The following is a 143499-nucleotide window of genomic DNA, read 5'->3' as shown; positions in this document are numbered from 1 at the left end:
GGAAAGGGCACTTGGGCATGACCAAGTCCAGGGCCCGCCACATCTCAACACTCCGCAGGGAGATCAGGCCTTGGCTGAATCTCCAGTTCTGCCCACTGGGAAATACCTAAAAGCTCTGGGAAATCCACTGGATCCCATCAGTCTCCTGGAGTCTCCTGGACATGGTACAAGAAGGGGGGGGGGGAACCAAACACACCTGTCCATCTACTTGAAGTGTGTCTTAAAGAGTCACATCTGACAGCTGGGTCCTCCCAGGGCCATCCCCTGACGGCCAAATCGATGGGTGCTAGGAAGATCCCCATCCATCGTGTGGGGAGGGTCCCGGACTGAGACTGTCTGCTCTCCCAGCCATCAACACCAGCCTTGGCATGTGGAGAATCAGAAGCACCACACCAAGCTTCAACAGGGGGGCTCGCAATGGGGAGCAAGCAGCCCCCCAGTTCTTCGTGGTAGGCACGATGCCTCTAGCACAGCTTCGGTGAAATGCCTGGGCCACTGACCAAGGACAGCATCATGCAATGATGCTCAGACACAGGTCAAGTAGAAGCCTTTCTCATCCTCATCAAGCAGAGGTTAACAGGCGTCCAAAGCCAGGTGAGGAGAGCAGCAAGGAGGCAGAAGACTGGTGGGGACCTTCCTGAGAACAGCAGGAAGACATTCTTCCTCTGGTCTGCATCCCTGGGACACCAGTGAAACCCTGCCAAGCCATGCCAGAAGGATGCCCAGAGATACCCTGGCTGCTTAAAGGGACCTCTCTCATGTCTTACTTGGCATCATCAAACTGATCTAGCCAGATTGCCCACAACACCTGCTAACTCAGAAGGCATCTAACGCAGGTGTAACTCTTGATTTGGGTGAACTGAGTCTGGGTCCATCCGGAGCAGGTGATCCAACGTTGGGTTGTCTGCATGCCCGAGAAGACAACTGCAAGACAAACTTACTGGCCATGGGATTGTTGCTCACCTTGCATACCGAGGATCAGACTTGCTGAATATTGTGTCAAAATTCTGCATGTTAAACTTGTTAATCTGGAGGGTGAGTTCAGGTACAAAGAGGATGACCAAAATAAACTGCAACAGACTGAAATTATTCTTTTTCTTTCTCTGAGATATACAAGTAGACTTGAATAACTTAAGGCAGCTCAAAGTGCAAACCGAAGCTACCATCTTACACATACTAAATTGGAAGTAAATCCCATTGAATTCAATGGTGCTTACTTCTGAGTAGACGTGTAGATGACTGGCTTGTTATCCTCATAAACGTTCGAAATGCTTATTGATCTTTGCTTTTATATGGTGCAGGTTCAAACGGGTGAGAGTTTCTTGAAGCTTTCGAACAACATAAGCTCTCCCGTTGGCATTTTTGAGCTGCAGAAGGAAGTTATGCAGCTCTACCTGAAGCTCCTCGGGGTTCTTTCTTGCGCCCCTGGCCGAGCGAGGTTCATTGCTGAGGATCTGCTTCAGGTGCAGCAGCCTTCTCCGCGACTTGATTTCGTAAGGCACAAAGTCTATTAAGGCCTCTTGGCAGTCGGCATTTTCTAGAGAAGGGAGGGAGGAAAACAATCAAAACCCAGTAGGAAGCGGCGTGCGTGGAAGACACACCGAGGTTCCTCACGGTCAACACAAGGGTCTTCATGTCATCCTATTGGGCTTCTGTAAGAATCAGTGATACTGGAGCATAATTTTAAACTGCAGGCATTCAGTGGCCCATTTTCTGGCCCCAAAAGGGTTCTCACAGATAATTATGGGTGAGGGAAAGGGTTAGTGTCTACACAGACAATATTCTCGGTCCAGCCTGAGGATATCTACAAGACGAGTTTAACGCAGCTGCACACTTAGGAGGAGTTCTCACTGAGGTTGGACCACTTCAGTGAAGGCAGAACGAATGTATGAAATCATTCCCTGATCACAGAAAGCAAGCATATCAGGAGGGCTATACTTCTCCCTGACTTGCTAGCTTTCTATGGGCAGGAATGATTTTGTAAGGAAGAGAATTCATTTTTATTTGTAATATTTCTATGCAAGCATTTCTTGATTTGGAAGTATTCATATTTTCTATATTGCAAAATGTTTGTAGTATTTCTATATTCTATTTGTAATATTTCTGTAAAATATGCAAGCGGTTTACATGTATGGGTTCAAATTGTATTTAAAATGCGATGGTGTAAGCTTCCACTGGCCACCTGAAGTAGATCTGTCCACACACAAGCTTTACACTGTAGGACTGAATAGGTGTTGCTTTAATTGTCCTGGCTCTCAGAACAGGGAACCCTGGGAATTGTAGTTCTGCAAACAGCACAGACTCTTCAGCAGAGGCACCATTACCTATTTACCAGGACTTCCTTGAATGCTTCTTGCAATAGCTAAATGAGTTCTATCCTGAGTTCGAAGGGGTGCCTTGTGCCCCCCGCATGCCTGGATGCAGTTCCTCACCTAAGCCTTCCTCTGAACCAGCCTTGCCCAGCTGGCAAGCCGTGCAGAGGGTATCATGGAACCTGGTGCCATGAACGTTGACCTCCAGGCCTTGCTCAGAGCAGTTCCGGTGCGGCTGGCATGAATCTGTGCTGGAAACGGAGGAGGAGAAGGTCCCTGGAGCACACAACACACACTTGGTGTCTCCATGTGGGTTGCCTGCAAGACACAAAACGGAGCATCAGAATCAGCTGCAAACACATGCTGACTATTTGTTTGCACTTATTTGACTCATGGAGGTAGTGACAGATTTAATTTTCCTGGGCTCCAAGATCACCACAGACAGGGACTGCAGCCAAGAAATTAAAAGGCGCTTGCTCCTGGGGAGGAAAGCTATGGCAAATCTAGACAGCATACTAAAAAGCAGGGACATCACCCTGCCAACAAAAGTGTATATAGTCAAGGCGATGGTTGTCCCAGTTGCAATGTATGGCTGTGAAAGCTGGACCATAAGGAAGGCTGAGCGCCGAAGGACTGAGGCCTTTGAACTGTGGTGCTGGAGGAGACTCCTGCGAGTCCCTTGGACCGCAAGGCGATCAAACCGGTCAGTCCTAGAGGAGAGCAACCCTGACTGCTCTTTAGAAGGCCAGATCCTGAAGATGAAACTCAAATACTTTGGCCACCTCATGAGAAGGAAGGACTCCCTGGAGAAGAGCCTAATGCTGGGAACAACAGATGGCAAAAGAAGAAGGGGGTGGCAGAGGATGAGGTGGCTGGATGGAGTCACTGAAGCAGTCAGCGTGAGCTTGGGTGGACTCCGGGAGAAGGTGGAGGACAGGAAGGCCTGGAGGAATGTTGTCCATGGGGTCACGATGGGTCAGACGAGACTTCGTGACTAACAACATTTGACTTGCATTCAAGTTAAGCCACTTTCAAGTGTGGAACCCTCAAACCTATACAGGAGCTATGCAGAAGAGGCTTGCGCAGATGGATCTCCTTTGAACTGGGGCGAGTGCCTCCCCAGGGGCACCACTGATGCATGTTCTTTCAGTGTGTGGGTCTGATCCAGCCGAAGCAACCCACCCCCGCAGATTCAAAGATACCCAGGAAGAGGCAAAACGGCTTGTGCTACAGACAGTAAGTCCTTTATTGCCTACGAATGCAGTGACGGAGCACTCAAAGCCAGGCATCCCTTCAGACTGCAGGGTGGGTGGAGGGACCCCGGAGGTGCTGAGCTGCCTGGACACCTGACCCCAAGCAGGAGGCTGGCTTAGTCTGGACATGCGATGGACCCGGAAAGCACCCAGCAGAGCCCCCGGGGAAGGAGAAGGAAGGAGCTTGAGATGACCTCGCTGTCCAAGTTCACCTTTATCTAACAGGGAACAGAGATGGTGCCTGGCGCCTGTTATCTGTGCAAGCCCTTACCGGACTGCAGAACCTTTCCAGGAAATGAAAACCTATTCTAGGCTGTGCTGAAAGCTCACCAATTTAAAGCTGCTGACTTCACGGGCTGTACGGGACACTGTGAAACTTTTGTACCAGGCTTCCAGTCAATCTCAGAACACACGGGGTTGCTGAAGTAACTGTGAAACCAAGTGACATTTCAAGTGTGGACTTTTTATGGCTTTCCTCAAAGAACGCCACGTATAGCCAAGCGAGAAATCTGACCGAGTGCCACCTTCTGCTTGGGCATTTTCAGATCCTCTGACTTTGCAGTGCAAGTGAGGCCTTAAAGGGCCCCAGAGGGAGCAATTCCAGGGCCCCAGACAGTGTCCCGGGGGACCATATGATATTTTGGATTCTCAGCCTGAGGTCAACATCATTCCAACCTCAGAGCTGCGGGTTGGACTGCCAACCCCATTCCCTCAGATCGGGAACACAACCTCAGAAAGAAGCCATTTCAGTGGGCTGGAAGAGGAGGGGATACACACTGGCAGGACAAATTCATGGAGCAAAGGGGTGCTAGTCCTCATGGCTTGAGGCTACTGCTACCAGAGGCGGAATGCTTGGGCACACCAGGTGCTGAGCAGTGTGAGTGGGAAGGTGTGGCGGCATTTAGGTTCCGGCTGCTCGTCTCAGGACGGATCCTGCATGGCTTTTCTTACACCCCTAGGGGGCTGGTGAGGCCAGGATGTGAGCCACCCTGGGGCGCCCTTCCTCCCTGAAGGCTTTCAGTAGAAAGGGAAAGAAACCATCTGAGAAAAACCAGGGCAGAAGGAAGAGGAAGCAAAGGCCGTCTCTGCCGCTCCGCCAACCCTGCCCAAGATAAGCACAGCCCTCCAAATCTGGGGGCTTCCGTAGGGCTGTGCCCTCCATTTGCCTGCAGCCGAAAGGTGCAGCACGTGGGCATCGGGCAGGGAAATTCCCAGCCTGCATTCCAGGCGTCTCCACTTCACATGCTTCGGTGATAATGCAGAATCTCCCACTGTGTTGCCAGGGGAGAAATCTCCAGCCAAGAAAGAAAAGTGAAACTGAATGTAAAGCCAGAGCACTGTGGAAATTGCTTCAAATCACCTGTTCAGCGAAGGGCAGGCAGCATAGAAAGTGTGAGCTGGAGGCAAGCCCTCCTACTGCCGAGAAAGGGCCAGCCGGGCCAGCACTCTGCACACAAGATCGCTCGCGCCGGAGGGGGGCGAGACCCCCTCCTGCCCAGCTCCTCAGCAACGGGCACGTGCAGGCAGGCCGCCTCTGGGGGGGGGAGGGGGGAGCATGTGGCCAGCAAGGCTAGTAGCCATGGAGAGCCTCCTCCATCCCTTTCAAAATTATTGTGGTCGGAGCTGCCTTGTAGTCTTGTTCATTTTGTCCAGGATGAGGAGGCCCTCCAAAGGACTGTGCCCAGTGCTGGGCAACCGAGAGCGGAGCTGGGCATTCGGCCCTTCTCCCGCCTGCCAAGAAACGGTGGCTCCGTGCTGCAAATTGCAGGGGGCTTTCCGAGAACGAATGGCCAGAAAAATCTCAGCTCCCCCTGACCCGCAACTCCTTGATGGGAGAGCGCCTGAGGCCAAGCAGCAGGAAAGTTGGCTTTGGGCTGGAATTGTACATGTCGACCCAGAAGCTTGGTCTTGAGGGCACCAGAAGAGCAAGGCAGAGGTGGGCTCAGACCCGTTCCGGTTGGCATTCACACCCTTCTTCTCGTTAGATCTCTCCTGTGAGCCAAGACAGGGAGGAGCAGCTGCAGCCAGCGCTCCCAACCTGGAGCCCTCCCACTGCTTAGGACTTCAGCACCCATCAGTCCCTACCAGCAAGGCCACTGGTCGGGCAGGGCTGGGGAAGGCTGGCTGAGAGCTCTGCACGGCAAGTCTCGCCAGTTCAGTCGCTCAGATGCGAGCAGAGGAAGGCGATGCTTCTTGGCCAGAGCGCTGCATTCCGTGGGGGGAAGCTCTTGGGAAGGTTCCTGCCAGCAAGTCCCTGGGCCCTTCAGTTCTCTCCCTGCCCCTGGCCCCCCGGTGCAGATTTCTTCATCGCTCTCCCACCACGAACTACTTCCTATCTGGTTCTCAGTCTGGGTGCAGGGGTTTCTCAGAGCCACCCAAGTTTCGCGTGTCCTGCATCATCCCGGCATGCCCGGCTCTTTCAGGCAAAATCACTCCTCTTGTGCACTTCCGAACTGCTTTGGCGAACTTGCCGGCTGCATCCAGCCTTGGAAAGCACTTTGAAGATCTCGTAAGAGGGATAATCGGAATGCAGAGCAGCCTTGTCCCTCAGACAGTCTCTGAGGTACTTCTGGAATGCTATCATATCCCCTCTCAAGCCTTCTCTTCCTGAGGCCGAACATACCCATTTCTCTCAATTTTCCTTGTAAGGCTTTGCCTCTAGTCCCTGAATCATCCTCGTCGCCCTCCTCTGGACCCTTTCTAGCTTTACGGCATCTTTTCAAACTTAGCTGCCCAGAACTGGACACAGGACTCCAGGTGAGGTCTGACTAGCGCTGTGTACAGTGGAACGGGTACTTCATGAATTTGGGAAGTGGAGCTTCTGTCAAGCAGCCCAAGACAGTGTTTGCCTTTTGCAGCCGCATCACATTGTTGGCTCACCTTCAGCTTGTGACAACCCCAAGTTCCTTCTCCTTTGCAGTATCGTTGAGCCACGTGGCGCATTTGGTCTCTTGCTCCCAAGTGGAGGACTTGGCATTTGTCCCAACGGAATTTCATTCTGCTGTTCTCTGCCCAGCACTCTGACTTATCACCCTGTGTCTTATCTCTGTCTTCCAGGATATTTGATATTCTACCCGACTTTGCCTCATCTGCACATTTAATTATCTTTCCTTACACTTCCTCATTTAAATCATTACTAAAAAGGTTGAAGAGTGCTGGTTCTAAGGAAGGAACCTACGGCACCCTCTCGTCACCTCTCCCAAGTTGGAGAATGTGCCATTGCTGAACACTCTTTGAATCCAATTTTGCAGCCAATTGTGGCCATGCCTAATGGTTGAACTATGTGGCCCACCGTTGGCTGGTCTGGTAATCAGGATGTCATGGAGCACTTCATGAAGGCTTCGCTAAAATCTAGGCAGATTATGTCCACAACATTCCCACAGCCCATCTGGGAGTTACCCAGTCAAAAAAATGAAATTAGAGTTGTCTGGCAGGATTTGTTCTTGAAATCTGTGTGGGCTTCTAGTAATTACTTCATTGTCTTCAAGGTGTTTGCAGACTGTTTGTTTTATAATTTGCTCTGTTATTTGCCCTGAATTTTTTTTCAGGGGTTGATGTCAGACTGACTGGTCTATAGTTTCCAGGCTTTTCTTTTTTTCCTGTCTTGCAGAGAGGGCCAACATTAGCCCTTCCCCAGTCATCTGGCACTTCTCCTGTCCTCCATGAATTCTCAAAGACGACAGGGAGCGGTTCTGTTGCCAGCTCCTTTCTGACTCGAGAATGGAGTTCATGGGGCCGGTGAGAAGACCCTTGACCAGTTGCCTGCCAGTCGTGGGCTGCCCTCCTGCCCCTTCAGCTTGACTACACCTTCATCAGGGGAGTTGTAACTCTTCTTCGAGGAGGAGGCCGAGTCAAAGCAGGAGCTGAGCACTTCTGCCTTTTTTCTGCCATCTGTTATCACTGGCACAGCGGCTAGCTGAGCTCCCTTCTCTTTGGACTGCCGTTTGCTTTGGACATCTTTGAGGACTTCTTTGCAGTGTGTAGCTCCCCTTGCTAGCCTCCGCTCATGCATCGCTTAAGCCTTCCTGGCATCATCTCTACGGTTCCTTGCGACCTGCTTTTCCCTGTACCTTGGCCTACCTTCCTCCTCCTATTCATGCCCCTTTTTATTTACAGATTATGTCTTATCTTTCTGTGAAGCCGCCTGGGCCTCCTCTGTTGTCGGCTTGTTGGAATTGTTTGTCGTTGTGCCTCCAGCATCGCCTTTTAAAGATATCCTACCCTTCCTTCTTGAGTTCCTTTTCCCTTTGATCTGCCACGGGACTTTGTCTGTCGCTGCCCTGGATTGGCTAAAGTCGGCTTTCTTGGATTCCAGGGTGCCTGTCTGGCTACATCTAGTTTTAGCGCCCTTTACTGTTGAGAATTCAAGGAAGGCATGCTCACTTTCTCCCAGAGCTCCCAGAGCTGCTACCTTGCCCACTATGTCCTCCCTGTTGGTTAGGATCCGGCCAAGCAAAGCTGGACCTCTCATTCCTATTTCTACTTTCTCCCGGAGGAAGCTGCCAGCAAGGGCTCCCTTGGAGGGACCCTGTTTGGCAGAGTTCGGCTCCCAGCAGATACCAGGAGACTGAAGTCCCCCATAACAATGCCAACCCCGAGAGCCTTTGCCTGCACCCACACGAGGGACCTGTGTCATCTGCCCGTCCCTCTGGGACTTCGTTTCTACTGGCTCCGGGAAGGGGTGCCTGCACCTGGAAGGGGGACCCCACGAGCCCAATGCACACCATTTTAACACGTCGTCACCCCAGGAGCCTAAAAGAGGGGTTGGAGCAGGGGTTCACTAGCACTGCACTTCCACCGAATCCCCTGCCTTGGGAGGCCAGGGAGGCCCCACGGGGAGAGGCTCCCAGTGACCGCTGCCGGCACCTTCCTTCCCGGAAGCCTTCCCCGCTGGCCAGCCGCGCCTCGGAGCCCCCTGCCCGATGTCCCGCACCCGCTCTTCTCTGCTCCAGCCCTGCTCCAGCGTCCGCTGAACCAGGAGGCCGTCCACAAAGGCTGGGCGCGCATGCTCTACACACACACGTGGAGGCAGAAGCCAGACCTACCCAGCTGGACCACTCCGGCCCCCAGCGGGCACGGGGAGTGCTTGATGCAGAAGTCCTGCTCGGCGTGGAAGCCGGCCTTGCACTGGCACACCCGGTTGTGGGTGCCGTTGCATGCCGACGCCTCCTCCTCCATCCGGTTGCAGAAGACGCTGCAGTAGAGGCAGCGCTCCAGGTAGTTCCAGTACTGCGTGTAGTGCTGGCCGGGGCACGGCTTGCACGCCGTCTGCCGCTCCCGGCTGCAGTGCTGCGCCACGTAGGTCCCCGGCGGGCACTGCCGGCACACGTGCCTCTCCTGGGTGTGGCGGTTCGTCCACGTGTAGGTGGGCTGGGAGAGGGACGCACGCAGGATCCACAGCAGCAGGCTGCAGACGACCCACTGGCGGGACAGAAGGAAGAACGCGGTTAGCGGGCGCCGCCGGCCCCAGCGCCTATTTGCTGCCCACTCGCCTTGGCCAGGCGGCACCCCGACTTCCCCTCTGGGGGACTTCTCGGGCGATGTGCCTCGGCACACCTGTGCACGCGTTTCACTCCCAGACACACGCACAAGGCTCGGCTGCTGGAGAGGAGCGCCTGTCCCCACACCCTCTTGCAGAAGGGCTGGCGCAAGCAGGCGCGATGCGAGCCGTTTACGTGAAGGGGTTTTACGTGTTTGAACCCTCTCACCCCGAGGAGGCCAAAAAGGGAGGGGCACAAATGATAAAATTAGATTGTAATTGGAATTTAATTTTAATCCTATTTTAATGCATATTTTTGTTTTCTTAATTATGACATTGCAGATAGCTCCAATCTGTTGTTAAACTATTATTTGGTGCTCTTGCTATGATGTGATGTTATTTATTATTGCTATTCTGGTTTCAACTGTCTAAATTGTACGTGCTTAAGATGTTTTATGCAGTCAGTTTTTATTCTGTAAACCGTCCAGACAGCCATGGGGCTATGAGACAGTATGCAAAAGTGTTAAGTAGGAAAATAAATAAATAAAATGGAAAGGAAGCTTATAGTAAAATATGTGCCTTCCAAAGCCTGGAGGGCAGAAGTCAGACAGTGGAGAGGCCGCATGCAGCAAGGTGCTCAGGCAGTTGTTCTTGGGGAGTGAAGAGGTGAGTCACAAGGACACCAAACTAGGGAATTCATTTCCAGGGTGGCCACTTAAAAGGCTTAATTCTTCTCTGTGCCAACAGGTCTTGCCAAGTGGGACGCTGATAAGCGACAACGGGGCATTGTAACCGAACAAACAGTTGCAAAACCATCTGTCCCGAAGATGCGGGTCAGAAAGAAAGGTCTGAGCGGGGTGGTCATGGCCCTTCGCTACAATACATTCTTAGTCTGCAGGGCTTCCCTGGCTCCATTTCCAGAAGCATGTCTGGCAAGAGGAGGAGACCTGGAAAGCATCCTGAATGTCCTGAGGTAGACCAGGGAGTCTTGGGGAGCCATGGTCTATCAGAGGCCATGCTGGCTGGGATGACAAAGGGTCTAATTCAGCAGGGAACATCGCTTGCTCTGCTCCTCCATATGAAGGATCTCAGAGATCAAAGACAGGTTTTTCTTTGACAGTATGTATGTGGCTCGGATGCTCAGACCCTACCTGGTGTGTCTGTTGGGGGCTTGCGCACTCTAAGCTGGAACGGCCGTCTGACTGTCTGAAATAGCTTCAGTTTGGCTTCACACTATGAAAAGCCTTTCAGAAGGTTCTGGTTTTAATTTCCCTTTAAATCCCTCCTTGCTAGCCATCTGGTATAACTTTGGGATCTGTTAATACCAAGTGTATTTTAACATGTGATTACAGAGTGTTTTCTTCATCAGCAAAATGTCCTCAAATAAAAATGGAAACAAGGAGGGGTGCTTCAAAGAAGTTAAACACTCGTCAGGGTTTGAGGACACTGTGCTCCGAAGTATCACTGTACCGGGGAACAAAAGGAGAGCATTTTTCCTGCTGCATTCCTCCCACATCCTTAAAAGCCAGCGTTCCACAAGTCAGTCCCAGCTATGGTCATTCAAAGTTAAGTAAGTCCTGTTTCACTGCCACGACTAATAGCTCTTAACAGATTTATATCCTTAGGGAGGCACAGCATTATAGGACAGAATGAAGCATTTCTCTCTAACCTTTTCAGCAGCCCCAGTTCAGAGAAGGTCTCATGGGCCATATTCCAGTGCTGGGGAGGCCACAGGCAAGGAGGTGGGGCTAAAATGGGATCCTGATGGAGCCTTATTATTTTTACATTGCACAAATATCCCAAGGTGGCTTACGCATTTGAGCCACACAACAACCCTGTGAGGTAGGTTGGCCTCCAGGGCCACTGGGGACTAGAACCTGAATCTCTGGGCTCCACAGTCCACACCAGACTGGTTCAAAGTGCAGAGCTTCAGGAAAAAAACAAATGCCCCCAAACCAGGGGGCCAACAAGCAGTTGGTGACGGCAGAGGAAAAACGGGGGCTACCTGGTGAGAGGGGATAACAGGAGTAGCTACTGAGAACCTCAGGTAGGGTGACTGGGTCCCCAGCCAGGCTGGACCTGGCCCAAACTCCTGAAATTGGATACCCCTACATTTGCTTACAATCTGTTCTGCTGAAGGTGCCAAGAGGCAGACAAGAAGCTGGCGAGCAGGACGGCAGCTCAGGATTGACAGGCAAATGGTCAAGGATCATCTAGATGGGCTGAATGAGCTCAGCTCTCCAGGGCCCAAAGAACTCCATCCCAGAGTCATAAAGGAGCTGGCAGAAGGACTCTCAGAACCGCTGTCTATTTAATCTTTGAGAAATCACAGATGACAGGGAAAGTGCCAGATGACTGGAGAAGGGGTCATGTTGTCCCCGTCTTCAAGAAAAGAAAACAAGCACAACAGGGAACTGCTGCCCGGTCAGCCTGACATCAGTCCCTGGGAAAATTCTGCACCAGACTATAAAGCACTCAGTCTGCAAACACCATGAAAGTGAGACTGAGAGTACCTGATCATTTTCTGAATGCATAACCTCCCGGATGGGAGTGCTGTGGACATAATCTATCTAAAGTGGACAGCCCTCTGAGTGGGATGGTGTGACTTGATGTCCTACATCAGCAGGGGTTGGACTTGATGGCCTTCATGACCCCTTCCAAATCTATCCTATGATTCTATGAAAGTGATGAAGTGATTAATAGAAGCCAACATGGATTTCTCAAGAACAAATCCTGTTTCATTTTTTTGATTGGGTAATCTCTCTAATGGACATAATCTATCTTGACCTCAACAAAGTTTTTGACAAATTGTCCCATGATTTCTTGATTAGCTAACTGGGACAGATGGAACAATGGTCAGGTGACCCCACAATTAGCTACAGCTAATTGACTCGATGAATGCTCATCAACGGCACCTTCCCAAACCGGGCAGAGGTGAGAAGTGCAGCATCTGGGGTCAGTCCTGGGCCCAGTGCCCTTCAACGTTTTCATTAATGACTTGGCCGAGGGAACAATCATCATATTTGGAGATGGCACAAAACTGGGTGGGACAGCTAATTGCCTGGAAGACAGAAAGAAGTTTCAAGGTGATCTTGACAGGTTACAGTTCACTGGGCTGGAAACAACCCAATGAAATTCAACAGGGACTAATGTCAAGTTTGGCACCTCAGGAAAGAAACCAAATGTATCCTTACAAGATGGGGAATCTCTGGCTCAACAGTTCTGCAAGTGAGAAGGATCTTGTGGTTGTCGCAGATGGCAAGCCGAAAATGAGTCAACAATGTGATGCGGCAAAGGCTATTTTAGGTTGCCTTCTGGCCCCTTCGAACGCCACTACTTTACGATTCTATGACCCTAAGATTACCTTTGAGGGGCTCCAAAAAGAATGCTGCTTCATATTCCTGAGAGTTTTCCAATTCTCTGTGGATCCCTTGGCGTTAAAGGACCCCACCACGCAGTCCGCTCAAGCTCCACAGGAGACCCCCCTCCCTGTGTCAGCTGATCGCGTCGTCCTGCAGGAGAAGAGCAAGGAAGAAGCAGAGACCCGATCAGAGGGGCCGGAATCCATGACGTCCCACCCCCTCCAATATGTCTGCCTGGGGCCTCTGAGGCAGCTTCCTCTGAAACCAGGTGGCTGGCAGTCATTTTAAACAGATCGTGTCAAGGCAACATAAAATAAATCGCTGAAGAAGAAAACCCAGTTTAGTTGAACATGATAAACGTGGCACTCAATGGCTGGTCGAGGCTGCGGGTCAAGGGCTCTTTCACATGTGTCTGTGCCCCCAGTTTTATTGGAATCTATCAAAAGCAGCACTAATGTGGTATCTTTCAAGCACCCAAACCCCATCCATTCTCTCTCTCTCTCTCTCTCTCTCTCTCGCTCGCTCGCTCTCTCTCTCACACACACACACACACAGTCATTTCATACAACCACCCAAAAGGTAGGCCAGAATTTTTATTCCCAACTCGTAAGTGGGAGGTAGTCCCTGTGCAGGAACAAGTCCCCTGCCTGCATAGTTTTTAGCACATGTTTGCCCCCGTCTCCCCCTACCTGGCAGCCAAGGATCGGGTCCGCAGACCCAGCGGGGTCCTATCCTAATGCATCAGCCTCCCTCAGCCTGGTGCCTCCAGGGGTGGAATGCAATTTCCATCATGCCCAGCCAGCACTGCAATATGGGGACTGCAGGCCAACACCTCGGAGGCGGAGGAGCTGGGAGAGGACTGCCGCGAGCCACATGGTGCCTGGAGCAAGTCTGTGGTTGGAGCAGGCCCTTAAACAGATCCATCTGCTTCACAGCTCGCACTTTTAAGCTGCTTAATCCTCCCAGCCCGCTGTTCCATTAAATGTTTTTTTTTTTAGATTATTTTCGACCCTCCAGGAAGCTTCCAAGTAGGCTCCCAGCATGACGCCATCAGTCGTAATTGCTTTTTGTGAAGCTGGCTGCTTTTGATCACGCCTGTCTCTGCAGCAGCCGCATGAAAAATCCCCGGCCATTCTCTAAATCAAAAGACTCTAATTATCAGTACTGTCCCGGCTGCCCTGCTAAGCGACGCGGGGCGCTTCGCCGTTGCAACCTGCGCCAAAAGTGACGTGACACGGACTGAAAGCGAAAGGCGCCGAACCGGGCGAGAGCGCCGTCCACGCAGGCAGCCGTTCCCGCTCGTGGCGGGCGAGACTACGCGCGCCCCGCGCGGACCCCCGTCGGGCGGCCAGGGCGACCCCCGCCGTCCCGCCCCGTGCGCGGAGCGGGAGGGATGCGCCCTGCGCGCACGCCTTCCCGGAGCGGCTTCCCCTGGGCGAGCCCCAGGGCGCCCGCGGCGGGTTAGCCGAGGACCGCGCAGCGCTGCCAGCCGGGCGGAGGGCGCGTCCCCCGGCGCTGCCAGGAAAGGGCCGCGGGGCCGGGAAGCGGCGGCGACCCCGCGGCCACGCAGGGGCGCCCGAGAAGCCGCGCGGGGGGCGGGGGGGGGGACGTGCCGGCGGGGCTCTGCAGTCAAGCGCCCACTCATTGCAATTTAATGCTGCTCCCGGCTGACGATTGGGGGGGGGGGGCGAGCGGGCGCGCGCAACATGCCGACCTATTTTAGCGCAAAGCTCTCGCTAAGCAAAAGCAGCATTTCAGACTTTTCGGCTGGGGAGCCACAAAAGAGCCAGACGAGCAGAAAGTGGTCCGCAGGCAGGGGAAGGCGCGGGGGTCCTGATGGCCAGGAAAGGGCGAGCCGCTCCTTGGGACCTCCAGAAGCCCAGCTCTGGCTTGTGGATGGAAAGGTCCCCCCCCCCAGCTCATGAAACCGGCGGGTTTCAAACAATGATTGAAGGAACAGCCAAAGATTTTTCAGTATTAATGTATCTGTGGTGTTTCTGGGACAAAAACAGGCATTGTAGTATTACCATTATTACATGGCATTTATACCCCACCTCTTGTCACAGCAGTTCTCACAGCTCTACTCTATCCTCACAGCAACGACAGCCCTGTGAGGTAGGATGGACTAAGGTCGCCCAGGGAGCTTCAGGGCTGCGAGGGAAGTGGTCCCCAGTCCCCCGAGCTCCCAACCACCACGCCACTCCGGCTCTCACAAAACTAATTACGGCGTTGAGTTAAAACGTTCAATATTTCTGTTCTAAACCACTGCAGTGCGTTTGCCCGCTGAGCAGTATATACATTTAATCAATAAAAGGCTGGCCACTGGCTCGAGAGCACAGGCTGGGGAAGGCTGCTCTCCCATGCAGAAGCCACTGTCCATAAAGGTTAAGAGCAGGCAAGAGAGCACACCTGTGTGCACACCTGTGAAAGACACACCAGCATCTCCCTTGGCCAGGAAGCAGCTTCCTTCTACCAGCAGTGCTTTCCACAGTATCACCATCCCGCCAGCGTAGGACAAAGTTTTGCAAGAGAGGATCGGATTGGTCCATCTGATGTGTGCTGTGTAGCCATGAGATTCTGGCTGAGCATCAAGATGTGGCTCGCTTCCTAAAATCTTAGAAGACTTTCCAATTTATTATTATGGCACCAGTCTTCACGGGCGGAATAAAAGAGGGTGCCAATTGCGGGGAAAGGCAGGAAGGAGCCCTCGATGTACAGCAGAAGAGTTTATTGAGCTCAAGATCTTTGGTCAGAGTAATCCCCCTCAAAATTTTACTTATTTATTTGGAACACTTATATGCCGCCCCATTTGCAAAAGCCTCGGGGCGGCTTCCAATACAAATAAATAACTATACAAATACATTAAAAATCTGGAGACATCTCGGCATAAATGTAAAAACAATAAGTAAAATAACAATTAAAATAAAACAATTAAAAAGAAATTACTCCGGAGCAACTGTTCTCAACCGGCTATATACACACCACCTCAAAACACCTGTTGTCCTCATCATTCTTAAGATGCAACGCTACGCAGGATTAGAAAGAAGCGTCTGCAACTCTGAGCATGCCACAGACTTTTTTTTCCATCTGGATATGCAAAGCATCGAGCCCTTGGTCTTTACGGGCTTTTCAAACATACATAGCTGGACTTTATTGTCTTCCTGTTTCACTTACATAAAATACACAAGAGTTCCTTTGTTGGTCCATTAAAAAGATAAACACAGAAACATAGAAACGGAGTGAGTCAGAAGATAAAGCAAAGCATGACCACAAGCTAAACCTGGGGATTCCTCTATTAGTGACATCAGTAAAGCTGAGGTAGATGTTGACATTACGCAACTTAATGCGTAATTTTTGTTTTGCTGCATTTTGCTGCCAACTGTTCTGAAAGCCCCAGGGCTGCCGGAGTTTGGGACCCTTTTCAGAGGAATGGGGGGGCTTAGGATGCTCAGCTGTCCCCCACATGCCCTGCTTTGGACTGGCATGCCACCAAGGTACACAGGAGTCCCACACCGTGTCTGGCAATGCCTTTTGCAGAAGAGCCTTAGTCTTTCAAGTCTGGTGCTCTAAGAATCTTTGGCAGTTTATCATAAAGACCCATGAACCAAAATACCGTTTAAGTATAACAACAAGCACAACAAAGCTACTTGTGCCACTTTCAAGATTAGCAAATTTATTCTGCCATATGTTTTTGTGGGCTTTAAAACACATCATAAAATGCATAGAATATTATGGAAAGTTTTGGCTTTACACAGTGCACTTGATTCGGGGTTGGGGGAAGAATTCTAAATATTCAGACTGCATGGAAGTTAAATATTGCACAACTGAAGGCAACGATCATATTATTAACTGTGTTCAATCACTGTACACTTGTTGCTGAGAATGCAAACACCCAGGGCCTGGCTTATTTAAGGGCAATTCACACTGCCCTTAACAAATTCAACCACACCCTGAATGACCCTTGTTAAAAATGGGACTCCCCTTTTGCATTTAATTTCCTTCTGACCTGTTGCACAGTCCTTCCCACAACATCCCATGACAGACATGTACGCCAACTTGAAAATCCCCAAATATTCCATGCAATGCAGCACTTCCAGCGACAGAGGCCATAGGGTACACCTGCGGCCTCCCCGCAATCCCAGGCGCACTTAGACAGCGGGGCGCTGTAGACAATCTCGCTGTTCAAACGCACCAGGACGTGCCCTCTACGTGGTCGTCGCTAAGATGCTGCACGGCCGCCACGTCCGCTGTGCAGGTGAGGACCACCACAGCCGTGCCGTCCACCACCCGAAAGGATGCGCCCTGAGCGCACCTGAGCGCGCTCTGGTCTTCGGCGCACGGCAACTCGGCGAGTGCGCCCTGCCAGACGCGCAGTCCGCGGCGGCCCTGCTCAGAGCCGAAGGGGCCGGCGAGCTGAGGACACGCGGGCTCTGGGGCGGGGGGCCGCTCGAAGCTGCTGGGGCAGGAACCCCCCGCCCCGAAAAAGCCTTTGCAGCGCAGCAGGCTCGGCGCCAACCGACGCCAGCTGCGTCCTGCGGGCCGCCGCCCCCCCCCCCCGCACTGCGCTTCCTACCTGGCGGGAGAGCGGCGGGCCAGCTGCCCCCGAGGGACGCGCGCGCTCCGAGGACGCCCGCCCGCCCGCCGGTTGGCCCCGCGCGACACGAGGCTCCCGCGGCCGCGACGCCCGTGCCTGCACTCCCGATCCACGCGCTGCGCACGCGGAGCCCGCGCCTTGCGCATCCGAGCGGCCCCGCGCGGCCCCCGCCGCCAGCAGGCACACGCGTCGGACCCCTCCCCACACACACAGACAGACAGAAAGCAGGACCCCCGCCCGGCCCCGGAGCGCGCGCGCATCTCCAAGCCCCCGGCGCGCCCGGGGCGCTTCGCGCTACAACGCGCAGCGCGCCCTGCCAGGCTCCCGGCCGGCTCGCAGCGCGCCGCCGCTCCGCCCCCGCCGCGCGCCCGCCCCGTTCCGCGCACGATACCTCGGCGTGACTCCTTCGCTGCCCGCGCTGCCGCCGCACGGCGCCGCGCGCCCCTTTATACGCCGGCGCTCGCTGCAGGCTCCGCCCCCTTTTTGGGCAGCGGGCAGCCGCCCTCCCGCCTGTGGAAAGCCCGTGCCCCGGCCGGCAGGTCGCCCCGGCGAGCCCCGCGGAGACGGACGGCGCGGGGGGGGGGGGCGGCCCGCTCAGCCCGCGCCCCGAGGCGCCGCCGGCCGGCGCTTGCGGGGGAATCCCAGGGGCAGGGCGGCGGCGCCGCGGCCCGCAGGAGGAGGAGATGCGGGCCGGCGCGTGCGATCCGGGCTTGCCCGGGCACAGGGATGCCCAGGGAGCCCGGCCGGCCGGCCGGCCGGAGGGTCATGTCCTCCGCCACCAGGAGAGGGTTCGCTGCACTGGAAGCGGGCTGGGGAATGCCGATGGCGCCCCTAAATCATGGGTGTAGCAACTGAATATTTTTATTTGTTCTGTGCATAGCCTGCTTTTTCCTGTCAAGGAGCTCAGGGCAGCACCCCAAACCTGCCTCCCCGCGCAACAACCCTGTGAGGCAGGTTAGGCTGAAAGTCAGCCAGTGAGCTTGTGGCCAGACGGGGACGAGAAGCCGGATCTCCGTGATCCCAGTCCAACACTAAGCCAGTGCTCCGCTCTGCCTCTCTGTAGCACCCAGCCCAACTTCCAGCTGGACCGAGCAGCTTTCAGTACAGTTCTCTAACCAACTGTGGATCCGCAGTTTGCCAGAGATGGTATTTCAATACAGAAATGCATCGAAAACGGCTGAAATCAAGCTAAATCACGGCAGCAGCATCCTCCATCCTGCTGAGATGATAATCCAGTTAAGAGCGAGCACAAAATAGGGGCAGAATATTAGGGTTCCCCTAATCCCTGGGAGGGTAACAGATGAAAGCTCCAAACAGATCTGAGGCCTTTGTGAAGCAAAGGCAAACGCAGCAGTCAGTGAGCCAGACTTTAAGGTGCCACAAGAAGTACTGGTTAGGAGGAACAGGTGCTTGGCTGGCAGGTGATGGGCTTTTGAAGTCTCCCTTTGGAAAGGGATCCCCAGGAGGCGAGAGATCTCTTCAGCCTGAAGCCCTGGCGTGCTCGGGCTCATCAGCATGGGACCCTGATTCTGCTGAGCAGGGTCTCAAGGACCAAACTTAACTTCTCGAGACCCTTGGTTGCCTTGGAGGGTGCGCTGAGGTTCAGGGAGGAGCCCTGGTTCTGTCCCCAAGTCCAACCCCCAGAAAAGGGCTCGCACGTTCCTCCCGTGAAAGACGGGGTGGCGCAGGGAGGCATGGACCAGGGCTGCGTCTGCCTGTCGTTTTCTGCAGCAGGTGGAGGAAGAGCTGCAGAGGTGGCAGTTCCATAATGCAGATCGCAGCCTGCTGGGCCACCCTGCTTTTTGGGCAACGCTGTCCTGGGCACCAGCACAAAATGGCTGAAAGGGGAACAGAGAAGTAACCTGGCTCAAAGACAGAGTGCACTGCAGAGGTCAGGTAACCAGCTCCTCTGTGCTAGGGTATTCCAGATAAGGCTATTTTTTCTCTCTCACCCAACTGTCAGTGTATTCTCTTTGCCCCAGTCCCCTTTTGCCTAAATTCTCCCCCCGTGGCGAGCTTCACTTGCATTCTCTTGCCCCCAGATTTCCAGCCACGCACACTGTATCTATGTAAACCTTGCATGCAAGCACATGTGTCATTTCCTCATCTGCCTTTGTACAGGCAAAACACATGATCCCTCTGAAACCCCACCTCTGAATCACCCTTGGGCTTCTGCTGCCTTGCCCACATGTATGCCGTCAGCCATGTTGCCCTCCCCGTGCCGCGTTCCTCTCCGTAGCCCCGACCACTGGCTTCCTTCCCTCTCATGCTGGCTTCCCACTGCCCGTTTTAGCTACCTCCTGTGCCAACCTAAACTGGAAAATGTTCCCCAAATTTCTCCCTGTCAGGAACTATGCCAGGGAAGGCCAGCCAGCAAGACCGAAGCACCTCGTCTTCCTGGACGCCTCGTCATGGGGTCAGGGACCGGAAGGCAGCGGCTCTCCCGGCCCCTTCTCGGACCCTGACGGCCGTGCGTGTGCACGCTGGCGGAATTCCTGGGTGTGCACGAGCAGCTGACCATTTTGGTGGGATAGGATGAGGAGGAGCTGAAGCAGACGAGGCTCAGAGCACAAGCAACGTGGAATAACAAAATTGTTGCTGCGACGGACAGTCTCTCGGTACCCGTCTGAGCCTGCTGTGGATGTGAGGAGTTCAAAGACAGCCGTGGGGCCCGGTTCCCCCCACCCCGGAGGGAATGAAGGAGATGGAGGGCCAAAACATCCTGAGGGAGGATGTGTGGAAAGGGAACGAAGGAAGCCAGCTTGCTGGAGAGCTGGACCCAAGGGCCCGTCGTCGCAGCTGCAGGCTGGCCCAGTTAGGGGCTCAGAGTGCAGAAGGCAGGTGCGCGCCCCTCCTTCCAGAAACAGGCCCCGAAGGGTAAAGGGGGGCAGAGAGGGTTCTGAGGCTTTGTGTATGCTCTGAGGCTTGTGTATGCTCAGAGTCTTCTTAGAACAAAGACGCTTGCAAGAAGTGCTGAAGAGTCACCGACGACACCAACCCCCTTCGAAAGCATCTTGCTCTCCTGGTTGGCCCGGGAACCTGTGAAAGGGGACCTTGGGAGCACTTCAAAGGCCTCCGCCTCTCCATGAGTTTCCAAAACTCCCATGGCTGAGTCCTCAAGGTTTTCTCCAGAATCCAAATCATGACTCTGCGAGGGCTGCTAAGAGTGCGGGTCAGGTCCATTCATGACATCCTGTTTGCTCGGTAGTATAAATGCAGAATCGCTGAGCAATGATGCATCGGATCACTCCCTTGAATCCGCCGCAGCCAGCAGCCATACCTTATCTTGGTACCCCTTAGGAAGGATCCATGGGGTGCCTAAAATTAACCCATGCAGGCTCTGTACAACTCATTCTTCCATCATCCCTCCCCACAAAGGAATATACATCAGAATAAGATGGAACACAATCCATTCAAACCCAAACACTTCCCATTTCATTAAAATTACTGGAAAAGTTAACTTTGCCGTCTCCTGTTCAAACGTATGGAACCCAGAAGTGCCCAGTTTGGCCCCCTCTGGGCCACACATGCTGTTATTGGCCTGTCTTTTTTCTTGTGTGGAACCCAAGAAAAGCTGTGTACATAGCTCCAGTTGAACCTCATAACAACAACCCTGTGAGGTAGGTTAGGCTGAGCGCCTGACTGGCCCAGACTCACCCATGGAGCATCCTGGCTGAGGACTAGAACCCCACTCTCCCAGGTCCCCAGTCCAACATTCCCCGCTCCGTATCCCATGGACTAGGAGTCCCTGCATAGATTTACTTCGGCTCATTCAGTTCCTGTAACACAGACTGGCTCACATGGCCTGTTCGTTGCTTGGGAAGTCTCGCCAAAGAGAAGAAACGCACTGAATGGGTCTGAGCGGAGCCGGCTGGTGCCGGAGGTCAGACTGGATAACCTGATGACACCCAGCTCTACCTCTCGTTCTCCACCGATCCAGGTGAGGCAGTGGCTGTGCTGAACCGGTGCCTGGCCGAGGTAATGGGCTGGATGAGGGCCAATAAACTGAAGCTCAATCCAGACAAGATGGAGGTCCTGTTGGTGGGTGGCTTGGGCCTCGGGATGGGGGACTTGGGCCTTGTCCTAAATGGGGTTGCACTCCCTCTGAGGGACCGGGTTCACAGCTTGGGAGTGCTCCTCAACCCTAAGCTGTCTCTAGAAGCTGCATCCCTTCCTGGAGAACAACTGCCTGGCAACAGTGACGCACACGTTGGTAACTTCCCAACTAGATTTCTGTAACATGCTCTACGTGGGGCTACCCTTGAAGACGGTCCGGATACTTCAGATGGTGCAAAACAGAGCTGCCAGGTTGCTGACGGGGACTGGGCGTTGTTCTCATATAACCCCAGTTCTCCGTCAGCTTCACTGGCTCCTGATTGAATTCCGGGCCCAATTCAAGGTGTTGGTTGTGACCTATAAAGCCCTTAACGGCTTGGGACCTGGTTATCTAAAGGAACGTCTGCGTCCATATATGCCCTCCCGCCCCCTACAATCGGCAGCGGATGCCCTTCTCCGGGAACCCTCCGTGAAGGATATTAGGAGGGTGAGTACCCGGAGGAGGGCCTTCTCTACGGTAGCGCCCCATCTATGGAATGCGCTCCCCAGAGAGGTCTGCCTGGCGCCGTCGTTATTTGCTTTTCGGCGCCAGGCGAAGACCTTTTTATTTAAAAGTTATTTTAACTGTTAATTTATTATTATTGTATTTATAGATTTTAATATATAGCCGAGATGGTACCAGTTTTTAAATTAATGATTGTATTTTTATGTATGTTGTGAGCTGCACCGAGGCTTTGTTGCGATGGGGGCGGCACAGAAATGTTTTAAATAAACAAATAAATAAAATAGATGGCCTGGGAGGCCCCTTCTGACTCGCTCTGTTTCTCTGAGTCCTCTGCAGGTGGTTCTCTTGACCATGATGCGAATCGCTTGATACTTATGACCTGCCTTAATGCACTGAGGCACCATCAGCAATTCACTCTCATTTCCACTGTATTTTCCCACCTGCATCCACAGACAAGCTTTTCCGGCATAAAAGCTGCAGTATTCTCCCACCTCAAGGAGACAAGGTGCTTCCCCAGATCTTGGAGGAACCTGTTCCCTTAATTTTACACTGAATGTTTGGAACTTGATCCAGGAGAGGAGGGCTTTCCTGAAGTTTCTGGCCAAAGGGGATTGTAACTCTGGGCAAGACGGACCTTTGGTTTGATCTAGTGAGACCCCCAATTACAGCAAAAACCCCACTTTTCTACATAAGTGCTCCCTAGGAGTGAGAATTTGAAACCAGCGCCTTATCATGAAAGAACAGTCAGCATTACGCCACACTGGCTGTTTGAAAAGCCCCTGAAATTCCAAGCCACCTAAAATGTTTTATAGGCATGATGAAAAGTTTAAAGGACTCAGTCCTTGCCTGCAAACTTACATGTCATAAACAGTGCAATGGTAAAAAGAGATCAGTTGGGAGCTGGAGAAAAAGCAAATTCAAGCATTAATTTTTCATAAAATAGTGTTGAATTTGGTTTAAAAAATTTTGTAAGTGTATTTGTATTTTAATGTATATTTGAACCTCTCAGGAAACTGTTTAGAGGTTTTTTTTAAATACAGCAAATGGCACACAAATGTTATAATTATTTATTATATTATTAATAAAGATTAATAAGTATTTGTTATTACTGAGAGCCAGTGCAGCATAGTGGTTAAGAGCATGGGACTGGGACTCAGGAGATCAGGGTTCGAGTCCCCACTCTGCCATGGAGCCAAATGGGTGACTGGGCCAGTCATAGATGCTCAGCCCAACCTACCTCACAGGGTTGTTGTGGGGATAAGATTGACAGCAGGAGGGGAATGAGGGAAGCTGCCTTTAGCTGCTTGGAAGGAAAAAAGGGATATGATAAATACTAAGTAATAGCAGCCAATGTTTAACAGCAGTGAGCTAAATCTCATTGCATGGCTGTCCTGCTCCTTTATTTTATTTATTTATTTATTAAAACATTTCTATGCCGTGTGTGTCTTTAAGGCACACGAAAGAAGGGCACTTGCATTCAAACCATCCCAGTTGCCTGGCTTTGCTCCGGATGTTGCCTGCCTAGGCACAGAAGTGGATCAAACAACTGGGTTCTTTCCAAGTTCACACATGCCAACTTCTGCCAGCTGCGCCCCTCCCTGATTTATTTGTGCTAAATAAACTTGGGTTCTCTCCCTGCAAGGCACGTCAGGTTTCGCCCTCACGACAACCCTGTGAGGTAGCTGCAGCCAAGAGGTAGTGGCTGGCCCAACATCCCGGTGAGCTCTGTGGCCAAGTGGGGGCTAAGATCCAGGCCTCTGGGTCCCAGGAGGCACTGACCAGGGCAACACACCACCTCTCCGTACACCACACAGAGTGTCCCTCCGCGTTCTGCAGAGAGCATGGCAGGAAGGAATAGCGACACAACACTCACCATGAAACATGAAAATAAGTGAGAGAAAATGAAAGACGTGACAAAATAGCACGCGAAACACAGCAAGGCCGTGAGAAAAAAACAGCCCCAGGAAAGGTGCACGGCCTTTTCTGCATTTGCTTTCTCTGAGCTGGAACTAGGAGAAACTTTATCGAGAGATGAAAGCACAGAAACACTGCCTTGGAATTCATCACTTCTGTGTCATCCCCAGAGGTCTGAGCTGGGACAAAGTATTTTCACACTCTTCAGCATGTGTTGGCTTGCCCAGTGCTTGCATTAGCAGCAATTCTCAGTTATGCTTCATGCCTCTGAAATGGACAAACCCGAGGAGGAAATGGGCCGAGACCCCCTTTCGCCTCTCTCCCATAGCACTGGAATGCAGTTTTCCCATGGAACTAATTGGTGGGTGATTCAGAAGAGGTACAAGGAAGCCCTACTTCATGCGGCACATAATGAAGACGGGCATCCACTCCCATGAGACCAGGAATCCGGACAGCTTTCAAAGCTGGTGCAACACCTGCCTGGAGGAGAGGGCGAGCCATAGCTACTCGTCTCGATGGTCATATGCTTCCAACCCCGACATGCTGGGAGGCTAGGGTGGGGGACCTGTGGGGAGTCTCCCTTTTGCCCCCCCCAGCTCCTTGGTTGCAAAAGTTCAGGCTCTTTGCCATCAGGCATAAATATGTCCGAAACTCAAACTGGCCCACTACTCGGTCCTGATTAACCCATCCCGCTCCCACCAAATCGAAATAGCTGGAGGAAGGTGGGGAGAGAATGGCAATTCTGAAATGCGTAGCTTGAAATTGGACAAAGACAGGGACTTGGAAGGACAGCAGTGAAGGAACAGAAAAGGAGCATCAAAGGTAAGGGCATTTTACTGCAGACCAAGACCAAGGGCATCCACATCTTATCATCCTGATCTTCACGTCTGGCTGTGAAAGCTGGATAATGAAGAAAGCTAAATAGATGCATTTGAAAGATGGTGATGGAGGAGAATTTAGTGAATACCCTGGACTGACAGAAAAAGGAAGAGGCTCCTGGATCAAGCCAAGCCAGAGCTTTCCCTGGAAGTAAAAATGACCAATCTGAAGCTGTCGTACTTTGGACACATCACGAGAAGGCAAGAGTCCCTGGAGAAGACTCTCGTGCTTGGGGAAGTCGAAAAAAGGGGGAGATGGTCAGACTTCCTTCATAAAGGAAGCCAGAGCCTTGAATTTTCAAGAGCTGAGCAGGACTGATGGAAAGGACGTTTTAGGGAGCCACAATTCAAAGGGTCAGAACAGGTCAGTGATAGCAGCGTGAAAGATCAAAAGAATTCATTTGAAAAGCTGATTAAATGCAGCTTGACGGATTCCTTGGAAAGGTTTGACTATAATCTGGAACTTGTGCATTTGGCAGGGGATTTTCCCCTTCTTTGTTTATGGTGGGCGGCAACTTGGGTAGTTCTCACTCCTCCATAAATTGACCTTTGTGATCCCTCCCCCAAATATTTCTACTTTCTTTACAATACAGAAAATATACGTGCGCGGTTCAAATCGGTAGCTTCATCTCTGTGCAATTCCATGCATCTTTACTCAGAAGTAAATTGCACCAAACCCAATGGTACACTGCTCCTTCCCTAGCTGAGCAAGCCATTGGTACAGGCCCAGGCAAATTTTAATCAAAGGCACTACAAACCATGGACACATTGAACTAAAATCCTCGATGTTTTTTTGTTGTTGCAAGTCGCAAATAGCAAACTTGCTAAAAGGGGGCCATATGGAACACTGATCAGGTGAATCCACAGTTGGCTAGAGAATTGGACTCGGAAAGCGCTTGTTAAAGGCACCTTCTCAAATTGGGGAGAGGTAACTGCAGGGTTCAGGCCTGGGCCCAGTGTTGGTTGACACTTTTGTTGATGACTTGGATGAGGAAGTGCCAGAAACGTTTATCAAATGTGCAGATGGCACAGATAGCTAGTAGCCTGGAAGACAGAAAGAAGATTCAAGGTGATCTTGATAGGTTAGATTGCTGGGCTGAAAACAACAGAAGGAAATTCAACAGGGACAAATACCAAATTCTGCACTTAGGAAAAAGAAACCAAATGCATCCTTAGAAGGTGGGGAATCCTTGGCTCAGCAACACTGCAAGTGAGAAGGATCTTAGGGTTGTTGAGCATCACAAGCTGAATTATGAGTCAACAATGTGAAGTGGCTGCAGAAAGGGCATATGCTATTTTGAGCTGCATTAATAGGAACTGTCACTTCCAAGTCGTGTGAAGTACTAGTTCACCTCTATTCGGCACTGGCTTGGCCTCATCTGGAGTCCTGTGTCCAGTTCTGAGCACCATGGTTTACAAATGACGTAGGCAAACTGGAAAGAGCTCAGAGGAGGACAGCAAGGATGGAATCAGCTGCCTAGAAAGGTCATGGGCTCTCCCACAGTGGAGACATTCAAGACAAAATGACAGTCATCGGAGTGGGATGTGACTTGGTGTCCTGCAACAGCAGGGGTTGGACCTGCCCGATGACCCCTTCCAACACTACTATTCTATGATGCTATGATTTTATGAAAGACTCATTCGGAACTTATTTTTCAGTCTTGTTTTGGTGATGTAGTTTAATTGACTAAAACGTTAGTCAATCTAAAAATAAAGGCATACAGAATGAGAAAACAATATTCTAATTTGAATGTCAAAGACCCTTGTAAAGCCTTTATCTTAACTCTTCCATTTTCATCCTTAGCTGCTTCTACTTCATCCCTAGTTGTCTCACCCACTCTCCACTTCTTTAATTTCCCCTTCCTTCCGTTCTTCCCTCTGTCCTTCCTTCCTTCCTCTGGTCTTTCCCTCTGCTGTAAGATTATTAATTTGAATTATAGACATTTAACCTGATTTTCTATGGAGGTTTTATTAATGTGTTTAACAGTTTTAAGTAAAAGTCTCAGATCAGGGGCTTGTGTATGTTTAAGTGCAAGTGCTGAAGTACCACCAAAACTTGTGTTCTACCACTTGGAACTTCAATTCTACCTCATTTAAAGTTAGGAGCAAATTATGTCTACTTCAGTCAAGAAATCTTGCTTCAAAGTATTCATAGACGCAAAGCTTTTTATTGACCCTTTGAATTATTTCATGATAGAGCTCCAAAGGAGAACTGCTGCCCTCTTTCCTACGGAAGTGGCATTCCATGTTGTGGTTTCAAGGTAATCACTTGACGGACATGAGCAGAAATGTAGAAGTTAAATGGGCAGCTACATAGGTTTTCCAATTTGGCGCCACTGGAAAGTTGCTTGTTAAACTCAAGCATCACACCGTGCTGAAGCCACATGGAGACATGTCTACGAGAGGATATGCCAGTTCTACAACCAATTGCACTGATTTCTGTTTGATCTGCAGAAACACATGCAAATTGCCATTTATTTGCACAATGCATATAAACTGAAGATGAATATTAGGTGCAAGAACAGGAGAAGACGCTGCTTCAGCAACTCTAAAGAAAGCCTGAAGGGAAGTCCCTGATGCCACCTGCTGGTAGAATCTTGCTGATTCCTGCAAGATTTTGTCTCCAGGCTACAATGATGGTTAAGCCTCCCTGCTAAATGAACTGGGGCAATAGAATGGAGGTGCAGCGCAACCCACGGCAGAATCCGATTGCTCTCTCTGTCGCACTTCCTCCATTTGGTCTTGCCACACTGTTGTTTTGAAGAAGTACATTTGCCCTCTGCTCCCCCCGTTCCTTGAAGAATTGCGGACAGGCTGAATGCCCTCAGTTCTAACAGACCAATGTGGTGCTGTGCCCCCAGCAGGGGCCACAGACCCTCAAATCATCAAACTCGCATCCATGGTGATGACTACATGGGCAAACGCCTGCAGGGGGTCCCTGGGCCAGCCTTCTTTTCTCATTAGAGTCACTTGCCATGGGACATTATCATTGTTCGGAGTGTATCAATATTGGCTTTCTTGGAATTGCCTGGTGGCAACAAAGAGAGGGCGCTTTTCTGTGGTAACCCCCAGATTATGGAACGACCAAGGATCACCTGGCACCAACTTTACCTTTTCAGCATCAACTTAAGACTATTCTCTTTGCTCCAGCTTCGACCTACCCCAAAGGGCACATGGGGGTTGGGGGGGGGTTATTCTGTGGTTTTAAATCAAAGTTAATTTTTGTGTAATTTGGCATTTTTAGTATTTCCATCTATATTGTATCATACTGTACCACTTCACATTGCAGATGTGGTTTGTGTGGTGGCAGGCATGTTTCCCACCATCACTTCTGTACTTCTGCAAAGAAAACAAGGATGCCAGGGAGAACTGCTCTTGCTTTATTACTAAGTTATTATGGGAGTCATATGACATGATGCATATGACAGATACACCATTGTGACAAACACTTGATGCCTTAAACCAGGGTCCTCAAACTTTTTCTAAAGGGGGCCAGTTGACAGGTGCCAGTGGTGGGCGTGGGCTGCCCAGGCAGTGCCAGCAGGGGGCACAGGCCAGTGAAGAGCATGTGTGCGCATGTGAGGCGAGCGGGGTGCCAGGGGGCGGGCAGGGTGAGGCGCTGACTTGCTCTCAAAGAGATCGAGTCCAAGATGACCTCCTTGTGAGCAAGCCACCGCCAGGCGCACACATGGCTTGCTCACGAGGAATCGTTTTCTCCGAGCTAGTCCAAAACTACTTCCTTGTGAGCAAGCTGTGCACCTGCACAGCGAGTGCAAAACCTGTGGGGCGGGCCAGTTGAATGGGCATGGCGGGCCAGATCCGGCCCACGGGCCTTAGATTGAGGACCCATGCCTTACACAAATGCTTACTCATATCCTTCTCATATCCTTCTTACTAGGTGTTGGGAAATTTTGGATAAATCCTGGCAGAAAAACGTTGCTTGTGTGTCTTTGTGTTATAAATCCAAACCTGCACTTTCTCAATAGCACCAGCTTTCCAAGCCAAGTCACTGTTTAATATTGCTGTCGCCTTAAGAAAATGCCATTCCTTCCCCCTCTAGCTGTAAGCCAGAGCAGAGAGGCCATTCAGTAGAATGCACAGTCACCGCTACAACGTTGCTACATAGCCCCTGCAGGAATTCAGTTTACCAAGAAGTATTTAGTTAGCTAGCCCACAGCGCTTCCTGTGCTATAGTCGATCAGAAAGGTGCAGAAAGGTGCGGATCCATTACTCAGGGTTTGAGCCTTCTTGATAGTAACAGATGAGCTTATGAGTTTATGAATGGATTCTCAATAGCCAGAATTTACCTAAGAAGACCCGGAGATGGGTTCAAGTTTCTGGAATTTACTCAACTGAAATGTCAATACACTGCAATTAGAAATATTGTAATCTTACTTTGGCCACTTATTGAGAAGGAAGGACTCCCTGGAGAAGAGCCTAATGCTGGGAACAACAGAGGGCAAAAGAAGGGGACGGCAGAGGATGAGGTGGCTGGATGGGGTCACTGGGGCAGTTGGCGTGAGCTTGGGCGGCCTCTGGGGGATGGTGGGGGACAGGAAGGCCTGGAGGAATGTTGTCCATGGGGTCGCGATGGGTCGGTCATGACTTCACAACAACAATCTTATTGCCACTTGTATGTTTGGCTGATCTTCCTTATCTATTCTGTATATGACCTCAGAATTTCATTGTAATGTTTGCATTCTGTCATTAATTACCTGTGTATGTGACTGGGAGAGTATAAAATGCTCTGTACTTGTATTGAAACCTGGCAGCTGAGTTTGCCTCTGCCCGGTATTGCATTATCATGAGTAAAACCTGCAGGGAACCTGGGCTTATGTCAAGAAAGCAGCGGAGGTTTAAACCCAAGTTTTTATTTCCTCCTCACAAATTGAAAACCAAGATTCTGTCACTAGTTCCCCCGAAGTGTTTCTTTTTAGAAACCTAAGCAGTGAGATAGGTATGACCTGTCACTTCCTTTTAAAGGTTGCACTGTCATGCTAAAAGAGGTAATTGACTTGGAGAGGGGAAACACAGAGTACTGATAGTGAGAGACTTTCTGCCCTTGCATAGTAGGAACACAGCATCAGAAGGGGCTGCCCTGGCTCCGCCTCTGCTCAGAGGTGACACGTCATCCTCCCATCTTTCCTTTAATGCCCTCTGTTAGCGAACAGCTGCGTGGGACTCAGTACGCAGATCAGGTGATCCACATGGGAACCCGGCAGGCACGCTTCGGCAGCTGGCGCGCAGAGGCAACCCTGACATCCAGCTACACGCTGCAGCAGGCAGCTGCACGAGGCGCACAGCGCATGCACCCAGCCCTGCCCCACAGGCTGTACTGAGAGGGAAATAAAACGGAGCATGGCATTAGGTTGCTACTCTGTACCACTCCTCGGTGTTGTAATGGACAGATGCAGCTCCCCTGCAAGCTAAATGCACCTGCTCTGAGCTGTATTTGTATTACATTTTTATTTACACAAATACAATCTATGATACAATATCTGTATCTTGCTATGCAGATACTGAAGCAGTGTATGGTAAATAGATGAAACAGAGAAAAGAATAAAAGCAATACATTACAAAAAAGATGACGTTAAAACGGGGCTAATCAGCAAGTAAGGCTTCTTGGAATAAAGTAACGTCAGAATGACATTCCTTAGGCTAGTAAAAAGCAGAGTTAAAGAGCAGCACTACTTTATATATGGCATTTTTACCCCATCCTTTACTGAGGTCTCAGGCCAGCTTGCACAAGCCAGTGTCACTATCAAGCTTTGCGGGTGGCAAGAGCTACAACCACCAGTGGGCTCAACAGCAGAAACCACATTTGAACTCCAACTTGACCTCCTCCTCCTCCTGCAAAGCCTTCCTTTGATCAGCACATTTAGGCCCAGCTTAACAATTCGGAGCTGTAGTGACTAATCTCATTTCTGCAATCAGCGTTATTTCTGGAGTAGTTAATTTCAAGATTTGCTGTTCTGAGAGGTTAAACTGCTTTTGAGCAATCTTGAATTCTAGAGAAGTCATGGATTTCTTGGTGAAACATCAGTCTTGTAAAGGGGTGGGTGAGGACAGATCCAACAATTGGAACAATTTTTTCAACTTTGAGCAGAGCAGTGGGTGAAAAATGCTGCTCCCTTTGTGAGTAATTCCAGAAACCTAAGCATATAGGCATTAAAAGTAGAATAGCATTGTTAGCAGAAGCTCTGGTGGGAATGAGCAGTGCCATCATTTCATGGGCAACAAGTCCATCTGAACAAGAGCAAGAGTCCTATGGTTCCTAGACAACACATGGGGGGAGTAGGGTCATTTAGATTCCCAAGTAGGAGTCTGGAGACATATTTGGAGGATCAAGTTTCTCTGGTTGACGATGGTGGAACTGATGGACCTTCCAGGCTTTCTCTCATGAAGGCTCCTCAGGACCATAACCCTTTCAGTTGATGAGATACTGGAGGCAGCCACAAAGGGAGCAGGAATCCGAGGCCTGGTCTACTTCATACTCTTCTTCTTTAGGTATTATGACTGGAGGAGGTGGGGCTGAATGGTGATGGTAAGGATGGTTGGTGTAGCAGGAACCGAGAAAGCGAGATGAATGGAATACTGGTGGACGTGCATCGGAGGAGGTCACTGCAACCAACTGGAGACTGGCTTGGTAAGGGCAATTATGAAAAAGGACATATTCACCATGGTACCGTGATGGAGATATGATGAGTAGACAGCCATGCTCGATCAACCTGAAGAGGACATCGTGGCCGACTCCGCCTGCCAAAGCTTTAAATGTTTCTTTGGCTACAAGCAGATGTCAGATCCGAAGTTCTTGAAGAAACTGATCAGCAGGTGGAATAGAGGATGTTGAAGAGGAAGTCAAAGTTGGGGAGCTACCCACAGGCAACGAACTGGCAGAGTGGTGAGATTCGTAGACCAGGATGTGGGATACTGAAGTTCTATTCCCCACGTGTCTGGGAAGCCCACTGGGTGACTTTGGGCCAGTCACTGATTCTTAGCCTAGCCTGCCTCACAGGGTTGTTGTGGAAAGAATAAAATGGAAAGAATTATGTCAGCTGTCTAGGTACCACGTAGGAAAAAAGGTGGGATATAAATATAACAGGTTTTTTTAAGTAGCATTTTCCCCCCGCCCTGGGCAAATAAATAAATAAATCCCTCAGAAATCCTACCTTAAAAATAGGTCTGAATAATCAGTATCGTTCCTGCACAGGAGTGTTTACCACTCCCTTTGGCCGTGAGGGGGAGAGGGGTGCTCTCGTTTCCAGAGCCACATTATCTTATCACCCCTCTGATTGCTATCTTGGGCCATAGGATTACTTCCTAATCCTTACTATACAAAGCCAAAATTGAATTTGTCTAGAACCAATTTTGTATATGCTTCGTTTGAAGTGGTTAACTGGAAGCCAGAGATGTCTGCACATCTGAACTATAATGGAAAACACTCAGCATCTGCCAAATCCACAACATCTCCTCTGCAGGGAATACTTCCACATATTTGGAAATGACTATCTTGGCCCGTCCTTATTTTACGTATTTGTTGTAATGAATGTCAGAGTCTGTTATTCCTCAAATACAATATACTTCTTCCCATGTGCATTTTTCTTTCCCAAGGAAAACAATTCTACAGAACGGTTTGCATACATTTGAAATAAACTGTTACACCAAAATAAAACTTGCTTTGCTTTGCCATGCACCCTTTCCTTACTAAAGGATGACCATGAGATTCTCATGCTGAAATGAATAAAACAAAAGATTGTGAAATATAAACCTCTTATGTCCCAATTCTCAGTGAGTGGGTTTGTTGTCGGTCAGCATCCCTGGGATTGGAAATGTAGTGTCTGACATGCTGCTGACATGGATATGACTATATGCATCGCACTCATTACACAAATTCAAACAGATTTTATTTTTAATAGTTTCAAGACCACATAGTATCCACTTTTGGACACTGACACAATTTCTTACTTCAGTAAAAAAAAGTACAGATGACTAGAGGCCTGGATGAACACAGGACGGCTCAAGACGACATTCAGCCAAACAAGAGCACACGCTACCTTCCAGGAGCACATGATCAACTTTCTTTGGAGTTTTGCATCTGATTTTTTAAAAACTCTTGTTCTAGAAGCAGCCAGCCCTGACCTCCTCAGCTTGTGCAACCAATTCAGTTGTTCTTTGCTACCCACAAACTGACAGCATCGCTTCTACAAGCATCCCATGGGAGGCCAAGCTGCTTCGATTGCATGAAGGCTTTACATTAATTCCTGAATGATGAACACGTGAACAATGCTGACAAAATCACGAAGAGTGAGAGCTATGCAGAGAAGAAGGTTTGTCCAGGCCAAATCACATAGCTGGCATGTTTATGCAGCCCTTTTGATACATTCTCGAACAAGCTGAAGATAAACAGGATCGGCAGGACTTGGCGTCACTGAAAAGGACCCAATTGTAATCCTTTGGTTTAAACTGTCATCCTGAAGGGACCGAAAACTAGAAAAGTGTTACGTGCTTTAAAATAGCTGGGTAATTGTAATCCAAAAGACTGTCCCGCTTTCTCTCATCTTCCCCTGTGCACTGGAGTTCTGATGACAGACAAACTTCAGCAAAGAGGAAGGCGACAGAGAGAGGCAAAGCAGTCCGGAATAGAAAATGTTTGATTAGAGCAAAAGTGGACTTTGATTCCTTCCCACAGGCTGGCTAAGTATGTCCGGGGTTACGCAGCAGGCACTGTCCATGTCCCATGTCTCTCACTGGGGATCAGGCCAGTACGACAGAGCCAAATGCCTTCTCTTGGTATCAGCTTGGCATCTTGGACACTTCTTGGCAACCTGGGATGGGGAGAAAGCAACAGAAAAGTTCCACACTAGTTGGCAGTCCCATTTTTATAGCAGCAAATTCTTTCAGAGTGGATTTAATGCGGAAGTATTTCACCAAGGCCATCCTCCCAGCAGCTCATATTGCACTTGACACGCCAATGTTGATCTCTGGATCATCCATATGGGCATATTCACACACAACATTTGCTAAGTGTATTCTGCTTCCAAAAGTGGAGGTGTGTGTGTACATGTGTTGTTAGGGTTACATAAGGACAGCAGAATCAGGAAGATTTGACACTGTCAGATTTCTCCTTGCAAAGAGAACTGCAAGGAATGAGGTCACAACTAGAAGGACAAGTGGCTTATCTGCAACAGGGGTTCTTTGAAGGTCACCGGCGAGCCCTCCCACCTGGCGCTGGTGCCTGCACAGACAACAGCGCTTAAGTGGCGGGATCACCCGCCTCCGCTGCAGGTGCTCTGGCAGTGCAAGTCCACTGCAGGAGAGGAATGCAAGAAGGCACAAAATCCAGGCAGGGGGCTGGCGCCTTAGGCACACTCACCGGTGGCCATTTGAAGATCCACAGCCAGAGGCGAGCCACCAGGTACAGGCAAGTCAACGATCTCGGAATCATTTCTTTCACCAAAGACTTGACAGAACCCTCTTCGGGCTTGAACGCACTTGGATATTGTGATCTAAAGCTGTGGCCTCCCTCTGTACCATCTCCAAGAGAAGCTCAGGGGAAGGTGCTTTTGCAGGTGTGTTCCCCTCTCAGCCCACACCATGGAACCAGCTCCTCATTCAAGCCTGCCTGGTCCTCTCTTTGGCACCAGGTTAAGACTGTTCACTAGTCCCAGGGATTTAATGGCATGTGACAGGACATGGCAGCTCTTTTAAGCGGCCTAGATTTATTAAAAATTTTAGCTTTTTAAACTGTTTTAAATTGTGTATAGGAATTGCATTCATAACTGATCCTTGCTATTTATATTTTACTTTGTTGTTGTTAGTTGTGAAGTTGTGTCCGACCCATCACGACCCCATGGACAACATTCCTCCAGGCCTTCCTCTCCTCCACCATCCCCTGGAGTCCACTCAAGCTCACACCAACTGCTTCAGTGACCCCATCCAGCCACCTCATCTGCCGTCCCCTTCTCCTTCTGCCATCTATTGTTCCCAGCATTAGGCTCTTCTCCAGGGAGTTCTTCCTTCTCATTAGGTGGCCAAAGTATTTGAGTTTCATCTTGAGCATCTGGCCTTCTAAAGAGCAGTCAGGGTCGATCTCCTCTAGGACTGACCGGTTTGATCGCCTTGCGGTCCAAGGGACTTGCAGGAGTCTCCTCCAGCACCACAATTCAAAGGCCTCAATCCTTCGGTGCTCAGCCTTCCTTATGGTCCAACTTTCGCAGCCATACATTGCAACTGGGAAAACTATAGGCTTGACTATACGCACATTTGTTGGTAGGGTGATGTCTCTGCTTTTTAGTATGCTCTCTAGATTTGCCATAGCTTTCCTCCCCAGGAGCAAGCATCTTTTCATTTCTTGGCTGCAGTCTCCGTCTGCGGTGATCTTGGAGCCCAGGAAAATTAAATCTGTCACTACCTCCCTTTCTTCCCCATCTACTTGTCAGGAAGTGAGAGGACTGGACGCCATGATCTTAGTTTTCTTAATGTTGAGCTTCAAGCCAACTTTTGCGCTCTCCACCTTCACCTGCATCAAGAGGCTCTTTAGTACCTCTTCAATTTCTGCCATGAGAGTGGTATCATCTGCATATCTGAGGTTGTTGATGTTACTCCCAGCAATCTTAATTCCAAATGGTGATTCATCTAGGCCCGCCTTTCTCAAGATGTGCTCTGCATATAAGTTAAATAGGCAGGGTGACAGCATACAGCCTTGCCAAACTCCTTTCTCAATTTTGAACCAATCAGTGGTTCCATGTCCAGTTCTCACTGTTGCTTCTTGACCCACATATAGGTTTCTCAAGAGACAAATAAGATGGGCAGGTACTCCCATCTTTTTAAGAACTTGCCACAATTTGTTGTGATCCACACAATCAAAGGCTTTAGCATAGTCAATGAAGCAGAAGATGTTTTTCTGGAACTCCCTAGCTTTCTCCATGATCCAGCGTATGTTGGCAATTTGATCTCTAGTTCCTCTCCCTCTTCGAAATCCTGCCTGTACTTCTGGTAGTTCTTGGTCCACATACTGCTGGAGCCTAGCATGTAGGATTTTGAGCATAACTTTCCTAGCATGTGAAATGAGTGCAATGGTGCAGTAGTTTGAACATTCTTTGGCATTGCCTTTCTTTGGGATGGGAATGTAAACTGACCTTTTCCAATCCTGTGGCCACTGTTGAGTTTTCCAAATTTGCTGGCATATTGAGTGTAGCACTTTTACTGCATCATCTTTTAGGATTTTGAATAGCTCAGCTGGAATGCTGTCGCCTCCATTAGCTCTGTTGTTGCTCAGACTTCCTAAGACTCATTTGACTTCACATTCCAGGATGTCTGGCTCGAGGTCAGTGACCACCCCATCGTGGTTATCAGGGATGTTAAGCTCTTTCTTGTATACTTCCTCTGTGTAATCTTGCCATCTCTTCTTAATCTCTTCTGCCTCTGTTAGGTCCCTGCCATTTTGGTCCTTTATCATGCCCATCTTTGCATGAAACAGTCCCTTCATATCTCCAATTTTCTTGAAGAGATCTCTGGTCCTCCCTATTCTATTGTTTTCTTCTGTTTCTTTGCACTGTTCATTTAAGAAGGCATTCTTATCTCTTCTAGATATTTTCTGGAATTCTGCATTCAATTGTGTGTATCTTTCCTTTTTTCCCTTGCCCTTTGCTTCCCTTCTTTCCTTGGCTATTTGTAAAGCTTCCTCAGACAGCCATTTTGCTTTCTTGCATTTCTTTTTCTTTGGGATGGTTTTAGTTGCTACCTCTTGTACAATGTTGCAAACCTCCATCCATAGTTCTTCAGGCACGCTGTCTATCAGATCTAATTCCTTAAACCTATTTGTCACCTCTACTGTATATTCATCAGGGTTATGATTTAGGTCATACCTGAGTGGCCTAGTGCTTTTCCCTACTTTCTTCAATTTAAGCCTAAATCTTGCAACCAGAAGCTCATGATCTGTGCCACAGTCAGTTCCTGGTCTAGTTTTTACTGATTGTATAGAGCTTCTCCATCTTTGGCTGCAGAGCACATAGTCAATCTGATTTCTCTGTTGACCGTCTGGGTTGTTGAAAAAGAGTGTTTGCTATGACCATCGTATTCTCTTGACAAAATTCTACCAGCCTGTGCCCTGCTTCATTTTGTACTCCAAGGCCAAACTTGCCTGTTATTCCAGTTATTTTTTGGCTTCCTACTTTAGCATTCCAATCCCCCATGATGATCAGGACATCATTTTTTGGTGTTAATTCTAGAAGGTGTTGTAGGCCTTCATAGAACTGGTCAGCCTCTTCAGCACCAGTGGTTGGGGCATAGGTTGAAAATTTTTTTTTTTTTAGGTTGAAATTTTTTATTTAAATTGGAGTACTGTGATGTCGAATGGTTTGCCTTGGATTTGAACTGAGATCATTCTGTCATTTTGGAGATTGTATCCCAGTACTGCTTTTCCTACTCTGTTATTGACTATGAAGGCGACTCCATTTCTTCTGAGGGATTCTTGCCCGCAGTAGTATACCTGATGGTCATCTGAATTAAATTCACCCAATCCTGTCCATTTTAGTTCACTGATTCCTAAGATGTTGATGTTCAGTCTTGTCATCTCTTGTTTGACCACATCCAGCTTGCCTTGATTCATGGATCTTACATTCCAGGTTCCTATGGAGTATAGATCTTTGCAGCATTGGACTCTCCTTTCACTACCAGATACTTCTGCAACGGAGAGCCCTTTCGGCTTTGACCCAGTCGCTTCATTCTTTCTGGAGCTACTAGTACTAGCCCTCTGCTCTTCCCCAGTATCATATTGGACACCTTCCGACCTGAGGGGCTTATCTTCCGGCGTCATGTCTTTTTGCCTTTTGGTACTGTCCATGGGGTTTTCATGGCAAGGGTACTGGAGTGGGTTGCCCTTTCCTTCTCCAGTGGATCACGTTTTGCCAGAGCTCTCTGCTGTGACCTGTCCGTCTTGGGTGGCCCTGCACGGCATGGCTCATAGCTTCATTGCGCTACGCAAGCCCCTTTGTACCTGTTATGAAGTCGTGTGCGCTGCCCTATGGGGCACTATAGAAACAAAAACAACAACAACAACAACAAGGCAGCTATGTTACAAAACGAGGTGAAATGCAAAAGTCACGAAAGGAGCGCTTGGCCAATTGTGGAAAACCCCCAAGTTACTTCCGGCTTCTCATTTGTAATTCCAGTCAAGGCAATGAAAAAGCAAAACGTCGCTGAAGGTGTAACAGGTTAATAAATGACTTCCTGTAATTTTCGGGAGGGATGTTTGAGGCACCCCCACTATGGCGGGACGGTGGGGACATCTGTGGGATTGCCACGGCTTGTTCCCCAGACTCTGGTCCACTTTCTGATGGCCATGCGTCTGAATCGGTGCTGGGAGTGCTGAGCATCCATGCAGACACCTGCTAGGAATCAAGTCCCGCATGCACAGCGAGCAAGCAGAGTTCCTCTTCTGTGCATGGAATTTATGGCTTTGTTTGTGCTGCACTTGGTGTGGAAGAAGGTTGCCAGTTGGGTACATGGAGTCCTGCAAGTGTTTGTGGCCTTCCTCTTGCATCAGTTTTCTTCCTGAGTGAGGGCCAAGCAAATGAAGTCCAACGAACAGAAGAGGATTAGGTTCCCGGAAGAGCGTAACACCCCTAATTCTAGGTTCAGGTTACGGAGGTTGTTGCCTCCCTGCCTTTGTGATATTCTAGTCAAACACCTCACCTCCAAGAAAATGTCAGCTGCTTTTTGTCATATGTCCAAACTACCATGCTGCTTCGTCATATGCATTTGAGGGCACTTCCCTCTGCTTTATCTTACCAGAAAAAGTGATGTGTTATTTCCAAGAAGTCAAATGACACCTATATGGAAAACACTTGTTTACTTAATACTTTTCAGGAAAAACCCTGACAAGGGAGCTTCTCCTTAGAAACAGCACAACAATTACACATTCATTATAGAGACAGTCCCCGAGTTACGAATAACCCGTGTTTACAAATGAACTGTCATAAATTCCATTAATTTAAAAAAATTACCGTGGATAATCATCACCACAGATAGGAAGTGAAACGGGACAGAGGAAAGTCCTCTAAAACATGCCTTCCTGTTCTGCACATCCAGAGAGGGAAACCTCTCCTGCATTTCCTTGTTTTGAAGAGGAGGTGCTTGTGATTTTGGATGGGAAGGGGCTCACGATATTTGCAGCCTTTCCACTTTTACAGGGGTCCTGTGCTGCAAGCCCCACAAATGTGGAGGGCTGTCTATACATGATCTGACTCACATACAATATCGACTTATGAATTCCCCTTTTCTCGGGAGCGGAACTCATTCAGAACCTGGGGACTGCTTACGTTAACTGCATTTTCTGCATAAAATATGGGGTCCCTTGTACTTCATTGTCAGGGTTGAGGTGGCTTCCAGAACCGGTATTAACTGGGTTGTAATTTCTTGGATCTCTGCTCTGAAACTGTCAAGCAGATACACAGTCAAGGTTGCACAAACATGTGTTTTCTAATGTAAACCAGTGCAGGGCCATCTGCCTCAACGGTCTGCCAGGTGGCTTATTTGTATTTTCAAGCAAATGATACTGCATCCTGCACTGTGGTCGCTGCTCTTTGGTCGCGGCAGCTCCTTTCTGGCGAACTATGGAACTTCTGATTTTTTTAAGCAGAAAAATGTGAAGCAAAGTGACGAAGAGCAACAAAGATGGCAGCCATCTCCCCCTCCCACCCCGAGCACAGGTGTGTCCATTTCCCCGCCCCTCCAGCACGACTGAGATCACGCCTGTCATCCCTGCACGTGCCTATCATCCAGGCCGCGGGGGTGGAGGGGGAGAGAAGGGCACGATCGAGGGCGCACTGGGGGAGAGAGAGACGGGCGCGATCTCGGCCATCTCCAGCCCCCGCCCCCAGCACGATCGCGGCCATCTCCCCACTCGGGGGGGGGTGGGGAGATAGCAGCGATCTTGTTCGCCGCCCAATGCGGAGTTCGCAACCCACATCAAAATTTTCATGGAATTTTTGTGCACGGCCCGATTTGGTTGCCCAGGTACCACTGCACATGACCCTTGGGCTGTGTCCCTGAGCTGGACCTTCCTCTCTCACTGGCTCTTGACTTGGGACTGTTCAAAGACATGCCCGCCTCTGGCCCTTTAAGCCCTGCACGTGCACCCTGCTCCCAGCACCCTGACTACAGTCACCTGCCACCCACGCCCTGGACTGTGCAACAGTAAGCACACTTAAAAAGTGTTGCCTGTTAGTTGTACACTGTTGTCTATATCCCTTCATAACTGGAACACTGACAGCGGCCAAAAAAGAACTTGGACTTGCCTGCACAGGAATCTGCAGCACATTTACGTGACTCTCTGCACGGAACTGTGAGACTGATCTGCATAGGTCCCTTCTGTCCAAAATCAGAATGTGGATTTTTGAAAACCCTTTTTTGCAGAATCTTAAAATAATGTGAGTGGGTGGACTGGTGACACATGTAATATTTAGCCTGACTTGTGTGCTTTCAACTAGGACATAAGCTCATGCCCAGAAACAAAGACGACAGCAGACTGTCTTTCTCTGCAAGGCAATCCCCTCAATAAAGCTGAGCAAGCAATGCTATTTGTACATTCGGAAGACCCGGCTTTTGTGTGATTATCTGTCTCCCTTTAATGACATGAGAAGCCTGAGGTTTCAAGCAACCACAAAAGAAAAACACCTTTTCTGACAGAGAAAAGGTGCAAGAGCAGCTCAGCGGAAAACAGCTTGCAAAATGTGTGGGCCACGGGTCTTTGAAGATGGGAAAATTAAAGAACAGCTGTGTTACAATGCTACAGAGCCAGCCTGCTGGCAGCTGTCATGAAAGTAAACAAGGAACCATACTCCACATGATCATGACTTGAGGAAAGAGGCAACCAAAACTTGGAAAGGCGAAGCCGACCTTTAGGAGACTCTCCCAGCATGCTTTGCAACACGTGAAGGCACACAACTGGCACTTTAAAGGCACACCACCGTCAGATTCGCATTTTACACACAGGAATCCTCCTAATGTAGAGAAGAAAGGGGGAGAGAGGGAAGGAGAAAGCTGACGCATTTGTCTCTTTGACCTTGAACATTTTTTTTTTTTGCCTTCTTATGGAGTGGAAATACATATACCTGCTGCAGCAAGACTTAATATCCTTAAATATTACAGCTGCTCTGGGGCTGCAGAGAAGAAAAGAAACCCGCTCTGGTCTCCGTCACTAGCCGGGGACCTAGAATCACTGAGAAAATGTATGCTTCATGTCTCAGGAAGAACATCAGGGCAAGAGAAAGGCAAACACAGTTCATAGCCCAGAGAAGCCAAAGTGATGGGGAGCTTCCCCACCGCGACCCAGAAAGGCCCCGCTTGGCTCCAACTGCCAGGTGCGCTGGGACTGCAGAAGCAAAGAGGAAGGACTCTCTGGCATCATCCATCAGGCAGTGGAACAAAACCCACCAGCTGTTAGGCAAGGAAGAACACCAGCAGGGGAAGATGAGCACGGCCCAAAGTGGATCCAGCTGAAAACCAGTTGTAAAACGTGTGGGCCACATGTCTTAGAAGGTGGGAAAATTAAGGAACAGTCGTGTTACAATGATGGCACATTGCTCAATCGTCATCTTGAAGAATTTCTTTCTCCTTTTCCTTCTGCTCCCCATCTGCACCTCTCTCCAAACCCTTTCCTGAAATGCAGTACAAGCTCTGGCTTGTTTTAAGAACCATTATAAAACTGCCACAAATAGGAACAGAAATATAAAACACGAGGAAGAATGTGTTTAAGGGAAGAAAACAGACTGCAAGAATAGAAACGCTAGCCAAACGAGGTGCACTTTGCCCGAATTTCACTCTGACCAGCAGGTGGTGAGCCTGGAGTATCTTCTTCACATGAACCTACGAAGCTGACCCATACTAATTTAGGAGGTTTAAAGTTAAACCCCACGTTCAGTGCGGCCATCAGCCCATCTGCATCACTACAATCAGCTGTAGTCTCCCCCCCACCCCCCGCCTGGTGTCCTCCAGGTATGTCTGAGGCAACTCCCACAGTCCCAGCTAGCAAGACTGGGAGATGATGGGAGAGGAAATACAACGCATCTGTGAACTGGTGCAGGTGGAGTCTGCCACTGAGCCATGGATTTTTTGTCCTTTTTAAAACCAGGAGTGCATATACCTACCACCTACGGCTGAGATAGGTAGGCTGTCAGAATTTGTTGGGGCTCGAGAACTGCTGGGACCCCCCTCGGTTTTCTGTGTTTCCGAGTCACTTGCAGGAGAGGCTGTTCTTTGAAACTTTTCCCCTTCCTTGCTCCCGTACAAGCCTGCAAAAGATATTTCACAAGAACGTTTGAACAAGCACACATATAGAACTCCGTGGCACAAGCTGCCCCCCTCCTATGGTGGGTGAGACTAACCTAAATGACCGCAAGGGGTCTCCTGACTCTTCCAAAAAAGTGAGTTCATGACCCTGAGCAGGCTTCGTTGCTTTGGGACTGTATACGGGAAGCGTTGGGCCCGATTTTGTGATTGATCATGATTTCTTCATTCTGGTGGCGATACATCAAGAACCAGTCTTACACAGCAAATGCATGCACGGCATGCGAGAGGGAATTCCACTCATCACCAAGAGATGTTCGGGACATTCCTGCAGTGTGAAGCTACCGTATCTGTCTAACTTATCTTCAGTTACAGGAATTACAGAACAGTTCCATGCAAAGGCATCGTCCTCCTTGGTTCAACAATACTACAAGAGAGAGAGATCTTGGAATTGTTGCCAGTCTCAAGCTGAATATGAGTAAACAATGTGATGTGACTGCAAAAAGGGCAAATGCTATTTCGGGCTGCATTAATAGAGGTATAACTCCCAAATTACAAGAAGTACTAGTTTACCTCTACTCAGCACTGTCCTATCTGGAGTCCTGTGTCCAGTTCTGGGCACCGTGGTTTAAGAAAGATGTAGACAAGCTGGAAAGGGTTCAGAGGAGGGCAACAAGGATGATCCAGGGACTGGAAACAAAGCCCTCCAAAGAGAGATTGGCAGAACTGGGCATGTTTAGTCTCAAGAAGTGATACGACAGCACTCTAAGTACTTGAAAGGCTGTCACAATGAGGAAGGCCAGGATCTCTTCTCGATCGTCCCAGAGTGCAGGACACAGAATAATGGGTTCAAGTTACAGGAAGCCAGGTGCTGGCTAGAGATCAGGAAAAACTTCCTGACTGGTAAAGCAATCTGACAATGGAATCGATGAGCTGGTGAGGTGGTGGGCTTTCCCACACTGCGGGCATTCAAGGTGCTACTGGCCAGCCATCTGAGAGGGATGGGTTAACTTGGGGTCCTACCCTGAGCAGGGGGCTGGGATGATTCTAAGCCCTGACACAAAATAGTGCCCGGACAACCAGGGGAAAAAGTACCACTCCTGGTTTTTTCTGTTCTTCAGATTTTTTTATCTCAAAATTGTGCTGAGAACTTCATTACAAAATTTTGGAAAGTGACAAATCCAAAGGATAACAGCATTCCAATCTTCAGGCTAATCTGGGAGATGCAACTCATGTCAATTTATATCAGAAATGTCAAGGAGTATATTTGTCAAGCACCCGCACTTAATTAATTTCTATACTGCCCAACAGTCGAAACTCTCTTGCAACTAGCTCCTTCTTTGTCATGACCAATTCCTGCAACAGAAAGTAAAATACGTTTTGCACCAACTCCTTCAGTTGCCTTCCTACTTTTCTGAAGGACAACAAGAATTTGCAGTAGATTTCTTTGGTGAGGGATATCCTAACCCTTTCCAGGCTGTTTTCCTAGACCTGTTGGCTAAGCTGTGCTGACGCAAATGACACCCAATACCAGGCTGGATGCAAAGAACAGAAAATCTGACAAAGGCAAGAGATTGAGAGTCGGAGGGATGGGGAGTATTAATGGAGGAAGGGCATTCCACTTGGAATCAACTTATCATCCAGCCATTTTTCTCCAATGATCAGTATTAAAACTTTGCCTGTTGCTCTTGTTACTGACTTCTACAACATCCCTAATTTCTACTTTAGAGCTGGCCTAGCACATCACCTGTAATATAATAAAACTTTTTAGCTAGAAAGCGTTGTCTTGGTCTCCTTGGAAGGAGCAGGAGAACAGAGATTGTTCTTTTATGAACTGCGTTGTCCTCTGAATCTCAAATACACCTCCAAATTAAGAGAGCAGCACTGTAAAGGAAGCATGGAAACTCTAGCAAAACAAACACCCCAACCTGGGATCGCGCTGGCAGCTTTATCCTGAATTCCACTCTCTTCCACAGGGCCTCCCAATCCAAGCCCTTTCTGCGCTGGCAAGAAAACCTCCTTGCTTTCACATGGGCAATTCATTCCAGTCAGCTCTTTGCACATCCGTTTGAACTGGTTCTTGTGATGGGGACGCACAAACATGGAGAACCCTGTAAATGGAGACAACCATCGTGATACGCACACCTTACTGGAGCCAGCTTGTTGTGATATTTTCTGGATACACACAATCGTGATACGCACACCTTACTGGAGCCAGCTTGTTGTGACATTTTCTGGATACGCACAATCGTGATACACATACCTTACTGGAGCCAGCTTGTTGTGATACTTTCTTGTTGTGCAAGGGGATATTTTATTATTTCAACATCTGAAATCAATTCAAAGCAGCACAGAGAAAAAAGAACCTCTCTGGTCTGGTCTCAATTTTTTGTCTGTTCAGTTCTCCAGCTGTCATATGATGGTTGTGCCATTCAATTAAAATCAGACAGGCTGAACTTTGAAGACAATTGTTTTTGAAATGAAGAAATAAGATGAACTATAAAGGCAAATGGCAAAACTTGTAAACTGTAGTAAACTGCTATTAATCCCCCATTAGTTGCTTGGAGGCAGAGAAATGTAGTATTTGGATGACTGTCAAAATTACAGTTTCAGTTTTGAATCACAGCTGCTTATGATGTGTTTGATATGAACTTTTTGCTATGGGCATGTCCTGAAAGCTGCTTTGCACAATCTATTTCCATCCCACCCACACCTTTCCTCCTGACCCTTTTAATGAAATACCACATAGCTAAAATTGCTTCAGTCATGGTTAAGGAACTAGGAGTACAATCTTAGTTGCATGTCTACACAGAATTAAATCTGTGCCCCATTTATGGAATGCGCTCCCCAGAGATGTCTGCCTGGCGCCGCCATTATTTGTTTTTCAGCTCCAGGCTAAGACCTTTTTATTCAAACAATATTTTAATAATCATTAATGTTATTTATTGGTTTAATACTTTTATAGCCAGGATGAATCCAGATTTTATATATTTATATGTGTGATTTATTGATTGTTTATTTTCTATGTTGGAAGCCGTCCCAAGGCTTATGCGACTGGGATGGCATATAAAAAAGCCAAACAAACAAATAAATAAATAAATCTCACGGAAGGCAATGGGTCTTATTCCCAGGTAAGTGGGTACAGGAATGTAACCTAAGCTTAAGATGCACTCCTATGCATGATTTAGACAGAATAAAGTCCAATAAATCTAGCACTCTTGGTGGCATTTGACATCACCGACCACAGTATTTTTCTGGATCAGATGTCCAGCTTGCAGTGCTCTGCCCCTACCTGGATAGCCAACTGCAGGAGGAGGTGCTGGGGGTTCTCGCTCTGTGCCTTGGCAGCTATGCTATGCGGCTCCACAGAACGGACTCGATGGCACAGGGCATCCTGAGCAGCATAGGGTGACACGTCAATTACATCCTTACGTGTAAGGATTTCCTTACATTTCCAATGTAAGGAAATGTATACTGCATTAGGAAAATTTATCATAATTAAATTTGATATAGTCACTTTAGAAGTGCTACCAAATGGGCAGGCCAAATAAAAAGTCTTTGCCTTTTGGTTAACGGAACTGGAGGTAACATTTTGAAGATCCTTAACTAGCACATAAATGGAATCTACAGAATCTTAGAACAAATGTGCCTCATTATTTAACGTTCCCCTTAGAACTAATGGGCAATTAGTGGAATTGACAATCTTAGAACCAGCGTTCTCCTTTATTTAAGCAGGGCAAGGTATTTCCCCCAATAGCTTCCTCTTTGTAACTGAATGAATTATTAGGGCTAGGCAGTAAGGCACTCAGAATAACCTGATACAGCTTAGGAGGCAAAAGCGTTTCTGAACAGAGGTACCTACTAGGTTTGCATGACATGACAACCCTCCACGGCAGTAAGCCACAGTGGGTCACTGGGTCTACTGAATGGGCTGACTTTTCCACAAGGTGGCCTGGTTTTTGTGAACAAGCACCCTGAGAAATCCTGGCTTATTGCAGAGATGTTCGTACCCAGGGTGTTGTTGGAAGCCAAGACTGCCATTTAATGCTGAATTTCTGGGACTGGCTAAATGGCCTTTTGGTGGAGGTGGCCACAAAATAACACACGCTACTTTTTGTGATCTGGCCAGCACCATCTCCAGCCTCCCTCGCCAAGCACCAGCCATGTCCACACAGCACTTAGGAATCATCAGGTGTTTCCCACCTTTTAAAGACACGTCAGTCCTGTGGGAGTACAAAGACGAGTCAGGGGTTTTTTAAAAAATATTTTATCCCCCCCCTTTTTTTTACCAGCGTACAGGAGTCCCCAGCAGACCCACAATGGGGAGCTATTTGCTTCCTGCCACCACTCTGAGGGAACTTTTTCAGAGCAGCTGCTTCACTATAAGCATGAATGAGAGCAGAGCACTGGTTAAGTGTCATTTCAACACACGGGAGAGGATTAAATTGCTAAGCAGGACATACGTTGTCCTCCCACCTCCTGCTCTGACTTCAGCACTCCCTCTCTGGCAACCGAAACATTCGAGAAAATTAACAAGGCGAGGCTCAGTGTGCTGAGCAAGTGAATGTGCACACCTGTGCAATAGAACAACAACTTGGCTCAATTTTCATGCCCTCAAAGTCCCAAAAAAAGAAGCAGCCAGGCAGCAAACAGGAGCCTGAATGAAGAGGTAAGACAGTTACTACTGCAGAGGTGAATGGGATATTTACTGGAGCTGGCTAGACGACTGAGAAGGAAGGAGGGGGAAAACCAACCGTGGTAAGCCAGACCGTCTGCCAGGTGAGTCATGGGTTGCTCTACAAATAATCACATGGCCTGGTGAGCGGAGCAATGGCAGCAGGTTCAGAAACACTCAGCCTAATGTGTTCCTTGCTGCCACGCGGATGGGGCTCCTCTACAGATACTTGACTTTTGCACCTGAGCAGGGAGAGCACACCTGTACAGTCAGCAAACCACCATTAAAGATGAGTGGGCAGGTACTTGCTTTGGAGCAAATGAAGGTGTTCTGGCTTTTCGGTGGTGAGGGCCACTACCACGGGCACCAGGGCATCATAGTCATCTGTCCTCTTGTAGGCTGACAGCGCGGAAAAGAACTGGTCAAAACTGCTTTTGTCCAGAGCTGTCCTGAGGTCACTGAGGTAGGCTGACCGAATTATCTGACTCTGAGTCTCCTTTAGAGAGCTGGGGGGTTTCCTGGAGGGCTCATCGGACTCGGCGGCACAGCTTCCTCCTGAAAAACACATGTGTGGCAGAGCACATGAAGACACTGTGCGGCATAAAAACGAGACAATAAAATACCTTAAAACATGGTAACTCTAACATGGTAGCAAAATAAACGCTAAAAAATTAAACGGCTAAAACATACAGTGAAGAATGATCCTGTAAAGGAAAGCACCTGAGACGGGTAAGGCCCTCTCAAGTCCCTGGGTATCCATGTATATTTTTAAAGGACTTGGCATAAAGAGCTGCCTTAACATGCCAATAGAAAGATGACAACATTGGCACCAGATGGGCCACAGTGGGGAGGTCATCCCAAAGACGGGGGGGGGCACTACAGGGAAAGCCCTCCTTTGTGTTGCTGTCCTCCGAGTCTCCCTTGGAGTTGGCACTCAGAGGAAGGCCCTGGATGTTGTGCATAGCATCCAGGTAGAGTGCAGTTGGAAGAGGTGCTCGCTCAGGCACAATGCTCTCAAGCTATGGAAAGTTTATAGGTTCAAACCAGCACCTTGAATTGGGCCCAGAGGCATGAGGGCAGCTAACATGTACTGTTCAACAGCACATGGCCTCCTTTCTTGACCTACTTTTGAGGCAAAAGTAGGTAAAAGAAGTAAAAGAAACGATTCCATTTTTCCCCTGAGAAATGCGCCTAGAATTTCTTAACTTCTTTAAGAAGCTCTTAACCCCCAGGACTAGATGCAAGAAAAAAATAACTTGCAGCTGAACGCTCATAAATACTCACTTAGGCAGGTGCAGGTGATTCTTGCAGGAGAGGGGCGAGGACAGAGGACAATATGCATGCCCTTTTTTCCTTCCCATAGAGAAAAAGTATTTTACAGAGAAACACCCTGAGAAAACCTCATGATTTTAACCCCAGCCTAATGAATCTGCAACAGTGTGCTTCCTTTTTGAAGTCATTGCACTGAAACTACTTCTGCCCCTCGTTCCATTATCATCCTGCGTGTCAAGAATCCCAGACCGGACAGGCCTTGGCTTGACCCCACGTAAGTCTCCTCTGCAGCACTTCCTTGTGCAAAGCATACCTGTGGCACCTGACTCAGACATCAGGTATGATCCTCCTCTGTTCAAATGCTGCTCGGAGTCAAGCTGGACAGATGAAGTCTTGACTGTCTTCTCACATTGCTTTCCTAACACCAAAAGGAACCAGACACAGACACTGACTAAAGTCGCCTGAAAGGCACAATGTGAGCAAAGAAACCACCAGGTCTAATGCAATATAATGTGGCTTTTAAAACCTCTTCCAAAAACCCTCTCAGAGATTGCTTTTCTCAGGAATGGGAGGAAAGAAAGCAAGATCTCTGTCTGCCAAGAAGCCCTTTCCTTAGAAAGAGGTTAGGGAGGTTATTCCTGCCTCCCATTCCAGCAGAAAGGATCTCCTCTTGAACTTTACTGGAAGTATACTCAATCAGGCAAAACTGTGCCGGAGATGACAGCACAATGAGAGGGCTTATCTTACCTGCTCTCTTTGCTAGCAGTAGCCTCTCCTCCTGCAGAAGACTGTGCTCAGGCTTGTAGCCACAGCCCACTCCAGTCAAGCTGCAGCAAGCTTCATCAAACTGCTTTTTGTGCTGCGGCCGAACAAACTGGTAAAACTCTTACAATCAGACGAGACGAGACAAGGAAGAAGAAAAGTTATATCTTGAGGAAATTTGTGCACTGGTAGGACACTCTGAGACACAGGCAGGTTGCTTACCTGTAACTGGTTTATTTATTTCTTTTTGTTTTGCTGGGGAAAGGGTTGAGTTGTGGGGGAAGTTGCAAGAGGGTTCAGTAAGGAAGCGAACAAACAAGGGAATGAAAGTGTTTGTGAGGGGGAAGAAAGCGAAAAGATAATCGAAGTAATTGAAGTAAAAGCTATCGAGGAAAGACGGCGAGATAAGCAAAAGAGCCCAAGGCACAGCGAACTTTGGTCACGAGCGGACTGGCGGGGGCAGGCACTCCGCTCATTTATACTATGGGGGGGTGTGGCGTTCCCACCAAAACCATTCATTCATTCATTCATTCAAAACTTTCATATGCCGTCACCACATGCCTTGGCATAGAAGCTCTTAAACCTTCCTGGCAACAGGCAGTGCGCAGGCGCAGCACCCATGTATGTCTGATGCATGGAGAGCATGACAAAGAACGCTGTGTTCTGAGAAATTTGCCCACCTCCCCTACATAGTTCTCTATCTATCTATCTATTTAAAAAAAAATAGCGCTGGGCCAAAGTAGTCATCCCAGCCAAATTGCACAGATTTCTGGGGACGGGATGGCAGGAGAGTGCCAATCCTTGGGGCAGGCGCACTGCAAACTGGTGCCATCTTACAAGCATACCTGCTGTGCTTTCCTCTTCCTCCCCAAGCCCAGCAGCCATGAAAGGGTCTTGCTGCTTCCCTCAGTGGATCCAAAGGCCGAAGGGGCTCCTTCCCAGCTGCGTGAGTGCAAGTGGCAGCTTGGCTGCTGGCCACAGGTGCTTCTGGGGCACAACATCTCCGCAAAGGATGCAGCCTCATGATGCGACACTGTGTCTTGGGAATGCAGCATAGCCTGGGGCAGTCAAGCTACTGCTGGCACGGGAGGAAAAGCTTCTTTTTGTGTGGCATTACCAAAAAGAGAACTATCCTTGGCTGCCCGGTATTTAGGATGACATTTCTTTTAATCTGTTCACCCCCGTGAAAGACTCTGAATATCCCCCTATAACTTCTGCCTGAAGGAAGGATGTCCGGCACTTCATTATGTTTTCAGTGCAGGAAGAGGAATGCTTAAATTACAGGCAGTGGTCCATGGTGGCCACCGCACAACACTCCACAGGTAAATAGGATCCGACTGTAGCACCTTTTTAATTGCACAAGCAGGCTCCTCCCTCCCCCTGCACAGTCAGGCACAAAGGTATCTTGCATCTGACTTAGGGCAAAGCAAGTAACCTGCACAAGAGCATATCAGCGGCACAGCAGCCTCAAAGCAAGCACAGCCTGGATCTTTTCCATAACAAGCAGTCAGGAACAGCCCGTCTGCTTTGTGCTGGAACAGCTGAAGAAAAATGCAAATGAAGCTTTCCGCACTGTCTTTTGTAATCAAGATAGTAAGAGGAATGCGGCAGCCTCCTCATTAATCATAATCATAGTAATTCATGCAAGGAAAACAGCGATGCCCAGTGGAGAGGTCCACGCGGCTGGAATACCTCGCAGCAGAACGTGCTTCTTCTGGTCTTCCAAAAAGAGTGCGCTCATCTGTGATAACATAGCGTCGAAGTCGTTTGTATTCTTGTACTGCTGGAGAGCCCTTGAGAAGGTGTCAAAGTTCAGCTGGCTCAGGGACTGCTTCACTACAGCAATGAAGGACGCTGCCCTGGCTTTCTTGGGCTCTGAGGGATCAGGTACTTGCTTTAAGTGAGAGGGAGAGAGAGAGAGAGAGAGAGAGAGAGAGTGCTAAAAGAACAAGGCCGAGGAGCGTTAAATTCCTTTAACGCACCTCTGATCCTACTTCCCTCTCCATAACAATGAAGAATGAAGAAAAGAGTGAGGTTTCCCTTCTTTTCCTGGACCAACTAAGGGGAGAGGGAAATCGGGCTTAGAGACAGTTCGCTGGTTTGCAATACCATGGTTTAAATAAGCCACAAGGGCTGTGGTGTAGGCATATGGCTATTTGGAACATTCAGGCCATGACAGGCTGCCCAAATCCGGAAAGGGCGGGGATGGGGGGGTGGGTAGCAAACTGCCCAGAACCCATGGGGTACTTTAGGATTCCGACTGGTTTGCTATCCGTGCCACAGGCTTGCTGTGAAGCTGGACATCCATGAAATTGCCAGCATTAGCCAGCACATACCACAACCCACTGTCACTTCGGTGGGTCACAGCGGCAGTGGCAATTGTGCGGAACTGAGTCAGGGACCGAGTTTGCTTGGTCAAAGCAAACAGTTTAAACTGCAGTGTATGTGGAAAGGAATGTGCTCAGCTGGGAGCAGAAGTCAGAGAGAATAAAAAGAAAAGGGCAATTTTCCCTCTCTGATTTCTCCCAGATGCTCACTTTTTAGAAATGAAATCCCAAAGCCCTTTTATCTCCACCCAAGACTACTTAGCATTTATTTATTTTATTTATTTAGACAGCTTATATGCTCCCCCCATCGCATAAGCCTCGGGGTGGCTTACGATCATAAAATCCCACATATAAATACAAAAAAATTCATCGAATAAATAAAATATGTAAAATAAAATAATGGAAACAGCCTGGTCAGTTTAAAATCAACAAATCAACCTTAACAGTTAAAATAGTGTTTAAATAAAAAGGTCTTGGCCTGGTGCTGAAAAACAAATAACGACGGCTCCAGGAGGACCTCTCTGGGGAGCGCATTCCATAGGTTGGGCACCACCACAGAGAAAGCCCTCCTCCGGGTACTCACCCTCCTAATATCCTTCACGGAGGGCTCCCGGAGAAGGGCCTCTGCCGCCGATCTCAAGGGGCGGGAGGGCATATATGGACACAAGCGCTCCTTTAGATAACTAGGTCCCAAGCCGTTCAGGGCTTTGTAGGTGATAGCCAGCACCTTGAATTGGGCCCGGACTTCAATGGGGAGCCAGTGGAGCTGACGGAGGACTGGAGTTATATGAGAACAACGTAGCAACTAATTCAATCAGCCTAGATGGGGACTAAAGGCTGGACTGCCTCTCTCGGCTTCCCATTTTTGTAGCAGATAACTTACCAAAAAGGGTATATCTTATGCCAACTACTCCACAGAAGCTCTCACAGAGATTTGCAAATACCAGAATAGGTGAAATAGAAATAACCATATGTGGCTAAGCCTGCGAAGACTATTCTAAATGCAGTGGCTTTCATCACTTGCTACCTGCATTTTTTTAAAATGGAAATGCTAGGGATTCAGCTCTGGATCTTCTGCGGCTAAAGCACACATTCTGCCACTGAGTTGTGTTCTCTAACTCCTGAATCTCGGAGGAATGTCAGGGCAACCATGAAATTTGACAGTGCAGTCCGAAGGCTGATTAACTGTGCATTTCAGCGGACAATGAGTAAAAGAAACTGACATGTGTATATTAAAATACTTCTTGCTAGTTTAGTGGTACCTAACCGTTTTACATATGCATGTATTCCAAATATGGCCTTTGATTCTAGGTTCTCCTGCTACATACCAGATGGGTAATTATCTTGAGCTTCTTCTTGTTTCCTTTCTGTTCATCCAGAAGTCTTTTCTCATACTGGAGGGATAAAGTTGATAAACGCTTTGCCTGTAAGGATGACAGCATTAATGCCACCTTCTCCCTTCCTTTTGCAGTACCTTCTGCTCCTAAACATGCTTATTAAAACATGCCTGGTATCATTCAAGGACACAGAATACATTTTTATGTTCAGTGGGTCAAACAGGACGCAAGAGAAATCGCTTGAGTTTCTGGAAAGTCACTTGCTGAATGGAGACAGATCTGTGAACACGGGGAATGAGCAATGAGAAGTCACTCTCTTAAGAATGTGCAGATTCATAGAAACACAACCCCTGAATGTTTGGGATTTCCCACATTAGATAGTAATGCTGATACTTCAGGGTCAAGTGGTAGTGAATTCCCCAGATTTGATTTGAATATTTCTTTACTTGAACTGGTAATGATGGTGCAGAAATAGCTAAGAAGAAACCCCACAGTTTCTGATTAGGTTACAATTCAAAGGTGGGGAATTAAGCAGAGATAAAAAATATGCTGACATTGTAAAAAAAAGCTGAGCTGAATATTCATCAGTTGAGAAATCTTTTGCACCTAAGCACAAGAACCGGATGGATTTTTGAGAAGGGCTTGAAAATAAGAGACGGCTGACATTGAAAAGTCATGCGATCAGCATTCCTCCTGCTTTGTGTGATAAAAAGAAGTACTTCTTCACACAACGCACAGTTAAGCTACAGAAAATAGTGGTGGCTGCCAATCTGGATGGCTTCAAAGGGGACTGGGCAGATTCATCGAGGAGAAGGCGATCCGTGGCTACTGGCCTTATGGGCCATGTGCCGCCTCCTTGACCGGAGGCAGCATGCCTGCATGTGCCTGCTGCTGAGGAGCTGAGGCAGGCGGGATTCTTGCGCCCCTCCTGCCGGAGGGATCCTGCGGGCAGCGGGTCTGCCACCGTGTGAATGGAGTGCTGGGCTGGACGGACCAGGGCTCTGATCCGGTATGGCTATGCTTATGTCTGTATGACAGCATGTGTACACAAACAGGAAAGCAATCTGGATCAAACAGAGAATGCCCAGGATGTTCTTTCCTGGATCAAAATCGTGTTCCAAAATCTGGGAGTAGGAGTCCAATGCCCAAGTTCAATCGCCCTCAAAACTAAAATGCAGGATTCAAGCAGGATGCCACTGAGCAGCTCCTGCCACTGCGACTGTGTGTTCTGGACCAGCTGAAGTTTCCGGGCCATCATCAAGGGAAGCCCCACATAGAGGGCACTGCAGTAATCCAGACTAGAGGTTCCCAGTGTATGAATAACAGTCGCCAGGCTCTGCCTGCCCAGATAGGGTTGTGCCTGGTAAATCAGGACTGCACTCCTACACTAATTAATTTGGGAAGTGCCTCTGAGAAAGTATGTGATGGAATGGGCTGCAAGAATGCACATAACTTGTCGAAGGAGAAAAGGTGATAGACTTAAAAAAAACTGTGAGGGGATTAAGGAGATTTGTGAGGGAAGGGGAAGTGAGGGAGGGAGTTAGTGACAGAGATGGGATTCTAGAAGTTTGTGGAAAAGGAGAAAAAGATTTTAAAAGATTGAATAGATAAAGGAGAAGTTCGTGAGGGAAATCGAAAGCAAGGCGAGAACCCAAGGCACAGCGAACAGCGATCGAAAGCGGACTGGTGACAAGGTGGGGATGCCGCCCATTTATACGAGGCGAGGGGGTGCGGCGTTCTGCCAAAAATGTTACTAGCTGAGAGGATCTTCCCGGATACAGGCACTGCACAGGCGCAGCACCCACATGTGTGAAGAGAGCACGGCGAAGAATACAAATAATTTGCCGAGGCATTCATACATGACAGAAACATTAACTGCACACCTGTCCACCCATCTGTCCCACAGGAGTCTTTGCAGCGTGAAAGATCCGCGGCTGCAAAGGCATCCAGGTCCTGTGCTGCACGAGATGGCCCTCGCGTGTTACCTCAGCAGCTTGAGCGATGAGCGGAACTGAACAGGAGCACCATGTGGTACAACATGCTCCCTGAGAGGGGTCAGGGTCATACCGTCTCTTCTCCGGGCAAGCCGTCTTCCTCATCTGCCTCCCCAGACTTCCTCTCGTTGAGCTCCAAGGCATCCAGGAGGCCCACAGGCTGCCTTCTTGAGGAGGTCGGACCCTGATCATACTCTACACATAGGCTGGCTGTTCCGTTCTCTGACACAAGAAGTGCAGGAGTTAAATTCTGAATGCCCTAACTCATTTCTTTTATTTCAGGATTGCTTAAGGCTACAGGAAGAGGAGCACATCAAGTTTAGGTTCTGCAAGAATATCTTGGAAGGACCCTGAAGTCAATTCACCCTTCTGTTTTGGAGAGTGAAATAGCTAGTGTTCAAAAGTGTGCTCACTAGAAGTCTTTTCTAGATTAATACCCGGTGGGCAACTGGGTCATAAATCCAGCCTGAAGTCGGACAAGTGCTGCCCCTCGCTGTGAAGTAGCAAGCCGACTACTTCCTCCCAGTGCACTGAACTGGGGCTCCCAGGAAGAGGCAAGAGCCTGGCCCACCCCTGCAACGTAGTTAAGCTCCCCGGCTCCCCAGAGGCTCACATCTAGATAAGCCACTAATGCTGTCTCTCTGCTTAATCTGTGCTCCATCCCACGCAGACGGCACGCCCGCACTGTATCCAGCTCGCTGCGCCTCCCAGGAAGGAAATCCCACCAAGAAGTTTGTGCCAAACAGCTTTAACCAAGACCTCTTGTGTCTTATGAGAATTCTCTAGTCAGAGCAGGCAAACACATCCTTCATTAACAGAGCCTGGACCAAGGCTGTCATGGCGTCGTAATGGGTTGGGCACAACTTTATGACTAAACAACTATGACCATTACTGGAGTATTTTCCAGGCTTTCATGCAGCAAACAACCTTCTTCATCAAATGATGCCATATGCACTGGATTTACTGCACGCAGTGGGTTGCTGCAACACTGCACTGCCTGTTGTCTGGAAACACAATGTCTTATTTATGCATTTATTTTTATGTATTTATTTTTAGCCTGTGCAAAGCACTCTTCATTGATGAGGGAGCAGGCACCTACTTACCCGTCCTCTTCCTTTTCAAACTGGGCATGTGGTTATCTAAGCAGCTGGCTTTTCTTCCAGAAAGCAATTGCTCCTGCGAAGCAGAAGATGAAGTATCTCTGTCCTCTTCCACAGCAGCGCAAGAAGGAAAGGGAGGCATCGGAACCGGCACCTGCACGCAGACACAGCGTAGCGGCCATTAGCTGCAGCAGCGCCTAAATCCTGCGCTTCTGCTCAAAGCTGAATGAGAGAACCAGACCAATGACGATCTGGCCCTGGAATTTGGGTAAAAACATTCTTGCCCCATCAGATCAAAACGCATCCATTCTCAATGCTGTCGCTCCAACGGCCAACTGGAATTTTGTGAAAAGGCACAGAGAAAAGCAGTTAAAGCCATTGCTGGCTGAGAGCCGCAGGATTTTTTCCCTTTTACTAAGCATGCATGGGGTTCCACCGTAAGTGGATTAACGTCTGAAGTAGTACAGAGGCCATTCCATAGGTTAAATGAACATACCAGAGCATCGATACTTTGGGGGCCTGAAATTAGAACAAAACATCTTTAAGATAGGTATTCTCAGCAGATCTGGTCCTAAGTCCAAGATGTCCCATACATGCTTTCAGGCACATCTACGTGCGGGTCCAAACACAGGAAAACTGGAAACTGCCACTGGCTAATCTAGCTTAGTACTGTTGACACTGACTGGCAGCAGCCACTGGCCAGGTTTGTAGACAGAACTGCTTTCTAGATCTCTCTGGAGAGGCCCAGAATCAAACCTTGGACTGACAGCATGCAAAGCAAAGGTTCGGCCATGAAGCTACGTCCTCTCTCAAAGGCATGGATCCTGAGACGTTCAAAGGTTAAACTTACTTGGGGTAAGTGCAAGAGAAAGAAATTTACTCTTCTTGAAACTGCAGAATGGCTCACGTTTCTAAACTAAGAGTATTGCTAGCAATAAATTATCTAAGGATCCAAGGATACCTCTGAAATCCTAGATGGAAAGCAATGCTCAGATGCTGTGTAGTGTAGGAGCTTTCATTGTTAGCTGCTTGATACCTACGCTTTGTTGTGCCGTACGGAAGAAATGAGACACCTCTCTGATCACATGCCCAAATTTTTCATAAACTTTGATATAAGGTTGGACCCAGGAAGACAGCTGGGCTCTTAAATCTGTACTCACAAACCTGTTGAAAATTGAACAAGAACACCAGTCAGCACCATGAAAAATTGTTTTTCAAGGCCATGCCTGGAAATGTTTGCAACATAATCCCACCAAGACAGCCTGCCAGGAAGATGGGACTACATGTTTAAGGGCTCAGTAACACGTGCACCACCCATATGTGTGATGCACAGAGACCACGATGAAGAACGTGCAATTGCAATTGATAACATAAAAGATTTCTAGGTATAGTACCCCAGAATAATTTCACACTCATTATGAAAACCATAAAAGATGGTAATTATGTTTGCCTAACTGTGCTTCCTTGCTGCAAGAGCTAAAATGATAATCCAGAAGAAGCTATAAAGAATTCTACCATGGCAAGGGTTGGATAAAAGAATTACCCAAAGTGTTGGCCAATAAACCACAAAGGAATTGCTTCAAGGCTCCCTTAACAATGTATCATATTTCCCCGAAAATATGACCGGGTCTTATATTAATTTTTGCTCCAAAAGACGCACTAGGGCTTGTTTTCAGGTGATGTCTTATTTTTCATGTACAACAATCTACATTTATTCAAATACAGTCATGTCATCTTCTTGTAGAACATCATCATAATTCTCCAGACTCCTGAATTGTGTTGCGATGGAGGTACTAAACATGTCTGTCTGGCTGACGATCTTAACTGGGGCTTATTTTTGGGGTGGGGCTTATATCACGAGCATCTTGAAAATCATGCTAGGGCTTAGTTTCCAGTTAGGTCTTATTTTCGGGGAAACAGGGTATTAGCAATGTAGCTGCTACCAGTGGGGAATGTGGAATGCTACCATATTGGCTAGATCCAGCTCCAGCTGAGCTCACCCTGTGCGACTCCTACGCAAGGGAACAAAAATACTTTAGTTAGCAAGCTTTTGTTTTTCTAGTTTGTTCCTTGGTGAGGTCATGAACATGCAAGTCTCACCGCTCATCCTTCCCCACTTATTACAACTAGACTGACTTCAGCTCCCAGCAGTCCCAGCCAGCATGGCTAATGCTCAAGAATCCTGGGACATGAGGACCAAATTATCTGGAGAAGGCAGAAAGAGAAAGCCAGTTGCACCTTGTGTTCTCACAGCACGGCTGGAAGCAATTAACTTCCCTGGTAATGAATTTTTGCTTTTAAGGCAGGAGCACATGGACTTTTCAGACCTGGGAGCTGCATACCTATGCATGCACAAGAATCCTGTCAGAGATCACGCTTTCCCAGCTGCTAAAAGGACTGGCGTGGGGAGCAGCTGCAGTGGCAACCCTTTACTCCACCACCTCTATCAGCAGAGTGTCTTGTAAAACAGCGACCAGCCAGGCCTCCGACAATAACTATTCACAGCAGTGATAACACCACACACTCCAGGTGCTGAGTTTACTCATTCTGCTTCATGTAAGCAATACTCAACCCTCTGAGCCCGCTGCCTTTGAAAGACCGGTTCCTGAGGCATACTGGACCGTTCAACTGAGGCTATATAGCAAGGGGACAGCATACAAAAACTTTAAATAAACAAACAAACTTGAGATTAATGATCTTCTAATTTGGTACGCATTTGACAAGAGGCAGGGAGACGAACTAGCCCTTCCAGCTTTCACTCTCCTACCATTTCCCAAACCAATTAGCAAAAGTGATTTTCCACCCTCAACTACCAACCATCTCTCTGCCAACAATGTTCTGCCATGGCGCAGAGCTGGCGCAGAGGAGGGGAAGGGAGTTTGCGCCAAGAACACTACTCAAGCAAGGCAAACGGTCACCTGTGGTCACAGAGGAAGATGGCGCCATAATCTAGCCGATGCCGGATGACTCTGCCAATGGCCTGGTTTACTGCGCGAGACGCCTGCTGCCTGTACCAGTTATTCCCGGACAGATACTAAATGAGGAAGAAAAAGCATCATTTTAGTGCAATTCAATGTGGCCACTCTTGTGCCCCTCCCACTTCCGTAACACCAGACTCCAAACTAACGCCATCCTTCGGGAAGGAGACACCGTGCGAGCCATGCCCCCCTCCCTTTCCCTTCCCACGGCACTCCTTCTCTAGGGAGGAAGAGCCCTACGGGCTTCCCCAGCCACATGACTTCTCCCCACACAATCGGGAGATGCAGCTGGGAGACCGTACCAAAGAACCCAAGTATTGGAACTGTGACTTCTCCCAGCCAAAATGGGCCGAGAGAGGCAGCAAGCTCACCCCCTGTGGTGCCGCCCTGAGGCAAACAAAGGGTCAGTGCACAGAAGTCTTCTCCCCACCCGACATGAAAGGGGGCAGGGCATGCCATGGGCAGGCATTGTGGTACTGCAGGGCTGCCCAGGCCTGGTTCGAATATCAGGAGCCCGTTCTTTACCCTGCGAGGGCAATGGGGCAGCACGTTTTGTCTGCTGCCCTTCCAAACCCAGTCTGAGCTGCTGATCACATTCCCCAGGCCTTGGGTTCTGATATAGCCACAACAACTCAGGTAACTCCCAGTCCAACCCAGAGAAGCATGAAAGTGCTCATGACTTACTCTCATAGTGATCTGTGCCTCATGTATTTGTACCACTTAACCTAGACAGAGAGGTTCCTTCTAAAGAGATATTTCAAGAAAAATATTCACGACGACACAGCGCAAGTGAGAAGAGGCTTGATTGGTCCCCTGCCAACTAGTACATTTGATTAGATTTTAATGGCTCCAGAGAGCATTTACAGTAGCCAGCAGGGAATTTCGACACAAATAATCCAGCCAATTTTGGAAAGCCTCAACAGCACAGCCTGCAGCACAAGGAACTAGGGAAGAAATTCACAGAAACAGCTGCCAGGCAAGAAGTATGGCATATCCAAATTACCAGCAAAATGTTTCCCTCCTTACCTGCCCACCGACACTTTTTGCTCTCATCTCATCCAAGAATTGCATCTTTAGGATGATCCTGGGGTCCAGGCGAGGGGGGAATGGGAGGCCTGTGATGATGACGGCCCGCCCATTTCTATCAGCGAAATCCAAACCTTCACTGGCCTGAAGACAAACAATACGTCACCCACATCGGTTACTAGAAGGGATAAACAGTGGCATGCTTCAGGATGCAGCTTCTACTTCATCTCCACAGAGAAACCCTACATCCTTGACTGGTTTTTTCTCTGAAGATGAATCAATCAGCAGCTACCGACTGAAAGACACTTTTGTGCAATCCAATTTGCATATGCAGGTGCAGCCAGCCCTTCTTTCTGTAAAATGGGGCCGCCGGGGCCGCCAATAGCAATAAGAAAAAAGCAGTCACACTACAACAACATAAATCTTCTTTTTAAGAAATCACATAATACAGGGGCAGCCAAGAAATCCCAAAGCAAAGAGTGCAGGGACAGCTGGTGAGGGAGAAGACAGCTCTGGAGGCTGTGGGCATAGCTGATGGTGCAGCTGCCTTGGTGAAGCGTGCCAGTGGGGGATCCCCCACTTCCAGCATTCCCTTCCAAAGGAGAGCCTTCGGTCTGTGCACCCTGCTTCCTCTGCCCCATTTAGTGAAGGCCTGGCAGTGTGGCTCTTCCCCAAACAGAGGTGTGACCACACAGAGACACACACAGACGCCAAGAACACACTTCTCAACAGGCACTTTCGAGTGATCAAGGTTTCCTAAACTAAAGGAAGAGGTACAGAAACTGAATGAAAGACGAACGAGGATAGAAAAATATATCTCGGTCGAGAGAGTGTTTCCTCTAATGAGAAGTTCCTGACGAGGCAACCAGGATGCTGGCTGAAAAGGAACTGAGAGAATAGGTGAGAACCCATGAATGGTAAATGAGGGGACGGACCTCTGCCACATTTTCTTAACTATGGAAGTTTCCTAAATAAAGGTTTCTTGCAGGCACAGAGCCCATGGGTGTGATGCATGCGGCCTGCAATGAAGAACAAAATATGCAAAGAAAATGATATCCAGGCCTGGCAGACTTTCTAATGCTGGGTCAGCACACAGCAGGATGTTTGCGTGAATATAAATGGGGCTTTACAGAACTCTCATTTCACAGAAATTCATACTGGACCATGTTTATTTTTGACACCAACTGAAAACTTTTTTTTAATTATATAGGCTTTTGTGTGCTGTTTCATCTCATGCTGGATTTTAACTGTCGGCTGTAATTTGTTGTTCAGTAAAACTGTGACAATGCAGATATTTTCAAACTATTCTCGAAAATCCAAAGGTTCTGTAGAAGCTTATCACCATTTCCTCAGTAGATAGGCAGGCAAAGGCAGGCAGAGTGCCCCGAAAGACGGCTGGCTCATTGCTACTAATCTTTCTGTGGAACACACATCTGCTGCGAATTTCTGCAGGAAGTGGTCTTCTTTTATGCAGGGCAAATGAACAGGCCAGTGCAAAGTCTTCCTTAACACAAATCAGTTTTATGTGCTTAGAAAACTTGGGCAAGGTGTGGGGGGGTTGGGTTAAAGGGAGACAATCTGAATAGAACAGTTCCTCTGAAGGTAGAAACTGTATTACAGATAGACAAGGAAGACACAAGCCAATATTGCTTCCTGAGATCTGACCTTGTGAATTTGCATTTTCCATTTTACGGAGGAAGAAAGAGCCAACAAAGGGACTAACGAGGATTCAAGCTATGGAAAGCAGCACGTCACCCTTTAGAGGTAAATAGACTCATTTACCACCTCCCTCACCCTGCGTAAGCATTGAGCTCATTTCTGTTGCAAAGCAGCTTTTTAGGAATGCGGGAACAGATTCTGACCCAAATGAAGGAGAGGGGTTGGAATCCACAGCCAGGATGTCAAGGCCAGTAGATCCAGAGATGAGCCAGACAGGGGTTGAAGAAATCGACTCCTCTAACGTTCATAGACTTCCTCTTGTGCTTGGCCCAGTCTTGCAAAACAAGCCGAGCTGAGAGGAAGTCCATTCATGCTTGCAGAGCAATGGTTGTGCAACTGGCAATCTTCTTCCATGTCTTACACATGCAGCAACACAAACAAAGACCCCTGCATGTAGTGCAGAAGAGAGATGCTGTGTGGGAGAGAGGATTTGGGGTCAAGCGGGGGAACATGAAGGGGCTCTAATTAATATGGTTACGGGCTGAAAGAGATAACGGCATTGGGAGGAGGGCTAGCCGGATTAGGGGAACATGGGCCCCAGACAGTTAATGGCTGTGACATGCTCTGGACCTCCCCTCAGCCACAGGTCTGGTGGCTTCCCTCTCTTCCTGCCCCTGGGTTTCCAGATGCTGCTTTCAGATGCCAGAATGGTTCCAAATAAGATCTCCCTGTTGTGAGCCAGTTCCCGCCGCACAAAAAAAGGTCTAATGACAAGCTTTATTATGAGCTGACTAGTTTTAGGCTGACTTTGTGACAGAAAAGAGTGCTGCAGCAGTCATTAACAAAACACACCAGCAAAGTGACCTGCTGTTTTGAAAAAGTGGCTTAATGGTAGGTGTTAAGGTGAGTGAAGTATGAAACATGCACAAAGGAATGGGGGAGTGAAGCCCTCCTGTGGGAGGATTTTTGAGTTACTTCATCCAGGAATGAACAGAGTAATGGAAACCCCTGACTGCGGGGGAGAACTAAAGCCAAAGGGAATTTTTTTGTCTCTCAGACACAAGGACGGTACAAAGAATTATTCATTTATTATGGTGCTTGAAGGAAGGAACAGAGCAACCAAAGTTTATCTATGAGTGAAAATTACACCCTAGTAATTCCTGGTTATTTCCCAGAGACAAGGAAGGAAGGGAGAATTTTAATTTTATTTATTTAAGCCAAAGAAAAATTGAAATGCCAACCAATATACTTATCTTTGGCTCCACGACCTTCTGGAGACTATTTTTAATGTTAAACAACGGACAGTCTCTAATGGGGTGCTTATGCCCTTGCTGCTTCTTAAACGCTCTTCCGCTCCCCTTCCACAGTCAGCACTTGAGGAACACAGATTTAGCATTTTTGGAAGCAGTCTGAAGCTTGCAAAAGCACTCAGCACTGGAATGGGTAAGGTCAGCAGAGCTGGCATAAGGGAGCACTAGCTGCCGATCTTGACCCAGAAACGAGTCCTTCTGTTTTTTTACTGGGGCTTCTTCCAGAAAGTGCTAGGTAGCCACTAGGTGGAGGATCCCTCTTGTGACGCAGAAATGGCAAGATGCATCACTTGCAAAAGGGCATCGATGGGGGTCGGGAGCAGAGGCGCAGTGACGGGGTGTACATGCCCCTTTGGATACTGCCCCAAACGTGACATGCTTAGAGGGGAAGTGCCTCCTCCTTGACAGTCTGGAGCAGCCTGGGACCTGGGAAAAGGGAGTGTGTGGTTCTTGTCTGGCTTTCTTAGACAAACTGTGCATTGTGGCCACCAGACTCTGGCCCTTACTCTAGTCCTTCTAAGGAAGCCTTGCATCTGCTTTCCCTATTGGAAAAAACAGAGAGCTGCAACAGCAGCCAGGAAAAGCCCCCTCTGCAGCAGGAAAGGCTGGTAGGACACCTGCCGCCATGGCCGCTGCAGGCAAGCAGCCAATGGCGTGCCCCACCAGCTGATGTGGCTGATCCAAGATGTGCCAGAAACAACACAACTCTGGATTATGGACAGGGCTGCTGTGCAATTGCCAGGATGACATCCAGACACCCCTGAAGCGTCCAAGGTGGGAGGAAGGCCAACTGCTGTTGTGCTGGCCATCTCAAGCGAAAGGACGGAAGACTGGGTACTTTGAAGGACCTTCTTCCACATGATCCTGCCACACTATTAAGATGCCTCAAAGGACCTTCTACAGATCCCAGCAAAAACTGGAGATAAGGCAGATGACGGCTGGAGGCAAGCCCCCTTTTAGTGGTGGCATGTGAATTTTGGTATTGTCTTGCTAGTCTGGCACTGAATCTAATACCTTTTTGGCACCAGGTGGAAAGCATTTTTCCTAGGCCTTTGAGAGCCAGTGGGGTGTCGTGGTTAAGAGCGTGGGGCTGGGACTCAGAGGATCCGGGTTCGAGTCCCCGCTCAGCCATGGAGCCAGCTGGGTGACTTTGGGCCAGTCACAGACTCTCAGCCCAACCCACCTCACAGGGTTGTTGTTGTGGGCATAAGATGGAGGAGGAGATGTAAGCTGCCTTGAGCCCTTTGCAGGAAAAAGGCAGGATATAAATCAAAAATAAAAAAAAAATATCTACCAGTTTTAAATTTGCTCTTGCTAGCTACACACTTTACTATTCCACATGTATTTATAGTACCATTGCTTTTTCGATGGTATTGTTAGCAGTTTTAATTTTAAGTATACTGCATTGCTTTGTGAAAATCAGCCTTCAGGCACATACCTTTCCCCGGCACACAGCAAAAAATACAGCACCATTTGATTCAGGACAGGCAATCTTCTTGTAATATGCATCTATGACCTAGTGGGGAAAATCAGTTAGTGAAAATGGAAAACTACTCTCCCACTTTTTACTGAGACATATGTAAACAATGATATCATAACCCTGTTTACCAAGGTCAACTGCATTTACTTAAATAAAGAAAATCTTCCTTGTGCTAGGAATTATATGACAGAAGTTTCCACAGAAGAAATAACAAAGAACCTCTTATGCCTTGGCAAATTATGTTAAAGGAATACAAACAGGAAATATACAGGTTTCCTTCCATTATGGAAAGAAATCACAGGCAGAGGAGATCTATGTTGCGTTCTGCAGCTTCCTATATGTCCCCAAATCTGCTACAGAAGGTGCTGGCAGCCCTCTGGTGCTGTCCTGGAAGGGGGAGGCACAGGAGGTGGAGAGGATGCTCAGACAACTTGGACTGAAGTCACAGCATTTTATACAAGAAAAAAAATGAAAAGGAAAAATAGGAATATCAACAAAATTTGGTGGTAAAGGTTTCCCCTTGACATTAAAGCCCACTCATGCCTGACTCTAGGGGGCGGTGCTCATCTCCGTTTCCTGGCCGAGGGAGCCAGCACTTGTCCGCAGACAGTCTCCGTGGTCATGTGGCCGGCATGACTAAACACCAAAGTGCACGGAACGCTGTTACCTGCCCACCAAAGTGGTACCTTTTTATTTACTTGCATTTGCATGCTTTTGAACTGCAAGGCTGGCAGGAGATGGGACGGAGCAACAGGAATTCACCCCACTGTGCAGGTTCGAACTGGTGACCTTTCAATCAACCAGCCCAGCAGCACAGCGGTTTAAACCACTGCATCACATGTGGGCTTATTTATAGATAACCGAATTGTAATGGAAGTTATATGTTGATCATCAAAGTTATTAAAAAGCACAGACAACATCCTCTTGTGCACATCCAGCTTATTTCACTGGAAATTAAGCATGAGTAACTCTTTGTTAAATCTATTTGAATATCCTGTTGCTTCAGAAGGAAGGAAGCCCACCTGCAGGTGCACTAAGGGCTTCTTTTAACAAAATTACAGCAGGCCAAGAGTAAAACGAACAATATTAACATAAGCAGCTGTCTTGGTTGGTTCCAGAAATGCAGCACAGAAGAAATAAATCATTCATATAAAACAAAAATCCTAGCAGTTGAACAAAAACATCTTTTAAAAAGGAGTTCAGTGAACTCTTAGGAATGCTAGGAAATGTAGCCATTTAAAGTCTTGCCAACCTCTGAGAAAGCCCCTTTGTTTCTTGGTTCTACAAAAACTGGCTTCACTGCTTCTATTTTTTTCACAAAATCGTGTTCCTGTAAAACATGAGGAAGAGGATGCACATGTAAGCAGAAAATACCTACAGGAAAGAGAACCTGTATTTCTTCACCAATACCTCGTTTCCCTGTTAGCTAGCAAATAGCATTCACCTGTGACCAAGTGGGCGACTCCTAGCAAGAATGTCCAGGTGCTGAAATCCAGTTGTCTGTGACATACATGCCACTAGGAGTTAGGACATTTCACCTGTGGTGACCCCAGGGCTTGTAACACCACCTGAAGGGTAGTCACTGACGACTGGTTTTATTTGCCTGAATTCTGCCTCATCCCCCTGCACTGGTTGCGCCATTACCATCAGGAGACTGGGGGTGGGGGGTTACCAGGAGCCCAGGTGGCACAGGAATGGCGCTGTGAAGAACACCACTGCTTCTATCATGGTTCCCTCCTGGAGTCTTACGCCTCTCCTGGCCAATGCAGAAGGCAGCAGCAGCTGCTCATGGGTATTCCTGTTGCTGCTGCGTAGCTCCCTGCCACTGCTATTCCGTGGCACATTCAGTGTGCTTACTCCAGTGGGTAAGCTTACCCCACTGGCAATTTACACTGGCTGCAAATGGGTAAGCAAAAAGTTTAGTGTCAGTGAGGAGAAAATGCAACATTTGTTCAGCATTACTCTGCCCTTTTTAAACCAGGCTGTGCATTAGCTGATCTCCTCCAGTGGAAAAGGGTGAAGCAGAAATGGCTGTCAATGAGCAACTATTCTAATCCAGTGCAGACTACGGTCAATTGGATGAAACCACAGCCATCTGACCCAAAACTGGAGTGCTGAACATGTGCACTGAGAGATCTCAGCAGCCCGTGGGACATGCTAAAATGACTGCGTGGCTTTTGGAGAGATGGTGTCAGTTTCTCTCCAAACACTGCACTCACAGTTAGAAAGCTCCGACTCAGAATGTGAACAAAAGAGAGGGACAGAAAGCGGCATGGAAAAATCAAGAGTAGTGCGTGAGAGTTGCCAGGTAGCAGCTGCTGAGAACCAAACTGCCTTGGACGCAGGGGAGGCACTACAGAACAGGGAGGGGTTGAAGAGGAGGGGCATGAATTCGTTAACCCAGCGACCTGCTGTCAAGCCAAATGAGCAGCCCAACTAAGCAACGCCTGGTGGTCCCACCACCTGGTCCACAAAGCAGCATTAACCTCCCTGAAGGTGGAGTCAAGTCTTTCTGGAAAGGAAAGGAGGAGGCGCTCTCCAGTTTGGAACCAATTCTGGAGAGCATGTTACTCTGACTGATGTTCCTTACGGACAACCTTTCCATGAAGCACCTTGTTTCACCAAAACCCAGTCTAACTCAAAGGAATGCATTTCAAAAGCCTTCTGTTTAGATCCACTGGAAAGGAGAAAGATGTACTTTTGATAATCTTTTCCTACAACACACCCTGGGGTCAATTCATAGGCTGCTATTGCTACGAGGGGGTCTTTTCTGCACAGAAGGTCCTAAGTTGGACCAGTGATGTCAGTGAACTGGGGCCATTTCTTTCTTCAACCTGTTCAGTTCCTCCACAACGTTATCTATGTGGCGACGCTTCACAATGTAAGGGTTGTCTTGGTCTTATTGTTTGTCTATTGTTTGTTTAAATATGACTATGTATTGTTCTTACATGGCTTTTAAATTTTGTAAAGCACCCAGAGAACCCAATGGGCTACGGGGTGGTACAGAAGTGTGATAAGCAAACAGGGTTTCCATTCCAGAAAGGGCCTTCATGCTGGCAGGGGTAGCAAGAACGGGGCCTTATGCACAACTCCATCCACATTTAAGCCACATCACCATCCAACCCCCTTGTAATAGCACTGCTGTGGAGCAGGCGCAGAGCAGACCAGCTGTATGACTGTCTGCCCATCTGTCAACTTCTGCACAATGCCACTCAACTCCAGTCCTAGTCATTTAAATAGGTCCCACAGATGGCAAGTAAACTGAACTCAGTTTTTGACCTAAAGTAAACTTAGACCTAAAGTTTTTGTTCCTCTCTATCACACCCACAAGGAAATAATTGTAGGACCCAAGATCTTATCAGATCCCATTTCTGGAAACCTACTCTCCAAAATTCCAGGCTTTTATCCATGACAGGATATGAAGGAAAGAATACAAGCAACCCATGTGGTATGATCCGAACAAGATTTCCTGCAATAAAACACAAGACATGCATACTGAGTCCAAGTTCACACTGACGTCAGTGCCTCAGGCCCTTTCTTTGCTTTCTTTCTGCACGCATCCTTGGCCACGTTCCTCGCAGCCTGCCGTCTTCATTCCTATTAGCTTTGCCATCAGAAGCCACAGCGGCGTCTGAGTTTCAGGCAACCCCGCCTTTTCCCCTGCCTATTAGCATTTCTTCCTCAGTATCCCCCACCTCTCTCAGGATCTCTCCAACCCATCTTTCTCCCCAAAAGCCCTTGGCTTAATTCCTTCCTCCCCATCTCTAGCTGTACTTTCAACCCATTCAACTTCATCCTTAACCCTGATCTCATTTGGTATCTCAAATGGGAAAGCCCTCGTCCTCTCCAAGGACTTCACTTGTGAGTTGGAGCAAGGCATCTTTCTGTCTTACCTATAGTTTTCCCAAGTGAAGACAAACATTCCTCTGAAAACCTGGAAATGAAAACACAGACAAAACTAAACCACATTCAGCAATGCCCTTGACAAACATTACCAGAGGGAAAAGATTTATCATAGTTTATCCTTAGGCATGTCTACCGCAATTTTGCATTTTCTTCTCAGTGTTTTCCCACATTTTTCTAGCTAAGTCTGGTTCCATAAAAAACAGAACTGTTAGACAAAGGGCAAGTGTGCGTGTGGGAAAGGAGCGAGCAGTTATGTCCCTCTACGCAACAAGCTTTTTTATTGGCAGAGCCATACAATTACATGACTAACAAACTTATCATTTAAAAAAATACCATTATTGAATCTCTGGTGGTTGTTTTTCATACCTGACTGTGAGTTCATTTCACTTACTGCTTTCTCTTCCTGGAACTGCTTTCTTATTTCATTACCCTGCGGAGGCACCCTAACACAGACGGCAGCCCAGTCCGCCCCGTGAATACTTGCGGACTGGGGTCAGAGCTGCAGCTGCTTGCAGGATGTGGACCAGGGCAGTCACGGTGACCAGCTGGCAGCCACAGGGGGGCTCTGGCAAAGGCTTCTCCATTCTGTCCAGCTCTGCCAGGGCAACAAGAGTTCTTGTGGTGGCTGCCTCATGGCCCCGACCTAGCATCTGCCTCGAGATCTTAAACATTTTCACCTGTCCCTGACTCTGCCTTCACCTTTAGTCCTTCCATGTCTTACCAAGCTCTCCATCTACCTTCCTTACCCTGCTCCAGTGTTCCAGGTAAGGAGGCCTTTTCCTTGCCTCCTGGAGCTGTCACTAGGGGGGCCTCTGTGGAACAACCTGGGATGCGGCTCCTCTACCTTCCTCTCCCAGACCCATTCTAACTACTCTCAGCTCCTGCTCTTCACTCTGCATCACCATCTTTTTATTAATTATTATTATTATTATTATTACATTTTATACTGCCCATAGCCAAAGCTCTCTAGGCAGTTGACAGCAATAATCATAGAATCATACACTCAAGTCACCCATCCCGCTTCTGCTCTTCACTCTGCATCACCATCTTTTTATTAATTATTATTATTATTATTATTACATTTTTATACTGCCCATAGCCAAAGCTCTCTAGGCAGTTGACAGCAATAATCATAGAATCATACACTCAAGTCACCCATCCCGCTTCTGCCTGACCCTGCTTAGCTTCCAAGATTAGGCAGGATCAGGCACTTCAGGCTACATGGAAGCTTTATTGCAGACTATAAGCTGTGTGGCAGGAGCCTCTACGTTTCTATGCTCCGTTCCACGAGCAGAAGAGGGGCACACTGCGGACAAGGAAATGCAACAAGCAAAATCAGCGACGCACGATCTCCGTGTATTAATTAGTGCCTAATGTGCTTCCAAGTGCACGTTATGCTTGGAGAACAGCCCTCCATCAATTATACGCTAGAAAGAGATGAAAACCTGTGCTGTATAACAACTGGAATAATTTCCATTGATGAAAGTGTGTACAAACTCATTAAGTTACAACTTGCTTCCACATTCTTTGTGGCTACTAGCACACTGCTGGCACAATAAACAAGTATTTTCCAAATACAAAGATGCATGTATCCATCAAAATAATGGATATTAAATATTATACTAACATATGAAGATTCTCTAAAATAACCAGAACTGAGCAGTAAAAAAAATGCTAACAGAATAAAATATTGAAAGTAAATGTAATCCAATACAACTGAAATTTTTAGAGAGCAATATTTAATTCAAATAAGTCTAGTGTGAAATCTGCTATTGCTTCTTTCCAAGAATACTTGATCAAAAATTGACAAAAGCAAAATACAAAATCGACATAAATGCAAAACTATACTCATAGCAACTACAAATTCAAATACAATATTAACAGCAGAGCAATAGGAATTCAAAATCGATACAATGAGATAATGAAATACCATGAGCCTGCCCCCTCGCTCAAACCCCCATACCTGCCAGCACAGACGGGCTGAGAAAACCCACTCAGCACAACCCCGCCTGAGCACTTGCCTTGCGAGGGAGAAAGCACAGCAAAAAATGGGAAGGGCCCGATCTTCGAGGCCCTGCTCAGAGGGCAGACCCAGCACTGTGCGGCTTCCAGCTGGCTCCTGCTGAGTTGCCTCTCCCCGCCCAGGCCTCCTCAGCCAAGGGAGAGGTGGTGAATGTGCAGAGAAAGCCCAGCTAGCCCCTGTGCTGGTCTGTGGCACGGGCAGCCAGGAAATGCCAGTGTCAGTCCACGGACCGGTGGTGGAAACCCACCGTTCTGGAGCACATCACTGTGCCTATTAGCACTGGATGACTGTTCCTTCAACCCCTCGCAACTGAGTCACGGAACTCTGCAGGGTAACATCCTGGGTCCGGTGAGTTTAATATCTATGTGAAGCTGCTGGGAGTGGTTATTAGGGGAGGAGGAGCACCGTTCCTATGGGAAAAAGTAAATTTCCCAGTGTAAATCTCCCGAGCCAGTGTGGTGTAGTGGTTAAGAGCGTGGGGCTGGGACTCAGAGGATCTGGGTTCGAGTCCCCGCTCAGCCATGGAGCCAACTGGGTGACTTTGGGCCAGTCACAGACTCTCAGCCCAACCCACCTCACAGGCTGGTTGTTGTGGGGATAAGATGGAGGAGGAGAATGATGTAAGCTGCCTTCAGCCCTTTGTCGGAAAAAGGCAGGACATAAATCACAATATAAATAAATAAATTTGATGTTTTAATTAAATGCCATTGCATTACTGTTCAGTTTGTAACATGATTAAAAGTTCCAAGGCGATTTGGTACACATCTCAGAAATACAAATAATAAGCCAACTTCAGTTTAGAACGAAGATGACGAAGCAGAGATGCCACAGATCTAGAAGATGCATTGTCTGGAAAAAGGTATTTTTTCTGGCTCTGTCGTAATTCCACAATTCAGGATCCTCCAACGAATTGGACGAGCAGTCAGTGAAGGACAGGCAAATGAAAGCACTTCTTCACACAACATGTGTTTTAATATTATCTGCATATTTACACGCCTGCTTGAGATAACAGCATTTTCTATGCAATTTTGATCATCCATTGCATAAGATAAGTAAGTGGCAGACTCTTCTATATTCTGGCCCATATCAACAGGTTAGAATACTGGACCCTTTCCAGCTGAGTGAAATACAGTTGCCCACACTATCAACCGCATCACATTCTTTCCTATATTAAAGCTGTATCTGAGGTCACAGGAATGATTATTACCAAACGTGGCAGCATAAGAAACAGTTTAGAGTGGGACCTGAATCCCAAATCCCCAACTCAGTGAAGTATCTAAGGAGTTTCAGGGAAAATTAAAGATCAAGTTCTATGATTCCAAGGGTGGGAGGGTAGGAAGAAAGAGCACACACATATAGATTCTTGTACATTTTGCCATGAGAGGAAACGGCAGTTTCAGGTAAAGAGGAGGTAGATTCATACAGGAAGTAATGAGGGGGAAAGGGCTGAACTCTCCCAAAGCTACGGTCACAATCTGGGACCATCGCAGCAGCAGCCAAAACAGGGGAGGATCCAAGCATGGGTCTTGGCTTCAATAAGAGAAGGGGCTGGAGGCTGTGCCAGCACATTCTCATAACAGGGAATTGTTACGTCTGAATGTTGCCACTGTAGTCCCACAAGGCACAAATATAAAATTTGAAAGGGGGATGACTAAATGACCAAGCCAAGAAAGCACAAAAAAGAGGATCCACATTCAATAGAAAAGACTTACCTTTTTTCATAGGTGGAGCTCAGCATACCTCCATCAGGTCCTTTAGGGATTATCCCACCCCAAATCTGGTGTTTTTCGATAACATGTGGATTTTCCAAGCAAACTGGAAATGGTCTAAAGGAAAAAAGGATCCTATCAGCTCTATGGGTATCACTAATGTGTTGATTCTATGGGCTTCATGGCTTCCCCGTAAGCAGTAGGACTATTATCCAATGTCAGCTAGAAGATGAATGCAACCATACCTGGGACAATCATTTCACACCTATTCCCTTTTCAGTTTGACCTAGACTTTCCCTGACTTCATTCAAACCCAGAGTAGGATTTTTCTTCCACTGTGTTTTTGCCATGCTGGATACTGTAATGGATAATCATCCCTCTTACTTATGGTTCCTTTTGCAAAAGGCCGTAAGAAGAGCATCTAAACTGAAGCTGAGAGTTGTTGAAGTAAACTGAGAGAGCCTGACTGGAGGAAATGTGTTTACTAGGAGGGAAGATTTAACTAAACCCTAGAAGAGAATTCCTGTCTAGAAAGGATTAAACAATTACAGATGAAAAAAAAAGCCAGTCTGTGTATATATTCCAGGGATTATGGGACTAACAAGGACAATGTAAGTATATCTCCTGTGAATGAGTATGATTTCTATTTATAAATGATTTATATTAGCAGACTTGCTAACTTGTAAACTGATCGATTTGAACTATAATTCAAGGCTCTCTGTGTGGTCTATCTTTTTCTTAATAGAAGTACGATTTTATTAAAGCATAAGCACGTCAAATCTTGCATTAGTGTAAGGAATTGAGGAATGCACCGTCAGGCCGACGAGAGCTTCAGTAAAAGATGTCAAGCCTCTCGGGGGAGGGGGGCATGCACCACACACAAATACCATCGCCAACATAACCCCAACTGTAACATGTCAATGTTTCACATGCACAAAGGAAGGAGACTTACATCTGCATTTCCATGGTAAAAGAGGAGATAGGGGAGAGGGTCCCACTAGTCAGAATGATGGTACGGACACCTTGGCGGACCAGCTCGTGCATGCTGTATCCAGGACTGAAGCACCAGTAACTCAAGACCTTTCCTGCACCAAACGAAACATCACACCAAGATGAAAAGGAGGTGTGCAGTGGCACCATGAAAGGCCACACATTGCCGCGGAGGAACAACAGGGCTACTTGGGTGCCACCAGCCACCAAGTGTTCACCAGCCTTCCAGCTTCTTAGTCTCCCTTGCTGCATTGGTATTCTTGTAAGAAACAAACTGTAAAGGCACGCTAATATTGTCATTAAAATAGGACAATGCAGAAACCGCCAATGCTTTAGAAACTGCCAACGCACTTGAAGGAGAAGCTGCATCCTTGTGACATCTTTCTGAGCCAGCCAACATACTTTCTGCTGAACCACAGAGTTCTTCACAGAGCTGCATTTTGGAATCTTTTAGACAGCACTCTAGCCGCAAGCCTTGGAAATCTGGAGATCTGAGGTTGTGAAAAACATCTGTTTCCCTAATTCTTTGGATGCTCCTCAAAGCTCATATAGAAACAGGCATATGCCTTTCTTATAAATGGTCTCTGCGTGCACATGGGGGAAGATAATGATATGATTCCGCTAGAGGGAAGGGCTGGCTGGTCACATCAATATACACTACAAAACCATTTGCCCCAAAGATAACATTTGCTCCTGCCCTTGTGGGCATGGTAGATCACACATATCCCCTGTGCCAACCACACTGTTGGTTTCCATTAGCACTCCTCTGAGGAAGTCTACCAAAGAAGAAGCCACCATTGCTGAGTGGTGACGTTTTACTGCCCTTGGAAGCCATTTTATAGCTAGATGATTCCGCAATGGTTGTCACTACAACCCACAGTGGCAGTGCCTGGAGTGACCTCTGGAAACCCTTAAAGGAACCTTGATAGCAGAAGATGCCTTGAAAGCTTCTGTTCTGATCAAGCAGAAGGATCTCTTGTTTTAACATCCAGAGGACAGATGTTTGTTCCCTTCTCAGCAGTAAGGGCAGAAGGCAAAAGGAGAGCATGTACTGAAATGGTCACTGAGGAGAGAAATTCTATCCCAAGGTGCTCATAATACTTTATTACAGTGCATAGTTAAACTATGGAATTTGCTGCCACAGGAAGAGGTGATAGCCATCAATCTGGATGGCTTTAAAAGGGGCCTGGACAGAATCAGGAGGAAGTTCGCCCTGGCTACTAGCCTCACGGACTATTTGCTGCCTCCTTCAGCAGAACTAGCACACCTGTATAGACCAGTTACTGAGGAGCTTGGGCAGAAGGAGGTCTCACACCCATCCTGCTAGAAGGATCCTGTGGGCAGCTGGTTTGCCACTATGTGTACAGAGCTGGACTAGATTGACCTTGGGTCTGATCCAGCATTGCTTTTCTTATGTTCTTAAATCACAGAAACATGTCATATAATAACGGTTTTTAAAATATAACACACCTTAAAATAATTGAATAAGTTTACTTATATGCCTCTAAAAGTATTATTCAAAATACTTGCAGGGACATTTGGAAAATGTGTTCTTAAACTCAAGTACAGCAACAATAGTATGTGAAAAGAAAGTGTCCACTAAAAACACAGCTGTTTTCAGAAACAAGCCGTAGGGATTCAGATGACTGCCAAACTGCCCTGAATACTAATTCTAGGGAATGTTGCAAAAGCAAAAGCTACAAACGAGGAAACGTGCAACTCTTCTATTAACACTGGTTAAGAAAGCATTTTTAATTCCAAAATCTATTGTACCCTTAACAATTTTATGGAGAAAAACAATGCTATAGCAGATGAAGTTCCGGACAACTAAACTCGGGTTAATGAAACCAATTAGAAAAAGATGTGTTGCGCCTTAAACCCTGACATATTCTTAGGAAGGAGAGTAATATCTGGCATATCACAACTGTTGTTGTTGTTGTTAGTTGCAAAGTCGTGTCCAACCCATCGCGTCCCCATGGACAACACAACAGTGACATTATCAAAATAGATAGAAGAAGAATCTGATTAGAGAGCTTAGAACTCAATAGTAGACAGAGATTTGCAAGATTGTTCAAAAACAAAAGAATGTGAGAAGAGGGAAGAATCACTGACTATGTCAATAAATGGTGTTGTTAGTCGCAAAGTCATGTCTGACCCATTGCAACTCCATGGACAACATTCCTCCAGGCCTTCCTGTCCTCCACCATCCCTGGAGTCCATTCAAGCTCACACCAACTGCTTCAGTGACTCCATCCAGCCACCTCATCCTCTGCAGTCCCCTTCGTATTTTGCCATCAATTTTTCCCAGCATCAGGCTCTTCTCCATTGAGTCCTTCCTTCTCATTAGGTGGCCAAAGTATTTGAGTTTCATCTTCAGGATCTGGCCTTCTCAAGAGCAGTCAGGGTTGACCTCCTCTAGCACTGACCGGTTTGATCGCCTTGCGGTCCAAGGGACTCACAGGAGTCTCCTCCAGCACCACAGTTCAAAGGCCTCAATCCTTTTGTGCTCAGCCTTCCTTATGGTCCAGCTTTCACAGCCATACATGGCAACTGGGAAAACCATAGCCTTGACTATACGCACTTTTGTTGGCAGGATGATGTTTCTGCTTTTTTTCCCCAACCAGGAAGTTACCAGAGTATGGATCACCATTGCAAGGCAATACTCATCCAGGTAAGGATGCAGTTGGTGGATCAGCTGAAGCTGAAGGAAAGCGCTCCTCACCACAGTATGCTCTCTAGATTTGCCATAGCTTTCTTCCACAGGAGCAAGCCTCTTTTAATTTCTTGGCTGCAGTCACTGTCTGCGGTGATTTTGGAGCCCAGGAAAATTAAATCTGTCACTACCTCCCTTTCTTCCCCATCTACTTGTCAGGAAGTGAGAGGACCGGATGCCATGATCTTAGTTTTCTTAATGTTGAGTTTCAAGTGCTCTCCTCCTTTAGTTCCTCTTCACTTTCTGCCATTAGAGTGGTATCATCTGCATATCTGAGGTTGGTGATATTTCTCCCAGCAATCTTAATTCCAACTTGTGATTCATCTAGCCCCACCTTTCTCATGATGTGCTCTGCATTTAAGTTAAATAGACAGGGTGACAGTATACAGCCTTGCCAAACTCCTTTCTCAATTTTGAACCAATCAGTGGTTCCATGTCCAGTTCTCACTGTTGCTTCTTGACCTGCATATAGGTTTCTCAAGAGACAAATAAGATGGGCAGGTACTCCCATCTCTTTAAGAACTTGGCACAATTTGTTGTGATCCACACAATCAAAGGCTTTAGCATAGTCAATGAAGCAGAAGTAGATGTTTTTCTGGAACTCCCTAGCTTTCTCCATGATCCAGCGTATGTTGGCAATTTGATCGCTAGTTCCTCTCCCTCTTCGAAATCCTGCCTGTACTTCTGGTAGTTCTTGGTCCACATACTGCTGGAGCCTAGCATGTAGGATTTTGAGCACAACTTTCCTAGCATGTGAAATGAGTGCAATGGTGCGGTAGTTTGAACATTCTTTGGCATTGCCTTTCTTTGGGATGGGAATGTAAACTGACCTTTTCCAATCCTGTGGCCACTGTTGAGTTTTCCAAATTTGCTGGCATGCTGAGTGTAGCACTTTTACTGCAACATCTTTTAAGATTTTGAATAGCTCAGCTGGAATGCTGTCACCTCCACTAACTTTGTTGTTGCTCAGGCAAATGTTCCTAAGGCACATTTGACTTCACATTCAAGGATGTCCAGCTCGAGGTCAGTGACCACCCCATCGTGGTTATCAGGGACATTATGCTCTTTCTTGTATAGTTCTTCTGTGTAATCTTGCCACCTCTCCTTAATCTCTTCTGTCTCTGTTAGGTCCCTGCCATTTTGGTCCTTTATCATGCCCATCTTTGCATGAAACAGTCCCTTCATATCTCCAATTTTCTTGAAGAGATCTCTGGTCCTCCCTATTCTATGGTTTTCTTCTGTTTCTTTGCACTGTTCATTTAAGAAGACATTCTTATCTCTTCTAGTTATTCTCTGGAACTCTACATTCAATTGGGTGTATCTTTCGCTTTTTCCTTTGCCTTTTGCTTCCCTTCTTTCCTTGGCTATTTGTAAAGCTTCCTCAGACAGCCATTTTGCTTTCTTGCATTTCTTTTTCTTTGGGATGGTTTTAGTTGCAACCTCTTGTACAATGTTGCGAACCTCTGTCCATAGTTCTTCAGGCACTCTGTCTATCAGATCTAATTCCTTAAATCTATTTGTCACCTCTACTGTATATTCATCAGGGATATGATTTAGGTCATACCCGAGTGGCCTAGTGCTTTTCCCTACTTTCTTCACTTTAAGCCTAAAGTTTGCAACAAGATGATCATGATCTCTTCTAGCTATTCTCTGGAATTCTGCATTCAATTGGGTGTATCTTTCTCTTTCCTCCTGCCTTTTGCTTCCCTTCTTTCCCTTTGCTTCCCTTCTTTCCTCAGCTATTCTCCATCTTTGGCTGCAGAGCACATAGTCAATCTGATTTCTGGGCTGACCGTCTGGTGATGCCCATGTGTAGAGTCTTCTCTTGGGTTGTTGAAAAAGAGTGTTTGCTATTACCATCGTATTCTCTTGACAAAATTCTACCAGCCTGTGCCCTGCTTCATTTTGTACTCCAAGGCCAAACTTGCCTGTTATTCCGGTTATTTTTTGGCTTCCTAATTTAGCATTCCAGTCTCCCATGATGATAAGGACATCATTTTTTGGTGTTAATTCTAGAAGGCGTTGTAGGCCTTCACAGAACCGGTCAACTTCAGCCTCTTCAGCACCACTGGGACACAGACTTGAACTACTGTGATGTTGAATGGTTTGCCTTGGATTCGAACTGAGATCATTCTGTCATTTTGGAGATTGTATCCCAGTACTGCTTTTCCTACTCTTTTATTGACTATGAAGGCTACTCCATTTCTTCTGAGGGATTCTTGCCCGCAGTAGTATACCTGATGGTCATATGAATTAAATTCACCATTCCTGTCCATTTTAGTTCACTGATTCCCAAGATGTCGATGTTCAGTCTTGTCATCTCTTGTTTGACCACATCCAGCTTGCCTTGATTCATGGATCTTACATTCCAGGTTCCTATGGAGTATAGATCTTTGCAGCATTGGACTCTCCTTTCACCACCAGATACATCTGCAACTGAGTGTCCTTTCAGGTTTGACCCAGTAGCTTCATTCTTTCTGGCGCTACTAGTACAAGCCCTCTGCTCTTCCCCAGTGGCATATTGGACACCTTCCAACCTGAGGGGCTCACTTCCGGAGTCATATCTTTTTGCCTTTTGGTATTGTCCATGGGTTTTTCACGGCAAGGGTACTGGAGTGGGTTGCCATTTCCTTCTCCAGTGGATCACGTTTTGTCAGAGCTCTCTGCTATGACCTGTCCATCTTGGGTGCCCCTGCACGGCATAGCCCATAGCTTCATTGAGCTACGCAAGCCCCTTCACCAAGACAAGGCAGTGATCTTTGAAGGGGCAATAAATATTGGTATTGTTCAATGCTGGAAATGGACAGGTCAATTTGTTACAGGTATAGATTTCAATCAGGTGATTAATACTAATATTTCTCACACTGCAGCTTATAACAAAGCAGAATATTGTGAAAGCAAACACATTCATGATTGGTAGGCGGAAGCCTTTTTGGAACTGGTCAAAATGAAATAAAGGCTATAGATGGGGATAAGATTTGGAAAGAGAAGCAGATAGGCGCCCTGATACTGAAAGCAAGATCCCCAAAGAAAAGGACTGAGCAGCACAGTGCTTTGAAAGGGATGTAGTTCAGCCAAGAAGAAAGCAACATCAACTACAACATGAAAGAGAAGTGGCTTGGTCAAAACTGGGCAAGGCCCACAAAGAAGCAGCCTGCATTGTCTGGCTGCTTGCTGAAATGGTGGCTGAGCTGGGTTCCACCTCCTCTGCATTGTGTATTCTTTATCACCCTGTCATTCTGTGGTGGTTGAATTTATTGGATATACTCTGGTGAATAAAGAACTTCTGGAAAGGAACAGTCTGCAGCCTGGAACGTGGAAAGGGAGGAAAAAGCCAGCTTGCAACCAACTGATGTTAGTTTTGTAATCTGTATGTTTCCCAGGAAGTCAATTCTGCACCAACATTGCATATATTAGAAAAAGACAGAGTAGACTTGTGCATTTCCAAATGACTGTCACTTTTTTAAAAATACAAATACATGTGTGCACAATTCTGGCAATTATTTATTTATTTGAGTTCATTTGAAAGGTGGCAAACGAGTGACAGGTGTTCCAAAGAGCCATTAAAGCGTTCCTAAACGGATTGTCACTAGCCCTCAATGGCTGGTGGCTACTGTAGCATGGGCAGGACTGCCAGGAGGAGCAAGGAGCTTTGCCACTCCTGCCGCATGGCTCTCCAGCCAGGTCCCACATCCTACAATGGGACTGGTCTGCTGGGTTCAGATGAAACGACCACTGAACCCGAAAACAAGCCATGAGTTATGACGAGTGGCTTATTGCTCAAACATAAGCCACAACATGGGCTAGATCTGGATCATGGGAAGTCACCTTGGGTTGCTGTGCTGTGCAAACCCAGTCTTACACGTCAGGCTTGGAAGGAGAGACATTCATTCCATCACCTATCATTCAATGGACCAAAGAGCTTGCTGTTCTGGCTGTGTGTGAATGTATATCCTACAATGGTTAATCTCATATGGGAGTTCTCAGGATTATACAGACTGCTTATATTAGCAAGCAGATCTGAAGCGGAAGTGTTAAACCCTCCTCTCTTTTTTACCACTTATATCAAGGGATTTGTTTATACGTTCTTTTGTTTTCTTCTTCTTCCTCTCTTTCTTTTTTGGCTGCCCTGCCCCACACTTAGTTATTATTGTATCATTAGTGTTTGATGCCAGGAGTGGGCCAGATGAGAGAAAACAAATTAAAGTTTAATCCAGGCAAGGCAGAGATGCTCCTGGGTAGTCAATTGGCAAGTCTGCGAAAAGGGGTGCAGCCTGTGCTTGGGGGTTACACTCCCCCTGGGGACTCAGGCTCATTGCTTGGGTGTTCTTCAGGACTTGGCCAGGTTTCAGCAACAGCTCCTGGGTTGAGGCCTGCTGCCTCCTCAGACAAGCCATGCTGCTTGGGTTTAGACAACATGGCAAGCAGCAAGGGCAATTTTGAAAATCTGACTGGCACATGTGGCACAGTTAATGAACTACTAAAGCTTGTTCTTCTGCCTGCTCAGAAAGGAAACATTCTTTCCATAGCATTGCTAACAGCATTGCATAGCATTGCTAAATATTGACCTGTGGGTCAATATTTTATGGTGAAACATCCTTGAGGGATGCTGAGAGTATAAAGGTAACAGCTAACCACACATCCCCTTATTCTTTAAAACATGCTGCAATGTCTTTAATAAGTAATTAATACCAAGGTGTAACATAATGGTAACAAACAGATAGGCATATATATTGAACGAACTCCCCAGAAAAAAGCAGCTCACCCCTATTAAGTATTATCTCACCAATGTACGTGGAATGTGTACAAGTATGTTTCAGGAACCTGTGAGGCACAAGAGAAACTTGGCTCCAAATTTGTTTTGGAATGGTTAAAGAAGCAAAAATGTAACCTTGGTTCACTGAATATTTTGCAACATTATTACAGATTCTGAGAAAAGAAAACAACTACCCACATTGGAAATGAAAACAATCTAACAAAGAGAAACACTTTCAATATTAGCCCCACTTAGAACAGGTCTACTGAAGTGGAAATTTCTGGAAATGACTAACATCCCTTCTTTCATTTCCATAAGTCTTGTGGTAGTGGATTCCAACTTTAACAAACGAAGTAATGGACAAGTACTTTCTTTATCTTGCAACAAAGCTGCACTGGATCACCCTGAGCTTTATGGAATGGTGTGGCAGAAGTTTCGTTACAGAAAACCAGAAGTTTTCCACTTCAGAGGTCCAGCTACAGAGGGAGCACTAAGCGCCAGCTGGGAAGGAGATGTACAAAAACCTCTGCAAATTTCCTTAACATAAAAAAGCCAAGGGTCAGGGTCCCAAAGGACACACCGTATCCCTTCTGAGGTTACTGAGAGGGCAGGAGGGGGGCCGCGAGGTCGTTCACAGCCGCTGGCTGTTACTTTGGACGCCGGTGGGTGAACATGAGGACCACCACTTTAGAGGCGGCAACGTTAAGCTATGTTCGTGTGCATTCGATGTATTCACTGTTCAAGTGCAAAATATCTTACCAAGAGGTCTGATCATGTATTTGCAATTAATCTTTCTAAGCTATCCTAGGGTAGGGTGGAGCTTAGAATGATTTAAAAACAGGGTATTCTTCGAAATAGAAATAGGTGACAGGAGGCTGTGCGAGTGACGCACTACCGGAATTCATGGTTCCTGTCATAGATCTGGGTCTGGAGACTTGGTGACACCCCAAGAAGGATTCAGAGCCCAATATGACACTGGGGGGAGGGGGGCAACAAAGGAGCCCTGATACATCTTCCAGGCTGAAGGACTCCCCTCTCCGTTCAACAGCAGCCTCCACAAAAGCCCCTCCCATGGCCTCTCGTGTTTGTACAGCGACGTAGGAGCTTAATTCTAACAAACACTACAGATGTTAGACGGGCCCCTTAAGGTTTGCAGTCTGTATTCCGAGGGAGGTAAAGCTTTTGAGTCGCCTGAGCAGATCAGCCTTCTTAAGCACTTAGTTGCCAGAAGAACAGCTTGGCTCAGCCCAGCCTAGCAGCTCATGTCCAAGGTGCTATTCTTCTCTCCACTTGCTGTGGTCAACCGCTGGCTGAACATGACCCTTTCTCGCCAGTCATAGTCTCTGTCACCTTCCTGAACACCCGACTGTCTGGCTCCTTGCCCCAAGGCACACTAGCCAGGGCTGTTTCCTTCCAATACCGATGGCTGGCTGGCTATTTATTCATTTATCTATTGCTAGCTTTTCTACCCCGTCCGCCATTAGGGTCTCGGGACGGCTTACAATAAAAGCAAGTAGAATAAAACAAAACACCACAGCATCTGACAACTGAAATACTAAAACCCCAGTTAAAATCAATTAAACATTACGATGATGGGAAAATAAAAAGGTTTTCGCCTGACACCGAAAAGAATATAATGTCAGCATAATGTCAGGCGAACCTCTCATGGGAGCGTATTCCATAGTTGGGGTGCCACCGCAGAGAAGACCCTCCTCCAGGTAGTCATCCTCCTAATCTCCTTCAAGGAGGGCTCCCGGAGCAGAACCTCCGCCTCACATCTAAAGGGGCGGGAGGGCAAGAAGAAGGTGCTCCTTCAGGTATCCAGGACCCAAGCCGTTTAGGGTTTTATCACCAGCACCTTAAATTGGGCCCAGACTTCAATTGGCAGCCAGCGTAACCGATAGAGGACCAGCGCTATATGTGAATACCTGGTGGTCCCTGTTAACACTCTGGCAGCTCTGTTCTGAATCAATCGACATATCCAGACCATCGTCAAGGACAGCCTCACGCAGAGCACATTGGTGTTGTCAGTCGTGAACTCGTGTCCGACCCATCGCGACCCCATGGACAACATTCCTTCCTGTCCTCCACCAACCCCCGGAGTCCACCTAAGCTCACGCCGACTGCTTCCGTGACTCCATCCAGCCCCCTCATCCTCTGCCGTCCCCTCCTTCTTTTGCCATCTATTGTTCCCAGCATTAGGCTCTTCTCCAGGAAGTCCTTCCTTCTCATGAGGTGGCCAAAGTATTTGAGTTTCATCTTCACTATCTGGCCTTCTAAAGAGCAGTCAGAGTTGATCTCCTCCAGGACTGACTGGTTTGATCGCCTCACGGTCCAAGGGACTCGCAGGAGTCTCCTCCAGCACCACAATTCAAGGGCCTCAATCCTTTTGCGCTCAGCCTTCCTTATGGTCCAGCTTTCACAGCCATACATTGCAATTGGGAAAACCATAGCCTTGACTATACGCACTTTTGTTGGCAGGATGATGTCTCTGCTTTTTTTTTTTTCCAACCAGGAAGTTACCAGAGCGTGGGTCACCATTGCAAGGCAATGCTCACCCAGGTAAGGACGCAGTTGGTGGATCAGCCGAAGCTGAAGGAAAGCGCTCCTCAGCACTGCTGCCACCTGAGATTTGAAGGACAGCTCTGGGTCAAGGAGCACTCCCAAACTGTGAACCCTGTCCTTTAGGGGGAGTGCAACCCCATCCAGGACAGAGCTGGAATCACTTACGTGGAAGGCTGAACCGCCCACCAACAGGACCTCCATCTTGCCTGGATGGACCCTCAGTTTAATGGCCCTCATCCATTACCTCGGCCAGACACCAGTTAAGGAGAGCCACTGCCTCACCTGGTCCAGATGTAAAAGAGAGGTAGAGCTGGGCGTCATCAGCATACTGATGACTCTGCAGCCCAAACCTCCAGATGACCTCTCCCAGCAGTTTCATGTAAATCATGGGTCCTCAAACTATGGTCCGCGGGCCGGATACATCCTGCCATGGCCATTTACCCAGCTCACCTCAGAGCTTTTGGAATTATTCAGAGAGAGTCCGAAAGCATTGAGCCAGTGCATGCTTTCTCTGAAACTCTTTAAGTTTCGGAGACTAGCAGAGAGCCAGTGCACACGCCAAATTGTAACAGCTCCCTTCAACTGTGCATGCGCCAGCTCTTCCCCCCATATTGCATGCATATGTTGGCTCTGAATACAGAGCGGGAATATGGATTGGGAATACAGAAGAGAGGAGGGCGGAAGAGAGAGAGAGAGAGACAAAGACACTAAAAAAGGTAAGAAAAATATAACTTTTAAAATCTATTTTTAAGTATGTGAGCCATGTCCCTGGGCTGCAGGCCAAGCTGCGGCCGCTTTGCCGAGCCCAGGGGTGGGCAGGCTGAGGCGGAGAAGGGCCATGGCTCCTGCGCCTCCACCACAGCCTTCACTGGGCAAGCCACCGCCATCTGTGGCTGCCATGCTTCCCCAAAAAGCGGTGAGAGGCGGGAGGTGCCCTGCCTGGCCAGCCGCGGCCCCATCCCTCGCCTCGAAAAGCAGCCTTTACCTCCCTCCTCACAGCCCTCTCCCGGCCGGGGGAGCCACCCCACACTCACCTCTCCGGCCTCCCACTCTGTTGGAAGTGGGGCAGCGGCGAGGACTGTAATTTCCATCATGCCCAACCAGCATGGCCAATGGAAGTTGTAGTCCAACTCATCTGGACAGTACCAGTTTTGGCAAGGTTGCATTAAAATATGGCAGTCAGTAGCTCTGCATCCAAATACAGCCATTGTGTACTATGGGAATTGTTCTGGGCTGACTTGCATCAAATACTACGAGTGGCATTAACAGTATTTATCCTTAGCATTTTTGATCATTCTTTGTCAATGCCAGTTGCAGACATCAGCTGTGTTATGCAAAATACTTTATTTAGTGCCTTGGCTGTGTTGTAGCTCTGTCCCTTGAATATGGACATGCTCTTCCCCACCTCATGTTGGGCTTCTGTTGCAGCCTGAGGGAGCAGAGCAAACCTTATTTAATTTTTTTAATTTTAATTAATTTTTAAATTTATTTTAATTTTAATGTGCAGTGGGCATAGGAATTAAGTCATATTTTTTTCAAACTATAGTCTGGCCTCCCAACAGTCTGAGGGACAGTGAACTGGCCCTGTTTGTAAAGTTTGAGGATCCCTGATGTAGATGTTAAAAAGCATGGGGAATAAAATGGAACTCTGCGGAACTCCACGCCAAAGTTGCCATGGCGCAGAGCCATAATCCCACAGCACCACCTTCTGGAATCGGCCAGACAAGTAGGAGTGGAACCACCACAAAGCAGTGCCACCAACTCCCAACCCGGCCAGCCTATCCAGAAGGAAACCATGGTCAACGGTATCGAAAGCCGCTGAGAGGTCCAGAAGAACACTCCCGCTGTTCCTCTCCCTGGACAGGTCATCATACAGGGTAACCAAGGCAGTTTCAGTTCCACAGCCGGGTCTGAGGCCAGACTGAAATGGGTCTAGAAGACTGAAATGGGTCTAGATGGTCAGTTTCCTCCAAGAGTGCCTGGAGTTTTCCTGCCACCACCCGCTGGAGCACCTTGCCCAGAAACAGGATATTGGCCACTGGCTTATAGTTGGTGGCCATCTCTGGGTCCAGAGTCACCCTCTTCAGCACAGGCCTGATCAGCACCTCCTCCTCTGTTGATCAGATCAATCTGATCAATAAATCTTCATGCCATTACTTTGGTATGTTTTTCTCTAACTCTGCCTCCCTAGTTGCTGTCAAAAACGGAACAACATAGCATCAAACCCTACAACTAGGAATGGGCTAATCTGCCAAGCTCAGTTTTGCTCAGTTCCTAATTCCTCCCAATGCGAAGTCTGTATGACAATTTATACACTTTTTGAAAAATTAAATGTTTGGTATGTACACACATTTGCAAATATATTAATTTGCCCTATGGAATAAAAACATTTTGCCAGTATTTTTGTGCGACCTTCATCACAAACCTCAGAAATACAGGGATCTTAGAAGCAATTTGCATTTCATTTTGTGTTTAGTCACAAGAAGTGCAAATCTGGTAAATTCAAATTTAATTTATCACCCATCTCTCCTTCAAACACAGCATTATTTTTGGAAGTGCAAGTATTCATCACAATTAGAGGTCCAACAAGGATCTCATTCAAGCTACCTGGAAACGGCCCTTGCTGAATGCCATTAGATCGCTATTCTTGCAGATTCCTGGTCACAGCAGCCACCATTACAAAGACCAATAATATGAGTTAAAGAAGACTGGGTCAAAAGGGTTGCATGGACTGAACGACCTCAATATCATCACCTTGTTTTTTCGTAACTGATGAATTCCACAGGTCTGTTCTCTGCTTCCTTTTTTGATTATTTACATCTGGGTGGATGTGGACCTAAACACATAAGTGACACCAATAAGTATAAAGTGAAAGAGCAAGGCATCTATGCCACATCACAAATGCCATCAGATGACTTACAGAAACTATTAGTAGCTACCATGAGTTGTTAAAGTGTCATTAACAGGGTGTATGCAAGCAAGGAATGAATTTTTAAAATGTTTTTCTACATTTCATAAATGGAAAGCTTTAATCATAAATGAATTAAACAATGGTGAGGTCATCTTGCCCTCATCTTCCCAAAACCTAAATAACCATTTCCTGCTAAGATTTCTCAAAACTTGCTATAAAGTTTTCCCAAGCCTTCCCCTGACCTTCTAGAGCCAGGGAAACCCAACGGTACGGAATCCACCTCTCAACAGTATGTACCTTATAATGCTTAGATGCTGAGCAGTATGGTGTGGAGTTAGATGTTCCTCCTGATGAATCAAAGTTAAAAACAGTCTAGGAAACAGATGGGAAGGGAAAAAAATGAAATGCACCAGTGAGGTCGTGGGGATTTCAGCAAGACATGCAACACAACGCAATTGATCACATTTCCAAATGCCGTCACCACAGCAAAAGAAAAGATGTATGAAAAGAAGGTTTGTTCTACTGGCAGTGGTCCTGTTTCCATCTCATGATCTTCAATTCTACAAACAGGCTGAAAGCATACCAAGCAGAAACAGGACACAGACAGTACTTTTAACCAATTGCTTCTACAATTTTATGTCCATTTAGGGGCTTTTAATACATAACAGACAAATATAATTGCATTTAGTACAATTAGCAGAGACAAACATATCACAGATTTTAATGCTACCGAATCAACCTTCAGCATTCTTGGTTATTCTCTTTATACCTAATAAAAATATTGATCTTATGAGCATCAGTACTACTATTCTATCTAGTGAAACCTTGTCCTGAATTTTGATCTTAAATAATTAAAAATTGCTTATATATATATCTGTGCAGAAGAACAAAGGCAAAACATACATGAAGACACATCAAATGCTGAATGAAGGACAGAGCCTTTTTTAGTTGTGACATGCAGAGCGTAGACGTTCCAACTTTGCAAAGCCCGGGGGACATATTCCTTGTCAGAAAGCAAATGACATCTTGGAAATCTTTTTGTTTTGCCAAGCTTTTAAGGGTGCATGTATGGGAGGGGGTTGGCCCTTGGGGTAGAACTACACAAGAGTGGGCTCTGTTTTGTGCCTCTTTATTCATTTTACGGTTTTGATTAGATATAAACATTTTGATTATACTGGATATATGTTATTGTTTTGAATCGCTGAACCTAGCTGTAACAGAACAACAGAAATCTTCCTTGTCTAGTTGTAAGGGTTCTAGCTGATTAATTCTATATAGCTTTGTATGTGAGAAAGACATCTTAATGGCCATCTCCAATTGTTACCCGTAATGAAAATAATTTTAAAAGCTAAAACGTTAGTGCCTTTTGGAGTGATTCTTGCTTAAATTGTCAGAATGTTTCGGGGCTCAACTATGGCCACCAGGCGGTGTTTAGGCAGTCCCAGGAGGAGTCCCAGTCCCAGTCCAGACCTAAGAAACATGTTGGGACTCTGAATTCAAAGTACCTTCCCTCAGAAAAAAATGTGCTGGCTGGAGCTCCAAGGTCATAAGGATGCTCTTAGATGGAATTCAGTGGCCATTCCAAGGGGCCGGGAAGGGGGTGAGCCAGGCGTTGTAAGTATATTTCATATCCTGTCTGCACCACAGGCTATCTCACTCTCTGCAGCAGAAATATTAGATGGACAAGAAGTTTGCCGGATGGGAGGAGCTCAGGTACAGCGGTACCTTGACTCACAAACTCAATCCATTCCAGGACTCTGGTTGTGACCCAAATTGGTCGTGAGCCAAGTTAAATTTCCCCATAAGGTTCAATGTAAATAAGGTTAATCCGTTCTGTAACCATTTTTTAAATAAGAAAATGTGAAGCAAAGTGACAACAACAAAGATCGCGGCCATCTCCCCCCCCCACCCCAAACACAAGCACAGTCATCTCCCCGCCCCCCCAGCACGACCAAGATCGCGCCTGTCATCCCTGCACATGCCTGTCATCCCTGCAGGTGCCCGTCATCCCAGCACGCTGGGGGGTGGGGGGGAGACGGGCGTGATTGTGGGCACACTGGGGGAGGGAGACACAGGCGCAAACGGTGCGCTGGAGGTGGGGAGATGGCTGCGATCACAGTTCCACTCATGCAGGAAAGACAGGCGAAATCTCGGCCATCTCCCCCACGGCTCTGCTTTGCTGCTCCTGTCTTTCCTGCAGCAGCGCGCCTCTGATCACGAACGGAACTGCAATTAAGGCCATCTCCCCCCTCCCCCCCCCGAGTGGGGAGATGGCCATGATTCCAGTTGCTTTCATGCAGGGAAGGCGCTGCCGAGATTCCGCCTGTCTTTCCTGCAGGAGCACGCCTCTGATCCCACACGCTTTCCCTGCACGAACGGAACTGTAATCGTGGCCATCTCCCCACTCGGGGTGTAGGGGGGAGATGGCTGCGATCTTGGTCGCCACCCAAAGCAGTGTTTGCAACCCAAGTCAAAATTTTTCAGAAATTTTTGTTCATGACCCGATTTGTTCGTGAACCAAGGTGTCCGTGAGCTGAGGTACCACTGTACTTCCTTGCCTCCCTGCAGTCCTTCTGCCCTTCCACAAGTGATGTGCAATCCTCAAAGTTCAGAATGTTACAAGCAGCCTTGGATTCTACTGCTAATTGAGTCCTGCCCTGTAACCTACATTTTGCTCTCCTGCAAATGCCATAAACTGTGGCTGAGAAGGACAGCTCCTCCTGGTGGTGGCTAAAAAATAAGCCCTCAAAGCAAAAAGAAAAAAATCACAAATCTTCTTCTTGCATAGCAATTAACTTCAGTATCATTGCCAACTTTACAACAGTTGCTACAGTTTTCTTGCAGTTGGAGAACTGTTCAAGAGTTACTGCCAATACACTCTCTTTAGCAGTTTTATACGAAGTACTTTGAAGATAAGTAGAAAGGAAAAGAAAAATACTTTTTGTTAAATGTCTGGCTATGAAGGTGGTGCTGATGCAAGAAATTTGGACTCCAGCATCAGGGCAAAAGTTCCTGGAAACACTGCTGGCAAGGGATGCGCTGCATCTTATCTCAACTGGGGAGAGTTCGTTTGGCAACAGCATGGATCAACAGGAGTTTAAACTGAGTCCTACAGACAGTGAGAAGTAAGTTTGTGGGAAGCAACAGGCAAAGGATGATGCACATCAATGAAAAGAGCAGCTCTAATACCGCCCAAAATAGTCTTCCCGAAATGTACAATGAAAACTAGAAGCAGGTGGTCTTTGACATCAATATATGAATGCTCAGTATGGGAAGCGAACAGTACAAACTTGACTCTTAATGCAAGAGAGCAAACATAACTTGATAGGCATAACTGAGACGTGGGGGGACGACTCCCATGACTGGAGTTCAGCAAATGAAAGATATACCTTGTCCAAGAAGAACACACGGGGCGGAAAAGGTGGCAGAGACACATGCTAAATGTTAAAGAGATGCATCTCTGCACAGAAATACAGAAGGATGAGCTCCACCAAGAGTATCTGAATTAAGCAAATGGGACCAAGTACAACAGGAAGATGGTGCTCCAGGTTTACTACCAACCACCCAGTCACAGAGGAGATGAAACAAACTGCCAATGTTTCAAGGAGGCATAACGTAGTAGTAATGGGAGACAAACTCTGCAAGATGACCCTGCCACGAAATTCTTTGCCTGCGTTGGTGAAAATTTTGTTCTACAGAAGGTGGAAGAATGAACTGAAGGATCAGCTATCCTTGACTTGATTCCAACCAACAAGGAAGACCTACTAGATAAAGTGGGAGGTGGGGGGATATGTATTTCTTTACATGTAAAATCATTTCTTTACATGTAAAACACCTTCCCCAAAAGGTGTTTTACTACCTGTGAAAGCAGGCTTCTCCAATATATTTAGATTACAAACTTCTGGATAGCCTGAAGTACCCGGTCCTGCCTAATCTTGGAAGCTAAGCAAGGTCAGGCCTAGTTGAAATCTAGATGGATGACTTAATGTTGAGACCCGCCCCGAGAGCTCTGGCTACAGGAAGTACAAGAATGTAATTAATAACTTCCAGGGCTAGCTGTCACTAATTGGAGTCGAAATAAAAATATTAATTGAGTTAACACAGATTATGGCAACACTGAGTGAAATGAAGCCTATTATCAGTTAACCCTTGTACTAACATGTTATATTGTATTTGGAGTAAGTTTAGGAAGGAGTTAATTCTGGGCTCGTCTCCTGTCTGCAAATTATGATCAAGAGAGCAAGAACAAAGACCTATATACAAATATATTACTGTGGGCAGACAATGACTTTAGTGGCATTCAGAAAATTTGGCCGAAGGTGCACTGAAACATACAGTCACATCTGTCCTAAGAGGACAATATGCTGGAAGTTAATTCTTTACCATACAGATTGCAGAGTCTGATTCACCACCAGCATTCTGAGTGGTATTATTTTGCTTTTAAAATCTATTGCATTGCCAGAAATAAGAGATAATTACTCATCTGGCTGTGAGAATGCTTGTTAGCTATGACTGGGGGACATCGGATCTGCCATCAAGAATTTGGGATGTGATAAACGTTTTGGCAGAAAGTATACTTGATTAATTGATTAATATTGCATGTGGGCAGGGATGACAGATTGATTACAAGTGGAACAAAATCTATTATGCACTGGAATGGATGATACTTAGCCTCATGTTTAACCTGGAGTTATATATTCAATATACTGATTTGCATCTACCTCAGTCACATTATACTCAACAGACAAATGTACACTATTACAAATGCATCCACTGCAGCTCTTCCCAGCTTATTACTTTTTCTACTCTGTTTTTTCCCCTCTTGTAAGGAACCCAATGCAGCTTACGTAGTTCTCCTCCTTACATCAACAACAGTACAACATAGCTTAAGGTGAGAGTGAATGTCTGGCCCAAACTCACCCAGTGAACTTTGTGGCCAGGGTTAAGTCAGGTCTCCAGTCTCAAACTCTCACCATCATGCCACTGGCTCCCAGGTATCTTCCAGGTGTTCTGGACTACAACTCCCACAAGCCCATGCCAGCAAGGTCAATGGTCAGGAATACTGACAGATGCCTACATGAGGCATTGGAAATCTCGGCTCTAGTCATCACCTTTCCATGGTGATGCTCTAGGCAGTTGTGATGTCTGAAATCTGCTTTCCATGAATAGGCCCTAATCGCACAGGGGAGTAGGCAGTCGGCTTCTTCATCAGTTAGACCCACACTAGGGATGACATTCTATCTGGGCAAAATTCTAATTTTAACTTGTCAAAATATTGTGTGTGTGTATCTCCCCCCATCAAAGTACTTTCAGCCCTCAAAGTAGGTATAAAAAGGTAAAGGCTTCCCCTTGACATTAAGTCCAGTCATGCCTGACTCTAGGGGGCGGTGCTCATCTCCTTTTCCTAGCCGAGGGAGCCAGCGTTTGTCCGCAGACAGTCTCCGTGGTCATGGGGCCGGCATGGCTAAACACCGAGGTGCACGGAACGCTGTTACCTGCCCACCGAAGCGGCACCTTTCTATCTACTTGCATTTGCATGCTTTCGAACTGCAAGGTTGGCAGGAGCTGGGACGGAGCAGCGGGAGCTCACCCCATTGTGCAGATTCGAACCGGCAACCTTTCGGTCAACCAGCCCAGCAGCACAGCGGTTTAAACCACTGCACCACCTGCATCCCAATGAAGTAGGTATAGAAGCATCTCAATCTAAACAATAGAATTCTCAAGGTGACTTTTGTTAGGGTTTAGTTCTTTGTGTACAGAAGTTTAGCTTCTACCAGTCCAGCTTTGTCCCCATCCCCCACACAGTATTTGTGCGTTCCACTGTACCACAAATACAGACAATATAGTTTCTAACCTGAAAAATGCAAGCCACATTGTTGGAATTGTCACCTTACTGGACACAATACAATGAGCTTTAAAACCTCTGATCAAAGGCAGAGAACACACGAGGGTCAGTAAAAACAGTCTTCACTGTTGTCACATAAGGAAGAAATTCTTCCTCACACACACACACACACAACCACCAATCCTTTGTACAGCTTGATCTAGCCTATCACAACTTCATACCTGGGCAGAGTGAACATGGGGTGTGGAAGTATCTGCTTCTGACCACCTATTTTCCGCCAACTTGTCCTGTATTTACATAAACTGCATCATGATTTTGCAGAAGCTCATGACTTGACATATTGACATGGATTTCTTAATTCCTTTCCAGTAACACCCTTAAAGTATTTTGAAACTACAAACAAGGAAGCAATAATCCATTACCTGGATTATGTCTACCAATTTATGCAATCCAGCCGTGTTGACGAAAATCCCACTACCTGGAAGAGGATGGAGAAGAGCATTACGAAAGTTTTACAAATATTTATCTAATTTCTATACAGTCCAATAGTCAATGCTTTCTGGGTGGTGAATAAATACAATATAGAATGAAACGATGATAAATTGGAAAATTACATTTTTACAAGTAAATAGCAAAAACCAGTTCAGGCTGCTAGGCCTGCTACAAAACAGCTGGCAACAGTCCCCAAGTTGGCAACAGTCTGGAGTTGGTAAATGCGTCAGCAAAGGAGCGTTAATAACCTGATACCTACAGCTGCTGCCTGGTGAGCCGCGGTGAGGAAATTTTCCAGAATTTGGGTGCTACTACGGAAAAGGCTCTCCCACTTGCTGCCACCAGCCGAGCCTCCCTCAGAAATGGCATTCAGAAGAAAGCCTTAGATGCTCAACATAGCATCTAGGTATATTGTGGCTGGAAGAGGCACTCTGTCAGCTAATGTGGTCCCAATCCAGGTCGGGCATCACAACTGGGCTTGGAAACATACAGACAGCCAGTGCAAACAGGACAGGATTGGGATTACATGTTTGGATCATCTGTTCCCAGTTCGTAGTCCGGCTGCCACATTTTGCAGAAGCTGCAGCTTCTGAGCTGCCTTCAAGAGCAGCTTCATGTACAGTACATCACAGTAACCCAGTTTAGAGATGATCAGATTACTGAAGCCAGGCTATCCTTGTCCAGCCAGGGGCACAGCTGGGCCACCAGCCAACGCTGGCAGAAGGCGCTTTGTGCTGCTGAGGCCTCCTGAGCCGCAAAAGACGATGACAAATCAAGAAGCACCCCAAGCCACGAGCCTGCTCCTTTAGGGGGATTGCAACACCATCCAGAGCAGGTTGCATGCCCTTCATCGGGTCAGAGGAGCCACCCACCAACAGTAGCTCATTCTTGACGGGACTGAGTTTTAGTTTGTTAGCCCTCATCCAGTTCAGTTTTGCAGCCAGGCCTTGGTTTTGCACATCCAGAGCCTCACTTGCTGAAGAGGAAAAGGAGGAACAGGGCTGCATGTCATCAGCAAATGGATGGCAACACACTTCAAAATGCTGGGTGATCCCACTTCGCGCTTTCATTTAGATGTTGAACAGCATGGGAGCCCAGACCAACCCCTGAGGAGAAGGCACAGGGCCAAGCAATCAATATATAATATAAATATAAATAATTTGTTTGTTTGGGATTCTTGTATGCTGCCCCATTCACATAAGCCTCCCCCATGCATCGCCTTCTGGAGCTGACCTACAAGGAGTGGAATAATTGCAATGCGGTGTCCTCATGTCCAACTTGGATCGACACCCCAAAGGGACACCACGGTTAACAGGATCAAAAGTCACCGACGGCTCCAGGAGTATCAACAGGGCTGCACTGCCCGTGTTGCTCTCCTGGCGTAGGTCACTGTACAGGACAATGCAGCCATTTCAGTGTCAAAACCTGGCCTGAGCCCATCTCTACAGCATGGGCATACACAAGGCATGCCACATTTAATGCTATGTATTCTGTCATCCTCTCGGAGTATCAACAGTTTGAATTTGCCTGTGGCATCAAGACCATCACAAAATATGATGCCACAGAAAGTGCAAAATACCAATAAAGAGGGACCAGACAGTGACCCTGCTGCTAAGAGGACACAATGCACACTGCCCCCAAGTGGATGATGTGTGCTCCATCAGGCTGCAGACTTGGACGGCCTCCACTCCTTTGCAGCGCCGCACAGCTACTTTCTCCACATTAAGAAAGGCGAGGGACTCTCTGCTTTTCTCAGCATGCAGAAATACAAACAGGCAGGACGATGCCCTCAATGAGACGGCCTCACCCACTGAGGTCACTTGCCAGAGGAAGGCCCCATGCAGGAACTCTGCCCCTCCCACCTAAAGCTGGTTCCCCACTCCTGCTTTCCAGAACAAAAGGCCTCCCGGGAAGAACAGCACAGCAGGATGGAGCCCGGCCTGGCCCTGCACATCAGCCAGGGGTGAAGCTCATTTCGCCCCTCCTTGCCAGCAGCTCTGATCGACGGTTCTCTGGGATTGTAGCCTCTGCCTGGAGAACCAAGGAGCACTGGGAGCCACCCTCCCTTTCTTCCTTGGAGAAGCACCACAGCAGTGGGAAAGTCAACCGAGCCCGTGTATCAGCCAAAGGGGGAACAGTAAGGGGAGGGGGAGGTTACCGACCTTTCTTGCTAGAAAGAAAGCCTTTGAGAATATTGAAACTAAGGACAGGTGCTTCTTTCTTCCTCCTTCCCAATCCCTTTTCTATTTGTGGCATGCCTTTTATAGGGTAGGGGATATCTTATTGTTAATCTCTGCATTACTATTAATTTTATTATTAGTCTCAGGGAGCCTTCTTTGGCCAAAGAGTGAGATGAATATGCTACAAATAAAGAATCCCTGGCCATTACAGACAGCACACTATAATAATGTGATTTCTCATAATTCTGAACTAAACTATTTATGTTATACTGTAGCTTTACACTTTCTTATTTTATTTTATTGCATTTTGCAAATCAATTTTAATTGTGATCTACCCAGAGTACATGTATAGGGAGTACATTTACTACCTATAGGCTAGTATAGAAATATAACAAACTGTCTCGCAAAATACCATTCTCTCTCCGGAAACACTTCCTGCCCCCATTTTCTTATAGTCCGTAATGCATATACTTACGGACTGCCGCTAAATACTGCGTTATTTGTTCCAATGACTCAAGGAGACACCTCTGGGTTTGGAATGTGATCTGGGCACTTGCAAACAGCTCAAATATGTAGCTGTAAATTCAAGGAGACACATACGATTAAGAAAATATTACAACTTAGCGAAATGTCCTGGAAGCTGTCTCCCCTTCCTTGTGGGGGACAGACAACGCCTGGCTTCCCCCCCACAAGAGCCATTTTCCTTCAGCGAGTGGCGCACAGGGCAGTGCCCTCGAGTGGTGCCAAAGGGCACTGCCCGTTTGGTGCTGGTTTGATAAGGGTTCGGGTGCCAGGCCCTTTGGTGAGGGCGAGGATAATTATTATGGGAACTTGTTTTACTATTTATTTTAGGACTGTACTGCTTGTCTTGGTGTATTTTATTGCAAACTGCTCAGAGAGCCCTCTGGGCTATGAGGTGGTAAATCCATGGAATGAATGAATGAATGAATGAATGAATGAATGAATGAATGAATGAATGAATGCTCCAATGACATAACCTCATTATCTTTTCCAACCTCTCCCAGGCCAGTGATATCCAGCCTACACTTGCCCTCAGCATCAAAAATAAAAGGAAGTGGAAGCGATAGAAAGTTCCCTGCCCCCTCCACTCCTCATGTGAGCCACCTTGGGTTTCTTGCAACAGGGAGCAGTAATTATGCAATATTGCATTGTGATATAACATATTTAAATAATATAATAATATTGTATGTACAGAGAATCAGCCGAGTAACAAAGCTGCTTCCCAAGCCTTGAAGACTGATGATCTTTAAGTCTGCATAAACATGTGGACTAGAAACTTACAAAAGAGTAACAGCTCTGGTTTTGAAAATATTATGTACAGTAGTTTGGTAAAAGCCAAGCGATTAGTTTTAATTTTGGATTCCAGCATCCAACCCTTCCCTGAATGGTAGACATGGTCCCAAGAAACAGTGTGATAAAGCAGGCGAAGCTTCATTCGTTTACTACACTGAAATCCCACCCTTGTTCCAAGGAACACAAGGTCACAGAGACAGCTCTCCTCCCGCCCACCCACACAACCACCTTCAGGAAAAGGTTGGGTCGAGATGTTGGCCAGGCCTGTACGATGTGTCGCATGTCGCTCATGGGGCACCTCATTTCCATAATTACTCGAGCTGCGTGTGGGTTGCGGTGTTGTCCAAACCAAAAAAAAAAAGGTTTCCAAAACACCCTGGGACCTGAGAACAAGCCATGGGGTGAGGGCTATTTTTTAAGCCACCCAGTTCATCAGGTTCAGGCAACATGGCAACCTACTCAGTGATGGAAATGGGGTGGCAAAGAGCTGGACCCTGCGGGGTGGGAAGAAGCCACCGCCCAGCTTCTTTTCCTCCCCCAGTCATACAAGCCCGGCCAGGGGCACTGGGCCAAGGCCGTTCCAGTCCTGCCCTTCCAAGTCTGCCTCGCTGCATGAAGCAGCAGCTTCTTTGCAATGGGCACAACTAAATTGTGTTTCTCAAGGACACAACTGCGCACCAAAGAATTCTGCACACAGCACAGCAGAAGGAGAGCAGCAAAGCGATCCAACGAGGCTTTATGCCTGCAACTCCTGGAACATACCTTCCATCCTTAGTGAGGCCACTGCCGCCTGCTGGTAGCTCTATGGCATCGATAGTGTTTTCCAGCTGAAGAAGAATCTCTTTAAGAAAAACAAAGGAGTAGGAGAAGGGGGAAATAGTGTGCCTTTCAGTGGAGGGTCACTGGTTTTGAAATCGCTGCAGCACAGGTCATCTCAGAACGCCCTCTCAGCAGGAACAGGGCTTGTTCTAAGCCGAGCCTGGAGACAGAGGGGGGAAGCTGCCTGGATGTATTCACACAGCAGGCCACCTTGGGGTCCTCCTTGTTGAAAAACATGTACGTTTTGAAAATAATGGAATAAAATACAGGTGACATCCCTCAACAAAGCCTTCAACTGGGCAAAGCAGCAGTGTGGAGGAGTGGAAAACATGCTGCTGTTTCTGCACAGCTCACAGGCTCGTCGACCCCTTGGAAAGTCCCCCGCCAATCCTTAGCATAAAAGGCTGCAGGATATGAGTTTCTAGTTCTCACAGTTGGAGAGGCTATTAACTTAATTAAAACATTCAAAAGGGGAAGGGCTGTTCGGAAGCAAGTAACCTGAAATCCAAATGCCATACAGGGGCCAATTCATGAAGTACCATGTGAAGGACCTAGGATGGTGCAAATTTTCTGGTCTTGTGGGCAGCGTTTTTAATAAGAATGCTACATGCTAAATAGAATCAAGTCAACCAATGGTTTGCCATCTGCCAAGATTATACCAATGATATGCAAATTATATTATTTACAGGCAATTAAAATATGCAAATACACTGTAGCTCTCCAGCTCAAGATGCATAAATAGGAAACATTCTTGGTATTCAACACATTGCCAGCAAATTAGCTATTATTTCTCATCCCTGTGGATGTTCTGCTCAGTTGAAGTGCTTAGGAATACACTTCTGCAAGGCTGCCGTGCAGTTTTGTTCTTTGGCTGATACTCAAGGCATTCTGGTTTTCAGGTTCTGTATATGCTGACAGTTTGTTTACTGCAGCAAAGCAGGACAAACAAGAAGTCAGTCGGTGGATGAAACACAAAATCTGGAGCTTCTATTCATAAGAACAAGTCTTCAGCTATACAGTTCACTTGGCTAAATTGAGAGTGTCTAATTTCCAAACCATTATTAAAAAGGGCAGACTTCATCTATGGAAAAAACCTGAACTTAGTAATGGTACTTACGCTTTATCTTTGCTATTTCTTCAAGCTCCATGTTTAGTCCTGTTGGAGAAAGAAACTAAATCCTTATGCATTCTAGTCTGCAGCAAGTCCCATCAATGCCTCCTTGCCCACCCCGTCCCCCAGCACAGAGGGGATGATGGATATCCAAGTTCAATACATGTGCAACGTTTGCAAAAAACTTCTTGGAGCTTTTCCCAGATCTTAACGGCAGGGAGGGACGGAGGAGGAGGCAGAGTGACCTGCAATGATTTGGGGCAGTGACCTTGCTCAGCTCATCTGCACATTCATCTGAAGAAAGGGAAGCAGACGGCAGAGCTCCACCTGGACTATACAGCTCTTGAACACCGGAATGCTGTTGGCTCATTCTCAGACTTCAGCTTGGAGGTAAGCAATAATATTTAAGCTATGGTTGCAAGTCATTCCCAGACCACAGCAGAGGAGCAGCTGAGACAGAGCCGTAGAACAGAATAAGCCAGTGGCCATTCTGTGCCTGGCTCAGGCTACCACTACCTGGTGGGTGTGCAGCTCAGACACAACAAGCCTTCAATGTTATTTTAATATGGGTTTCTTGTGTTATCATTTTCACTTGAAATGTTTATTAATCCATTTTTAAAACAAAATAAACAGTAGTGCCCTTGCATTATTTCATACGCATGGATCATTATCCATGAAGTAGAAACAGCGCATAGGGAGAGGTTTCTCTCCCTCTCTCTAGTCAAACTGTCATCTAGTTATTTTGACGGGCTGTAGATTTCTGGACAGACAAAAGGAGGTTGTTCTTCCTGCAATGCATAGTCGAAGTACAGAACTTGCTGTCACAGGATGTGGCAAGGCCCTTGCCTGAATGCTTGGACTAGACTTCCCCAACCTTGTGCCTTCCGGACATTTTTGGACTGCAACACCCAGAATTTCCAGTCAATGGCCTTGCTGGATGGGAATTCTGGGAGTTGTGGTGCACATGCCTCTGAAGGTCACCAGGATGGGGAAGGCTACCTTAGATAATATTAAGTGGGAAGACTGCTCTATCTATGGTCAATAGCCATGATGGCGATGGAGTTTCTGCATAACCATCCTGGCTACTGACCAGCTCCTGGGAAACAACACCAAGGGAAGGCTGTTTTCAGGCCCTGCACATGGGCTTCCCAAGGCATATAGTTGGCCACTGTAGGAAACAGGATCCTGGACGGTTCATCTGACATGACAGGGTGTGAACAAGAGAAGAATTCCACTTCCTTCAGACGCTTGTCCTTTCCTTCCCAGCAACTCACAGCTTTTGCAGTCTGCCTGGGTGGATTAAAATGCTAATAATGTAAAGAAATAAATACATATGGCACAGCACCTCCGGGACCCAATCGTGCAAGCAAAGGGATTCCCTGCCTTGTTCACAGCTGATCTCTTCCTTTCTCTATTGCCTCTGCAGCAACCAGGAAGGTCTGCACAATCGACAGGAAGCTCCCTCTGCCCGAATGTTCATATGCTCAAATTTGTTCCGTGCTCCAGGAATAATTTCTGGTGCAGCCCTTTGGGTGGCATACAGCTCATATAGACTTCCCTGTTTTTACTGGACAGCTGGGAAGCAGTCCCTGGTCCCTCCCTGAAAGGAAGCAGCAGGGAAAATGGGCAAGCCTCTAGCTCCCCAGCTTTCAAGAGTGGGGCGATGGGATTGGAAGCAGCAGAGGAAAAATCCACCTTGCTCAGGCGCGGTCTCTCCCTTTTTGATGTACAGGTGTATTTGGAGGTGTGTGTGCTTGAGGGAGAAAACAGGACAGAAAGGAAAAAATAATAACCATTCTGCTCTTCTTTTCCTTCCAATATCTCCTCTTAATTCCTTCTTTAACATTTCCAACCTAAAATTCAAAAATCCAAATCACAAAAACCAGCATTAGGTGTGCAATGAAGAAGCTGCTTTTGGGTGCCATCACATATGTTGGCTTTTCCTTAGTTTTACCGGACTATGCTGAGAAATTCCGCAGCAGAAGCTTCACTGGCATTAACGCAAACTGCACACCCACCGTTCCACTTTATTATACAAGCTCCTTTCCCTCCACACCAGGTGCACAGGGGATGTGTCAGAAGGATTCGGCCCAGTACTCCTGATTTATGGATGGCCTAGTAAGCACGGTGGCTGCATAATTTCCCGAAACCCTCAGTGCATTCTAGACATTGCTGCTGGATTAAGACTTCACCTGAGTTGCTGGGATCCATACTGAATTCAGGGTTGATTTCATTCCGCTGAACTTGTTGGGCTTGTTCTTCCAACACCATGTTAATGGCATCTATAGATGAAGCAATGTCATAGGGAGTCAAGTCAAACGATGCCAGGTCCTCACACAGCCTCTCCTGAAGATGAAGGTGAAGGTGAAATGTGATACTGAGATTTTAGAATATTAACAACACCCACTGTACACGCTCTTTGTACCTGTGTGGCTGGACAGATCCTGCGCTGGAAAACGGGGCAGTTCGATGAACAAATTGAGCAAGTAGCCCCTTTTCACAACAGGAATCCTGCCATTGTAGGACCTCTCCAAGCTACTGACTGTGTTTGCGTGACATGACAACCCACTGACAACCCTGAAGGGGACAAGCCATGATGGGCCGTCCTGCTGCAAACCTGAACTGCATCCCATACTGTGCCTGGGAGCAACAGGCCACCTTGGCAACCCTCCTTGGGGGTGTCATGCTGACCAGGCCTGGGTGCCCCAGCCCACTGTGGGTGCATGAGGCAGTGCGTGAGCCGCGAATTCTCCTCAGCGCCCTCGCCAGCTTACCCAGGGCACCAGCAACCAACCCACTGATGCTCAAGCACACAGCAAACAGCCATCGCCAGCCCGGCGCTCCCCTTGCTGGCTGCAGGCCCTGCTGCGCTTGCCAGAGTGCTGCTTTCCAGGGAGACGGCTTCCTAAGCTGGCCTCGTGAGTGTGTGGAGATGTGTCCTTGTGTGGGGCCAAAACGAGAAGCCTCGCCTAGTTAATGCCCTAGGAGGCAGCCGCCTTGACCACGGGCAGTGCCCAGACAGGTATTTTTTACTTGACCTCCCCCTGGCAGTTGCCAAAAGGTGACCTTTGCTTGAGAAAGGGGACAGCCAGTAGATCATCTCCTTCCTGGGGAGATCCTCCATTTTCTTTGTTTGGATTTGACTCTTCTTATGAACTTTCATTTTCTCCATCTTTTCCTGAGACCTCGGGAAGGTGGAAAAGCGCTCGCGCTCGCTCTCTCTCTCAAAGCTCAAGCTTCCCTTTAAAACAGGGCCTTTGCCACGGCTGATCATTGTTGTTGTTCCTGTCATCTGACAGAGACATTTCCCTATCAAAACCCTTGATTAGCCCTGTCAGAACCCCATTTTAAGCCCGAGTTTGACTGCTAGGCCTCAAAACTCTGTGCACTCATAAAAGGGCTCATGCTTTTCCACTTACGAAGCATCTGGAGCCTTGGGAAAGGGTGGGAAGGATTCAGGGCACACTGAAGAGACTGTCAACTCAGCGACAACAAAAAGCGTCCTCATCCCTCCAAAAAAGGTGGGGGGCGGGTGAGGAAGAGGAGACAAAAGCTACAGCAAGCAAGAAGTTGCCTGCAGTCGGCAAGGGGAGAGGAGAGGAGACAGGTCCTGCCATACAGCTCCATAAGACACCCATGGGAGGAGTGAAGGGAAAGGAGGAAGACAACCCATGGTGAGCCCAGTCATCTGTCCAGTATGCTGTGGGAAGGTAGGTTCATGAACAACCCCATCCTGTGCAGCTTATTCAAAGAGTAGGATGCTGCGTCATGTGAACCTACATTTTCCATTCTGATTACTAAAGACAGATGCTGGCATTTCAGCTGGGAGATTTTCACCAACCTTCATCTATTGCTCAAGGTAGGACCCTAATTTCACCCTGGACACCTCACTCCTTCAACATGGGGCAGAAACAGGAGCTTTCAATTTCAGTGTGTGCTTGGAAGTTCCCCATGGGCCCAAGGCCACTTTGCTACGGATCACTCTCAAGAACCATACGCAGAAGGCAATCAGGGATATTGTCTCACTGGTGGTGAAGCCCTTATGCCTCAAGGGAGCGAGGCGCAGCACTCTGCACCAGCAGGGGCTCTCCTGTATGCTACTGTAACTCCTGTGCTTGCACATGGCCCATGCAAAGGGCCATTCTATAGATCAGAGCATACACATTTCAAGAGCTTCCCACTTCTTTTTCTCCTATCACAAAGGATTTTCAGCCAGTCATAAAGCAGATCTTGTAATATTATTTATTTATATAACAATTTATATTGTTATTTCTTGTATTTTAATTTTATGTTGTGAGCCGCCCCGAGGCTTCTGCGAATGGGGCGGCATAGAAATGTTTTAATAAATAAATAAATAAAAATATGGCAGCTACAGCAACCAACTTGGAAGCAAGCCAAGTTCACTGGAAAAAAACCCAGATGGCGCTTCAAAGTTCCTACACAAAAAGGCTGCCCGGCTGCCCCCTGCCATCTCTCCCCTTATAGCTGAATTTCTGCATTCCCTTCCATGGCCAGTAGCAAGATCTGAAAAATGCAGCATGTCACGGTTGACCTGGAGAGATGGGATAGATGGTGCACCGGCATCTGTGCGATACCTGACTTCCCTCTGCAGTAAGAAAGTACCCACAGGAAGACCAATACGCTGCAGTGCTGAAAAGGCAAAGCCACCTTTAACGTCAAGCAAGCTCCTTCATGGATATGCATCCCGGACATGTCAACACTGACAGGAACAGCAGTGCAAAGTACACACAGCAAATAAGAAATAAAAGCAACTTTATCTGTGGAAAGGGCCACCTTCCCCACCACAGTATCCTCCTTAGGTCTCCCTCCCTCCCTTGCTTGCATAGCTAGATACTCTGTGAAAGAGAAGCAATACTTCCACTATTTAACTCAGTGACTCTGTCTAAAGACTATCATTTGCTTACTCAAATCTTCTTGGAAGAACAAATATTCACCCAATACTGGAGCTCCTGTGTGGCAGATGGCCAAAGGCTCGCCACCCAAGTTTACTTACCACGTTGTGAGCTTCATCAAGTATGACCACAGTCTCCTTCAAGTCCAGGTTGTGTGCTCTTCGACTCTGTTAAGAACAAAAAGTGAGAGGCAGCCTGGCAGGGACACCCCACTCGCAACTATTGACCCCCCACCTGGCCCCCATTTAGAGGGATGCCATTCACATGCAGGATACCCCTCTGCAGGCTCTCAGCCCAGGCCAAAAGGACAGGCCTCCCTCTCATTCAGAAGGCTGCCAACCCTACACTTCTGAAGCTCTGATTTCCCCATTCCACGAGCAACTCAACTATCTTTGCTATATCTGGTGCAGCAAAGTGGTCCTATGCCCACTCGTTGTATAGCAAGTTATACAGAATTTTAACAAGCAGAGCTTCCAAGATGGAAGAAACTGCAGCTGCCAAAGCTCTTGTCTGTGTAGTCCGAAGGGAAAGCACAAGGAACAAAAGAATATGCAGTCTATTTTGAAGGATGAAAAAAGTGAGAAATGCTGCATGCAGTCTTCCATATCAGCTGAGAAAAGACAATTTTGCCAGCCTAGCAGGTGAATGCTCTTTAAAAATCCGGCTTTCTACAGGAATACAAATGAAGGCAACACATAATGCATTAGAATACAAAAAACATTTCCCATCCCCAGACAAAAAAGGTTAGTGTAGAAATTACTGCCCCAGCTCACAAAATTGCATGTATGTCTTCTTTTTGCCTCATATGATGAGCATTTACATTAATAACATATTCTGTAATGCATTAATAAATTTCATCTTCTATAGGCATATGCAGTAACATCCTTTAAAAATATTTGGTGAAACAGATATATTTTCTTTAAAATGCACAGCATACCTTTGAGTCCAGTAAATAGTTATAAGGCATAAAAATGATGTCTGCCTGTTGCTTCAGATTCCGGGAAAGGTAATAGGGGCAAACTCTGTATAAAGAGAAAGGAGAAAGAATTTCAGGATGGCCACAAGAAGACTAGCGTGCTTTCCACAGTCATTAATTACGACTCTCAAGGGTTTCTTGTCAGCTTCTTAATGGGCCAATCTGGCCCATCAGATCTTAAAGGCAGATGGTCTGCTATGTTTACACGCGTTCTTCATCTCTCGTTTCATAAAAGAGAACGCAAAGAATAACTCCTTAAACATGCAAGTGCAGCAATGAGAGAGAAAAGCTGGAGGGGAGAAAAGCTAGTAGGCTTCAGATTTGAGGGACGCAGCATTTCTGTCAACACAGACCAAGGCAAGACCCAAGAAAATAAACCTTGAGAGGGAGAGGGTGGTAAAGGGAAGGGAGGATCTTTCTAAAGCCCCTCCCAAAGGATGGTGGTGGGGAACCATGCTCGTCACGCAACAGTCTTCCAATCTGTTTTACTGCCCACTAGACAAACAGCTGTTGGCATTACCTTGCATCTGCTTACACTGAACTACATTTACCATTTTGATGCACTTTCTCCCACCCTGCAGAGATTCCTTTGGAGCGCCTCACAATCCCTTTGGGTTTTAACCATGCTAAATAGTTCAGTGCCACCAGCAAATCTGGCTGTTTCATTGCCTGCTCCCAATTCCAGATGATTTATGAATACGTGGAAAAGCACTGGTCCCAATATAAACACCATGGGACCCCACTGTCAATAACGGAAGGACTACCATTTATTCTCACTCTGTTTTCTGTTTTTGAGCCAGCGACTGATCCTTAAGAGGAGCCAAACCTTTGATCCATGGCAGCTGAGTTTGCTCAGAAGCCTTTGGTGAGGGACTTTGCCAAAGTCCAACTAACATCCATAGGACTGCCTTATGTGCTTATTGACACTTTCAAAGAATTCCATTAGGTAAGAGAGGCAAGACTTTCTTTTGTAGAAACCAGGTTGATTTTTTTCAGCAGAGCTTGTCCTTCAACCTGTCCACCGATTCTCCCTTTAATAAGGCTTTCAACCAATTTACCCAGAATGGACATTAAGTCAACCAGCCTGTAATTTCCTGTATCCCCCTTGGATCCCTTTTTAATGCTTGATGTTACACTGGTCATTCTCCAATCCTCCCATGCAGAGGCTGATGTTGGGGAAATTGTTTTTTTAAAGATCAGCAATTTCATATTTGAGCTCTTTGAGAACTCTAGGATGGATACCATCTGGGCTGGAGATTTAACTTTTGGTTAGTAAGGCTGAGAAATTCATCTTTTGTCAGTACTATCTGCCTTAATTCCTCAGGCTCCAGTTCAGGAACAAATAGGTGTTCTGTCATGAAGACAGAAGTAAAAAAAAAAAAAAAAACCAAAACCATTCAGCTCCTCTGCAATCTCCTTATGCTCCTTTAGTGCTCCTTTATCATCCAATGGTCCAGCTGCTTCTGGCACTTCATTCTTTCCAACTGGTTATCATGTCTCACCATAGGCTTGTAGCTTATTTCCTTCCAGACATGGAAGTTGCACAGCATCAAATGTCTGATGAGTCCTAGGTTCTCCTAGTCATTTTTGAAAAGCAAGTACCAGTACCAACATTAACAGGGTCAAATTTTAGTGACTCCATCCATGATATTAGAGTGTAGGATACAGAATAATCCATTCAAGTTGCGACAACCCAGATTCAGGCTGGACATCAGGAAAAGCTTCCTCACGGTCAGAGAAATGCGACAGTGGAACCAGCTGCCCAGAGAGGTGGTGGGCTCTCCCACACTAGAGGCATTCAGAAAGAAACTGGACAGCCCTCCGAGTGGGATGGTGCAACGTGGTGTCCTGCAACAGCAGGGGCTTGGACTTGATGGCCTTCTTGGCCTCTTCCAACTCTACCGTTCTATGACTCAATGTCTTTAAGCCATCACTGAGCAGCAGCATTTGATCTCTGCTGCAGCCATACTTCTGCTTCCAAACTATCTGAGAAGGTCCAAAACAGGAGCAGCACAGTGGTAAATGTTCTGACTTTATCAAATATCACTTGGCATTGCTGCGAGAGACCTGCTCTTGGTTTTACTCAGCGCTTTACAACTGATTTATACCTGCATGGACTGGCACACAGGTGCATGCAGCCAAGAAAGGATAATGCTGAGAAGCAACTACTCCCTCCTGGAGAGCAGGGTTTTGCTCACGGCTCTGGGATTCAGCAGCAAGTGGAGACCCTACAATGTGTTCAAGGGCAGATGAGGGGGCAGAGGCTGAGAAGGACCCTGGGAGGAAAGTACAGAAGTACAGGAAGTGGGAGGGGCTGTTGAGACTGAGGAATCTTCAAAGAGATCCACCACTCCCATCTGAGTCAGTCCCTGTGGGTAGGTGGCAACATCAGAGAGAAGCACAATTGGTTGAGAGGCGTGTGGATAAAAGGTGCACATACTTTCACGGCACACCTCTGCGAGGGTTCGGTCACAAGTGGGTTCATAAGGAGAGTTTTGGGAAAAAAGTGCTAGGTCGGGCTCGACACACCACTTGCGTGTTGCGAGGCTTGACTGGATAATTTACATGCCGAAACAGTAAGGAGAGCTATCTCGAGGCTGGAGATAGTTGGAGGGAGAAACATGGCTTGTGACAGGTGGTTCATCGCCAAAAAGGGTGGTGCTACTTTTGAATTCGAAGAAAGCTCTATGCAAAACTGACTCCTTTCCCCATTAACTCGCTGAGGTATGGCTCCAACAGAGCAAGAGGGAACACAAGTAATGACAACCTGTGCTTGTTTCCATTTTTCACAAGATCTTCAATATCCATTATGGGGTTGATCAGGTCTTTCTCAGTGCTCTTCTCTGCATGAAAAAAAAGGGGGAGAGCAGTTACAGTATACCAAGCAATCCACCTAGATTAGCCCCTGTCACTGAGACTTATCTAAACTGCTGGTTTTGAATCTAAAGTTAATCTGCACTAGGTCTTCAATCTGCATCGATTCTCAAAGAGGAGCATTTCTGCAGATGGTGACTTGCAACCAATTGGGCAATGCACCAACAGAAATCAGATTTCAGGACAGATGTGCTCTGCAAGTGTCAACAGACCACATAAACATCTGGTGCTCTGAATTCAAGTAAGCTGAACAAACTCAGCTCCATTGAGTGACAGATCAACAGGGTGTCCACCTGCATTAAAAATACAAAACAGGCTTGATTTAATTCAAAGGTTAAAAAGTAAAAGGAATTCTGGGATAGGCTATGGTGAATAGGCTATGGTGGCACAATATAAGAATATCAAGAGTTCTCACATACTTCATTACTGCAGTCTAGGGTTTACTGAGGTAACAGCACAGGACTCCTCAGACAGGGTGGAACAGTTCTTACAGATTACATATGACATGCATGTTCTGAATACTCTAAAGTGCTATTTAGTGGCCAATAATAATAATAATAATAATAATTATTATTATTATTATTATTATTGCTATTATTAAATACTACTTGTTTGCGCTGACTACATGCATCAGGAACTGAGATAAGTCCAGGAAATATCATGGTCTCTGATCTTTATTTTTTTTTCAAAGCATTTCTGTGTCCTCCGTGGCTATCTTTCCAACTCTTGAAATCTTTTGTCATATGACCAATATCCTGCCTTTCCAAGAAAAATGAAATATTCCCATTCTTTAAGCTTTCTCTTGTATCCACACCCCAAAGTATTAAAAAATGGAATGGATAACCAAAGATGTGCAGACTATGGCTGACCTTTCTGGCCACTAAAATGTGTGGTTCCTACAACCCTGTCCCTCCCTCATGTAAGGGCCTCATTTCTCACAACAGGATAAGCTTTTTTGGGGGGGGGGGGGGTTGGGTCGGAAAATTCCCTTCCCCCGGTTCCCCAACTGGGGGGGGGGGGGGGGGGACGGAGGGCCTCACCATGATGTAAAGTTATGAAAATCCCATAGATGATAACATTTTCTTATTTTATCACCCCAAATCTTGAGGGATGAGCAAGGTGGGAAATTGGGACCCTGCCCAAGGTCTTAAAAGAGAGCTTCACACTAAGGAGGGTCACTCACATCTAAACCCAAAACATGTAGAGAATGCTTCATCTGACATGTATATGTTTTGTGAAATTCACTGAAAGCACAAACCATCAATTTTAGGTTTGTCCTCCATGTAATGTTTACATACTAGCAGGTGAGGGGCAAGTGGCAATATACCCTACCAGCTACTGAGGCTTGTCATGAAGGTCAAACCCATTTCTGCGATAACCCAATCGTTGCCTGAAGTAGCGCAAATATAATATTGCTCCTTACCCATCTACAGTCAAATACCAGCAATAAAAAGGTTACTTATTATTAACTTTTAGACATAGATATAATTAGGTAATTAAATCTTCTATTACTACCCTTCACTATTGCCTCAGAGCTACAATGAGTAGAGTTCTACTGAATTCCACAAAAGGATTCTTCTTGAAGCGAGAACAGCTTGTTAAAAGCTGGCATTTACATACTTAAAGTGGACACACACATACACACAAACAGCTCTGCTGCTAGGCAACTTCACCTCATTTCTGCACAGGTCACATTTAAAATTAATGGAGGTTGTGCCACAACGGTACTTGGTGGCCCATTCCTTCAGTCTTTAACTTACACCATTAAATGAACCCAGGACCTGCTATTTCCACATTCTAGGAAATGTTCCAAGAAAATGCGAGCATTACTTAATTTAGCTGCTCACTGTACTCTTGTAAGACACTACAATATGTGAGGATGCCATGTGGTGCAAGCTACACTTTTTTATACATATATTCTAGGCGCTTCCAGATGGAAGACTCCTAACACTTGCAGTTAGAAAGCACTGAGGGACTGTTTTGCCTTTTATTTTGTAGCATATTTTCTGTTGTAAGAGACAAAAGCAGGAAGCAATAAAGAAATACAGGAGGGCCACAAGAAGATGATGAGAACGCCTGAATGAAGCAGGATGCTGGCATTCTAAAAGACATAGCCTGGATATACTGTAGCCAGATTGTATTGGTTGATGCCATTTTCGGCAGCTCAAAATCCTGAGATCTTATTCAAATAGGGAAAAAGGCAAAAGCTTTCTAAAAGCTAGAACAGGAGTTAGAACATGTAGTCTTCCCGATGTTTTTGGGCTCCCACTTCTACCAGCTTTAGCCTGTATAACCAATAGTGAAAATGACGGGAACTGGAGGATCACATGTGGAACACCTAACACTCTGGAAGACAAAAAGAAGATCCAGGGGGACTTAGACAAGCTTGAACACTGGGCAGAAAACAACAGGATGAAATTCAACAGGGGAAAATGCCAAGTTCTCCACCAAAGACAAAAAAAAAATCAGCCGCATCAATACAAGATGGAGAATATTTGGCTCAGCAGCACTGAGAATGAAAGCTGTTGCAAGCTAAGTATGGGCCAGCAAAGCGATGCAGCTGCAAAAAAGAGAAACACTGTTTTGGGATGCATAAAAAGAGGTATCACTTCCAGAAGAAGAGAAATACACATTCCTCTCTCCTCTGCTTTAGTTAGACCTCACCTGGAATACAGCATTCATTTTGGGCATCCACATTTAGAAAGGATGCTGAAAATCTGGGAAAGGTTCAGAGGAGGGCAACAAAGATGATACACAGCCTGGAAAATAAGTCTTATGATGAGAGGCTTAAAGAACTGGGCCCGTTCAGCCTTGAGAAGATCCTGAAGTGACATAGAAACAGAGCAAGCCAGAAGGGGTCTCCCGGGCCATCTAGTCTGACCCCCGGCTCCAGCCGGCTCCGCTCACGACATGCCCACCATGATAGTGACACGATAACGCTCTACAGGAACCTCCAAGGCTGTCAACAGAGGAGGAGGAGAAGACTTCTCACTTATCCCAGACTGTAGGACACAGAACAATGAACTTAAACAACAGCACACCTGGTGCAGACTAGACACATGGAAGAATTTCTTAACTGTAATAGCAGTATGACAGGGGAACCAGTTGCCAAGAAAGGTGATGTGTTCTTCCACACTAGAGGCATTCAAGAAGAAAATAGGAGAGTTATCCGAGTGGGATGGTGTTAACTTCCAGCAGGCGGCTGGACTTGATGGCCTTCTTGGCCCCTTCCAACTCTACTATTCTATGATTCTATGTTCTCTACCCTGATCTCGAATTACAACACTGACTCTCAACAGCATTAACAAAGGAATGCTTCTGGAGAAACTGACACGCTGAATGCAAATCTGCTTAATACAACAGATTTTCTGACAGGAGCATGTAAGAATAATGGTGCCTCAAAATGAAGGATGTTACCTTGCTGAGGTTTTGGAGTACTTCCTCATGAATGAGTGACTGTTTGAAAACATAGAAAACTTGTAACAAATCAGACCACTGGTCCATCTAGCACAACATCGCCTGCACTGACTGGCAGTGGCTCTCCAGGATTCTAGACAAGAAGCTTTTGCAGCCCTACCTGGGGATGCCTGGGAAGAAAGAGGGCACTTAGTCAAGTGCCTTCTGCATCCTATATTTTGGCCGCACCGTGTCAACTGAATATCACTTCAGACACTGCAATTATAATCTAGTTTAACCCTAAGCCTATTCTAGACCAACACTCAACAAGAAAGACGCACCTAAGTCAGGCTTCTTTAACCCCAGGACGGAATTAAACCTTCTCTCATTTTGAGGAAAAGCCTGAGCTGTATCAAGAAGTTTGGTTCTACTGTTTTGTTCATTGTCGACATTCATGCTCTAACATTTCATTTATGATTTTAGGAATTGCTCTGTATTTCTTTAACATTTGTCAGCCACCTAGTTTGGGTTTTCAGCCAGCTGTTACACAATCTAAATAAATTTTTAAGATTGCTTTGACTGACTCTTGTCCTCTCTTTGCAGGTTGCCATATCTTTGTCTCTGATATTCATTCTAGACTTCAACTGACCTGAATTTAGGACATAAATTATTAAATACACTTCAGGAACCTCTTGGTACCACCAATCTGAGTGAATGCCTTTCCCACACCCCTCAATCCATCTAAATGGACAAAAAGAATGGAACAGCATGAAAAATGAACCTGTTCCGAATAGGACACGCGTGATGGTCTAAACAGAACAGCACTGACATGCCAGGAAAATTCTGCTCAACACTCTTCTGTGGACAAATCTGACATTTCCATACCCACCAATTTATAGTGTGAATCTGCAAATGTCTTCCTGAAAATTGGGCTACATAAATGCAAATTGCTGAAGAGGCATCAAAGCCCTGTGAAGCAACCGTATGGTGCCTCCAACAATTAGCCCCTGCAAGCAAACCCTGAGGAAAAAGGTGCATGTAGGTGGCCAGCAGGAAATCTGGTATGAATGCTGTGCAGCGTTATCAGCAGTTATTTATTTATTTATTTGGAATTTTTGTATGCCGTCCCATTCGCATAAGCCTCGGGACGGCTTCCAACATAATTAATAAACAATCATATAAAAAGATACATATAAAATCTGGAACACCCTGGCTATAAAACTTTAAAACCAATAAATAATATTAACAATTATTAAAATATTGTTTAAATAAAAAGGTCTTGGCCTGGCGCTGAAAAACAAATACCGACGGTGCCAGGCAGACCTCTCTGGGGAGCGCATTCCATAAGTGGGGCACCTCCGCAGAAAAAGCCCTCCTCTGGGTACTCACCCTCCTAATATCTTTCACAGAGGGTTCCCGGAGGAGGGCCTCTGCCGCCGATCTCAAGGGGCGGGAGGGCAGATATGGACGCAGGCGTTCCTTTAGATACCCAAACTACTATCACAAACATTTATTCATACCTTCCACATTGTTATAGAAATGGCACATGCGATTTGATACCTTCATTCGACACATGTGGATCTGTAAGGCAATGTAAAATCACAGCATAATCAAGCCAAAATGTGTTTGTAATTATACTTGCTGAAATTGTGTATATTATTATTATGTCTTCATTTCTATATTGCTCCACAGCCAAAGCTCTCTAGGCAGTTTACAAGTATCAATAAAAGTAGGCAATATAAATACAATAAAATTATCATTGAAAAAAAGCATTTAAAATGGTAAAAACACCTAGGACAGAAACATTCTTTTAAAATTCTGCAAAAACCCTTCTCAGGCCCGTGGGGGGCCAAAGAGATTTTTAAAGGCCTCAGAAAAGAGGGCCGTCTTAATGTGGCGCCGATAAGAAGACAACCTTGGTGCCAGTGGGTGGTTGTTGTATTAATAGGGGGCCACCACAAAAAATCCCCCCTCGCCGTTGCCACTCTCTTCACTACCCTTGGAGTTGGCATTTGAGGAAGGTTCCAGAAGTCAAACAAAGCATCCAAATAGCTTGTGACCAGGAGAGGCACTCCGACAGGTATCGCAGTCCGAAGCTGCGTAAGGCTTTACAGCAGGGGTCCTCAAGCTTTTTAACCAGGGGGCCAGTTGAAAGCTGCCGGTGCTGGGCGTGAGCCAGAAAGGTGGTGCTGGTGGTGCGCACGGGCAGGCGCGGGGGCGGCATGTGCGGGTGCAAACAGTGAGGCGGGGGTGGGGCGCACGGCGAGGAAAGGTGAGGCGAGGCATGGGGGGGCAGGCACGCACCGCGACGCAGGCGCATGAGGCAGCGGCTTGCTCGCGTGGAGATCGCTTTCTCTGGGCGAGCAAACTGCTGCCTCCTCGCACATGGGGTGAGGTGGGCGTGTGGGCACGGGCGCATGTGCGGCGCGTCCAAATGGGCATGGCGGACCCGTGCTTTATAGGTTAAAAGCAGCACCTTGAATTGACCGCTCATTTACCCCGGTTACCTTGGGTGGAATTTAGATGGCAAGCTCTTTGCAGCAGGGACTTGTCTACTTGGTCTATGCTGACCAGCAACAGAGCATCAAGTACCACCACAACTTCAGAACTGGGTATGAGAAAAATGTAGGTGTGAGCGGAAGCCCAGCGTTCAAAGCAGACAGTGCTGCTACCTGTCACTTTCAAGAAAACCGCAGTTGGAGGCCAAATGGGACTTGACTGAATAGCACCGTGTGAGACGGAAGCAGTAAGATTATAACTGAAAGACCAAGGAACACATGGCTTGACTAGACTGCTCCAGAGTCAAGAACATTTGTTCTTAAATGTGGTCCTTGCTTCTAAAGATCATTTTATTTCCATTCCTTGATCTTCCTCTTTTCCACCTCACAAAGATAAGATGCATTTGGCTAATAAAAGAAACTGGTGGGCTACTTCTATACCCCACTTTTAACCAACAGGCAATCTGCGCTCTGGAGCCAATGAAAAACCATGGCGGTACAGCATTTCCTTCTTTTTAATGAATTATTTATTACAATAATTGTTGCTTCATCGAAAATATTTTATTTGAGACTCCAGGGGAAATTCGCATGACAGTCTGCATTTTTAAGAAGCAACATACTAATAAAACATGCCAGCTGTGATCACACTGGACGGCCGCAGGATCATACAAGCCAGAAAGTACAAGAACCAGCAAGACCAAAATAAAAAGGGGAAAAAAAGAGGAAAAGGTAATTCTCTGGTACTGGAAGAGCATTAAAGTATGTGCCAGAAGAATCTCTTTAGGGCAGCCATCCCCAGCCTGATGCCTTCCAGGGGTGCTGGGCTGCATTTCCCAGCTAACAGGGCTGCTCGGCTTATACATTCTTACCTGCATATGATTACTTTCCTGTCGTTTAACCTCAGGATTGATGCAAAGCTGCTCTCTGGAACCCAAAACGCACACTTTTGGCCTGTTTAATGTACACATACATACCAAGAAAAGGACACGGAAGTTTAAACACTGTAAGCCATTTTAAACACTGTAAGCCATCCTGAAATCTTTATATAATAGGACGGCATATAAAGGCTTTTAATTAATTAATTAATAAATAAATAAATAAATAAATAAATAAATAAATAAGGCAAGTATTCCAAACATTGTACAACTGAGTGGCAAAAACGAGGGCAGTGCTGGCACTCTGACATTTACTTTTTAACATTAAAGGACATTTGTCTTGTAAAATCAATATTCCCTCTGCTCTGAAAGTTCCTTGGCTGTGGCTGGAGAGTAGGCCAGCGGTAAGTAATAATCAGCATTAACAAAAAACCTTACTGCAAACAAGGAACAATTTCAAAAAGGGCAGGCACTTATAAATGGCCAATTTTTGCACCTGAGAAATAAGCAGCAGTATCTTAGATTTTCTTTACCTGTAAATTGTATTCTTTAATTCACCAATGGCCTGAGTAAGCTGGGAATGAGTTCTGGAGGCATAAATTATTTTGGGAACGTCAGTGTAATAAGCTGTCAAGCAGAGAAGGCGAGAAGTAGGGGGTGGGGAACAGAGGGGGAAACATTAGTTCTTGTTTAGTGCTAAATATATCATCAGCCTGCTTTTCCCCTGCTGGTGCTATGGTAACAACTCAGCTTGTGCAGGCAGTGTGGGGCTTTACAATCCAATTGCTCATCGATAGAGAACAAGAAGCACATTTGTATTGCCTCTAGTGAAAGATAGGTTTGCTTATTTGTTTGTTTATTTATTTGCCCCTGAATAACCCGATGGGGTTCTCTAAGCAGTGAACAACAGTAAAATACAGGCCAAAATTACAATTCCAAGTTATGGTGGGGTGGGAGGTGGAACAGCTGGTAGCACAGCAAGCTCTTTCAATCAGCTGGAAAAAACACATCTCAAAATACCTGTGAAAGAGGACAGGTTTTGCCAGGCACCGAAATGACAGTAGTGATGGCGCTAGGCAGACCTCTCTAGGATGCCCACTCCAAGATGGGGAGCGGTCATGAAGCAGGCCCTTCTTCTAATTACCATCCCTTTTACTTCGTCTAGGGATGGCCCTTTCAGAAGGACCTCATTCCCCGATCTCAATGGGAGGGGAGGAGTATATGGAAAAAGGTGGTCCTTCAAGTAAGCAGGTCCCAAGTCATTAAGGGCTTTATATGTTAAAACAAGCGCTTTACCTTGGGCTTGGGCTTCAACTGGCAACCAGTGTAATTTAGAAAGAATAGGTGTTATATGGGCTAGTAAACTGATACTTGATACCAGACGTGCCACCCTATTCTGGACCAGTTGAAGTCTCCAGACCATCTTCAAAGGCAGTCCTATATAGAGCGCATTACAGTAATCCAGTCAGTATGTTACTGATGCACCAGTTACTGATGCATGAGTATAAGGGAAGCCCCATGATGCCGTGGGGCTGCCCTTGAAGACAGTTCGGATACTGCAGGTGGTGCAAAACAGAGCAGCCAGGTTGCTGACGGGGACTGGGCGTTACTTTCACATAACCCCAGTCCTCTACCAGCTTCACTGGCTCCCCATCGAAGTTCGGGCTCAATTCAAGGTGCTGGTTATCACCTACAAAGCCCTTAACAGCTTGGGACCTGGATACCTAAAGGAACGCCTGCTTCCATATTTGCCCTCCTGCCCCCTGAGATCAGCAGCAGAGGCCCTCCTCCGGGAGCCCTCCGGGAGAGACATCAGGAAGCAAAGTACCCAGAGGAGGGCCTTCTCTGTGGTGGCGCCCCATCTGTGGAATGCGCTCCCCAGAGAGGTCCGCCTGGCGCCGTCATTATTTGTTTTTTGGCGCCAGGCTAAGACCCTTTTATTTAAAAAGTATTTTAACAACGTTTAATATCTATAGGTTTTAATTGTGCAGCCAGGGTACTTCCGGATTTTAATTGTATTTTGTATCATGTTTATTTATTTATGTGAGCCGTCCCGAGGTTGTAAGTGATGGGACAGCATACAAAAACTCTAAATAAATAAATAAGTAAGTAAGTAAGTAAGTAGCCATGGTTAGGCTCTGTTATCCAGATAAGGCTGTAGTTGTCATATTCACCACAACTGGGGAAACACTCCTGGCCACTAAGACTCCAAAGAGAGTTCTGAGTCCGCGAGGACTCCCAAGCTACAGACCCTGTCCTTTACAGGAAGCGCAACCCCAGCCAAGATAGGACAATGGCCATCTAATCCACCACACAGATCGCCAACCAACAGCACTTCTGTCTTGCCTGGAGTGAGTTCGTTTATTGTCCCTCATCCAGTCTATTATCGAACTTATTTTCCATGGAGCACCTGGAGCTAAATATCTGCAATGGCAGTGGGAGCTTTCCACTGCTTTAAGTTCAGTAAGACACCCCGTCCCCAAACGAAAATGTAGGACAGGGTTCCCAAGATATTCTCTTGCCTGGATCCTCATCCCACGGTGAAGGGAGGCCTTGTCACACACCCAGCCGTGCTTGCACAGGTTCAGGGCTCCCAACTTCCACACTCCCTGGGTGGACGTGCTGCTCCAAGGATGGGTGACTGACCTTCCACCAACCTGCCACACCGCTTGCCCCACTCCTTCATGCTGGGTCAGGCACCCCCTGCGAAAACCCTGGTAACACTTCCTTGGCGTTCCCAGATGAAGGTGCGAGTCTGATGGGACAGGACTTACCTGGGATGGGAGCACCTTGAACAACACTCCCCCAGGAGGACAGCGGTTGGTCAGGAAAGAGTTCTGCTCCGTTTAGTTGCTGGGCTATCTTCTGTGCAGAGACTGCATCTCGGAAGTGCTCCTGCCAAGCCAGGGTCGAACAAAGGAGGCATAATGTCTTCCCAGTGCCAGTGGGGCTCTCCAAAATCCCATTCACCTGCTTGAATGGTTGGGGAAAAGAAGAGAAGAGAAACATCTGGGAAACTGGGCCCTCACCTCCGTGCCAGTTGTCCGACAAGCACTTCCGCAAGGAGACTGCATCACTTCACCAAGAACAAGCAGATGCTTGCCAGATCCTGCTGGCCAGGAATGACAGAGACCAAGCTGCTAGAGAAAGCAGCTCTGGTCTTCCCACCTACATCTGCTGGAAAGACCTCGTTAGCCACGGCAAACTGTACCTGGGAAAGCCAGAGCAGCTTTCCCTAGTCACACACACAGATCAGAGAGAATGAAACGAACTGAGGGTCCCACTGCTGGCCACCTTTGCCCGCTTTCAAACTGCTCCTAAGAATAGTACGACACACATGCCATCTGAATGGCAGAATCAAACTAAGCTGCCCAACAGTGGCATTGTCTCCACTTTGCAGCATTCTGCTTGGTTTGCATAAAACACTTAGCTAAACATTTGCCGATGACTTTTTAGGTCAACCTCAGTTTAACATCCTGCTGTGAATATTCTGGAAATATCTTTCAACTCTGATTCTATGCCATAAAATGTTACAATCAAAACCAACTTTCTGGAAGGTGCTTTCTGGCTTCCCTTTCACTGGGGAAGAGTAATGTGCCAAATTGGATAGAACCACAGGGGCTATTCTTGTTCCACCGCTGCTGGGCATGGTTAAGAAAGGAGTTACAACGACGCCTCAGTACCCTTCCAGCCAGAACAACACTGTTGTGAGGACAGAGCAGGTGGACAAATGAAAAACAGGTGAGAAATGGCAGGCCGGTGATTCAAAAGTGACAAGCAGAGGACAGGGAAGTAGGAAGAATATTTCAATTTACAAAGCTGGTATACGGTATACCTAACACGCACAGCTCCTGCCTCAGTTGCTTCTAATAATCCTTCCTCATCTGTTAAGCACCACTCCTTTGCAAATATGAACCCCCAACCCTAACAAATCATCTCACAGGCCCCACCTCTGCTTTTCTGGGTGTCCTTCCCTTGCAACTGTTATCCCACCTCTCTCTCCTTTATAAATTTCCATACAGTTCACATCACCCCTTCCTTGCTCTTGTTGTTCCTGCCTTCTTCTTAGCCCCGTCTCTGCCCCATAACAGAGATTCCACATTATTCTTGAACTGTTCCTTCTTTCTTTGCCATGCTTCTTAAGTTCCTCTGAGGCTGAGAAAGGAGAGAGGGAGGCAGAAAAGAGACACTGCCACTAGTACACTGTGCATGCAGTGTGCATTTCAATGTCTCCAGGTATTTAAGAACATTAGATGAACTGAGAAATAAACACCTCATGGACAAAAAGACTGTTGAGAAATTGCATTTAAAATGATGGAGGCTTTTATACTGGAGCGCACATGAGACCCACACAAGAACCTATCACCACAGCACCTGCAAGATCAAGCTGTCACTTTTGAAACCAATGCCCAGGTGTCCACAAGAGATGGTAGGGCTTTTGAGCAGAACAAGAATAATAAAGGTTTACCAAACAGACTCTGGGCCCAATGTTTTGTTAGAGACTACACTGCAGAGGAGCCAAGCAGATAATAGAATGCATTGTATCAGTTCCTGACACTTAAGAACAGATTGTATGAGCATAAGGACCACTTGTTTGCTTCATTTCCCTCATACAGAAGTGTAGGAGAAAACCCACCTACTCACTTCTCTGCAAATGGACCTTATGGAAACATGTCTGGCATTGATAGGAGAAGGATATGCAAAACGTGCTTCTTTTCAGGAAGCGTTAAGCAAGTTTCATATGTTCAAAGTGCATCTGTTCTGCACAGTACAAAAATATCTTTGAAATACAAGCAACGCAGGTTGACATCTTTTATCAGGCCACTTTCAGTCAATGAGAGTTTATGCTGACATTTTACATTTTTAAAAAAATGTGATTAGGACTCCATTGTTTATAGTACAATCCTAATCTTACGCCCTGTGCACAAGAGCCAAATAGGCCAAGAGAAGAACGAAGACAAAAACGCCTCCTGCTAGTCCTTTTCTTGACATTTTCATTCTTATGGATTGTACAGTATTGCAAACATGGCTACGAACAATATTTATACTTAATATTTATATACCACCCCTTCCCATAGGTTCTGGGCTGTTTACAAGAAATTAATGTTGATACATGCAAGGAACATTATTTAAGAGACCGTAAAATACCCTAGTCTAGGAAAAATCAACTGATGATCCTTGGTTACTTAACAGACATTAATAATACGACCTGTTAGCCTTATGCCCATTGTAGAAAAAACAATGGAAAGGCTCATAATAGAGAGAGATCTAGTGATGCTAGATAGGGAAGGGAGGCTGACAGCCACACAACACGGCTTCCGCAAAAACAGGTCCTGCCAGACAAACCTTGTGGGATTCTATGACAAGGTTTTGAGATGGTTAGATGGAAGGGATGCAGTGGATGCGGTATACCTGGATTTCAGCAAGGCCTTTGACATAGTACCCCATGATATCCTGGTGGAGAAACTAAGGAGCTTTGGGATACACCAAAGCACTGTCCGGTGGATTAGGGCATGGTTGACTGACCAAAAGCAGAGGGTAGCCATTAGTGGGGAATCGTCGGGATGGCGGCCAGTGACAAGTGGGGCCCCCCAGGGCTCTGTCCTGGGGCCAATCCTGTTTAATCTTTTCATAAATAACATGGAAGAAGGGGTAAACAGTCTGCTGATCAAATTCACAGACGATACTAAAACTGGAGCAGTGGCCACAACTGAGGAGCAGGTACTCCAGATCCAAAAGGATCTGGACAGACTATGGAAGTGGGCAGGAGACAACAGGATGGCGTTCAATGTGGATCAGTGCAAGGTCTTGCACTTGGGGCATAGGAATAGCTGTCGTAAGTACAGGTTAGGGGACAAGTGGCTGGAGAGCAGCACTTGTGAAAGGGACCTCGGGGTGCTGGTTGACTGCAGGCTGAACATGAGTCAGCAGTGTGATGCGGTGGTCAAGAGGGGGAACGCCACCCTTGGTTGCATAGCCAGAAGTGTGGCTTCTAGATCGAGAGAGGTATTGCTACCACTCTATGCGACTCTGGTGCGCCCACAACTGGAGTATTGTGCTCAGTTTTGGGCCCCTAGTTACAGAAAGGATATAGCCAGGTTAGAGTCTTTTCTTACTTCTTTTTTCTTTTCTTAGAATTTTTTGTATGCTGTCCCATCGCTTATAGCCTCGGGACGGCTCACATAAATAAATAAACATAATACAAATACAATTAAAACCCAGAGACACCCTGGCTGCACAATTAAAACCTATAGATGTTATTGAACTTTGTTAAAATATTGTTTAAATAAAAAGGTGCAGACCTTAGTGCAGAGTCAGTGCAGCGTAGGGCCACAAGGTTGGTGGCCGGTTTGCAGGGGATGCCGTATGAGGCGAGACTGAGAGAACTGGGTCTCTTCAGCCTGGAGGAGACTCAAAGGGGATATGTTGGCGACATACAGGTATGTGAGGGGATGTCACATGGAGATGGGTAGAGACCTGTTCTCCCCTGCAGAGGAAGGCAGGACACACTCCAATGGAGCAAAGCTTCAGGGTACCAAGGTTCCATTTGGATGCCAGGAAGCACTTCCTGACAGTTAGGACCCCGAGGGTGTGGAATGGGCTTCCATGAGAGGTCATTGAGGCCCCATTGGTGGGGGTGTTCAAAGTTAGGCTGGACATGCACATGGTGGGCATGTTGTGACCGGAGCCAGATGGTGCCGGAGGTCAGACTAGATGGCCCAGGAGACCCCTTCTGACTCGCTCTGTTTCTATGTCCTCACATTTCTCGCGCCTTTTCACATAGACCCCACTTCAAACATAGGTTTTAATGTGTCCCTCCCCCCACCTGAGGTTTCTGAGATTTACCTTTTGCAGACACTCCAGCACTTTGGACATGTATGCTTCCTGGCATTTGTAGGGTTGAAATGGAAAATCCACAGTGATGCCATTTAATTTTATTTTCGGCATGTTTCATCAGAATGTCCGAATCTCATAGCCTGAAACCAAAAGCATTTTCCTTAAGTGCAAGGGACTTCTTTGCTAAAAACCAGCAAGAACATCATTCTCAAACTCCTACACCCAGTTCCTACACTGAAAGAACTGAAGAGCATTTACAATCTGACACCCCAACCAAATGACAGAGACCTAGGTGGTTGCCAGCCAGCAGCCACACCATGCTGAAGGACTAGAAGGAAACCTGTCCTAACTCTGCCCTTGCTAACAAATGATGCCATCTATGTGGTACCATTCTTAGAACATGTTGCACTGACAATAGTCAAATAAAAGGTGGTCCGATGACTAGGTGTTGATTATGCATAGGCTTGCAACCAGAGAATCTAAGGACAAACTGGATCTTCATTTTGCTATATCTGTAGTTAGTTTATCTGTGAGAAGTATTAGGGATAAACTGCTCTGCTCAGTGGGCGGCCTTAAAGCTGAAACATGGCCTCTTCGAAGGTGTACAAACCTAGAAGAGATAGATTGGGCCATTCTTACATAGATTTCAAGGAAGGGAGCTTTGCATCCACGCATGACACTGCTTAGGAATAAGAAGACTGCCATACTGCTTGTCTTCAGTAAAAGCAGTCTGACACAGTGCAGCTGTAGAGTGCTCAGGTACAGTTGTTGGCCTTTCCAGTTAGTAGGATCCCAGAAAACAAGGATGGGAAAGGTCTTCATCTGATATCCTAGCGAGCTACTACTGCTGGGTTAGAGTGGGCAGTACAGGCCTAAATGGTCCCATGTTCTTTGGCTCAATTATATCTCAGTCACCTGTATAGCTTGGCAGCATTTAACTGGTGAAAGGCAGTATGGTGTAGCAGGGAATCTGGATTCGGGTCTCTGCTCAGCCATAGTGGCAAGGCAGCGACACTGGGCCAGTCACAGACTCTAGGCCCAAGCACCCTCACAGGGTTGTTGTTGTTTTTGTGAGGGTAAGACTGAGAGCAGCAGAATGATGTAATCTGGTTTGAGTTCTTTAAAAATAAAAACGTGGCATTAATGGAACACATAACACTACTACTATGAAATCCCAATAATCATGCGGTGGAAAGTGATACATTTCCAACAGCAATGAAAGAGGCTAATATTTGAGGACATCCTGTTTTTCTCTTCCTGTCCTCCAGCAGAACATGCTATTATATGCTACAGTACCTCTAGGCTAGTCTTAGTGCTTTCCAGGTGGGATAAAGCAGAATCCCCCAGCAAGCCCAGGGTAGGGTTGGGGTATTCTGGGAATTACATTCCAACATATCTGAAGGGCACCAGGTTTATTTATTTATTTATATTTATTTTTGGATTTATATCCTGCCTTTTTCCTACAAAGGGCTCAAGGCAGCTTGCATCATTCTCCTCCTTCAGCTTATCCTCACAACAACAACCCTGTGAGGTAGGTTGGACTGAGAGTCTGTGACTGGCCCAAAGTCACCCAGTTGGCTCCATGGCCAAGCGGGGACTCAAACCCAGGCCGTCTGAGTCCTAGTCCCATGCTCTTAACCACCACACCGGCTCTGGAAAAGGCTGTTTTAGGCACTGCAGCTGCAGGAAGCAGGGTTGCAGCCCGCCACACAGCTGGACAACTCCCATCATGGAAACCAATGTGGCATAATAGTTAGAGTGTTGGACTGGGGGCCTAGAAGATTCACATTCTAGCCCCCACCCCATGATGCTCACGGGGTAACTCTGGGCCAATCCCACTCTCAACCCAACCTACTTCACAGGCCTGTTGTGGTCAAGATAAAATGCAAGTATGCAAGCCACCTTGGGTTCTTCACAGGAGAAAAAGGGTAGGATATAAATACAAAATAATAATGGCCTCACCCTGGCTAAGGTGGGCAACTTTGCAGCCACGAACATCTAAGGAGCCACACGCTCCCTGCCCCTGCCTCTAGTGGAAGCCTTTCCCAGCCTGGTGCCCCCAGATGTCTCGAGCTACAGGTCCCATCTTCCCCAGCCGGCATCAGGTTGCGGGGGAACTGCTCTGCCGCTGTTCCCGCCGCCGCCTGAAGACTTGCGCCACCCTAGCAAGCGGAAAGGGAGAGGCCCGAGACACGGAGACCGCCCGGGGGCTTCTCCTCCCGCGGCCCCAGCGCATCGTCGCAGCGCCCGCCACCGGGAGCCCTCACGCACCTCAGCGCCAGCGCCAGCGCCAGCGCCATTCCACGTCCCCGCGCGCTCCGCCACGTGACGCCCCCCTCTCACCCGATTGGCCAAGCAGCTTTCCTCCGGTCTCCGTCCTTCGGCGCGCGCGCGCAAGAGAAAGCCTCTCGTCTGCAAGTTCTCGCGAGGCAGCGGCGCGCCGTTGCCTCGGCAACGCGAGGGGGGGGGAGAGGCGGCAAGCTGCCGTTCCCTCTCCGCGAATTGCTGAGTGTGGGGGGATTTGGTGGTGCCGCCGCAGCCAAGGCCCCGGCATGGTTCTCGTGGGGCCAGAGGGGCTTCTGCTGGTTCCTCTCTCGGGTGCTTTACCGAGCTTCAGAGTAAAGAGGGGCAGAATGACTGGGCCTCCCGGCAAGCCCACAAACGGCAGCGCAGGAATCCCTGCCCACCCCACCCCTCCTGTACTGAACCAAGGCCCTCTGCAGGTTTCCTGTATAGCCATGTGGTGCAAAAGTGCAACTCCCAACATTACTGAAGTGGAATATGATCAATCGGGGAAAAGCAAGTGTTGCTTATATATGCTGGCTGAGGCATCCTGTGAGATGTAAGCCTTCCTGTGCTCTAAATGCTGCTGTCTAGATTGGCACACAGTGCACCTTGAGAGAGTTTTGAAGCCCATGTCGTGCATCAGGGGTTTGCTGTTGTGATTTGCTGTCAAGTTGTCCCCGACTTATAGTAACTCTACAGAAGGTCCTCTCCTTGACAGCCCTGCTTGGCTCTTGTAAACAGAAGGTTGTGGCTTCCTTCATGGAGCCAATCCATCTCAGAGTTGTGCTTCCTCTACTTCTGCCTTCTACCTTCCCTCACTATAGTGAGTCTTGCCTTCTAACGATGTGCCCAAATTAAGACAGCCTCAGTTTCATCATTTTAGCTTGCAGGGCAAGTCTACTGTGCACTGTCTAAAGTTGTGTTGTTTTGTTTTTGACTGTTTTATATTTTAAGTTGATCAGTTTTTGGTGAGGTATTGGAAAATCTGGATAGAAATGTATTAGAGAAATAAATACGTTGAGCAAGCGGATTTTTTTGCCTCACATTGAATATTTCTATAGAAAGGCAATTCCAGAAATCCAAAAGTAAAAAATAAACAAGATGATGTCATGACATAGAAGGAGAATAACTGGTACAGGATTCTGAAAAGTTTTGAAATCAAGCACTTCCCCACAGCTCTGGAACCTCTGCTTTCAACAGTGATTTATTTATTTATTTAGAAAATTTCTATGCCGCCCCATTCGCCGAAGCCTCGGGGCGGCTTGCAAATAAATCAGTTAAAATACTATAAATTAACAATATAAAACAAGTTAACAATAGAAAATAAGTCACCCTGGCCAAAGAATAAAATAAATAAATACTATTAACAGTTAAAATGATGCTTGAATAAAAAGGTCTTCGTCTGGTGCCGAAAAACAAATAACAACGGCGCCAGGCGGACCTCTCTGGGGAGCGCATTCCATAGATTGGGCGCCACCGCAGAGAAAGCCCTCCTCCGGGTACTTACCCTCCTAATTTCCTTCATGGAGGGTTCCCAGAGAAGGGCCTCTCCCACTGATCTCAGGGGAGATATCATTGTATCATTAGAAATCTACCTAAAACAGCTACTTAATGTAATTTATTTGCTTAGTTGCGATCACTACATTCTACAACAACTACAACAGCTGTCATTTCTGCTTGCAGTGAATGCTATCAAAGTTACCAGCCATGAGACCAAACCAAAGAAATTTGGTTGGATTCTGCCAACCAAGTATTGAAGTATATTTAGAGAATCCATTCCACTATTTCAAATATAAATTCAGTAGTTAGCCTTAGACTGTTACCTTAGAACTGAAAATCCAAACCAGCTTGTTCCCCTCTCATCAGTTAGTGGTTTGGTGGGAGAGCCATTGTAATCACATTTCTGCTCGACAAGTGGCAGCTCAGCATTAGAAGCTTTTCCATCACACCTTCTTGACCTGTATCATTCATTATGTTTGGTTCTCTCACTACCTGGACCTAATAACCAAACTCCCTGATTATGGAATTCTTCCTTTCTGAATTCTTTACTCTTTTGCACTTTGTGAAGACCCTGTTGTGAAAAGACAGTCATAGTTTTGATGAACTGTGCTTACTTCTCTACTTTGATTTCATAGAATAGTAGAGTTGGAAGAAAGAAATGCAAGAAAGCAAAATGGCTCTCTGAGGAAGCTTTACAAATAGAGCCAGTGTGGTGTCGTGGTTAAGAGCATGGGACTGGGACTCAGACGATCTGGGTTCTAGTCCCCACTCGGCCATGCAGCCAACTGGGTGGCTCTGGGACGGTCACAGACTCTCAGCCCAACCTACTTCACAGGGTTGTTGTTGTGGGGATAAGATGGAGGAGGAGAATGATGTAAGCTGCCTTGAGCCCTTTGAGGAAAAAGGCAGGATATAAATCGAAGAATAAATGAATAAATAGCTGAGGAAAGAAGGGAAGCAAAAGGCAAGGGAGAAAGCAAAAGATATACCCAATTGAATGCAGAATTCCAGAGAATAGCTAGAAGAGATAACAATGCCTTCTTAAATGAATAGTGCAAAGAAATAGAAGAAAACAATAGAATAGGGAGGACCAGAGATCTCTTCAAGAAAATTGGAGATATGAAGGGACTGTTTCATGCAAAGATGGGCATGATAAAGGACCAAAATGGCAGGGACTAACAGAGGCAGAAGAGATTAAGAAGAGATGGCAAGATTACACAGAGGAAGTATACAAGAAAGAGCTTAACATCCCTGATAACCACAATGGGGTGGTCACTGACCTTGAGCCAGACATCCTGGAATGTGAAGTCAAATGGGCCTTAGGAAGTCTGAGCAACAACAAAGCTAGTGGAGGCGACAGCATTCCAGCTGAGCTATTCAAAATCCTAAAAGATGATGCAGTAAAAGTGCTACACTCAATATGCCAGCAAATTTGGAAAACTCAACAGTGGCCACAGGATTGGAAAAGGTCAGTTTACATTCCCATCAGAAAGAAGGGTAATGCCAAAGAATGTTCAAACTACCGCACCATTGCACTCATTTCACATGCTGGCAAAATTATGCTCAAAATCCTACAAGCTAGGCTCCAGCAGTATGTGGACCGAGAACTACCAGAAGTACAGGCAGGATTTCGAAGAGGGAGAGGAACTAGAGATCAAATAGCCAACATACGCCGGATCATGGAGAAAGCTAGGGAGTTCCAGAAAAACATCTTCTGCTTCATTGACTATGCTAAAGCCTTTGACTGTGTGGATCACAACAAATTGTGCCAAGTTCTTAAAGAGATGGGAGTACCTGCCCATCTTATTTATCTCTTGAGAAACCTATATGCAGGTCAAGAAGCAACAGTGAGAACTGGACATGGAACCACTGATTGGTTCAAAATTGAGAAAGGAGTTTGGCAAGGCTGTATGCTGTCGCCCTGCCTATTTAACTTATATGCAGAGCACATCATGAGAAAGACGGGGCTAGATGAATCACCATTTGGAATTAAGATTGCTGAGAGAAATATCAACAACCTCAGATATGCAGATGATACCACTCTCATGGCAGAAAGTGAAGAGGAACGAAAGAGCCTCTTGATGCGGGTGAAGGAGGAGAGTGCAAAAGTTGGCTTGAAACTCCACATTAAGAAAACTAAGATCATGGCATCCGGTCCTCTCACTTCCTGGCAAATAGATGGGGAAGAAATGGAGGTAGTGAAAGATTTTATTTTCCTGGGCTCCAAGATCACCGCAGACGGGGACTGCAGCCAAGAAATTAAAAGACGCTTGCTCCTGGGGAGGAAAGCTATGGCAAATCTAGACAGCATACTAAAAAGCAGAGACATCACCCTGCCAACAAAAGTGCGTATAGTCAAGGCTATGGTTTTCCCAGTTGCCATGTATGGCTGTGAAAGCTGGACCACAAGGAAGGCTGAGCGCAAAAGGATTGAGGCCCTTGAATTGTGGTGCTGGAGGAGACTCCTGTGAGTCCCTTGGACCGCAAGGCGATCAAACCGGTCAGTCCTAGAGGAGAGCAACCCTGACTGCTCTTTAGAAGGCCAGATCCTGAAGATGAAACTCAAATACTTTGGCCACCTAATGAGAAGGAAGGACTCCCTGGAGAAGAGCCTGATGCTGGGAACAATGGATGGCAAAAGAAGGAGGGGACGGCAGAGGATGAGGTGGCTGGATGGGGTCACTGGGGCAGTGGGTGTGGGCTTGAGTGGACTCCAGGGGATGGTGGGGGACAGGAAGGCCTGGAGGAATGTTGTCCATGGGGTCGCGATGGGTAGGACACAACTTTGTGACTAACAACAACAACAGAGTTGGAAGGGGCCATGAAGGCCATCGAGTCCAACCCCCTGCTGTTGCAGGACACCATGTTACACCCTCCCACTCAGGTGGCTGTCCAGTTTCACCTTGAATGTCCCCAGTGTGGGAGAGCCCACCTCCTCTCCAGGCAGCTGGTTCCACTCTTGTATTGCTCTGACAGTGAGGAAGCTTTTCTTGATGTCCAGCCTGAATCTGGGTTATTGCAACTTAAATTGATTATTCTGTCTCCTGCACTTGAGTATCAGCAATAAGAGATCTTGACTTTCCTCTTTGTGACAGCCTTTGAGGTATTCAGAAGACTATCATATCTCCCCTCTCTTCTCAAGGTTGAACATGTCCAGTTCTCTCAGTCTCTCCTCACAGGGCAGTGTTTCCAAACCCTGGATCATTTTTGCTGCCCTCCACTGGACCCTTTCTAATTTTTCTGCATCTTTCTTAAATCTTGGTGCCCAGAACTGAATTTAAATGGTGTGAACTAGTTTGGACTTTCTCCTGCCTTGTAATGTAGAGATCTCAAAGCCGAGGGCTTTGGGCATTGACACCTCTGCATTTGGAAACTTTGATGGACTTGCTATTGAACATGACGTCTTGGGTTTGTTTAGCCTGAACTCACAACACAGAGGTTCCAATTGTAGGGTACAAGGTTAGTTCTGAGCTCTGTGTGGGTGTATGGAATAGTTCGGCTCTTTCTCTTGAACTCTCGTGTTTGATTGCTTAAGTTAAGATAATTTCAAGAATCGTTTTGCCCTGATCCACAGAAATTACAACTAAGAAACCATTGCCTGAATCTCTGATCTGGCTGGAGCCCTGAAATCTTATGAGAATATGTTAAAGCTATAGCATCTGTCACTTCTTACATGTTTTGCATATGTAGTTTTGAAGAGTGTATTCATAAAGTTTTTGCTATGGGATCGCTATTCCAAGAATCCTTCCTTGGTTGACCAGCCACTGTTTTTATTGATATTCTCTTTTTAATGTTGTGTTTTATTCTTTGTATCTTGTGTTGTTTATTGTTCACCACTCTAGAATTGACAGAAATGTTGCAAATAGATAATAATTATATTGATTTATAAAATATATATCCTTCTACTCACTGCACGTAATCTTGAGGATAGTGACAATAATCAAATAAAATCATGCAATGTGAAAACAAAAATATCAACCAACCCATTACCCAAAAGGGCTGCTGAAAATGAAAAGCCTTCAGCTGGCACCAAAAGGCATATTGCATTAGAGCCGATAGCTGGAGCTTAGAAGGAGAAAATGCCACAGGAAAGGTCCAATGGCTGAGAGAAGTTTCACATTTTCTAACTGCTGCTGGTTATGGCTTTCTCAGCAGGCCCTCCCAGCTGACTTCAACACCAGGACCGGATTATATGGGGAAAAGTATTCCTTCAGGTCTCTTGCTCATTTAGAGTTTGATCCATTGGTACTATAAGCTTGAACAGGTGATGATACATTTGGGTGTTTTTGCTCGACACAATAGACAATATAGGTGAGGAGTGGTGTTTTGTTGTTTTCTCACTGGGTGTGTCCTGTAGTAGATTATTAGTAGTAGACTATACATTGTCTGCCCCCCCCCCCTTTTTTTGTTGGTGAGAAATGCCTGATTTAAATCCTTAAATGAGTTCAGTGTGACTGAGCAGATAGGATGGAATTGCAAACCCTGACTGTAGGCAATGGATTTTGTGTGGAAACTGAAAGCATAGAAGTATATGTAGTGGTCCATACATGTCAAGTATATAGATAAAACCAATTAAATATTAAAAAGTTGGGAAAATAAAAAGGGTTTCGCCTAATGCCGAAAAGAATAAAGTGATGGCTCCAGGTGAACCTCCCTGGGAAGCATGTTCCAAAGTTGGGAGCCACCGCTGAAAAGGCCCTTCTCTGGGTGGCTACCCTCATAATCTCCTTCAGGGAGGGCTCCCGAAGCAGGACCTCTTCCTCAGATCTCAAGGGGCGGGCAGGCACATAGGGAAGAAGGCACCCCTTCAGGTATCCGGGACCCAAGCCATTTGGGGCTTTATAGGTCATTAAAAGCACCTTAAATTGAGCCTGGACTTCATTTGGTAGCTCGTGTAGACGGTATAAGACCAGCATGATATGGGAGTTTCTGCCAGTCCCTGTTGATAACCTGGCAGCTGTAGTCTGGACCAATTGAAGTATCCGGACCATCTTCAAGGGCAGTCCCACATGGAGCACATTGCAATAGTCCAAACATGAAGTTACCAGAGTTCAGGACACCTTTGTCAGGCAGTGCTCATCCAGGTAAGGGCCCAGCTGATGTATCAGCCGAAGCTGAATGAGAAGTCCTTGCCACTGCCAACACCTGGTACTCCAGGGACAGGTCAGGGTCAAGAAGTGCTCCCAGGCTGAGTTATATAGAAGTTATGCAGAATTTAGCTCAGGAGTGTCCAGGAAGTGAACCTGTTGTATGCACTGGTCTACACTAAGGTTGATGACACAGCAAAAATAGTTTGTATTGCTTTGATTTCTATATCCTACCCTTCCTCCCAAAAAGTACAGTTATTGAAATGGTAGAGGAACTTCATCCTTGTTAAAAGCAATATTCCTAGACTCCAGATCAATGTTAGGTCTGGCTTACTGATGGAGAAGAGGCGTATCAACTTCCCAAAACCATCTCTTCAATTCATGGCTAAGTGGGAAGTAAGCCACATCTCCCAAAGCAAACCTTCTGTCCACTAAATGGCATTGTGCCACATCGGTGCAGGTCATTCAGCATCACTAGGGAGGGACTGTAGCTACGTGGGAGAGCACGGGCGTTGCATGCAGGTTCGGTGTCTGGCATATCCAGGTAGGGCAGGGTAGTAAATAAATAAATACGGGAATGCACCCTGGATAGTAGCTACCGATCTGTGTATGTAGTAACAGAACCAGTTGAACCAAAGGTCCAACTCAGTATAAGGCAGCTTCCTAATCTGCAAGATTTCTGATTTGTAAGATCAGAAAGTGTGAAAAAATTCACACTTTGCTTTCAAAAGCTGCAAAACATGGAGGGGGTGGATGTATAAATGTTTCCTGGATGTATTGCTCTGGTTGTTTTTGCTTAGATAGGCCATTTTTGCTCCCATTCACTGCCATCCTTTAGGGAATTGCATTATTTGAAGGAAGGTTAAATTCTGTAGTATTTAAGAAAGCAATTTCTTCAAGAAAAAGGGAGGTTACCAAATGCAAAAAGCAGCATCAGTGAATCAAGAACTGTTTTTGTATAGGTTCTGATGTGATTCACCTCTGTCCGGATGCTTCTCTGTTTTCCCATTTGATTGTTTCCTTGCCCTAGTTCACTGATATTGCAACTCCAGCATAGCTGCATCATTTTTTCTTGCTTCCCCTACAACTCCGAAAGCACTGCATGCTCCTTTGCAAGTTTAAAGTAGCATTTTGTTTGTCATTGAGATGTCCTTCACAAAAAGACTTGAAGCCCAGTCCTGTGCCAGAAAATAGCTGAATTCAGGACCGTGCCCTTAAATAGGAGATTAACTCATAGCATGTTCTAGATAGCTGAATAAAATGCAAGATTTTAAAACTTGTATTTAAATGGCATTTAAGCTCAGGATTAATTGCCTGTACCTAATATAATGTTTTGTGAAGCTGTAAGTTTAGTTTGGATTTACTGGGTTTTTTTAAAAATCTAGGTTATCCCTAAGAGCTGCATATCTGGTGTCGAGCCAGTCTCACAAAGACCAGTAGCCTTTCCCTTCTAAATGTTTCCATGTTTTATCCAGTCCATTGCAGGATCCTTCTCTGCAAAGTTCGTGCTGTGCATAGGGAGAGGCACATTTCCTCCATCCCATCTGACTCCCCATCCCATCTGTCCTGTCCCTCCATGACTGGACTGCTTCCAGGAAAACAGGGCAGGCACAGGTGGAAACAGAACCGGTCTCTCTGCAGCAGGAAGAGAGCGCATATTCCTCTGCCATGCCATACCTTTTTATGTAATCTCTGTGAATGTCATATGGAGATGACAGTTCAGGAGGCTATAAATGCCTCCTTGAAAGAGGGAGTGGTGCCAGCCTCTTTAAAAAGGAGTGTAATTAAACCACTCCTGAAAAATAATTTGGATCCAGAAGATGTTAGTAGCTATAGGTTGTCGCCAGCTATCCCTTCCTGGGCAAGATGTTTGAGCGGGTGGTGGCTGAACAGCTCCCAACACTCTTGGATGAAACAAGATCAGGGTGGATAAAAATATATATAAAAATTTTTTTTAAAAAAATTTAAATCAGATTTGTATTTAAATTGGATTTTTTAAAAATAAAATGCTTTTTGAGGAAAAATCTACCTAAAGAAAAATTTCTATTTAAGGTACATTATAATCCAAAGGTTATTCATCATGAAATAAGGATTCATTTTTAGTTATATAGCATGAGGCTGTATAGTCATGCAATGTTCAGATTTTTGGTAAATGAATTCCATTAATCCATTCACAATGTCATGACCTTCCAGAGATTTCTGTAAGATTATTGGGTAAATTTCTGTCTAGAAGATATCATCACAGATGCTTGGTTTTACAGTTCTAAGAACAGTGAATTTGTCTGCAGAAATCACATGCCACTTCTTCACAGCAGAAATGTTATAAAATAAACATACAAAGAAGTTAATTCCATTGTTCCTTTGCACAGTTTCTTAAACACAACGTTGCAAAATATGGAGAGGAGAGGAGAGGAGAGGAGAGGAGAGAGAAGATTGTTGCGAGTGGAATAGATCTTCACAAGAAGCTAAGCGTGAGGAGGAAGGGACAGGGAGTAAAAATCAAAGTGAAACCTTTTGAGCAAAATACCCACAAGTCTTTGGATCTTTTTGTGCGTAACCTGTGGCTATCTCCCTGGAGGAGAAAACCTATCGCGGCAACAAGGCATTAAAGATACCCTACCCAGTCTGGGAATATTTTAATGAAGTTCCTCTACTTACAAGTAAAGCAAGTATACATGCATATTATGTAGAAAACCATTATTAAATCTAGTCTTAATGACTAATGATTTAAATAGTGATTTAAATCAAATCCACTCTAAATGCATTTTAGTCGGGCTTTAGACCTGGTTTCCGTGTGAAGGCTGCTTTGGATGCCCTCTGGGGTGACCTTTGCCAGGAAAGAGCTATAGTCCAACCCTGTTGATTCTCCTGGACTTCTCAGTGGTTTTCAAGACCCTTGGCCATGCTGTCTTCCTGGACGGGGTGGTTGGGTGGGAGCAGGGGGCACTGCCTGATTCTGCTCTCGATCGGCCAATTCCAGAGGGTGGTTCCGGAGGATTGTTGCTCTGCACCATGGCAGTTATGCCTGGGTCCCACTGGACTCTCTTTTATCCTGAATGAAACTGCTGGAAGACAATATCTGGAGGTGTGAACTGAACTGACACTAATATACAGATGACACTCAGCTCTACCTCTTCTTTTCATCAAATCCAAGTGAGGGAGTGACCGTTCTAAATCAGTCTCTGGACTTGGTAATGTCCAGGTTCAGATGAGATCAGTAAGCTGAGACTCAATTCAGACACAGTGGAGGTACTGTTGATGGGTGGATTGTCTGTCCGGCTGGGAGATGTTCAACCTGTCCCGGATGGAGTTGAACTCCCCCTTAAGCACAAGGTTCGTGGTTCGGAGATGCTCCTGGTCCCAGAGCTGCTGCTTGAGTTGCAAGTGGACTTAGTGGCATGGAGCGTCTTCTTTTATCAACTTAGACGGATTTACCAACTATGACTCTGTCTGGACAGACAAAGCCGGGCCACAGCAAACCACACTCTGGCAACCTCTGGTCTGGATTAGTATACTGCACGCCACCTGGGGCTGCATTTGAAAACAGTTCAGAGACTTCGATTGATTCAAAATAGGGCAGCAAGGCTGTTAACAGGGACTGGCTCACGAGAAGATATTAAGCCTGCTCTTTCAGCTGCATTGGTTGCCAGTCCTTGCCCACTGAAGTCCTGGCCTGATTCAAAGTGCTAGTTGTTGTTGTTGTTGTTAGTTGCAAAGTCGTGTCCGACCCATTGCAACCCCATGGACAACATTCCTCCAGGCCTTCCTGTCCTCCACCTTCTCCCGGAGTCCACCTAAGCTCACACCAACTGCTTCAGTGACTCCATCCAGCCCCCTCATCCTCTGCCGTCCCCTTCTTCTTTTGCCATCTATTGTTCGCAGCATTAGGCTCTTCTCCAGGGAGTCCTTCCTTCTCATTAGGTGGCCAAAGTACTTGAGTTTCATCTTCAGGATCTGGCCGTTTAAAGAGCAGTGAGGGTTGATCTCCTCCAGGACTGACCGGTTTGATCGCCTTGCAGTCCAGGGGAGTCGCAGGAGTCTCCTACAGCACTACAATTCAAAGGCCTCAATCCTTCGGCGCTCAGCCTTCCCTATGGTCCAACTTTCACAGCCATACATTACAACTGGGAAAACCATAGCCTTGACTATACGCACCTTTGTTGGCAGGGTGATGTCTCTGCTTTTTAGTATGCTGTCTAGATTTGCCATAGCTTTCCTCCCCAGGAGCGTCTTTTAATTTCTTGGCTGCAGTCCCCGTCTGCGGTGATCTTGGAGCCCAGGAAGATAAAATCTGTCACTACCTCCATTTCTTCCCGATCTATTTGCCAGGAAGTGAGAGGACCGGATGCCATGACCTTCGTTTTCTTAATGTTGAGTTTCAAGACAATTTTTGCACTCTCCTCCTTCACCCGCATCAAGAGGCTCTTTAGTTCCTCTTCACTTTCTAGTATTAACATTTTAAGTTTGGGGACAGGTTATCTGAAGGAAGGCCTCATTCTGTATGCACCTGCCTGGGCCCTAAGGCCATCTTCTGAGATCCTTCTCAGGAAGCTTCCTCCAAATGAGGTAAAGAGAGTGGCTACCAGGGGAAGGGCCTTTTCCATTGTGACATCCTACTGTGGAACCGGTTTTCCAGCGAATTTCCTACTCTATTCTTTTTGGCACCAGGTAAAAACCTGTATTTGTACAGCATTTTAATAGTTAACTTTTATTCTCAATTTTTATGCTGTATTTTATCTGGTATTGCTGCTGTACCCCTGGACTGATTTGATTGCGGTTGCTGTGGGCCTATTATTCCCGTTGTATCTGGAGTTGTTTTGTTGATTATTATATATTGCTTTGTTTTTTTCTTATATGTTCTTTTTAACTTAGTGAACCACTTGGAGAGTTTTTTGGCTATTGGGTGGTATAGAAATGAAATTGAATAGATAGATAATAAGATGCATTACCTGTCGTGATCCTTAGTTGCATTCAGCTTCTATGGCACACGTGTATCTTACAAAACAGGAGAGGAAATTCTACTCCATGTGACCACTAGCTGGCTATCTTTGCATGTATTCATTGGCTTGTTTATTACATTTTTATGCTCCCTTTTGTCATAATCCAGGACTCTGACCCCACATCCTCACAGGATGAGGTGCTCGAGTTAACAGAGCCTGCAAGGTGTCATGGGATTTACACCTCCCCAGCCGCAGGAGGGTCCCAGGGACTGGTTGCTTTGTGTCTGCAGGCCCCATCGCCATTGCTGGACTCCCAAGACTGTAGCCATGTGGATGCCGCCAACCGCAGTCACATCCAGATTGTCACTGGCTGAGGCTGCTGGGACAGAGATGCCTCATTTCTGAGACGGCAGGTGGCTTTTTCCTCAGGAATGCCTGCATCTCTGGTTACAACAGTGATGCTACACACTGTTGTACAAAGAATTAAATGCTATAAATATCAATGAATAAAGACAAACAGGAGCGGAAGAAGACCACACCAAAAGCAAAGCAAAACTGAAAGGTATGTATGGGGCTCCAAAATGCCAATAAAAAAGAACTAAGGGGGTCTCCAAGGGAAGTTTAGGTTTTCTTGGAATGGATCCTTACCACAATTTGTGATATATTGTTTGTTTATTCCTGTAATGGGGTTAATCCTAAATGGAAGCCCACAACATTAGCATCTTAACAGATACTGTTCCCTCATTTGTTTTCTAGAGGGGGCCACAGCATCCTAAGAGTCAGTTGTCTTGACCTGTAGTCTGTTCCATCCTGTGGGGCACCACACCCACAAAGACCCTGCACAGCCTTTTTTGCCAGACAGAGCGCCAGTGACAGTGTCCATTCTCCACCCCATCTACTGGGTGTTTTTGCGGAAGTAACTTAAAATATGAATCAGTTTTCCCCTTTGTAGCAATCGCATTCCGTCACCTTTGGAAATATTGTTGGAATCCTCACTCACATTGTTTGGGTTTTAGGCACAGCTTCATTTTATTGTCAATGTTTTTATTGTACGTTGTTGTGCTTTATAGCATTATTACTACTACTACTACTACTAGTATACTACTATATGTTATTTAGATCTGCTGTTCACCACTTTAGCTAGTATACAATGTTTGAAATAAGCATTATGTGTTTAACTCTTAACGGGTCTCTTTTCACATGCGTGTGCTGTTGCGTGTGCCTTTGGGGCACATGTGATAGACTAAAGAAATTCCATTGAACTCAGTGGCATTTATTCCTCAAGAATGTGACGGCAATTTCAGTTTTGTTCCAACTCTAACTTACTTTCAATAGTCCTTCACTTACTTTATAGCACTGGCTCCATCTAAGTCAAATGCCATTTATTTTGCTCACAGTGTTCTCCTTATGAAAAGCTGCTTGGTCCATGCCCGTTAAATAGTACTGGTTATGCAAACTGCAGCATCACAGCAATGTAAAGATGTTAGTTTCCAGTCTGTGAGCCTTTCCGGAATCTTGAATCAGTGCATCAGTGGCCAAGTCTGATGTATGCATGTCTGATGCATTTTGAAGCATGGGGGCTTAACATCTCTTTTGAAAGCTGGTATATTGCTAGCATATGAACCACACCCCAATTAAATAAGGTGGAGTCAGACAGGCAACTGTCTGTCGGCCACCAACCTCACCCCAACCCCAATAGCTACAATCCCTGGGGAATAATGCAGACCTCCCTTACAGGGCTGTTGTAAGGATGACTGAGATGGTACATGAAATTGCTTTGAACACTCAAAGTGCGAAATCTAATGACTGATAATTGTCATAAAGGTAAACGGTTTGGCTCTTTCTTGGGGGTTACCTATGAAGCCATATGGATTCTTAGGCATATCAGAATGATGTGCTAAACAGATTGAGGAAGCAGTGATGGTGAAAATCATGGAATGAATAAATAAAAAATAATGCATGAGATAGAACTCAAAATAAGTTCATCCACCAGGACCTTTCAAAAAATCTCCTACCCCAGTCTTAATTTAAAAAAAGGCATGTTTTCACGTGCTTGGCTTAAGAAAAGTAGGACTTTAAAAAGATATTTTTAAAGGTTCGCCTTTATCTTTTAGCTTCCAAGCCAGCTTGGGAGATCATTTCAAATTAATCCTGAAAAGGAGAAAAACGGTATAATGTGAAGCCTTTGGAGCTAAATTCAACCATTGTAATTTAACTGGGTTTTGAACTGGGTTGCTTGGTTTAAAACAGTGATGGCAACCAGTAAGTCAGGAACTGGTTTTTTCTTGCCAGGTTAGCCTGAATTCCAGGCACAGCCTCCAAGCAGGTTTGCAAGTGGTGTTGCTTCCAGAAGCTTTTTCTCTCCTAAATCAATTCCATTTGCTCCGTATGCTTTCCCATTTTGTTTTCAACTCACTGAAATAAAATGAAACCCAGCAGACAACCGCAGATCTGTGTCAAACAGGAGAAGGGGAGGTAAACCACAGCTTGGGCGTGTCTGCTCACATCCCCCCTTTGCTAACAGCTGCTGCATTTCTGCTCCTCAGATTCCTGGCACTGTAAAAGATTTGGACATCAAAAGCTACCCTCAGAGGCTAATCGATATTCTGATCTGGGAACCTCTTCTTTCTTTCAACCCCCTTTTCTTCTCTGTCTCTGTCTGTCTGTCTGTCTGTCTGTCTCTTTCTCTCTCCTCCCTTCTTGAATAGCCACAGCCCCCTTGAGCTGAGTCAGAACCGTCCTCTCCTCCACAGCATTGCAGTACTTCAGCAGAAAAGCCAGCCTTCTGCCTCTCGCTGCCTCTGCACCTTCCTTTGCTGCATCTTCTCTCTCACCCATCTCACCGCCATGGCCAGCACCGTCTCAGGTAAAACAAAAAGCCGTTTTTCTTTCTCTGCGGTGACATTTTGGAGAGTGGAGCTATTTGCACTGATCGGTGTAACTCACCCTTTTCATTTCCAAGGTGGGGCTCGGCAGCTAAGCCAGACCCAAAGAGCTAGGCAAGCATTGTTGTCTTCTCTTGCTTACAAAATCTGCATTATAATTTATTCTCTTTATAGCTAAAAAAAACAAAATCATTTAGCTGAATGCTGGTAACCAGAAATCACTGGGGTGGGGTGTGTGGGTGGGGGGGGGGTGGAACTAGATTTCTGTAAAATTGGCTTGGCAATTGTAGAAAGGAAGGGGAGAGAAGAGGAGAAAATATATCTTTTAAAAATATGGAACATCTCGATTAGCAGAATCGGGGCAAGTTGGCTTGCCAGAAGCTGCTTTAGAGGGAGTGGTCTGCCCATGGCGCTGAATGAAAGCAGTGCTCAGACCACCCTTTTCTGCAGGGCTGTGACACCACCGCATCGCTGCACCTCGCTGCCCTCCCAGGTTCCAAGGCCTGGCTGGTGGGGCGGGGGCGGGCGCAGCGTCCTCGCAGTGCGGCCACCGCCTGGCGTGCCTGTTCGGGCACCTGCTTCCCAGGTCCTGGTCACGCACCTTGCTATATCTGCCTTTCTTTTAAAGATGGGGCCAAGCAGCTGGAATTTGGCAGGGAACAAACCCGTGATGTTTTTTTTAACCAAGACAATAGACGGCTTGTGTCGATTTTCAAGACCTTGCCCCCTCGCTACCAGTCTGGAAACCTTTTCTGAATGGAGGCATCGGTCATTTTTCTTGACTGCATTGGAAAGGAATTGGTTGGCTCCGTTCTGAATGAATAAAAGAGGAAAGAGAAGGGGAAGGTGGCTATACACATGGATAAACACACACATTAGCTGGAAGGAAGACACTGTTGCTGGTTTCTCTGGGGTTGCCCAGCCCTGTAATCCCTGCGGTTCCTTGGGTGTGCATTCCCCTTTTAAAATACCAGGGGCGATGCATGTATGTGTGTGCTTGTCCCTCCTAAGGAGCTTTGTGTGAGGCTAGAAACCCTTTTAAAATACTTGACCTATACTAGAAAATCCACATAGATTGTGTCTGAATGAGAGTCAGGAGTGGCAGAAAGAAAGGCAAGGCTGGGGAGGTTTTCTTGGTCTTCCTCTCCTCCTATTCCTTTACTGCAGAATTCGTCTACAATAAATGAAAACGCACAGCTTTGCTCAGGCTCCTCCATGCTAAAGGCAAAGGCTGAAGGACCCTGCCGTGAAGGAGCTGGGGGGTGGAGTGACACATCTGGGTACCAGGTGCCTTCCCCATATGGTGCTCCGAAACAATATGGTACTTTCTCCCCCTCAGTCCCCCCCGCCCCGCATCCCCTGAACAATAAATTTCAATTTGCTGACAATGGGACAGGGCTTTTAAGGCTGAGCGGTTGGCCTTGGAGGGCTATTTCCAATCCTCTTTCTTTTCCAATTGGATTAGATTTGCCATAAGACCCGTTTGAAAGAATAGGGATTCCGGGATGACACGGGTGTAATAGAAATCCGAAGAAAGAGCGAGGAAAGGTTTTTCCGAAAACAAAGAGCATGATAGAGCAGAGTCATCCCTGCCCCAGTCAGCATGAGACAGCTCAAGATTCCCTCCAAGGGCTGCGAAGGGAGGTTTTTTTTTTTTTTATCCTAAGCCTGTTTCTCCTCCTGCCCTCCACCCGTTTCACACACACACACCCCTCCTGCTCCTCCGCCCGCCCTCCTGCAAGCAGGACACATCTGAAGCAAGAGGAGGAGCGGGTGGCATGCGAGCGTCTCGGAGGACGTCTGAGGCTCTCTCGGAAGCCCAACCTGCCTGCCCCTGGGAAAAAGGTCTAGCGCTCTGTGCCGCCTTCCGCTGGCTTCCCCGGCATGTTCCAGCCGGCTGAAGGGGCTCATTTCCACGTAGCCAAGAGGGGAGCGACAGCACATGCTCGGGGAGGCCTCGGCTGCAGTGGTGGCAGCGCTGTGCCAAAGGACGCTGCCCAGGTAGAGCTGGCTCGTGCCATTCCAGCCAATGCGTCTGCACAGCTCGGCTGCATCTTCAGGCACCGCCTCCCAGACAGACTCCCCACCCGCTCCAGTCAATGGGGCCCGTCCAGCATTTCTGTATGGCATTTCCTGGGGACTCTGAACTGGTGAGAGATGCCAAAAGCCTCTTGGATTTTGTTTTGTTTTTGGCTTTCTGGGTAGATGCGTGCCTCTTGTTGGGCCCAGCCCACTCATGGTGCAAACTGTATATTTGGCCCTTAAAGAACGGCTGCCTTAAAATGTTTAAACTAAACACCCACTAGTAACCCTTGCTGTGGGCAGTGCCTGAAGGTAGTTGAAGAACTCAAGGAGCATGCACATTAATCAAATGCTGAGTATTTCTCCAACGAGGGAGGAAAGAGTTTGTGGAAAGAGTGAGACAGAGTGCCAGAGGCAGTGGGGAGAAGGTCTGAACGTGGAAGCCACAATTGTAGCAGGAGTCTTTCCTGGCCGTGCCTTTTCTTAGGACATGAAATAGAAATGTGCGACACCATGTTCCAGATGTACAGCTGACATTCATCTGTTCGCTGGAACCAATGGTAGATGGAGAATGGAAAACAAAAGTAAAATATTCTCTGAATCGGCACATTCTCATGCAAAAATACTCAAAAACTGATATTGTTGTATAGAGCTAATCCACTGATAAGCCACAATCTCTATCAATTCAAGAAAATATACTACTGCTACTGACAAAGATCCTGATGCTGGGAACAGCTGATGGCAAAAGAAGAAGGGGGCGGCAGAGGATGAGGTGGCTGGATGGAGTCACTGGGGCAGTCGGCATGAGCTTAAGTGGACTCCGGGGGATAGAAACATAGAAACAGAGTGAGTCAGAAGGGGTCTCCCGGGTCATCTAGTCTGACCCCTGGCTCCAGCCAGCTCTGCTCATGACATGCCCACCATGGTGGAGGACAGAAAGGATGGTGGAGGACAGGAAGGCCTGGAGGAATGTTGTCTATGGGTCGTGATGGGTCGGACACGACTTCGCAACTAGCAAGCAAGCAAACTAACAAAGCACATTCCCCTGAAGCCTTGAAAAAGTGTGTTCCACCTCACTGGGGGCAATGTGGATGGGCCCTTTTTTGGTTTCCTTGCTTCAACCCATGGTTTGGGACGACTGAAGTCCACCTGTCAAGGCTGCATAGAATTACTGTTGAACATATCTACGTTACCGATAGTTTACACATGTCCATGTACTACATGGCTGGCCCTGGTCTTCTCTCTGACTGGCCTGCAGTTCCTACAGAGACCTGCAGAAATGGCAGTGATCCTTCATAGTTGCATACATTCATTTCTACATCCTGGCTTCAGCATTGCTTGAAATTCTGCTTCCTGAAGGATTCTGGTTCTGTTTTTATCTCTTTGCTAATTTTTGGTGTTTCCTCAGACAGAAGGCCTCATGGCTAGGCCCTGACTAGCTGCCCCTGTTGTAAATCCTATACTCTCCAGGAACTGATCTTCTAGTTAAGAGAGGACACCTTTCAATTTTCCTTTAACCTCAATGTATACAGTCCTACAGAACTCTATGCAGTGCTTCCCCCATTACACATACTTAGGCAGTATGCAAAAAATGACTGACTTCTCTTGCTTTTAAGAACAGCACGAAGGAAGGATTTTTCATAGACACTGCTTGTCTTTTGGGAGGGCTTTCCAAAATTCTCAAAATTTTCCCAACTCTATTTAAGATCCTTTAAACCAAATAAATCTGTGATCTTCTGAGTCAAAAGAGTGCATGCACTCATGTGCAAGGTGTTTCCAGACAGGTCACTAGTGGCACTACTAGTGAAAAGATACTACGTGTCTGTTCTCTGTTTTATTTCAGTAATGGTTTTTTTCAGGTGGTAAAAAGAAGGAAGAAAAGATGGGGAACTGAGGGAAGGTTAGAAGCAGGAAAGAGTCTATTGAGACCTCCCATAAGGTTCCATGAATGAGGCTGGACAACTACACCCTAAAAAGTCATTTCTGAAAGTACCCAGAGTTTCTTGACTGATAACTGAAGTAATTTTGCTGGCTGCAGTGCTACCCCCCTATAAAATCTGCAAATTGGTTTTAAGCACAGAACAGACAATTAGGAACTATGCAGCAAAAAGTGAATTTAAAATTGAGGGCACAGGAATAAAAATCCACAGAGCTAATATTTAAAAGGCCTGGAAAAATAAGGTGTTTACCTGGCAGTGGAAGCTTAATGAGGCAGGTCGTATGCAAACCACTCTAGTAAGGGCATTCCATAATCCAGGGGCCACTATTGAAAAGGCCCTTTCTTCCATAGTAACCTGCACTACCTAACTATAGCACCCACCCAGTTCTAAAATGGGTGGCAAAAATGCAGGTGATATAAAATATGGGTGGTGAGCTTCCAGTGACAAAGATGGCTCCCTGAGCACATCCAAACTACAAGCCTAGCTCTTTAGGGGAACTGTAACCTTCACGATTAGGCTGACTGCTCACCTGAGCAGACGAACCTGCCTCTAGCAGTATCTCCATCTTGCCTTGATTGAACGCCATTTCTTTTGACCTCTATTCAGGCCATTTCTGTGGTTAAGCACTGATTAAGTTCCTCCAATTCCTCTCCTGGTTGGGTGCAGATCAGTGCTGAGCATCATGGAGGATAAAATAAAGATCCCATTTCTTCACCGGACCTCTGCTTCTTGGGTGATGACAGACAGTATCCCACAAACTGGTCCTGATGTATACATAACCACTTGGTACGCAGGTTGTTTGTAATGCCCTGCTAGACAGTGGCAGTCCAAAACTCACTCAGTCCCAAACCTCTCTACCCTTGTTTCCCCTTCTATTGTCGCGTGCCTTCCAAACCCAAGCAGATGGCATTGCATCATTCCTGTTAACTGGCAATATGGTTAAAAGGGAGACGGGCAGCTTGCCAGATGGCAATTCGCTTCCTTGCAAGTGGAAGTGAAGAGGTTTAAGTGTATGCCCAGTTGGGCTAAGTCTCATGCACCCTGGCGGAAAGGTTCGGCCACTGCTTCTCTGTTAATTTTCCATAAGCAACTTCCGTACTTCCAGGTCTGTTCCATGACCACAGGTTTGTTCAGCTTTGTCTTCCTTCTGGAGAATGAGAGCGAGTTCTCAAGGTCCTCCTGTTTAGCCTGCATGCGGTATCAGCGCAGGCAGGCAGTCTTTCCATGCCGTGCCTCAGACAAGTCCCCAGAGATCCCGAGAAAGCTCCTTGAGAGGCAGAGGTATTTTCCAAGCAGTGCTGCAATTACTGCATGAAATCCATCCACACACTCCTGTGAGGCTTGGCCTTGCTTGTGCGAGGGCGACCCTGGGGTGCGGGAGAGAGTTTTCCACTTCTGCTCACAGGTGGCATGTCCTGCGTGGTTCATTATGTATCAGCACCTTTTCTTTGGTAATGGACAGAGGACGATTCTAGGCCCAGGGTGAAGCTGGCTTTGTCCTCTGTATTGAGGGTGAAAGTGCAGGATTGCATTCAAAATATCCATCAACTGAGCGTCGGGCACTTGGCTTCAAGCTAGTTGGGCTTCCTTTGTGGAAAACCTCATGGTGGAATCTTTCCAGTTTCAGTGCTTCATTGCAGAATCTGGGTCTTGTGCCTTCCTGTCATGTGACCCACGAGGAAACGTATGTTGGTTCCAGGGCTATAGTAATCTACTGGTAAAATAATAGCTAATACCAGGCCTATAATGCTCCTGACTGCAAACAGGAAGGATCATATGAAGCCAGAGCTAAATGCAGCATTCCTTGCATTCAATAGATCCCTTTCAAGATGAGAAATTAACGGAAGGAAGTTGTGGCAGAAATATGGACGTGTCTGCAATATATACTGAACAGCTGTTGCTGTGATGCTCCATCAATTTATTTCCTACTTACTGCAACTCTATGAATGAAAACCCTCCAGACAGTCCTATCCATGCCAGCCCTGCTGAGCTGTTCTAAATTCAAGGCTGTGGCTTCCTTGACGGAGTCAGTCCATCTCTTATTAGGTCTTTCTGTTCTTTTTCTGCCTTTGACTTTCCTTAATATGATTGCCTTGTCTTTTCATCATGAGTCTGAAATATGACAGCCTAATTTTTGTCCTTTTTGCTTCTGGGGGAAGCTCTGGCTCCATTTGATCTGGGACCCTACTACAGTTTTATTGGTCTGGGACATCTTTGCCCTTGTACTCTGAGCTTATGTTTTAGCTTTTGTCATGTTTTATATAAAAACAGATATATTTACATTTTCCCCGAGCAAATACAATTTATCTTTTGGCTTACCTTTCAAATTAGAACCATTCTTCCATTACTGATTATTGACATTCTCTCTTTGGAGAAGCACAGTGTTCACTGGACTATGGAAATGCACACTGAAGTGCAAAGATGCTTTAACTTCCTTGCCATCACAGCTCAGCTTTACTCCTTGGCCTATAATGTTTGTTCTTAATGCTTTTTGCAGCAGTAACCTGCAGCTCTCTGAGGGTCCTCCTGCCTTGGCACGAATCTGTTCCATAATTAATATAAGCAAGAGAGACCCTTTGGAAGATTCTGCTGCTTGTAGAAGGCTGCTTGTTGAGCTCGAGGCAAAGTGCTTTCTCCAGGGTTGCCCCCAAACCCTGGAATGTGCTCCTTGTGGATTTGTGGCCGGTCCAAATTCTCGCTGCAGTTCAAAAGGGGCTCGAGATTTATCTCGTATATCTTGGCTTGTTAAATTGTTGTTATGGTTTTTCAGACTGTATTTTGGTATCTCAGTTTTTATTTGATTGATTTATTTTATTTAATCATTTTATCTCCCTTCTTTCCTTTCTTTTATATTTTTGTAAAACTCGTTGCTTGGCTTACAAAGGTGGCAGAACAAAGCTATGGTCTATGGTCTCCTGAGATTGTCTGTTTTTTATTGAGAAAAAATCTGATGTATTTGAGAATGTAGAATGAATCCCTAGTGAAGTTGTACACACTGCTAGTGAGTAGTTATATAATGAAATATATAGAAAGGCAGAGAAAGAAATCCTCCAGAAAAAGGGTGTGTGAAATTTCTGATATTAAACCCACAAAGAATTCAGAAGCAAAACCCCGGGAAATTGGTAGGTTAAAAACTCTGTATAGAAATGCCTTAAAAGAATGCCCATTTATGCAAGCAGAGTAGTGGAAAGGAGAAAACACAAGCATAAAGGGGGGGAAGCTTCCTAGCCAAGATGTTGAGGCTGAATGTGGACTTCTGAACCAAGAAGTCCTCCTTGGCCCTTTGTATTTCTTTCTTCTTGTCATGCTGGGGAAGCATTTTGAAAGGAGCGCAAATGGGTGGTCCTCATGCAACACCCATTCAAATTTCTTCAATAGAAAGCAATTATGCCAACAGGCGTGTGTCGACTTATTTTGCACAATTAGTTCTAATTTGTCCGTGTGCCTGTGGGATTTAGAATGGCTTGGAAAGGAATCAGTGGAATGAGGAGGGGGAGCATGCCAGGTGGGCTGGGAGCTTAAGTAGAAACTGTGTAGAAAGAGCCAGCATCCCTACAGGTCACTGATACCCCAA

General features: G+C 46.8%; 3 protein-coding genes across 9 annotated transcripts in view; 1 reads left to right on the top strand and 2 right to left on the bottom strand.

Annotated features, from left to right (window-relative positions):
- TNFRSF6B (TNF receptor superfamily member 6b) overlaps positions 1-17419 on the bottom strand; it is a 17750-nt gene extending 331 nt beyond the window's left edge. Inside the window, exons 1-5 of the mRNA XM_044455406.1 lie at positions 17392-17419; positions 12409-12556; positions 8611-8986; positions 2433-2630; positions 1-1537 (exon numbers count right to left, since the gene is read on the bottom strand). The exon at positions 1-1537 is cut by the window's left edge and continues 331 nt beyond it. Of these exons, the coding sequence (XP_044311341.1) occupies positions 1254-1537; positions 2433-2630; positions 8611-8986; positions 12409-12441 (891 nt within the window). The 5' untranslated portion in view covers positions 12442-12556; positions 17392-17419 and the 3' untranslated portion in view covers positions 1-1253. The remainder of the gene's footprint in view (positions 1538-2432; positions 2631-8610; positions 8987-12408; positions 12557-17391) is intronic.
- A 14821-nt stretch (positions 17420-32240) lies between these two features.
- RTEL1 (regulator of telomere elongation helicase 1) lies at positions 32241-121605 on the bottom strand. Of its 7 annotated transcripts, none has more exons than XM_044454828.1 (36): positions 121537-121605; positions 119275-119405; positions 115203-115401; positions 112962-113055; positions 112423-112504; positions 110576-110636; positions 105553-105628; positions 102747-102831; positions 101911-101976; positions 99089-99242; positions 96903-96941; positions 95729-95807; positions 94128-94228; positions 91403-91458; positions 85433-85507; positions 84979-85060; positions 72153-72285; positions 71204-71317; positions 67456-67496; positions 66946-67031; positions 64815-64892; positions 63521-63598; positions 59114-59257; positions 58028-58143; positions 56150-56273; positions 55113-55263; positions 54083-54231; positions 52007-52102; positions 50044-50245; positions 48337-48474; positions 47903-48007; positions 46627-46872; positions 43571-43753; positions 41504-41647; positions 40254-40357; positions 32241-33178 (listed from the first exon to the last, which is right to left on the bottom strand). In XM_044454828.1, the coding sequence occupies exons 2-36, from the start codon at positions 119374-119376 to the stop codon at positions 33098-33100; spliced, it is 3864 nt and encodes a 1287-aa protein (XP_044310763.1). In that variant the 5' UTR covers positions 119377-119405; positions 121537-121605; the 3' UTR covers positions 32241-33097. The 7 variants fall into 7 exon arrangements, with proteins under 7 accessions (XP_044310763.1, XP_044310764.1, XP_044310765.1 ...); XM_044454829.1 differs by having other exon boundaries at positions 115203-115398; XM_044454830.1 differs by lacking the exon at positions 40254-40357.
- A 14241-nt stretch (positions 121606-135846) lies between these two features.
- Positions 135847-143499, top strand: part of STMN3 (stathmin 3) — an 18696-nt gene continuing 11043 nt past the window's right edge. The window contains exon 1 of the mRNA XM_044454853.1: positions 135847-135944. Within this exon, the coding sequence (XP_044310788.1) occupies positions 135926-135944 (19 nt within the window). The 5' untranslated portion in view covers positions 135847-135925. The remainder of the gene's footprint in view (positions 135945-143499) is intronic.

Source organism: Varanus komodoensis, unplaced genomic scaffold (assembly GCF_004798865.1).
Source record: "Varanus komodoensis strain SLA01 unplaced genomic scaffold, ASM479886v1 scaffold8, whole genome shotgun sequence".
In the NCBI taxonomy this organism is placed as follows: Eukaryota; Metazoa; Chordata; class Lepidosauria; order Squamata; family Varanidae; genus Varanus; species Varanus komodoensis.
The sequence above is the reverse complement of the archived record's forward strand: the minus strand, read 5'-3'. Positions and strand labels throughout refer to the sequence as shown.

What these genes read in the sequence shown, in the direction of transcription:
- RTEL1 (XM_044454828.1), bottom strand. Translation starts at nt 119,376, where the DNA reads ATGCCGAAAATAAAATTAAATGGCATCACTGTGGATTTTCCATTTCAA. An exon ending in GGCCTCACTAAGGATGGAAG is followed by an intron (nt 94,229 to 95,728) that starts GTATGTTCCAGG and finishes TTGAATTTACAG; the next exon opens with CTACATATTTGAGCTGTTTG. An exon ending in ACAAAGGGGCTTTCTCAGAG is followed by an intron (nt 63,599 to 64,814) that starts GTTGGCAAGACT and finishes TTTCCCCACTAG; the next exon opens with GTCATAGATGCATATTACAA.